Below are 137,101 nucleotides of genomic sequence, written 5' to 3' on the forward strand. Positions count from 1 at the left end.
TTATGACATCTGTCATCAGATACACTTACAAATTAATATATATATATATATTGCGTGCAAGCTTCTCTTAATTAGGTGCATGGTCTTTTCATCATATAGCCTGGAGATATATATATAAAATATATGTACCGTAGCTAGAGTATTGTATTACCTAGATGAAAATCAAATCAATAAATCTACCATAGCTATAGCTAGTTAGCCAGTTAGCCAATACTTTAAAATAAATAATAATAAAAGTGGTGTGAGTAGATAGGTTTTTTTAGGTTATATTTAACCAGTTGTTAAATGATTTTATAATAATTTATTTTGACCAGAAAAAAACCAAAGAGGGAAGATTTTACTCTTTTGCTTTTCCCAAAAAGATTTTACTTTAATTAATCTAAATTACAAGGAGGTTGATTCGTACTTTGGTGTAGAGTGAGGAGAACATTCGCTCTACCCAACTTAAAAATTGGATATATTGGAACTTTTTAGTAAATTTTCTTTCTTAGAGCATCTGAGATGTCAAATACCAAACATCAAATTTAAATTTGATGGTGATGTGGCAATTTGACATTTACATATTTACACTCCACCCGATATGTCAAATAAATAATTATCAAATCATTTAAGATAAAGAATAAAAATAAAAGGAAAATAATAAATGAAAGTAATAGGTCTTTAAAAATAATAAAATATTCATTTGACATCTTTGAGATGTCAAAATAACATCTCAACCTCTAGCCTTCATTCCACATCAGCTTTAATATATCTCTTTCTAAGAAAAAAAAAAGAAGCTGCCTAAAATAGTTTTTATAGATACTAATGTTTCATAACCTTTAAAGGGAAAAGAACACCAAGCAGTAAACCTAAACTCTCTCTCTCTCTCTCTCTCTCTCTCTCTCTCAATCAAACACACACAGAACGAGGTTTATGTATGACGAAGAGTGAGTACGTAAATATTTAAGATGAAGAGGAATACGAACTGAAGCTAATCAGTATCATCACTGTTAGATCTGCCTGCATATAAGCTCATAGGAAACTTTTGTGAAGAAATCTCTGATCTCAGGTAAGTTGTTGTTCATTTGCAGATTAATTTGTTTTTCTTTTCCTGCAATCGAAATAATATTTTGGTTATGTTAGTTTGAATGGAAAGCAATTTTCCAGGAAAAGAGTTTCTGGGTTCTTCTATAACATTGAATCTAGTTAGGCCCCCTTTTTTTTTTTTTTTTTGTAATTGTCAAGATTGTATGCATATACAAGCTGTGGGATCTTTGATTCTTTTGGCACTTGAAGAACCTTTATACTGTCTAGATTATTTTCAGTATACATGTAGGGAGATGTGTGTAACTAGTGTGAACTTAATTATGAAAGATGTATGTAGCTAGTCTTATGAATTGTAGGTATATATCCCTTAGAAATTCTTATGAATAAATTGATTGAGAAACCCCAAAGAAGATCGAAGATTGCTGAGTTGGACCTTTGCTGCATAGTTTGTGGCTCCTTTGGTGTGTTGAGTGTGAAACAATGATACAGTGCTTAATTAGCTTTCTCATACAACATCATGTGAATAAATACCTCAGGCTTCACTCAGGTTAATTGTTGTAACGGTAGACCAATTCTGACAAATTCTAGTTTCTAAGCTTTGATAGATCAGCCATAACTAGCCGTTTAAGGCAAGAGATGAAAAACATTTTGCGAAAAAATCGGCAAAGTCGGTTTTTAGGGGCAATTTCTACTCATGAGTTTTTAACACAAGATTAATCTTCTAAACCATGAAACTTGGATAGCTCAAGATAAGGCTTTCATGAAATGTTGCTGATTCAGTTGCATTCCCTTGGTTATAATAGATAGAGTGCTGCCTCTTAGTTAATAAGTTGGTTCCTCTTGTTGTATGTGGTGACAGAATAAATCTCACATGTGAGAATGTATAGTTTTGCATCACAATATATATTAGATCTTGTGTGCCTCTCCTCCCACTTTGGTTTTAATACCCGTCTATAGTATTTGTAGAGTTGTTGACATATTATATATACATATTTTCTTTTATGTGGACGTCCGGACGTTATATATTTTATACTATCCTTTTATGTTTTCCTTTATATTTATAATGACGTCCGCATGTTATTATCATGTGGACATTCATATGAGAGAAGGATTAATTATATGTACCCATTTTAGATTTACTTTGTGATTATAAGGGTAAATTTTGACTTATGTTTATATACAGTAGCGGTTACTAATCATGCTTCCCATAAAATTGTTGTTTTTTGTTTGTGATTGTTTTTTTTTTTTGGGTGTTTAGTTTGTTTTTCTTTATATTAATTATGTATATCTTCTTTCATAACACATGTAAGCTTTTTTGTGTGTGTAGCTTTTGAGGCATTGATTGTGATGCTGAAGTTAGTCGTTATTGTTTGATAAGGAGATGTGATGGAATACCTAAAATGAAAATTTGAGATATTCTCTCTCAGAGCTATTGAAGTAAGTAATCATATTTGGTTGGTGGACTATACAGGATAGAGCCTAATATTTGCTGTCAGTAGTTATCATGTACAAGAAAGAAATCCAATATCTTTGTAGGCTTGATTTGGATGTGATTGGTACTAAAAATACCAACATGGCATTAGTTGCTTTAGGGAAAGTACTTGGCAGCCTATGACTTTTTAGGGGGAACAAAATGTTGTCTATGGTGGATTATTGGTTGTCTTAGAGCATTTTCAATCATTTGTCATAGTAAAAGGTAAGGAATTGTAATAATTGTTGTTATTTAAATGAGTAGTCTTTACCCAATCAATTTTTTTTGTTGATTTTCCACCCATTACCATGGCAACCCAATGACGACCACTATTCACATGAGATATGAGGAGAGGAATTTGTATAGAGTTTTGGTGTGGGAAGTGAAGAATACAGCTAGGTATTTATATATATAAAATTCTAAAAATTCAGAATTTTTGGTTTTTTTTTTGTTTATTATTTAAATTGGTTGCTGAAGTCACAATGACGTTAGCATTAAGTCATCGTGCTTAGGTAGTAGCCCAAGCAAGTCTTGCCTTGAGCCTTGCTCAGGCTGGTGGAGCCCAGTGCTTACCTTGACAAGCCTTGGCCGCTGGAAACGGGATTGGGGGCCTGGGGCCTCTTGCCCCGGGCTAGCCCCTTCCGTTGGAGTTGCTCTCATTGGAGATATTTTTTCACATGGTCCAGCATTTAACCAAGATTAATTGCCCTTCCCCTATAATCTGACAATTTCTTCTAGTTTTGGAAACATACCATAGGTTTTGATTTATAGGAAAATTCTCAAATAAGTATTTTATGTTAAGGATTGGTTACATATTTCTAATCTCGGTCAATAAATTAAATCTACCAACACATCTAATGAATGCACCAATGACCGAGATTAAGAATATGTAACCAATCCTTAACTTAAATACTTATTGTTGATTCTCCCTGATTTATATCCCTTTCAACACTTTACATTCATACTGTACCATAAGGGGATCAGAAGATTGGTACAAATGTGTTGAATGTGCTCTTGTCGAATTTACATTTGGTTGGTTTCTTTGAAAATTAGGAGAAAACAAATGTTATTTAGGGCATATGGTACTAATTATATGTGATCAAATATGAGAAGTGAGATGCTTTGGTTGTGAAACGAGAACAAGAATATATAGAGAGAAATTTACATATATACCTTGTCAATTGGAGACAGACAAACCCTAATAGCTGCCTTTTTGAAAATGAAACAGATATATGAAGAGAGGATGCAGCTGGAAGTCATATTGGAAGTGCTAAGCCAAGCTTAACTTTGATGACAGAAAAAAATGCATGTCTGAAAAGCTTTTGATGTACATTAACAGAGCTCAAATATGAGGTTCAGCATGTCTTAGTAGATCAGTTCATGATTTCCTTGTCGTGTAAGCCGATCTGATAAACACGATCGATACATGTTATAAATGCGATACATTATTACATCACATTATGTCACACATTTTGCATATCTGAATGGCTTCAATGCAGATGGAAAATTCTTAGATTCATAACTTGTGTCAGCCAAGTTGATCTCATCAGCTTGAATGGTTCTTATAGTTTTCTCATAATGTGTTTTTGTGCAGGCATTGGCTTAATTTCCTCAATTTTCCACGAACTGATATGTGAACCTTCCTTATTAATTAGGGAATATGTGCAGATATAGACTACTGGGAGGACACAGGTTTGCCAGAGAGAGAGTTGGGTATATTTTGTATATTCTAAGTCTGGTTTGTAAAGCCCCAGGGGCTGGACCTTTATGCTGGTTCATTTCCAAACAGAAAGAGGATTGATGAGGCAGGCTGGCTGGCAGGCATGCTCTGCGGGCCTGAACCCCAAAAGGCTCTAAACACATTGGGCCCCGGAAAAAATCACAACATATATGGAGCAAGTCCCAATTGTGTCATGGATAGCTTTATCGCATGCACTTGGGTTGTTTTTACACGAGAGGAAATACAGAGTAGTCCTAACTTGTATCATATATGTCCGCTATCTATAAATTAGACCAAAAAATAGGTAGGGACGGATTTAGAATTTCAAAATGATGTGGGAAAATGCACCTTACGAGTAGCTAGGTTGTTACATATTAAGTTGGGCTAAACTTGAAAACCTATCTTACTCAGCTGGACTATATCTCATGTTAGACATTTCATTGGTCCGTCGCTACGAAAATAAGCACTGATATCTCGAAGGAAAAAAAAAACTACGAAATTTATGTAATGTAAGTATTAAGTACACAAACTATAAAGGAGGATGTGATGGCATTGCACACCTTATTTTGTGCATAATTTGGGTTAAGATGAGTAAATGATTTGTTTGTAGACATGTTAATCAAGCGAGATTTACCATCTTATCTAAACAAAGCTAAAAACAAAAAAAAGTAAAAAAAAAAGTAAAAAGTTGAAAGCTATAGTATGAACGTAAGAACAAATCATCTGGCTTGAATTGAAAAAGAATCAGACAGTAGTTGTGGAGGAGGCAGAGGTGGGGCTTGAGTATTAAGGGGTGCACGTGGGCATGATAAAGCTGCCATTTTGACCAATCACACACTTTGTCGCTTTCTCAATTGTGAGGTGGCGGATTGTAATTGGCTCTAGAAGAATTTTAAAAAGATGAGTGGTTTACCTTTGCTTGGCCTACTCGTACATTATTTTTTTCACTGTCCTCTGTTTGGGTTGGGACCAAACAGCTAGTAGTAGGGAAATACTGTTGGATTCTGACTCATCTGGGATTATTACATATTGCACGTGCATGAGACTTATATCATCAACATATTCATAATTTGCATGAGGGTTCATAACTGGTTTTATTAGACTTGTTTATACAATAACCAGTTTTTTAGGGTTTTTAACTATAGACGTCCTTGAATTTTACCTTCAATTGTAATTAGGTTCGTGAACCTGTTTTTTTTATAGGCAATTATCTTTTAACTTCACAAGTTATTCCAATTGGGTCCAGACATCCAAGTCTGTCAATTTGTCAGTCAAAGTGAGGGGTAAAAGCATCCTTTTGAGCTGCAGAATGATTTTATGAGAATGATTAAGAACAAAATTTAATAAAAGGAAAATCTTGGATAAAATTTCACCGAACCCAACTGTGCTTAGCAAACCATGTGGCTCAAATTGAGGTGGTTTCTTCTTTTATGAATTCTCCGAGCAAAGACCATACAAATTTTGTACTTTCTGATAAAAATATAGAAACACCAAAAAGTGTTAGAAGAGAACCCATTTCTTATAATTACCGTTCGAGCCTTCTTGGCTTTCTTTTGAGCGAAAACCACCAAGCCCGTTCTTCTATATGACAATTTACAGGCTTCGTTTGTGTTTGCAGCGAAGCTTTGAAGCAACGAGGAAGAACTCCATGAAAGAGTCGATGTTGTGGATGCCATTGCCACACTTTCTTTCACTCTTACACAAGCTCACTGTCTCTCTCCCTCTCACACATACAATCTCTTGGGCTTTATGAGATTTATGAACAGGTTTGCAGACATGGAGCTGGTCATCGTGAAAACTCTAATATACCTCTCATAATAAGAGCACGTGCCATTCACACGGTCAAACTCAACGGATTCCGTTACGGCAGGATCTAAATGGAACTACTTGTCGAGTTAAAAGATGTAATTGCCTAAAAAAAAAAGTTCACAAACCCAATTGCAACTGGGGGCAAAGTTCAAGGATGTCTACAGTTAAAAACCTTGTTTTTTATATATACTTGTGAGCAAATCAACTATGTTTTAGATATGAGTTATAGAGACCTCATATCCCATCTTAGCTCATATTTTTAGAAATGTTCGGGATAGTTTCATAGTCGTTTGCGTGATTGATTCTTGACCGTTATTACATTGTAAGTTCCACTTGCATCCACAACTGACATCAACGATTATTTCAAACATACCCAGAATGTGAGCGGCCTCACCCAAACCCATCCCCAATGAGCTCCGCTCCATTCCGCATCTCTAAGCAGCACATGAAGTCTTGACTTAGGTCTATTTTAGCCTGCAGCTTTCATTAGGGAGTTAGGTGGCTGTGTGTGTACAAGACCCATACCTAATTTCATCTTGCTGTTACAGCTAGCGCTTCATTAGGTATCTGTCAAGTACGCCTTCCTTCTTAAGCGCGTTTGCAGGAGTGACCCAGCTTACAAATTTGTAGGTATATGTGATTCAAATCTACAGATAAGGTGAGGTTGCTAATTATAACAAAATGACAAGCCATATTCACATTGTCCTACACAACTCATGCTATTCTATTTATATAAACAACATTATCCTTCCATTTGCTCATGCTAGTGTGTCTTCATCAAAGCATGGAAATTCCATGGACTTTATATCTGACAGACTATATTAGTTTATACCTTGGTTTTATTTTATTTTTATAGGAGCAATATTGGAGTGTGATTTCGAGTAATAGACTTCAATTGCACGAGTAACTGCACTCTTAACTACTTGAACTATTAGCACATCAATTCTTAGATTATACATTGGTACTTATGTATCAACGTAACTCATGAATAAGATGTTAAACTAGTTTGTTTTTGTATTTGTGAAAATAGCATGATGAGTTGAATGGTGGTAAAAGTAACAGTAGTATTTTTGTTTTGGGATGAAGAAGATGAATCCAAAGTAGAATTAAAATTGTCCAATCATATGGTACGAGCCGCATGTGATCACCCATACTTTTTTTCAAGATGCATTTGAAAGCTGAGTTGACAACACCATAAAATTCAACAACAAAAATAAGAAAAAAGTTACACAGAATTTTGACACGATATACAAAACACTCATCACCATAGACATTACTTGGCTAGCAATAATATATGAAATCCTGCTTTCTTTTTCTTCCGGGAATATAGAGCTAGCTCCCCCTTTGGATCTGCTTCTGCTTCTCCCTGCTTTATTTATATGACTAAAGAAATGTAGCTAGTATTTTAACCAACCTTCCCTCCCTCTTTCAAAAAAAAAGCTGTAAACAAGGGGCTGAAGAATCTCTCCTTTACTAGCTATAGCTACTAGTGATCCTTTTATATCTATGTAGATTACTTTGGCACCATTAGAATGAGATCGATCCCTGCATGCGCTAAATTATAATTGACAAAGTTATTATGTACTTACTTTCTTTCACTGTGCTTCACCTTTATTTATTCAATAAATTAATTAAACTAGTGAGCCCGCTTGAATTATGGAACCAAAGCTAGCTAGCTAGCTAAACTGGTACAAATATGCACACACAGAGAGAGAGAGAGAGAGAGAGAGGTGAAACACAGCTTCTCTAAAATTGGTTCCAAATATCTAATTAATTCAAAGATTTTCTATGGTACAAATTCTGCAGGAAAAGAAAAAAAAAACAATTGTGCATCATCACTGACATTTCTCATTGCTGGCTATTTACACCTCATCATTGTAGAAGGGTGACAGAGGGAGAGAGATGATTGATGATTTGCTGAAATTTCACTGCAGCAATGTTTGAAGATGCTTGCTTGCTTTGCTTTGCTTCAAGTTGGAAAAAAATTAATGGCTGATGTTGAAAACTTAAACAATTGCAAATTAGTCATGCCAACAGAGAAGCATAACCACACATCTCCTAATGATGTAGAGCCTCCCTTTCTGCTGTCTAAGATACCCTCCAAGCCTTCTGCATGAAACCCTATTGCTCCTCTTGTTGGACTGATCAGCTGCCATGGCTGCACTGTTAAGCTTCATATATCTCTCTTGCTTTTCTTCTCCTCCTATAGCTTGCCTTAACATACAGAGACTTGTAGCACTTTGGTTTTGGTATGTTTGAGAGGAGAGGCAAGAAGGGGTTGATATAAATAGAGGGGTCTGTGGTCCAAGGGTTCCAAAAGAAATATGCACAAAAGCTAGCCCAGGCCCCCACCCAACCCAACCCCAAATTCCAAATTCCATGCACTTAAAATTTTTCAATTTCCAATTTCCAATTTCCAAATTACCCCCAACCCACCTCTTCTATCTTCCCTGACACGTCATCCTCTTCACCAACATTTATGTGGGCATCAACCACCGAGAAAATTGGTCGGCCATTCATAAAAAAGAAAAGGAAAAAAATAAAAAATCCTCAGAAATTTTTGAGTTTCTAGATATTTGAGCAATTTGGCCTGAGTGTTCCCAGACCCTGAATTATTAATATTTCGTGACAAAATTTTGTTGTTCCTGTGTCATGTCTTGTGACTGCAATGCATGCTGCACAAGGAAAACAAGCATAATTGTTGGTATTGACCAAAAAAATAAATAAAACAGAAGCATACATAATTGTTCAGATAATTTCATGATGAACTCTGCTCCATATAACTCTTCAAAACAAAAAAAAAAACCCTGCTCTCATATCGTACGTGAAAAGGTTCCACTTATAGTCTATTAATTTTTGTTACACATTATATTTTAAGAGCAATTTCTCCTTAAGAAATGTCATGGGTTCGAATCCTAGATTCATATAGTGTGTGTGAGTTTAATACGCTATCGCCCTTTTCAATAAGAAAAATCCTAAAGAAAAAAAGGAAAAAAGATTTCATTGAAAGTTCAAATTTCCAAATATCCCTTTTCAGAATCATATTGAACTCAAATGCTCTGAGAATTTGAATTATCAATGCAGTTTAATATTTCATAAAAATTAAAAAAAAATCATAAAAATTAATATAACAATATGACTGTAATTTTTGTATATGTAAGTCTGTGAGATTAGGGGAGGTGTCTAGTTCCAATTACATGGGATGTTCCTGTAGGAGAGTACTGGTGGAACTCATGAAATGGACAGAGAGACAGCGCATTTGTGTACAAATTACTATAATATTGAACCTCGAAACCCAAAATTTGCAATATAATCTGCAGTGCCTTCTTCAAACCCAACCAAAGTTTAAATAAACTACTTGATTATGTGATTATTTAGCCTAAGACGAGACATAATCCCACATGTTTAGTCTCGTGCTCCTCCCATATATTTCACTTGGGTGCATTGGGAAAAGGTCAACTTAACCAGACCATGAACCCCGTCTTCCTCCCTTTCTTTAGTCTTGGGGAGTTTATGCATAATCATTTGCAGTAATTTGAGTTCGATTAGGGCTGAGCAAATAGGCTGCTCAAGCAAATAGGCCTCACTTGGTAATGGTGACCATGTTACCAAGAAAACCGGAACCGACAACCCAACGTACTCTCATTTTCATCTTGTACTTACTAAAATACGGAATAAAAAATTATCAAATTTATCTTGTCGATTTAATTTAGTATTTGATATTAAACCGAACTAATTCAACTCGTATCCACCCCTAATTAGGATTTGATTACAAGATCTTTTCAATCTTCATATTTTGGGGTTCTGGAACTAATTCAACTCCAAGTACTAAAATAATTTTTTGGGTGAACCAAAAGGTGGGTGTTTTTATTTTAGTTTTTGTGGTTCTAATAAGATGAGTATATTTTGGTTTGCGAGTAAGTTTGGTAATGCTTATTCTAACTGTCATCCACCCAAATGAATGGATATATAAATATAAATAAATCCCATCAAATCAAACAAATTATCTTTAATTGGAATTGGTTGATTACAGAAGAGTCCAGACATGTCTTCTCCATCATTTTGATTAAAGACTGAAAAAAAATGTAAGCTGAGCTGAGCCTTATCTGAAAGTGGGCCTAGCTAGCCCAAAATTGAATAAGATCTTTCAGTGCTGCTTGGATTCCAGGAAGCTACCAAAAGAAACAGTATATTTTGGAGGGCCCATATTATAAATGAAAAATAAATACGCGTACCTGTAAGACTAAGAAAGGTTTTGGTCACAGGAGACACAGTCCATCAAAAACTGATCTCAAAATGCACTCTCTCCATTGTCAAAAATAAGTCCAGGTTCTTGTCTCATCATTGGCGGCTTACGATCGAACTCAGGTGTAAAGAGACGGATACAGTATTTTGACTAACTAGCCTTACTCACGTTTGCTTATTGGCCGGTATTTGATTTGTTTTTTCTTCTTCAATAAATTGCAGAGGATGACATGGCCAAGCTAGTTCCATTGGCATGGCTGTAAAAGCATAAAGAAGACAAACCCTGCACGTGAAAGCCTCGTGAGGGACATGGACACTGCCTGTGATATGCTAAGCAACCTAGATTTTTGCTGAATGTTCATAATTAGGGGGGAGCTGTCTGTCCGTTCAATGTTTCTTAATTCTTTACAACTGTTTTGAATGTGGCATCAAAACAAAAGTTACAGTGGACAAAGTTTGTCTTGGTAAAACCAAAGATTGTGTTTGTCCTCCTCGTATCTCTAAACTGTGCTGTTCACTGTATAAAGTCGCCTAAATTTTCAATTAGATTCTACAGATCTGAACTAGGATTTAGCTGCTTCGTCTTTTGTTTTTCTTTAATTAATAGTGCCAATCAATTGAGTAAATTGTAAGATGCTTTTGATTCCAACAAATTCTAGGGGAAACTGAGAGGAACCTTCCTATCAAAAAATTAGATTTAAGAAATATGTTACAGAAGCTTAACTTTTCTTCCAACATTTACCTCAACTTTTCATATAATAGGATTAGTCCTTCCTACATGGATTATTCTATATGAGATTGAGAGAGTTGGGTTTTTCTTGTTTACGTGAATTAGGTCAGTTGACCAAGGACAATGTGTCTGTCCTTTGCACCCGAACTTGAACCTCTTCTCATACATCAGAATAGTTTCGAATATTCACATTGATAAAATTCATGTTGCAGCAGCACAACCCAAAAAAAATGGAGTTGTTGGGGGTGTGGAAAGGGGTAGGTGTTGGAATGGTAAGTGATGATAACATGTGAAATGATTGGTGCTGATTTACTCTCACAAGGGAGAATGATTTTTAGAAAAAAGTATAAGACAAAGAATGAAGATAAAGGTTTCACATTAAAACTCCAGCAAATCCCAAATGTTTAATATCTATGCACAACACTCCACAAATCCCAAATAAGATGGACCACCATGTTCTCTCCAGAATTCCTATTTTGTGGCTATCTTATCTTCTTCATGTGTGCTTTTGTTTTGGTTGATGATGGGTGCATATGGCAAACCTCACACAAGACAGGGTGGTCCTTCATCTTGTAATCTTTTAGACGGTGGACACTTGCTTTCACATTGCTTGAGCTAGATGCTTGACATAACCACATAGGACTTCTTCATCTTCATCTAAAACCTAACCAAGGGTTGCACGACCACATAAAAAAATGGTCCCATGTTTGATCAGCCTTGTGACCTTGGTTGGTCCTCTTCACTTGATAATTTAAAATACTCAATGTCTATAGACTAATAGGGCTTGTTACATTTAAACTTTTTTTAATGTAAGCGATAATCTAAATCACTCTAATTTATTCAATGCTCGGGTTTCTGGTGGAGTGCTCTCACCGGGCGGCGGTGGCTCTCGTGTTTGTTTGGGGTTGGACCTCACTTCTTGTTTCTTTGGGCTGTAGTTTTCCTCTTTTGGTTGAGCTTGCTTGTATTTGTTGGGCAGCCTCTTATATTTGGATGGGCCTAATATGTAACTGGGTTAATGGTAATTGCATATGTTTTACCCCTTTTTTTCTGATGAACTAGGAAAAGTAAAGTAAAATGTGCATTTCACTGTCCAAATGCATGCACAGAGAAAAAACCCAGACCTGAACCTGATACAGAGGGATAACATGCCAATGTTGGGTGAAAACACTAGTGACTTTCACAACTACCATATGCGAACCCAGATAGAATAAGACAAAATCCCTTTTGCAAGCAGCCAATGAAAACAAGCCAAGTACACACAGAACCAATCAGAACACGCCACGTTCAGCCTAGGAAATTTCAACCAATCCCAACCCAATCGAGGCAAATCCCTCCCCCACATTCAACACACAGCCCGCTGCAGCAACAACAGATCATATCATTATCATAGTGGTGAAGATATTGTTAGATAAGGTTGGGCGGGGGAAAGGGAAATGAAAAGAAAAAAGGAAAAGGGTTTTCAAAGTCTCAAACAAAAACTCAATACATTATTATTCTGGAGACGTGAAAAGCAGGCAACTTGTTGGCAGTGTGGACCATAATATCAGATCAGGTACGGTATATATAACAGCATAGGGTTTTTGATCAGGGGGGATGAACTTTGCATCAAACAACGTAAAATTCTATGCGAACCCATCAACTTGCTCAGTTGGGTCCTACTTTTCATATACATCCCACACCAACTATAATAATAACATCCCATATTCCATGAACCAAAAAAAGGTTGGTCCTCTCCATCTTTACTTCCTAAATAAATACACGAAAAAGGAAAGACTTCGATTCTCGTTCTCCTCTTCTCCTGAATCAAAATACCCACAAAACCTTTCAATCCATATAGTCTTTGTTTATTGAGATCAATGGATGTGTTGAATGAGAGCACAAGTGAGGCTGCAAATTCGAACAAGTTACCTTCTTCTAGGTACAAGGGAGTTGTCCCGCAACCAAATGGCAGATGGGGAGCTCAAATATACGAGAAGCACCAGCGTGTGTGGCTGGGAACCTTCAATGCCGAAGAAGAAGCTGCTAAGGCCTATGACATTGCCTCAATAAGGTTCCGAGGCCTCGAAACCATCACAAACTTCAACCAGAATCAGTTGAAGCCTTACATGGATGGTGACAACGAAACCCTTTTCTTGCAATCTCATTCCAAGGCCGAGATCGTCGACATGCTTCGAAAACACTCGTACACCAATGAGCTTGAGATGTACAAGCTCAAGCTGTTCAATGCTGGTGATGATGATGCTGCTAGGAAGAGAATTAAGTGTCACGTTAATTTGATGGAAGGTTATGATCATCAGAGGGAGTGGCTTTTCGAGAAAGTGGCGACGCCAAGCGATGTAGGGAGATTAAACCGTATGGTCATACCAAAACAACATGCAGAGAAGCATTTTCCATCGCATCTGAGTGAGGAATTATGTAAAGGGGTGCTGTTGAATTTTGAGGATGGTGAGGGGAAAGTTTGGAGGCTTCGATATTGTTATTGGAGTAGCAGTCAGAGTTATGTGTTGACGAAAGGGTGGACTCGTTTTGTGAAGGAGAAGAAGTTGAAAGCAGGGGATGTTGTTAGGTTTGAGAGATCGAGAGGGGAGGAGAAGAAGATGTTCATTGACTGTAGACCAAGAAACGTCGAGGTTTCGGGGCTCGGAGAGATGGCTAGTAGGGTTGAAGTTGAAGAGCCTTTGTCAAGGGTTCAAGAAGATGATGGAGTGGTAAGGTTGTTTGGAGTTAACATTGTGGAAACATGTAGTTGTATTGTAGACAATAACATGCGTTGGAGGCTTGGAGCAAGAATAAGTTCATAGAGCCCCATTTCCATGAAATTGGATTTGTATAAGTGTGACAAAGCTTACCATGGCAAATAGAAAGAATTTTAATTGTAGTGGGATGTTTATCTTTTTTTTCTTCTTTTTTAATCAACTAATTAAAAGATTATTATCCCATCTTTTTTATCCAAATCATCAAAATTAAGTTGTTAAAAGCAGTTTTGTTCAAATTCCGCCTCCCTCAGTATCGTTTGAATCAAACCAAGAGAAAAAAAAAATGTTGTCAGAGAGAACATCTCCCTCATCATATAAATTATTTGGTTGTTGTTCTAGTGTTCGCATCAAGCTTTTGAACAATAAAATGCCTAGAAATAATCAAAAGATTGAGGGAGTTCTTGTATTATGCTTTGGACCCGGGAGTTGACTGAAAACAGAAACTAATACCAACAAAGAAAGTTTGGAGGGCCCAACATCAATGGAACGTGTACAGAAGCTACCCACTGTTCAGTTCAATTACTATAGTGTTGTCTTGATGATAGGGAAACAGCATGTGCCTGTGGCCCTGTGCTTTTCAATACCCTAAATAATATAACAGCATCCCACACGTTTAGAAGCACTTGCTACGTGCTTTTTATGAAGTATATTAAGTGTTTTTAGAGTGTATTTGAATTTCTTATGAAAATTTTGATTATTTTATTTTATAGTTGTTGATGCAGAAAAATGGTTCAGCACTTTCCTGCGCAACTTAGTGATGTTGGGCCTTCGGTATGCTCTGGGCCTCGAGAGCACGTGATCTGTAAGATAACAAACGCTCGGAAAGACCTAGGGCATCGGTGTGGACGGACGAAGGCTCTCCGATGCTTAAGTAAGTAAGGATTTAGTAAAGTTGAACTACATATCAATAGGCAGTATGCCGTGAGTTCTGATTACCTCTATTTTGGGAATTATGCTTCTTTTATAGACATTGGGAGGTGTGCAAGTTGTGTAGAATTTCGATGTGGACTGTAGACATCGATTGTGGGCTTGCCATGTGTCCTAGAGGAGGAGGTTGCCCTAATTGTTGGATCGGTAGGTTGGGTGCCAAAGCAAGGTGCCGAAGGCTGCCATAGACCCAATCTTGTCCACGCGCCCGATTCTCATTGATTGTTCATTTTGGTATAAACAGAGTCCCCAAGTTCTCTTTCGAGAGTTCTCGAAGGGACTTGATATTCTTTCGGCGAAATGCTATCCTTCTTGTTCGGTAACTCGGTGGATGGAGGGGCTCAATCTTGGCACCGTGCATTCCGTCCGGAAGGCGACGTCGGGAGTCGAAGGTCGCATCGAGTTGATGTGCGATGGGACCGAGGGCACTTCGCCGTGCCTCGCGTCTGTCGAGTCATCCACGGATGAATTCCGTGGCGTGTGCACTCATTGGGTGCGGCGACACGCGCCGCTTGGTTTTTCGAGGCGCGTTGTGAACCATCGCCCTATAAATAAGGGTGACTCGGAAGAGATGATCACTTTGCATTTGTGAGAGAAGCGAGAGCTCTGTTGAGGCGATTTTCGACGAGCTAACGGCAATCAAGGCGATTTCGGCGAGCTAACGACAATAAAGGCGATTTTCGACGTAGTGAACGGCAATCAAGAGGTACCGTTCAGCATTCTCATTTAACTCTCTCATTTAATATTGTTCGTCGTCAGACGCCCTTCCTTGGCATGAACTAGACTGACCATAGGGTTCCGTTTGGTAGTCTAGTTGCCATATGTAGTGATATAGGGATAGGTAGCCAAGTCTTCGCATGGCCCTTAGTTTCTTTTTCCTCTTTTGTAGATGTCCGATAACGAGTCAGCTCGAGAGGAGTCATCGGAAGGTCTTCGATTCGGATAGTGAGGTCGTAGGCCCGCTGCGAGGGACGGAGAAGACACCGATGTTGAGATACTCGGTGAAGGCCCGAGCCTCCGCTCCAACTCACGGCATCGGGAAGGGGCTCATGACCCAGCCCACGCCGTTGGTCGTGGTCTATCGTGACGGTAAGCATTTTGGCTTAGATCAACACTATGAGTCCAGCGTTGGTCGCCGAAGGCCTCCACATCTAGTCATGGGAAGCGGCTAATGAACCGTCTCCCGCTCGAGGGTATCGATAATCTTCCCAGAACCCTAGGATATCGATAGGTGCCGAAGGAGCACTGTTCGGTGTAGACTACTTAGAGCCAAATAAGATCACCGAATGAGAGATCGCAAAGTACCACGCTGAGTATTGCATCCCGGATTCGGTGAGGATGAGAATCCCGGGTCCTACCGAGTCTCTTCGCAAGCGAAGGATGGCGTCGCCTTTTCACCGACGTGCTTCTCCAATGACTTGGTTGCCGCCGTAACCGGCAGTATAGAGAATATTGATGCAGATTGGCTATGCGCTAGGTCAATATAACCCTAACTTCACAGGTGGCGTTGATGGGAGTAATCTGCGTTGGCATTGCCGAGGAAAGAGAACATTCCTATGAACAATTCTCTTACCTCTATAGCATTACTAGGTCTAAGAGTGTCGACCATGGTGGCTGGGTTCAGCCAATTGCTAGAAGGCTTCAAGGCGGCCATTTTCTCGCCGTGCCGACCTCTCGAAGTCGTGGAGGAATTGACGAGTGCTCCTTTCGGCGGAGTCGCCATCGAGACAACCTATTCGCTTCACATCCCCACTAACTTCCAAATAGCTGGTAGGTTGATGTACCATTGAGTCGATTGTCGTTTCTTTATTGTGAGATCTCAACTGCTGTGTTTCTTTTGCATGTAAATTAAAGCGGTGGGTCCTACGCAGTTTGAGATTCGGCAGATCGACAGGTGAGGTTCAAGGTCCTGCCGTCGAGAGGTGTACCTCATTTTCTCTTTACTGCGAACTTGGTCGGGACTTGCCAATCATGCCGAAAGTAAGTGGACATCGTCTTTGCGTCGTCATTCATATATTCGATGCCTTACCGATCTTTTTCTCATGTAGTGACGGAAGAGAGAAAGCGCCGAGGCGAGAAGAATGAACGAATCCTCCAAGCGGCGCTGATGATGGGCCTGCAAGGAAAAGGCGAACGACAGACGGAGGCGCGATTCCGTCGGCGGGGTTGATCCGAAGATCAAACCCTTGCCGATCGCTCGAGGCAACTCAGCGCTAGGCGATGCGCTTGTGCGGCAGCAATGGCTCTACGCCGAGGCGGGAGCAGACTACCGACGCCACCTCCTCCAAGGCTGCCGGTAAAAGGCGGTGACGGTGGATTTGGAGGCGAGCGACCCCAAGTGGAGTCGGCAAGGGAGGTGATGAGGTTACCTTGTCGCCGAGGATGATGAGAACTCGGCGAAGCCAATCATGATTGCTTGTCCGTCGGCGATCCAGTTTGTGAACCATATGATCCTTGGTTCGCAAATGGAGTTGTCCGAGATCGAGGAGCGCCAAGAAGCTCTTACGGGAGGAAGCGGCGTGCCTTCTCTCGTGCCTCGGTAAGTCTTCTTCCGCTTTTTTCTTTTTGTTTTGTTTTGCCTTTACCGCTCGCATCAGATCGACTTCTCTTTGTCTTTCAGCTTCGATGGACATGTGTCTGTGCATGAGGTGGGCCATCAATGCCGCCGAGAGTGCCAAGAAGGCCTACGAGGATGGCCGGGCCAAGGTTGCCGAGGTGGCAAAGCTCTCCAAGACCACGCTCATCTCGTTAAGGATATGCAGTCGAACGGCAAGTCAAAGCTTACGGCCAAATTTGTTGAGATGACGTCGGCTCTGGAGGGTGCGCAGCTGGTGGCTAGGAAGGCCTATGAAGCAAAAGAGGCGGTGCAGGTGGCCTTGGAGGAATCAGAGCGAGCCAAGGCTTTACGGAGATCGACATCTTGCCGCCCAGAGGCGATCGAAGTTATCGCTTATCGACCGAGTTCTCCATCTTGCTGGACAAGGAGGTGGGCTCGGAGATGGAGGATCTGCTTTACCGTTTCAAGAGGTACAATCCTAGGCGAAGCTGAACCTTAACTTCATCGCCGATACTCCTCCTCTACCGGAAGGTCTCACCGATGAGATGATTGAAGACTACGAAGGGGAAGACGCTACCGAAGAGGTCCTTGCCGAAGGCTCTGCTCATGCTGAAAAAGCTCATGCCGATGCTGATATTTCATAATTTATTTAATGTATTTTTGTACCTACCATGAGGCAGTATTTCCGAACACCTTGGTGCCGAGGGCACCTTTAATTTATTTTGTTTCAGTTTTTTTTTCCTCAAGTTTTGTTCAACTACGAAGTGTTTTTACTATCGGTAGATTTTCCCGTTCAATCCTTTTAAATGCCGAGGGCTAAATAAAATGTTAATATTAAGGCACTTAGCAATCATTATACTTGCCGAGGGCTAAATAATCGATTAACCACCGAAGGCTAGTTACATAACAAATTCCTAAGTGAACCTTTAATCGGTAGGAAGTTGAAAACTAATCAAATTATTTGCCGAGGGCTAAATGATTGATTAACCGCGAAGGGTAGTAAAAGAACAACTCCCAAGTGAACCTTTAATCGGTAGGACATTGAAAACTAATCAAATTATTTGTCGAGGGCTAAGTGATTGATTAACTGCCGAAGGTTAGTAAAAGAACAACTCCCAAGTGAACCTTTAATCGGTAGGACACTGGATTTAAGTGTTTAATTGCCGAAGGCTAATCAACGATTACCATCCGAAGTAAACTTTTAACTGGTAGGAGAGTTGAACTTAGTACCTTAATTGCCGAAGGTTAAAAAGTGTTTATAAGAGTAGTATGTTGTGACCGATGGTCCCTACCATATCTTTTAAATTAACGAAATAAATAAACGCACCAAAGGTTGCGAATATATATGCCGAAGGCTTTTTTCATTAAATATTACCGAAGACAAAGATAAGTTCAGAGTTTGTTTTACAATTAAAACATGTCGTAGGCTAGGGAACTACTTGAAATAATACTTCGGATGTTCGACGTTCCAAGGATGACCGAGGGTCTTGCCGTTTGAGTCTCTAAGGCGATAGGTTCCCGATCGGAGGATGCCGATGATTTCGTAAGGTTCTTCCTAGAAAGGTTTGAGGTTCCTTCCGTGGGGTTCTTAATTGCCAGCAAGACTTTTCGTATAACTTAGTCCCCGATTTGGAAAAGAACGGGATCGACTCTTGAGTCGTAATCTTGAGAGACGCGCTGTTTGTAAGCTTCTCCGAAGGTTGGCTTGCGCCGGCGTTCTTCAATCAGGTCGAGGCTTAAAGCGAGTGCTTCCTCGTTCGCCTTTGGAGTAAAGGTTTTCGTTCGTAGGAAGGCTCGCCGATCTCCACAGGACTACCGCTTCGAACCAAGACGAGAGAAAAGGGGTTTCCCGGTTGCCGTTCGGTAGGATGTCCGAATGGCCCATAATGCTTCGAAGCTTCTCACCAAGCTCTTTGGCTTTGTCAAGATGTCGCTTCAATAGCTTCTTGATGATTTTGTTTATTGCTTCGACATGACCGCTCATGGGGTGGGCGGGAAGCAAAAACATATTGATCTTGAGGCGAGTGCAAACCGCTCAAGACTTCGAATCAAATCGCTCGCCATTGTCGGTGATGATTGCATAGGGATACCGAATCGGCAAATGTGGGTCCGATGAAGTCCTTCATTCTCGTTTCCGTTATAGTTGCTAGAGCTTCGGTCTCTACACATTTGGTGAAGTAATCAACGGCAACTACGACATATTTGACTCGCCTTTGCCTTGCGGCATCAAATCGATCAAGTCCAGTCCCTATTGGGCAAAAGGCTATGGGCTTACGATCAGCGTTAAGGGTTCAGTAGGGATGTGAGGTACATTACCGAACCTGGCATTTGTCGACTTCTTCACTAACGTGTTTGCATCTTAGTGCAAAGTTGGCAAGAATACCCTTGCCGAAAGGCCTTATGTGCCGATGATCGGAACGGTAATGATCACCGATACTCCACCGTGGATTTCGAAGACTTAGTCCCTTGTCCGTAATGATGCATTTCGTGCACGGTGCAAGATAGCCTCGTTTGTACAAGACGCCATTGATGATGTGTATCTTGTCAATCGCATCCGTAGCTTCGGGCTCGAGACTTATCGGTGGGCATAGTTTGGCCGTCAAGAAAGCATAGATTGAGATATTCATGTGTCTTCGCATGCAAGTACATACTTCAGACTTCCGTGCTTGGTCGGGATAGTATCTCCACCGCACCTTCCTTCCGACCTTGTCGCTTATTGCCGGCTAAACGTGAGAGTGCATCGGCGTGATCGCTCGATCCGGGATCCGCCAATCTCGTAGGCCTGTAATTTTGTAGGAGTTGGTGGGCCGATAAGTAGGTTGACATAGAGGCATCATTGGCTGCAAAGTCTGCCGTTATCCGATTCATTATGAGCGGGAGTCACTATGAATGCTGATTTGTTTTGCGCTCATGCTCTTGGCTAGTCGAAGGCCAGCCAAGAAAGCCTCATACTTTGCCTCATTGTTGGAGGTTCGAAGTTGAATCAAATGGCATACTCAACCTTGGCTCCGTCTCGAGTAGTCAACACCACAGCTCCACAACCTTGTTGATTAGAAGAGCCATCGACATGCAGAATCCATACAGAACGGAAGAATCAAGGCGTTCGGTATTCTGCATTTCTGGTTTTCAAGTATCGTCAAATGACAGTTACGTAGTACCGCAGTATAAGCTTGAAATGAAGTCGCAATCGACCCTTCTCTGCAGGCTCGGGCTTGAATTGTATACCAAATTCTTCAAGCTCAATCGCTCATTTTACCAATCGACCGGATGTTTCGGCTTTTGGAATACCGCCGAATGGGTTGATTGGTCGAACCGTGATCTCGGCGCTTAGAAGTATAGGCGAGCCTTCGAGCCGAGACGACGAGGGCTATAGCTAGCTCCAAGGAAGGAAACCAAGCTCTGCGCTCTGCAGCGCCTTGTCGACATAGAAGATCGGTAGTTCTCGCTTTCTCCGCTTCCGTATCAACACTAAGTTAACGGCAGTCGGATACCGAAAGGTAGAGAAGGAGAACTTCTCCAGGAAGTGGTTTTGACAATAGTGGTGCCTTGCTTATGAAGTTCTATAGGTCTTGAAATGCCTTGTCACATTTGGCGATCCACGCAATATGCTGTTTGCCCCATTTCAAGACTTTAAAGAACGGTACACATTTATCGATAGCCTTGGAGATGAAGCGGGTTAAGGCAGCGACACGCCCAAGAAGGCTCTGAATGTCCTTATGCATTTTTGGCCTCTCCATGTCGATTATGGCCTTGATTTTCTCGGGATTTGCTTCGATCCCTCTTTGACTGATCATGAACCCAAGAAACTTACCTGAAGACACACCGAAGGCGCACTTTGTTGGGTTTAGTCTCATTCGTAATCCTTTAGTATACCGAACATAAGGGCCAAGTTTTCCAGATGCTCCCTGCCGTTCGGCTTTTCACCAACATGTCATCGACATACACCTCCATAATGCTGCCGATGTGTTTGGCGAAAATTCAGTTGACAAGCCTTTGATATGTTTCCGCGTTTTTCAGCCGAATGGCATGACGTTGTAAGCAAGACAATCCACGGTCGCGATGAATGCGTAATGCTCGTTGTCGGCAAAGTGTATGAATATCCGTTGTATCCTCGAATAGGCGTCCATGAAGCTGAGCGATTCATAATCGCTATTGCATTCAATGAGCAGTCGATCCTAGGTAACGGAAGCTATCTTTCAGACATGCCTTGTTCAGTCAGTGTAATCTTGGCACATTCGCCATTTGCCCTTGGGTTTCCAAACCATTACCGAATTGGCAAGCCATACAGGGTATGTAGCTTTTGATAAAGCCGATGGCTTTTAGTTTGTCAACTTCGGTACGCATGACCTCATACCGCTTGGCATCGTACGAACGACGCCCGCATGAAGGGCTTATAGGCGGGAGATGCTAAGTTTATGGTGATGACGCGTCGAGATATGCCCGCATGTCCTCATAGGACCAGGAAATACTTCCGTGTGATGCCGTAAGAACTCGAAACTACGCTCGGCGGTGGGGTTGAGTGTGGTGCCAATCTTCACGCACCATTCGGATGCTCTTCATTCGAGCATTCGCATTTCAGCCTTAGGCAGTTACGCTTGCGGCGTTAGCGTGTCCTCCCTTGGGTCGTCTATGGACTGCTACCGCTCGGTACCCCTTGCACACCATCGCTTCCATCGAGGTTTGCAAGCTACCGACTTCGTGGTCGCCGATAGCACTTCGCGCCGAGCCGATCTCCTGACAGGGGCTGCGTTGCATGTTGGGAATTTCATCAGCAATATGTGGGGACAGTGCGCTTTGATTCTAGTGAGTGTCGTCCGTCCTACGATGACGCGTCGTATGCCATGGGGCGACGGCGAGAAATCGATCATAAGTCATTGTTTTTCGATGGGCAACGCCGAAGGCAATGGGTAGACTAACACCGCTGATCGGGCCGACCAGATCCTGGAGAAACTAAGTAAATGTGTTATCCGTCGATTGACCATACTGCCGGCAATTTTCAATCCTCTGAATGCATCAGAAAAATTACATTTACCAAGCTTTTGTCGATAAGTACCCTTCCAACATCGTAATCGCGATTTCATTTCGAATAATCATGGGTTGTCATGGGGTAAATGATATTTTGTTCCTCCTCTTCACAAAACGTGATGGGCTCTCATCCTACCTTTGGAACCTTACGGTGCCGGTCGCGTCTATGCCGAGATTTAAGCGGTAGTGCGCAGCCCGCATACCGTTTCGACGGTTAGATGGTCCGCGAGTGGGGCCTCTGGCGATGGTGCCGATCATGTTTATCGCTGATTTGCATTCGGACCGCTCTGCGGTGGTCCAGCGATGTATCGATCCAATTTCCCTCCCGAATCGTTTGACGATTTTCCTCGCACTTATGCAGTCTTGGTGTTATGACTATTATCTGGTGGTATCGGTAGAATTTGCCCGTATCCCGATTATCCCTGCCGATTAGGTTTTCGGTGATTCGGCCGGTATGATTTCTTGCTCATTTATCAATACGGCCGTATGTGGTATTCAACAAGGTGAATACTTCATGAGCGCGATCTTGATTCGGTAGTGGCGCACGGTGGTCATTGCAACCGTATTTTCCTCATCCTTTCTTAGAGCCACCCTGCCGATTATCACAGCTTGTCCTTCCATTTGTGTCCGCCGAGGGTTCGTCAGTTCTCCTAGGGGCATACGGTGATCCTTTTCCGGATAGCTATTCAAGGTGGTTCCTCCCGCCGAGCCGAAGGTCCGGACTTTGAGTTGAAATATTCACCTTGGCGGAATTGCCGCTTGTTCATATTCGGGTCATAGGTGCGCTAGTTGCTACCGTGCACGAGGTACTAAAAGTGCGAGGACCGAATGCCACTCTTGAAGGCACCGAAGCTGCCATGTCCTCTGCGGACATCTCGGTATTCGTGGATCAAGCGTGCACCGTATTCTCGTAAGGGCTCGTCTCTCTCTGCCGAATTGTGTACAGATCATCGGCAGAGTCTGACGGTCTGTCTGGATTATAAAGTGATTGAGGAAAATCTGTTTCACTCGTCGAAGGAGTCCACCATTTCGTTCCAATCGGTAGAACCAATTCAATGCCGCCTCGTAAGCGCGGACGAAAATAGCAGCATTGCCTTTCGTCATCGGGCCCCTTACATCCTATTGCCGATTGGAAGGAGTGAAGATGCGTTAAGGGTCTTCCACCCCTGTGTAGAATGGTATACGAGAGGTTGTATGTCTCTAACTGCCGTGAGCGCTTGATATGTTCGAAGAATGGTCCCGGTCGTAGCTTTCCCCCTGGTTCTGAAGCGAACTCGGTCGCTTTCCATCTTCCAACTTTCGGAAGAGAAGTCGGATGAAAGGATTTCGACTCGGATTTCGAATCGTAGTCTTCCAAATGTTTTTGGGGGCTTACGGGCCTAACCTTCGAGTAACTCATTGGCGTTGTCGAACGGTAGGTGGAGCTAGTCTTGGAAATGACATACTCGGAATCGACTCTTCGTGAATCGTAAGCCCGAGCCTTTCGAATCGGTGACTTATTTCCCGTGGCTTTCAACCTTGAGTCTCGGAGTTTTGCGTTGATCCCGATTGGAGATCTCTGCTGTTCGGCCTCCTTGTCGCTGATCCGATGCCGCAATCGACATAAACTTTCTTCAATATGTGCGGCCGGTCCCGGTGCGTGAACTACCAATCGCTTGGAGGCGCAGCGCGCTTTGCCCTCTTCTTACCTTTCTTGTGCCGACTAGAGTCCGCAGCTCGGGACGATTGGGTTGTTTGAATGGTTTGCGTTTGCTATTGATTGAGCAGTTCTGGGTTTCATCCACTTTGGACGAAAGAAAGTTGTTGTGTTATTGCAACTTAGCCACGCCCCGCCGAATGGAGGTTATCGAGCCGAAGCTCGGCCGGCAATGAGTTGCATAATGGGCGAATTGCCGAACGGAGTGCATGAGGGCGGGCTAAGCTTCGCTCTACTTTCCGAACGGTGGCCTTTCTTCGGGCAAAAATATACCTGAAGTGGTCCCCATGTGTTTTTTAGGGATGGTGGGTTGGTTCGGATCGTATTCCCACAGACGGCGTCAAACCGCTGACGCAGAAAAATGGTTTGGCACTTTCCGCGCAACTTAGTGATATTGGGCCTTCGATATGCTCTGGCCTCGGTAGAGCGCGTGATCCGCAAGATAACAAACGCCAAGATAAGACCTAGGGCACCGGTGTGCAGACGGCCGAAGGCTCTCCGATACTTAAGTAAGTAATTTAGTAAAGTTGAACTACAGATCAATAGGCAGATGCCGTGAGTTTTGACCACCTCCATTTTGGGGAATTGTGCTTCTTTTATAGACATTGGGAGTTGTGCAAGTTGTGTAGAATTTCGATGTGAGACTGTAGACATCGATTGTGGGCTTGCCACGTGTCCTAGAGGAGGAGGTTGCCCTAATAGTTGGATCGGTAGGTTAGGTGCCGAAGGCTGCCATAGACCCAATCTTGTCCATGTGTCCGATTCTCATTGGCTGTTCATTTTGGTATAAACAATAGTAAAAGTGCTTTTGTTAGAACCTGTTTATAAGAAGAAATTGTTCCTTAAAGAAGCAGTCTCAAATGAGCCCTAAGCATATAGAAAGAATTAAGTATTTTTAAAAGGAAAAAACGCTTATATTTATAGAAAGAAGTAAAATATAACCATATATTTTTGGCTTGTGAATCTTGTTGGGGTTCAAATTAAGAAAAGGCAAAGAGAAACTTGTAGCAATCACAGATTATTATGTGAAGAGGTTGTAAGTTAATAGCATTATGGGCATGTATGTGGTAAATATGAGAGTGTTGTGTGATGCGACATGGGATGGGATGGGTGTTAGGTTTGGGTTTTTGTTTGTTTTTGAGTACAGAGACACCCATCAATGGTGACTTTTTAAACTTTGAAGTTTGGTTTGGTTTGTTTGATACTTCCAACTTTCTTTTGGTTTAGGGTTTTTGGATAGAGTTACTTTATTTTATCTTTTTCCTTGTAGCAAATCACCCTTAACAAATATAAAAAATAATAAAATAATAAAATAATAAAAAAGAGGAAATGCGCATCCAGGGAATCGAACCCTGGTCAGTACCGTGGGAGGGTACTATGATACCACTACACCAGATGCGCTTGCTTGTCCTTTTAATTAGCAAAAGTTTAAATACTAACAATCCCTTTTTTTTAGTTTGGATCATATACGACAATAACTTCGAAATGCCTAGCCCAATCCCTAGAGTGACTAGAATGAGGGGTTATAATGAAAATTTGCAGTCGTTCTGATAGAAACCAAAAGCCTTTCAGAAGCCCAACTCTCCATTTCTTCACTTTGTTTATGGATTCATTCAACCCAAGACCGTTCGAACTCTTTGACTGGTTGGTCTTCATGTGAGGCTCCACCGGCCATCTGACAAATCCGCATTTACTCCTTACAATGAAAGTTCCGCACTTTCCTTCCACATTCCAACGTCTCCATCCAACCACATGTTCATCTCCTCATTTCACATTTTTATGAAGACTCATTGACTTCACCGACCATCCATTTCTATACCCCCAAAAAAACCCACGCGATCAAATTCCACCATTGACTGAAATTGAATCCTTCCCTCTATATAAATAAACACCCTTCTCCTTCTTTCTTCACAACCCATCTCTACATCTTCTCCTTCATCCTTTCCAATTCCCATTGAGAGAAGAACAATACACTCTGCAAACTACAATGGCCTGCTCAAGCGCTTCAAGACCCAGTTAGTGTTTTTTCCCCATTAATTTTTCATTCATAACAATCTCCTTGGTATATGGTTGAGTTGATTTGATCCCCGTGTGTTGATAATTGTTTTTGGGTAAATGTTGTTGTTTCTGCAGCCAAAGTTCAAGAACTCCATGTCTATGAGATCAATGAGAGAGACCGCGCAAGCCCTGCATATCTCAGTTTAAGCCAGAAACCTGTTAATTCTCTTGGAGACCTCGTCCCCTTCACTAACAAAGTAATTTAATTCATTGTTTCTTATTATATATTAATATATGTAGCAATAATTTCTTGTGGGTTAGTGCTAAATTTACAAATGTAATTGCAGATATATACTGGGGATCTTCAGAAACGCTTGGGAGTGACAGCAGGCATCTGCATTTTGATCGAGAACAAGCCGGAGAAGAAAGGTGATCGATATGAAGCTATTTACAGCTTCTATTTTGGAGACTATGGTCACATTTCAGTTCAAGGACCTTATTTGACCTACGAGGACACGTATCTGGCTGTGACTGGTGGCTCTGGGATCTTTGAAGGAGTGTTCGGGCAGGTGAAGCTGCACCAGATTGTGTTCCCTTTCAAGATCCTCTACACTTTTTACCTCAAGGGGATTGAGGATTTGCCTGAGGAGCTTACTGCTGTGAAGCTTGTGGAACCAAGCCCTGCTGTTGAGCCCAGCCCTGCTGCCAAGGCTTGTGAGCCTCAAGCCACCGTCTCCAACTTCACCAACTAATACTAATAACCACAAGCTTCTTGCTGCCTCTAGCTTTTTGTGGGTTGAATTGGAGTTATGTTGTCAGATGGTGCAGTATTTTTATTTTATTGATAAATAATTTATTATCTGTGTTTAGTGTATTTGAAGACAATGTAATGATCAGTGGTTTATACGATGACAATGCTTTGCTTAACTATGTTTTGTTTACTCTATACACAACTAAATCTTTGTAATTTGAAGACATAAACACAGAACTGTGTTTTGTTTTTCTTTTTTGCCGTGGTTTAAAACTCATTTTTGTTTTTTGGGTTATATGAAGTGCCAAAGCTCAAAAGAATATGACCAAACAAAAGCCCGGGATGGGAATATGAACAAGTCCATTAGAACTAACAAAGAAGCAGGTTGATCATTGTTTGGAGGACTCGAAACTAGAACCTGTACTTGAAGTGTCACTAGTTTACAGAAAGAATCCTGCACGGATGATATTTGTAAATTATTGATGTGGCGTGATATAAAATACGGGTAACTCAATTTAACACAAAAAGCACGTTAACCTAATGGAAATATTTTGGTTCATCATTTTAACGTAAGGTGTATTTTCACAACGCTTCTTAGTACTTGACATGTGTTCATAGACATTACCATATTCAACTTTTTATTTTGTATGTATGGAATCATGGTTATTCATACAGACACGTATCAAGTGTTGAAAAGAGTGATGAAGATGCATCTTTGGTTAAAGCGGTGAGTAAAAATTCTCTCTTAAAACTAATAGATATTTGAAGAGACAGAGTTTTGTTGTACCAATTTTGGTATAAATTTAAGCCCTTTTTTCTTCTCATGCTTTCTCCTATTATTGTGTTCAAAGAATTGTTTTCGAAGTTAAAAAGGAAAAAAATCCCTAAACCTGAGTAATGCGGACATCATGACAATAAACAATTTGTACTAATCCAGGATTAGCAAATTGACATCCAATCCAAAAGCTTTTAGACTTCTTTGCAACAGTTTAATAATCATACCTTTGGATCTGTCGTCAAGTCTGAAAGCCTCCCCAAAAACCAAACCAAAACCAAACCTGACTCAAAGAAGAACAAAAATACAAGACAATGCTCCTCTTGTTCCTCCTACACCATTGCAATATCTTCTAACACAGACTACAAATAACTCAACACAACACAAGACAACAAAAAATCTCAGACAGTTGTGCTGTTATTGGGTCATCTTCAGTCTTCTTCTAATGGTTGTTGTCCAAGCTTCAAAGCTCAGGCTCCCCAACCCTTCCCTCTCTTCCCCTAACATAACCTCCCTCCTCTTTGAGCCCCATTCTCTCTCTCTAGCCTCATGCACTCTGACTCCACTCTATCTCTCTACCCTTCTATCTCCCCTCTTGCCCTCTCATCTCTCCCTCCTCCTCAAACCCTAATTGCTCCTCCCTCTTCTTCCTCCACCTTCCTCCTCCTCCAAAAAACCCTAACCCCAATACTCGCGTTCTATTCATTGTCTCGGGTCCTTCTAGAGGTGGGTCTCAGGTCCTGCTCAGGTTTTATATTTTGCACAAGCAGAAGCAATTTGTGAGAGCTCAAGTTGTTTGCACTCAGAAAGAGCTTCAATTTGATCAGAAATTGGGGGTTTGGTTGATGCTCACCATGGAGTTTCGATTAAGCTTGCCGGGTCGGTCAATTTCTTCGCCATGTACTCTGTTTCTAGCTCAAAGATTTGGGTTTTCGCTGTGAAATCGATTGATAATGACGATAATGATGATGACGATGGGGTGGTTGTGAAGTTGATGAGGTGTGCTGTGATTGAGTGTTGCAAGCTTGTTTGGTCGATTAGCATTTCTTTTGGGTTCTTGATCTTAGGAGAAGATAACGGAGTTAGGGTTTTCAATTTGAGGCAGCTTGTTAAAGGGCGGGTTCGAAAGGCCAAACTTTTGAATTCGAGTTCGAAAACCGAGGGTCGAAATTTGTGTTTGCCTAATGGGGTGATTGGTGACCATGCCCATAGTGATTTGGGGGATAAGGGAAATAAATATGGAGGCGGAAAATTCCATGGAACTTCGGAGATACCTTGCAATGGGGACTTGTGTGGGAAGAACGATAGGAATTATGTTTCTGGTAAGTATGCAAATTTTCGGTTTTGCTTTTACTTTTGCTGATGTTACCTGTGTGCAGAAAATGCAAAGCAAACGTTCTTTGTGTGTTTACGAAATATATCCATTGCTCCTTGTTGAGTTAGTACTTAATTGAGTTGTTAGCGGAACTTTATGATCAAACCTGTTGCAAAGTGAAAGCAATATGTCATACATTGGTCTTCTAAGGATGGCAGAACTTAAGCAAGATCCTATTGGTGTTATGATAACAACTATGGCCATACAACCAATGAGGATAGTTTAACCCCCTGTTAACTGTGTTTTACTCCAGGCCTCTTTAAGGATACGCTTATTTATAGTTTGTTTGTGTACCTTAGGTTGTGTCTTGATAATTGGATCTATCCTCGTTATGTTTGTGGGACATTTGTGCAACAATTTCAGTGTGTTTAGACATTTATTTTACCTAAATTTTAAAATATCTCCAGAGTTATTGACGTATGCTGAACTATAGCAGGAATTTTTTGGTTATAAAAATGGGATTTACTTAATGTATCTATAGGACTTGCTATGTATACACATACAGTCATATTGATTTTCTTATGAAGTGCCTATTTGGTATACTTGTTGAAATAGGGAAAATAAATAAATATTTACTCATAAATGAATACGCTTGCATATAAGATATATTGTTTGCATATGATGGAAAAGAATAAACTTTCATGGCTGGAAGGTTGCTGAATTCCATATTGCTGTGCCAGGAATACACAAGCAGCAGCTACTTTTGACAGTTTGGGGGTTCAAGGGTCATGTTTGATGGTGGGAAGTATTTAATAGTAGGGGTTCTTATTGGAAAACTAAATAAAGAAATAAATGAGGTTGGCTGCTCTTCAGTCCACAATTTTCAGTCATGGCTTAAATTTAGGCTTCATGATGTTGAAAGATTCGTATGCATAGGCATCCACTGGTTGCATCATAATGACTATCTGGATATATTTTGTAAAACTAAATAGCTAGTAAGATGAGATAAAGATCCTCTAGTAAATTAATGCACACTCTCTAAAGATAGAAGTTGGAGAATATCCTTTTAAGTGGACGGCTTCTATGTTTTATGCAAATGTGTAAGTAACAAGGTATTATTGTTGATCAAGTGAGTGAATAATGTGATCCTTAATTTATTAATAGTTCAAGCTATCTCAAAGATTGTGATTTGGATTTAAAGTGGCCTACCATGATTGGCCTAGCTAAGTAGTCCTATATTACCTTGTTGAAATCTTGTTATTTGGACTAAAATTTTGAGTTTAATATTAGTTAACAGATATACAAGTTAAAATGAAAATTTATTGGGTTTTTGGGTGTTCTAGCTACTATTAAAGTGTCATGATCACTTTATGTCTTTAACCCATATAATATGCTTGTGGACCAGCATATCCATTCTTGTACCTTATTGATCCTTATGGAAAAATTCTTGTCTTAATGGTTATACACAACCTCTCTCTCTCTCTCTCTCTCACACACACACACACACACACACACAATAACTGGTCACATGACAAGCACATGATGGTTTAAATGTGAGCGGAGGGGTTGTATTGTATACACAATTTTTTCCATCATATGTTGTAACATGTAACTTTAGTTTATTGACTTTAGTTGGGCCTGTTTCTTGCACGTGCACTACTTGTAACATATTTATATGTTTATCTGTTATCTGCACTGACAAATTGCTTTTAGGTATTTCTTTTTTACCAGGACATGGGTGCTACTCATTTAAGCAAGGTGCTGTCCTTGGGTTAAAATCATAAGCATGCCTCTAGATGGTAAATCACTGATTAGAAAAATAACTTCAGTTAGGGACTGTGTTGTATTTCTTGTCATCCAATTGCAATCTCTAGCTCTTGACTGATTGCCAGCCTTGACCCCCTAAAAATTTATCTACCTTAGGGCAGATATACCTCTGCAGTATGGCCACCAGATAATTACACATTTCTATTTTAGATGGAAGTGGCTTCCATTGCTTCTTGGTACTATATTCATATGAACTTGTATTGTCCTTCGCTGTTTGACTAGTGCCACTAACGGTGTGTTGAACCTTGCAGCCAAGCAGCGGTCAGTTAAATTGAAACAAGACTCACCTGAAGAGGGAGTGTGTTTTGTGACATTCAAGGGCAAGGAGTTTGAAACCTCAAAATCGACAAGAATGATACCAGCTAAGGCAATCTCCATTGAGGCACTGTCCCCCAACAAATTTTTAATCTTGGATTCAAATGGAGCTTTACGCATTTTGCACATCTCCAGCCCTGTACTTGGATCAAATATAACTTCTTACTTGCGGGAGTTGCCTCACATTATGAAAGTGCAAAAGCTGGCTGTTCTTCCTGATATAGCTTCAAGTATGCATCTCCTACCCCTTTCTTTTTAATTATTTTGCAGATGCTTACATGTTGGAAGCTGAAGGTGGATTTGCAATTGAGTAATTCCCTGTATTAATGGAACAATAGAACTTGATGATCTTAATGTGGGGATACTGCTGGGTTGTGTAGCTTGGTCTGTGTTTTTATGAGTGAAACATTTAATGTTATGGTAGTTCATCTAAATTTTAGACATATGCCTCTTGACCATAGCTTCAACCATGAGGTCACTTTTCACTATATCACTACCCACTGAAACTTAAAAATTTTGCCATCATTTTGCAGGAACTCAATCTGTTTGGGCTTCAGATGGATACAATTCTGTGCACATCATGTTAGCATCTGACATGGATAATGCGGTTAACGAAAATGATAGAAATGATAGTGAGGAAAAGTTGATTCATATCTCAGGTATCCATTTTCCCATAATTTTCTAGTTAAATTTAATGCATTTTAATTTCAGATTATGTCACATCTTTCTTCCTAACATGTCAAAGAAACTTACATGTGTTTTCAATAATTTTATGAGGTTGCAATTTATCCTCATCAGTGGAGTTCTATGATGGTGCAAACTTGTTCATCAAGCATTTGAACCCAACGATCAAATTTAGTTGGGGTCATATGCCCCTTTCTGGATTTAGTTTCCAGTATTTTGCACTGACTTTCTGTTTTCTGTGCTAGTTGTTCTCACAATTTTTGCTAGCGAAAAGATTCAAGATCTTATTCCGTTGGCTGCAAATGCTATTTTGATTCTTGGCCAAGGTAACATGTGGTTTTCTTTTTTTCATTTAGACTTACTTTGTGTACAATAAGTGTTACCTGGACTTCAAATATAGATAAATAGGCTAATTGGCATCATGCATCGGTTCAATTAACCATGTAGAAATTTTTTCTTATTGTTGAAACTAAATTTTTTAAATTGAAACTGCTGGAAATCTGATATCATAAGTTTTATAAACATGATGTTGGCTAAGCAGATGTTATGTGTCGTTTGTGGTCAAGAATTTTGTTCTAAATTGGATATCATAATTATTTTCATTATGCAAGTATCACATGGAGTATAAAACTTAATATCCCCTCTCTCATCTTATTTATTTTATCTTATTTATTCCTTTTATTTCTGTTGATGTTTATCCCTCTTAAGCAGGAAACTTATACACCTATGCGATTTCTTGAAGTTGCATAGCTATAACCGCCTTTTCTACTGGTGAGCAGCTTGTCTTAAATTTATGCCCTCTAATATATTTTTTCTGTGGATATGATTTTAAGCTGGTTTCTTTGTAGGACTTCTGAAATCCAGGCCTTGTTAAATGAGCTCTGCCAGTTTGATTGAGGTCCTGGAGAAATGTTCTATGTAAACAGTGAGTGTTGGAACTATAAGTTGTCAACTTGTCATGTATAGTCTGTATTTTAGTATGGAGTCTGAACTCATATTTTGATTTTGAAGGTGCCCTTGTGTTGCTTGATTACCATGGTCCCATGCCTCGTTTGTGTTACTGAAGTCAGGAGCTGCAGTTTCCTTATCAATCTAGAAGTGGTTAAGACTTTGAGAATGCTGAGCTCTTGAAGGTATGTAAGATCATAGAAGTTTTTTGGTATTTGTGTTTGGATTTAAAGAAGGCTTGCCATCCATGGTAACCCAATAACATTGATTGGAAGAAGGTTGTGGACTGGTCTGGTTTGAATTTGGTATTGATTTCTTAAGTCTCTTGTCACTGGTTGGTTTGAGCTCATCAAATCTTTTACCCCTATTTTAGGTAGTATGGAATCGGGACCAGTTGGGTGCCTGTCATTGCTTTCCACATTCTAAAGGTTGATTGTTTCAGCAACTGAAAGCCACTTCTGTTGTTCAACCTAACTCCACGAGCTGCAACTTTTGTCATATGTGAACGTATTGGGTGTGGGTTCTCCGTGTTGCCTCATGTGGTGCATGTCTATTCTACGGTTGTCAGGTGGAGAATTGAACCTGCATTCGACCGAAGGTCAATAAACCCATGAGACGGCTTGCAGGATAGCGTCTGATATGGATGAAACTCCAGACATTCTGAGACTTTGAGTTCTTAGAGCTTGTAATGTCTGTAATAACGTTCACCGACACATATTAACTGGGTGAATGCCCATGGTTATTTTTTCTGTTGAACTTATATGCTTGTGATTTTGTCTGGTGCGCTTTCAGAATTGATGGAAAGGAAAATCTATAGGTTGTTAGAACTCTGTTTGCCTTCATAGCTTTGAAATCAGGATTTAGCATCTGCAGATGTAAAATGAAAACCTTTATAAAATGAGATGAGCTCCTAATATTTCCAATGATGAAACACTCTGTAAAGAAAGCTTTAGCTTTGCTTTGGGTTGACACCAAACACTACTTCAACCAGAAGAAGGTTTTTCAAGGACAATAATAACTCAGCTGAAAAAGAAGAAAAAGGACAATAATATCAGAGATTCAGATATCTCATCCTTGAAATGAAAACTTTAGAAATTAAATGAAGTGGATGGGCCCCGCCTGTCCCTTTACTGAAACCTACCTTGCTTACACATCAGACAAAACTGACGACTATGATGAGGTCCAGTGGTGGGGCCCTCTGATCCCTATAATTGGAGGACCGCACCACCCTCAATCCTCCTTTTTTCAAAGATGTTGACAATCACATGACATGGATATGCACAGCCACACAGACACTCACCCCTACTCCACCCCTCAAGCCAAGTGCCCTTCTCCCTCCCCTTCTTGCTATCCACTCTTTTTCTTCGCCATCCAGCCCAGACCGAAAGCAACCCAACATTAATATCTGCTTCATCAACTTGTTAGCTCTTAGAAACCATATCCCCAAAAGTAAAAATCAGATGTAAAACATTTGTTTTACTTTTTTAATAATCAGAATTTTATGCAGTCATTGATGGAGAGGTCACAGGAGGGAAACAACTGTTTGAATTTTTCAAATTCAAAACTATTTACAGTAAGGACAATGTTTTTAAGACTATAAGAGCCTGTAGCTCAAATGATTATCGAGTGTGTGATTTTGAATACAAGTATCACTAGATTAATGCAAAAACTACTAGAATTTGTGGTTACTTGAGCCTATAAAAAGCAATTACTCAAAGGGCTTGGAAGTACAAAATATACTTTGCTTGATAAAATATGTACTTTTAAGTTAACCTTCAATTGCCCCACTGCACTTGAGTTGCTCAACAAGGCCATCCAAGTACTTCCACGATGAACCTCCATGTTACCCTGTGCTCCACCTGATTATAAAAGTTTCTTGACACTTCTCTGTCAATTTGAATACATTTTCACAAATTAATCAAATCATATCTTCCCTGACTTCAATCAAACAGTTTCCCACTAGGGAAAAGTATAATGCATTCACATTCAAATGCTAAATTTGGTTGGATTGTTGGATTAAAAAAATTTCAACACATCGTACTATTGCAATGTTATTCTTTTCATGAGCAAAAATACAACAAAATTGTGACCCACATTCCTCTGGTTATTTATCAATTTTAAGATTCTTTAGATCAATTCCAGTGTCAGCTCTGCAGACACCTCTCACATCTTGCCTGCCCACAAAGAATGGTGAATGATCTTTCAACATTTCGCATTTGGTAAAAAAAACCCAAGAAAAATATTGGAAATATATACCCCTTGGTTTGCAGTATTTAAAAATCATACCATAAACTTATGAACTTTGCTGGTGTATAAATTGAAACTTTGTGGAAGTAAAAATATATTCTTTACTCTTAAAATTTGTACTGCAGCTTCTCTCTTTTCTTTTTTGGAAGGAGAAAGAGAAAGCATCGCCCTTTATGTGTACGTGTCAGTTTGTGTGTGTGTGTGTGGCATAGGCAACCAAAGCAATATGCACATTGCATATACCGCCATGTTTAAACTGATACAATTGTAGCAGCTACTCTTTTTAAGCATATCTTCCCAGAAAGAGAAAGACAGTTTACATATTTTGAAAGTTGCTCTGCATGTTTTCATACTTGTTCATGTGGCCTTCCGTTACTAATTATAAAACTTGAGAAAGAAGGAAAAAAGCTCATTTTATGTTCTCCCCCATGGAAGAGTCACCATATGGTTCAAGAAGGCGAGATGAGACAGAGTTCAGTTTGAGAGAATGGGCTGTGAAGGCTAGAATCAGCCGTGAAAACACAAATTCCAGAAGGTTTTCAGCTTCATATGTTAGAAGCTTCAGAGAGGACACAAGGTCTTTCAGATCAAACATAACCATCTCTAGTACTGCTTCTTCTCCTGGCTATAACTTAAGAGGTATCCTTCTCTCTGTTTCATTCAAAACCCAGCTTGCATTTACTATTTCTCATCATTTCCTCCCCTTTCTTTTTATGCAGACGAAATCGACCCGGCAACCTACTCATTCACCACTGCCCTCAAAGGTAAGATTTTTATAATGATTTAAAGAAATTAGCAGGAATGGTACTTACTAAACTGCTAACATGATCATGAAAGCATGTTGTTAGGTCAAATTATAACGTACAGGTTTGTGGTGTTTTTTCTTGCAGCATTGCAGGCAAGGTCAGCATATCATAGTTGGGAATCTTTGTCACCAGATGGGTTTGCTTTGAATTCTAAGTGGAATGAAGCAGAGAAATATATATGCAACCCTCTATCAGGGCAGGTTCCAATGGAGTGTTTATCTGCAAAAACACTTAGTGGAAGATCGTTTCGAAACATAACCAATAGAATTACAATGTCTGCACCTCTTGTTTACTCTTCCCACTCAAGACCAATTCATGCCAAGCCTTCTTCTAATCCTGCAAAAGAAGATTTTGTTCGTCAGTTTCCAATTCCAGGTTCAACCCTCTTTATCTTACCTCATACTTGTCATTTTTCACTCAAAAAAAAAAAAAAATGGTTGCTGGCATTGGAATTTGGATCTGCTAATTAATTTACAACTACCATATGTTAATTTCTCAATCCAGAGAAGAAAACAGAAGGCACGACCAGAGATGTGGGGACTCAAAGCACACCTCCTGATATGAGTTCAAGTAGTCCTCCTAGCTCTGCTTCAACCCCTTCAATCATAGAGAGATCGTTAAACCGATTCCGAGTAGGAGACTCGCCTAAATCAAATGCAAAATTAAAATCTGATGAAGAGGTATGTTCTTGCTGATATCCCAGATAACATGCTAACACTTAGCCATGTTGCTGTAGGTTTTTAAGGTTAATTGTGTGGTAATAATTAAGGATGTTACTAATTAATGATGTGTTTCTCAAAGATGGGACAATTAAATGAAGGTTGCATTTTATGGTTGGTATCATAAAAAACTAAACTATGCCCTGCAAAGTGGGGGGACTAGACTAGTAGATTAGATTGAATTGGTCCCTCTTCTTGGTCCTTTTGTTTAGCACATGCCTATCCAGTTCTGTTTCCTCGATATTTTCTCCCAAGTGGCCCTGTTTTCCAGCACATAAACTCTGTGGCAGGGAAAAACAATTTGCCTCTTGCCTCTGCAATAAGTGTTCTTTCTCAGAGGCCTAAAACCCCGGATGACTCATTTTCACAATTGCGTACCAAGTTGCAAAAACCACACTATCGATTTACTTTACCTTTTTTCCCTTGATTGATGTATGAACTATATGTTTCTTTTTCTTCTTTTTACGCCACTTCCTTTTGTTTTATGTGGAACCCCTGAAGATTCCTCAGTGCACGTGTTAATACGGATTCTTCACGTTTCTGGTCCTTTCTAATCCTTTGGGGTTCTCAATGCAAGTGCCCCATCACTGATTTTTTATTTTATTTCATTTCCTTTTCTGCTTCTTTTTGGAAAAGATGGTCGTGTGTTTCAGGGTTGGTTACTTGGTGATTTATTTCACTGTTTAGTACAAGTTCGTTGCTCCAGAGAGTCATGTCCTTGTAAACTGATGCTAGACTTTGTGACCATCAAGTTGTACCTGATGTGAGGAGACTGTCATTTCATGGTGTTTGTGACCCTTGTGATCAAATTTCATGACTGATAGGCTGATGGTTGTAGAAAGTGACAGTAGCGTCTTGAAATTGATGGTCCCTCTCTATCTAAGAGCTTAATTATGACCAACATGGACTTCATTTTGCACCATTTGTTTGGCCTAAATTTATACCATTTATGCTGGAACCAATGAGTTTGGGTCAAACTCAGAGCACATGTACTAATTTCCTAGTCAGATAACCAAATATAAGAAAGTATGGGATTTTATGTGTGGGTTATATTAAGTGCAGGTGGAAGTGAAAGATACAAGAGAGCAAGAAGAAACAAAAAGAGAAAAGGAAGAGAGAAAGAAAAGGGATGATGAGCAACAGCGCAGGCAAGGTGGGTGCTTGTCATGGATGAGAAAAAGGTACAGAGAAAAACACAAACCAAGAAAGAAGAATATCTTTCTTTCTCATCTCAAAGGGTGCTGAGAAAAATTAGAGGTGGAAATTTTTAATGATAATGGTGAAAAGAATATTGGAGGGCCGGCTGAAGGAGAGATTCTGTGTGTGCAGAAATCTTTGCAGGGTCACTGAGTGTCTGTGATTAAGAAAAGAGAACAATCATGTATGGGGTCTTTGGTTTGGTGGTTGTTTTATCCCTTTTTTCTTTGTTGTAGTATATTGCTCACTCAGTGATGTTAATGTTTTTGTTCTTGTTCTGTTTAATGTTTTCGTTCTTGTTTTATCCCTTTTTTCTTTCACGTGCATGCTTTTTATTTGTGCTGTAAAAGTGGTAGGCCTCTCTGCAAAAAATAACTTCATACCATATGGGATATTTTACTGCTCATATAGTAGGGAACTGAAACTCTAAAAAATCTTAAGAGGAGAAATGAAAATTTATAATAGGATTCAAATTTGATATGAAGATCTTGGAGTAAATATATCAGTCCTGGGAATTCGTGACAGAAGAATTTAAAAAAACCGAGATTTTGTCATGTTTCTGATTCTCTATTCAAAATTGTATATATGATACAATAAGATTTTGTCAACTGAATTTAAACAACAGTTTTACAAGTGACAAGGGGCTGTGTAATGATTAAACTACATTGCATTTTTTTACAAGTGTTATGCAGAGGGGTCAACGTTGGAGTTAGAAATGAGTCGGACTTCATATAGATTCTTCTCTCCCTTCACTGCACCAGAAAATAAATATTATTTCAAAAACGTTTGGTGCAAGCAAAATTCAGATTGTTGCATGACTTCAACGCTCTAAATTTACAAACTTCGAATTGAAGCATTTAGGTATAAACTCACCGATTTCAGCTGTGATTCCTGGTCCGAAGAATGACGCAAATTTAGCCTAAAAGTTGTTAGAACACATAAATCAGTATGCAGTATCTTTTGCTATTTGGAATTACTAGGGTTAATAAATCTTCAAAATGCAAGAAGGTCAAACAATTTATTATCCTGTGAAATTTAGGAGAACTTTAAAACATGGTCTTCATGCTATCAATCGTAACAGGGCTCTGTAAGTTTACCTGTCTTTGTTCAAAATCTGATAACTGCAGAGCTTTTGCCTCAAATACCAGGACTAGAGAGTATCTACCATCTTCTGTGACCTAAAAACATACAGTATAATTTGAAATAGTAGCAACTGGGGAATAATGGTGGTCACGCTTTGACACAAATCAACTAAAAGCCTCATCAGCTATCAACTTAGCAAGCAAGGCTGAAGGAAATAAACGATTAAAACCTTAAGAATCTTGCAAAAAAAATTCAGGGTTATCAGGTTGCTCTTGTATATTATATTCAGGAAAGAATAAAATTCTACTTTTCTAGAAATTCCTAAACTGAAAATCAATTGCATTAGAGCTATAAGCCTATGACCACAGAAGTTGCTCTTAGCCTGTTAATACATCCCCAATATCACTTGTATATATATAAAAGAACACCCGACATTAAAAGGATTTCACTGAATGGGAGGTAATCAAAAGTTTACACGCTTGAAGTTGAAACCAAGTTTAGGTGAGAAGCATACCTCTTCGCGAATGCTTTGGAGAGTAGGTGCACTCCTCCGAGCAATTCCCCCACCCTGAAGGTAAAACAGGTATAAAAAAAAATGATAAGCACAAAACAAAGTTTGAAGCAGATATTCCCATCAGAGTGTAACTGTGCACTGAGCATAAGATTATCTACATCTAAATAATATTAGAAGTGAAGTGTTGTGATAACAAGTAGCTTCCAAATAGGATATGAAAGACCAAACATTTCTTTCCCTCATGCAGAATATTCCGAAACAACTGCATAGATGAATACATTTCTCGTATTTAAACACAAATCAGACAACACACCTGGCCATACTGGAAAATTCGTTTCAATGCCTCATCCAAATGCTGCTCATCTCCATAGCGATACCTCGTAACATCATTCCTGACCTAATTACATATATCATATCATTTGGTTAAAAAACCAAAGAACCCAGTATTGAATGCATCAAATGTTGATACAAGAGACCAAGTCTAATCCACTCATGGACTCAACAAATCAGCCAACATTTTGAAAATTTAGAACTAACCACTAAGTCCAAAGGGGTTGATAATATTTCCTCAGCATTCTATTTAGTATTTCAATGATATTGATTCTCAAGCACACATTTTCTCATAAGGATACTTTTCCCATCACCCCACCGGCGTCCAATATTGTTATGAGTAAGCACATGAAGAAACTACAGAAACATGTCTAACTGCAAACATCTCAATACAGACTGGATAATAAGAGATAACAATGAACACCACATTACTGGCCAATTACATTCCAAAGTTTTTGAGGGTTGATGCAATAAATTTACCACACCATATATAAACCCTTACAACATCAATTTTCTTAAACCACCACACATTCATGTCAAGAATGAGCCAATTCAACGTAATTACCTGCGTAAGGATTGGGGTGGCACTTGTTTCCCTTAATTTCAGAGCATCCGAATAAGTCAAGCATGGTACTGGCTTCAGCTCTGCATACTGCAAAACGGAGAAACAGAAATACAATCAGCAAATAGAAAGACAAATGACTTCAAGTCAAGAAATGAATCAAGCCAAAATTTCAGTAAATAGCAGAGCAAGGACCTAGGTATGTATTTGTTTGACAACCAAAATTAATGAACTAGACAGAAAGTTCATGCAACCAAATCAACAACTAGTAATCTGCATAGCTGGGAATAGCCTGGCTAACACATAAACTATCTTAAGAAGCAAAACCAGGCAAAATATGTTCTTAATTACTGTTCACAAGCTAATTTACACAATATGTTACTTTTAATTTTACCTTGAAAGCCATACCAATGATTGCAAGTGGGAAGCCATATGTGAGCATCAATGCTGACCATTCAGACCCAGGAAGGATATTAAAATACGCCCCAAAACCATAGCTGTTTGTTCACAAACACATGAGTTATGAAAAAATATGTATTAAAAAAAAAAAAATCAAAATATGCTTCACAAAGTTAGAAACTTTAATGCTATCCAAGTACCAAACAGAGGACAAAGAACTCACGACAAGAGCGAAAGCCCACCACCCAGACCAATAACCCCAAACGAAACCTGCATACATCACACAACAATTAACTGAAATATTTGTAGGTGCGTGAATGAAATGTGAGGAAAGTAAAGCAGAGGTACCTTAGCGAGGGAGAACTGGTCGTCGGGAACGACGGTCTTGTCGGCGGTGGAGGAGACGGTGGTAGGCTGGGTTGAATCGGCGGCTCCTGCTCTGGTCAATTTGGGCTTGGGCTTTGAGTGTTGGTGGGCCCTAGGCCCAATGGGCTCCAGATGGACGAGGAAGCTGGTGATGGGCCTTGGTTTTGATGAGCTAGTGTTATGGTGGTGGTAGTGGTGGTGTTGCAGAGAGAGAAAGCGGTGGCGGTTGAATTCGTGATATTGGTGGGGGCAGAGGAAGATTCCTTTTGAACTTGCAGTTACAGTTGATAGTGCTTTGGTTGCCATTTGAGCTCTCTTTGTCTCTCTCTCTCTTCTTCTTCCTTAAAGGTTGAGACTTTCAGAGAGCACAGCAGTAATGCAGTGGCTGCTCCCAACCGCCAAATTTCTGATTACGTGTCCTCATGTTATCCATTTTCTTTTTTCCTTTTCATTCTCTTTGAGTTTCAAGTTTAACCAGAAAAATGAAAAATAAAATAAAATTGATAGCCACCATGTAAAAGTGGATGGGCCTGGACCTACATATGGCCCAAGTCTGATATTATTAGTAGGCCCAATTAGGGGAGAGCTTCTATAATAAGGCTATGTCGGGAGGAGTTCAATCTATCTAGCCGTCCAATCTCTGTAATTGATCGGATGACTATCGAGAATACAAGTCTGATATGGCTCTCATTGGACCTATATATGGCCTGAGTCTGATATTATCACTAGGCCCAACTGGCCAAGAGCTTCTATAATGAGGGGCAATATTGAGGTGTTCAATCTAACTGCACTGTAAAAATTCTACAACTGATCAGATGACTGTTGAGGACCAATAATTGTAACCCCTCAGTCTCTCTGAGCCTGGGCCTGGACCCAAGACTTCAAGGCTGGCCAATCCATTAATACCACCTAGAGAAAATATTGCATGAACTTAAATGATCTTAAACCAGGAACAAATATCAGAGATAGATCTGGAAACATGAAAATAATAAAAGTTTCCAAAATGCATTCAGAAAATACTGAAAAAAGGTTTATCCCCTTGCTTACATTCCCCAGAATAAATACAGAGTATGATCCAACCATTGAAAGGTTAAGAACCACACTTCTGTGCTGAGGCAGCTGGCCTGTTTCTGAAAGTCGCTTCTCTTCAAATCAGCAATGCCACAGGGGGCAAAAGCCAAAGCAGGAAACAGCTTTATGCAGAAACTCGGGCAGCCAACTACTTGGATGTTATCATCCTTATTACATCTTTAGACGGTTCTGCATTTAAAAAAACAAAAACTAAAATGGACTTGAAACAACTATCTTCTGATGGCTAAAACCTCTAATTAGCCACAAGAATGAGCTCCATGTTTCCTTCATTACTTTCAGAAGAACTGAGCTCCATGTTTTCTTCATTGCTTTCTGAGGGACTGAGCTCCATGTTTTCTCCATTGCTTTCCGAAGGACTGAACTCCATGTTGTCTTCATTGCTTTCAGGACTGAGCTTCATGTTGTCTTCATTGCTTTCGGGACTGAGCTTCATGTTTACTTCATTGCTTTCGGGACTGAGCTTCATGTTTACTTCATTGCTTTCGGGACTGAGCTCCTTGTTTACTTCAGTACTTTCAGGGCTGAGCTCCTTGTTTTCTTCATTACTTTCAGGACTCAGCTCAGTGTTTTCTTCATTACTTTCAGGAATGAGCTCCATGTTTTCTTCATTACTTTCACAAGAAGTTTTGGAACGCTTTTTCCTCATAGCCCTCTTTTCCTTTTGTTGCCTGCAGGCCAAGCAAACAGCTTATGCATCAACAACCAGTTCATTGGAAATGAGAAAACTGTACGACATCAGAACAATTCAACCTAACTAACAATGCAATACAATTATATGCGCATACTTTAGAGTCAGATGAGCGAGGTATTTTTCGACCCCCTCTTTGGCTTCAGCACCATAAACGAACCATTTTTCTTGAGATGGAGAATCACCCCATTTTCCCATATCTGTACAATACTCGAAAAGAAGAATTTTAGCATCCAAATAACTGAAAAGTGGAACTCTATGCATTTTGTTTGGCGCAGTTCAAACTAACCTTGAAGCAAAACACCACCTTCACCACCAGTATGGCTGTTTAATTTCCAAAATACACGACCATCAGCATCCACAAGATGAGGCTGTGTTCTCATAGCATCAGAAAATGGCTTCTCTGTAAAATAAGTCAAAACAATTTTAATAAGTGCATGTATAACAAGGACACATGGAAGATACGGAAACTTAATAATTAGCAAAATGGTAACCAGATATTCATGAAGAACCAAAACATAAAAAGCACTTCAGCCAAAAGAAAAAAGAAAACATCTAAAGTATTCCTAAAGATAGTTTTAACAACAATTCTGGAAAAAATAATAATTGAAAGGCACGGAAGATATTAGAAATGGGAACTTACTTTTAGGTACCAGGGCTGCTGCTTCAGCGACCTCCGCCTGAGCTTGAGCTACCTCACTTTCTAATCGTGAAACCATAGTATTAGTATCATGTTTTTCAATTGAGACAGGACCATCCTTTTCTGAATTTACCCTCTTCGCCTTCTCAACCTCCAACCTTTTTTGGATATCTTTCTCCTGTACATACGATTTAGTTAAAAACGGAACTACATGTAGGCTGAGGCTCCAACAGATGCTTGCCTTATTTTTAATATTACCTTATCCTTTGCTGCAGCAACTTTTCCTTTTGCATTCTTTGTTTCAACAGATTCTTCACTTTGCATATCTATCCAGTCCCTCACTGTACTGGAAAAAAGATTGAAAATTTCTCGTCAGTCTTAACCCAGAAAACAGGACATTACAAAATTATAATTTACATATTACGTATCTTCTACTTACTTAGTACCAAGAGCCTCGTCACAGAGGAAAGTTAAAAGCCTAAGTCTCTGTGAGAAGTTTAACATCTCATATCCAGCACTGCCTTTGCTAAAGCACTCTGGGGGAAGTCCATCCATTACATGGCCCGAGATGCCGGATTTAGAGATGCGTTTCCCCAAATCTTGAAACCATGTATTCTTGTTGCTTGTTTCACCTAAACAGTGAGACCTAACAGGAAACAATGTTAGCAGAAACTACATGAATTCGTTCCACCATTAAAGCTTACTAAAGTACTTTATGCATGAATATCATATATACTAGGTAGAGTTCTTACTCCTTTCCTGTGTCCTCCTGTATGAAGGAGAGCATCATGATATGAAATCGAATTATTGAGGAGTACTGTTCTGGGCGTCCACTTCGCCCCCTTCCTCGATGCAATAATTCTTTAAGTAGATGTTCAGCTTGGTCTCTTTCAAAGTCTAGCACCTAGAATAAAAAAAAATTTAAAAATAAAGAAAAAAGAAGAAGAGAGATTTCATATCAAATGCAGTGGAAATTTATGAATGTTTAAATGTTTTAGCACAAAAAATTTAAAGGGGCTGTTACTTGCACTAAAAAAAAATATCATCATGCATTCCTTGAAGTGCATTTTCTCTTCTTTTTTTTTATTGTTGTAAGGAAGGGGTGTATGATGAGTCTTTTGGAGTGCTAATAACAGTTTCCATCTTTAATATGCACCAGATAAGAACCATTTCATGTTGTAAAAAACATAAGAATCCTGTAGAGCCCAGTATCGAGTATAGTGCATAATGAAGTGTTCAATGGCCAGGCACAAAGCCATGGGACAAAATGATAAAGCAAAAACAATTAAAACAAGATCAGAGTACCATTTAGACTTTTAGTTCGATATTTGATAGAACAAAGTGAGAATTACCTCTCCAAAAGCTGAGAAAAATTCCAAAAATTGCAGAGCATTTCCAGCATCCTCAGGAGGTATCTCAATCTGCGCTGCATCTGTTACAGGTTTGCCCTGAGGCAGGACAGCATCATCCTCATCCTCTTCGGCTTTGTTCTTTTTCATGCTGCATTCCTTGCCTCTGCGGCGCCCTCTGCCAGTCTTGGCCTTGGCATCATCTCTGCCCTCATTACCAATTTCCATCAACCTTCCCCGCTTTGCTTTCTTACTTTTCAGCTCATCAGAGTCCAGTGTTTCATTCAAATTCACATCATCACTTCCTTCAACAGAATTCTCCTTCCCTCGTTTTCTCGGAGAATCAACAACAGGATCCTATTAAAACACAAGAGCATAAACCCACTTTAAACAACACTCATCCAAACAAGATAACATAAAAAAATATCAACTTGCAGCAGCAAAATACTGTTAAATCAAAACCACCAAACCTCGTCTAAAGCAACAGCCTTTTTCCGTGAAGCACCCTTGCGTCCAGCATTCTTGTCTCGACCTAAGTTCTCTAGCCCTTTCACACTCAACATTTCAAAAACAGATTTGAACCCTTCTGCTTTGGCTGTTGGTGCAAGAAGACCAGTAGGTTGGAGACCTTTTTTGTTCCTGGGAAAACAGGTATGTCTAATCAGCATCACCAAAACACCAAAAAAACAGCAATACAATTCAATAATAATGATTGCTAGGCTACTAATTTCAAACACTTACATGCAAGTACTACAATTACAGATGCCTCTGCATTTGGGACAACTCCAGTTACCCTCACGTTCCACCTCCTCAGCTATTTCTCCATATCTATTTTCAATTTGATATCCCATACCAATTTATTCCACGAACTTTATTCGAAAAACCAAAGAGAGAGAATTGTTTTAATCTAACCTGTTCAGGAGACATCTGCAACATACATTAATTTGACAACGACGACCCTTCGTCTTGATATTGGTGCATGAGGCCGCAAAATTCAGTGTCTTCTGCCGGCACTGCGGAATGTAACCAACAAACCATTAAATAAATTGACCAAAACAAAAAATCCCACCTTTCATAATCTCCTACATTTTCTATCATCCGAACAAGAAAAACAACAACAACGACCAAAGTCTAAGAAAGTCTACTCTCCGTTTCTTTCAGAAATTTTCTCACCAACCAAACACACCACAAATTGGGTACGTAAATCCCACTAAAAATTTAAAAAACCAAAAAAATCACCTGATGACAGGTTTTTCCCTTAGCTCGGCCTCCGTGCACACGGTTTTTGATTTGGGCCACCTTATCATCCCTGACTCTTTCGCTCTCATTCTTCTGAGCCAAGGCGTTGTTTTCCAAACCAGAGCTCGAAGAACTCGCCATCTCTCTCTCCCTCTCTACCTCTCTCTTCCTCTGGATCTCAACTCTGACGCTCACTCGGATTTTAAAGCCTCAGATTTCAGTTTCAGACAGCCTGTGGCTCGACACTTGAAGAGCATGCCGAGCCGCTCTTTGTCTTCGTCTTTCAAATTTTGGCCACTTGGCGGGAGAGTTTTGGGCAGAACTCGAAATTTAGGAGTTACGAACAGACAGACAGACAGACAACCCATTTTCTAATTTTCTGGTATTTTTTTTCCTTTTTTGGATTTGTAATTCTTTTTTGGATGGCCGTGAAAATGGAAAGGCGCGGGTGAATATATTTCCTTGTATGGTGGTAATATTTTACCAACTTTACCCTTCTTACCATTTTAAGTTGTATGCCTTCAGATATCTTTCCATAGAAGAAAAATGTGTTTCCATTTCTGAATGCCAATAGATTAGATACCATATTATCTAGATACATTTCACATTTCCACATTTTTTTTAATGCCTGTATTTTGTTAAGACTTAGAGATTTTCTCACTCTCGAATCTCGATATTTTGTATCTCGTAGATGCGTCTTTTATATTTAATATAAACTAATCTCTCAACACATTATGTATAATTTGGTAAAGAGAATAACAATGTATTGAAATTGAACTCGAATATTTGGTCGCTTGATCTGGGCTGGATTAATATTCTAGTAAGTGTAAGATAAACCTATAAATATAAGAATAATCCAATATATTGCGGCTTACAAATTCCCTCTAGAAGGGCAAGACTGGGCCAAGCCTAGATTGGACTCAGTCCCAATAATGTCGAGTCCTATACACCACACAGACAATGTCAACCACAACTATTGAGAAGATAAATGAAAAATGAGTTCACTTTCGTCGTTGAGTGGAGCACATAAATTTTTTTTTTTTCCTCAAAATTTTATTTTGAATTTTATTTATTTCAAAAAAATGATTTTTAAGGTTGTGGAATCTTAAAATAAAGTAGTTTATTATATAATTTCCTTCTCATTAATTGAAAATTTGTTCATTAAAGAAAAAAAAAATCCACCATTTCATCAATTCACATCAAGGACAAAACAAAACAAAGCTATCTTACTCTTAACATAAAGTCCATCAACCAAACAAAATCCCTAAAAAATGTAAATATACATGATAAGCGAAAAACAAAACTCCATAAGATATGCATTAAACCTAATAATGCAAGGGACTTTTAGCTTAAGCGGATAAGATTATTTATTTATGCACTCTTATAATCAATTATCATCTCTCTGTACTTCTTGTATAAAAAAACAATAATCTAATAATAGATCTAGCTAACGAAATATATGCACTTACAAAATTTAGGGAAAAAAAAATCTATCAATTACACACTTACAAAATTCATTCAATTGATTAGTAATCACCAAGAAGATATAATCTAGTGAAATCAAACATGCATTTATCAATGCATTTCAAAGTGACAATTTTCATTCACAAGATCACTATAAATATTGGAAACACACCATAATTTGGATTATAACTTAAAAAATGTAATTGAAAAAGAAAAATGATGAATATTGGAGTTTCTCACCTTCAAGGGAGAGTGAGAGAGATGCAAAAGAAAAGCATAAATATCGACGGAGAGAGATTTTGAGAAAGCTGCAAGATGAGATAGATCTAGAGGTGCGAATGAGAGATGTCTGCTGATATGAGAGTGAGAGGCGGAGACACAAAACACTGAAATAGGGGGCGTTTAGGGTTAGAAGGGTACTTTTGTAATTTTGTTTATATTAAAAAGGAAAAAAAAGCCGGTTTTACTTCGCTTCCCAATATAACGTTCACGGTTTTCATGGCAACAATTATAAGCGAGTACATTGTCATAACGTTGATTGTCACGCTCTAACATGAGAATTTTCTTATCTCTCAAGTTAGGCTGCCCCATTTGTATAATGAGGAGGCATGTTCCTTCTATCTTAAGCTTGACCCAGGCCTTGAAGCTTGGCCATGAAACATATGTTTTTCACTAAAACAGCAATATTATGGCCCATTTGGTAAGCTGGACTAGACTAGATATTTTCAACTAAAATGGACATGAGTCCTAGCCATCGTTTGGTGGGCTTAAAGTGTATCTAGGACTGAATATGTACCTTGGATCAAAGTCCCAAATAATTGGGGCTTAGAAACCCAACCCCAGACGTGGGCTTCGAAGATAGAGAGCATGCCTCTAGTCATCTCTCTTCTTCTTCTTCTTTCTCTCTTCCCCTCTTCTCTTCTCTCTCTTCTTTTTCTCTCTTCTCTCAGATCCTCTCTCTCTCTCTCTCTCTCTCTCTGCCAAATCTTCTATGTTGCCATATATAGACCTCAGATCTTGGATGAAAAAATTGGTGAAAGGCAGATTCATAACTTCTTCCTCTTTATATATATATATATATATATATATATAAAATTTTGCAACTTTTTGTTCTTTGAGATTGAAGGGAGATATGAAGGGAGGTGGCTGAGAAATCTGAAGATGACTACTTATATTTGTATTTTTTTTTTTTTGGGATTGCAAATCGATTTTGTTGTAATTAATTTGGAAATGAGAATATAAAAATAAAAAAAATAAAAAAATGGCATACTAATCTCAACTTTGGTGTTGTATTGCACCAAACAACTTCTTAAAATCCAATCATATCTCAACCAGTCCAGTGTAATGTAGAAAGGTTAATCCAGTTCAGTCCAATCTAGCTTACCAAACAAGGCCTTATGGAATTAACAATGTCAAACTACAAACAAAATAAGTCCACATATAGTTTTCATTTTTATAATTTTACTTATGTAGTTGTCTAACGTTTGCAATCCAATGACAAATCCTTGTTTTTGGGAATTTTGTAGAGAATATGACAACATGCAGCACAAATGTGAGGGATTATAAGACATCGTGACCTTAGTGGAAACCGAGTCAAGTTTCATGGTTTATTGTTTATAACTTGACAAAAAATGTCTAAAATGCCTCCTACTATACATACGGCATGTAACCATGTGTTGTCCACTCAATTGACGAAAATAAAGACTTATCCTTGAATTGCGAAGTTAGAAACTTAGAAGGGTAAGATTACTATAATTGAACCTATGAAAACCTTAATGAAAATGAATCAAATTACAGCCCAAAAATAGAAAAAAAAAAATCAAAACTACACGAACCATTTGTGTAAACTATAGGCATTAGAATGTGAGCATTCAATGCAAGACTTCCATTTTCGATACTCATAATACGCTCCTTTTACATGTAGTTTCACTTAAGTTCAATATATATTTTGGGTGATGTTGAAACGCATGTACTAGGGGAAATATACGATTTAACAATAGAAACAGAACACACAAATCACATATGTTATTGTCCCAGATGTGACATTGCATATTACATATCTTCGTGCAAAATCAATAATCCAGAGTCCAGACAAGACGTTATTCATTTTTTTTGGTGCTTTGTTTGACCGTTAGCATTTTAATAGCTAAATGAAGAGAGGGTGTCAAATGGAGTTTGTCCACGCAAACCATATCAGCGGTAAGCCACTCGTGGCAAAGTCCTAGTGGAGCAACAGAGATAAGGGAGGTTCCACTTGGGATTTCACTCGTTGTCACTGCCTCACTATTTCTTTCAATCCTAGGTTTTTCATGGGATTGTTGTTCTTTGGCCGCACAGACTTCTATTAATGGGAGTATACCAAGAATTACAAACAACCTCTGACCTTGTCCCCCTCAAAAGCTCTGCAAATTTAAATATCCATTTTGGAAAATCTGGGAATTGAGGTATGCAATGCAACTGCCTGTTTTTTCATTCGCATCTCCATCTTTATTGTTCTTTTGGCAAACCCTCTTAAGCTTTGTTTTTTTAAAAAAAAAAATTCAGTAAAGTTGCCTTTTTGAGTGGCCTCTCTCTGTTTGGCTGCAGAGAAAAGAAAGTCTCCTGCTTTTGCAAAATGTTTACAACTTTGGTTGCTTATATTATACATATAAATTTATATTCATAAACCAAACAGACTGTGTATCAGGAAAAGATTTTGTTGTTGAAAACTCTACCAAATACACATGCACCCATCTGTTTCACTGTTTTCTTCGGCATCAACTTATCAGTATTGTTCCATATTTATATGCTTAACTTTCACACGCAAAGACACAATTATCTGTTAGAGTTAGGTTATGATACCCTTTTGTTCTTTCTTTCTTTCTTTCTTAGGAATTCATGGCTGTGGTTCCAATATGCTACAAAATCCCATACAAAGGCAATGCTCAACTGAATCATTACGCAATGAGACAGAGTGATATGTCCAGCAATATGTGCAGGAATTGGCATATTTCTTCATTTCTTAGCACTGATGTGTTGACACAAAAGAAGACAAGAGAGGCAATTGCATCTAAAGAACTAGAAAGCCATCCAAGTTTCATTTTAGCAAATAATGAAAGAAAGCAGAATATAGGCATGGTTTGGTATGCATCAGATTCTGGTACAAATGAGAAGCAACTCAGATCTTTAGATTCCTATCTTGGGAAACTCCAAAATGGCACAAATCTGCCTGCAGATAAGTCAAACAGGACAGGGGAGCCACTCACTAGAAGTCAGTTGAGATTAAAGAAGGGGTTGGAGTCTCTTGATGATTATTTTGGAAAACTTAATAAAGGTAGAAGTTGCTTCTTTCTAATATATGTGGTGAGTAATTATTTCTAACAAAGGGCAATTAATTTTATAATTTTTATTACCTCAGATGGAGACTCAGAGAATTATACATTTAGTTCTGTTGATCTTACTGAAGACAATCCTACTGAAAAACTATCATCTATCAATCAAGATTCTGAAAAATCTGATGAGAGGGAAGAACAGAGGAGCTACAGAAATCCTGTAAGTACAAGGGATGATCATGGTCCTCAGAGCTCTCAAGATTCACTGCAATATAATGAAATCTCTGATCTCTACTTAATGTAAGACCCTGCAACATCTAAATCAATATTTGAATATGCTGCAACTGAGCTTTTCCTAGCTGCTATATTTCATTTCATAGTCAATGTTAAAATTCTTTGTTTTTCATCTTGGATGCAGAAGCATATTGGGTTCTATAAATATTGCAGTTTTTCTGTTTGAGATAGCAAGTCCAGTTAGGAGTTCTGACTTAGGGCTCTTTTCTCTTCCATTACTATATGGAGCAAAGATAAATGATTTGATCCTGGTGGGAGAATGGTGGAGGCTTGTGACACCCATGTTTCTGGTACAAGATTGACAATTCGGTTCGTGTTTCCGTTCTGTTTCCATTTAACATTTATTTTGATATTATTAGCTCTGTTGCATTAGGAAGTTGGGCATTGATTTGGATGTGAAAATATTTATAAAAAAATTATAGGGTATTTGCATTAGGAAGTTAGGCATTGATCTGTTATATGGTTTGGCTCATAGAACTTCCTCTTAGAAACATTTGGTATATGCAGCACTCAGGACTCTTTCACATAGTCGTTGGCTGTTGGGGGCTTGTCACATTTGGGCCTAAAGTGTGCAGAGGCTATGGTTCATTTACATTTTTCTTGATTTACATACTTGGAGGAATCTCTGGCAACTTGATTAGCTTTCTTCATACACCAGAGCCAACCGTTGGTGGAACAGTGAGCTGCTCCTCAACTTCTTTATCTGATTGATTCCACATTTCAATTTTTTTTTTCTTTTCCAAATTTTATCTAAGTCCAATAAATTGATCACAGGGACCAATATTTGCCATGATGGGAGCTTGGCTCACTTATCAGGTCCAGAACAAAGACATAATTTCAAAGGAAGTTTCAGAGGGCATGTTCCGAAAGGCGGTAATAACTACGCTTCTTAGCTTCACATTGAGCTGTTTTGGTCCAATTGATGACTGGTAAGGCTTCAAACCAAGTGAATTATATTAGTTACACAAATTGACCATATGCCATAGGATCTTTAGACATTGCTTTTGACACCCTTATATTGGGTAAATGTTGCAGGACACATTTTGGAGCTGCATTTACAGGCGTGGCATTTGGGTTTTTGACATGCCCAACTCTTCAACTGGACGATGCATCATCTTCAACAAGTGGCCAAGAGGAAGGCATCACACTTGTCAGACGTTATGCTGATCCTTGCAAATCACTGTTTTTCTTTACCTTGTTTGCTCTTGTTTTAACTTGTTTGCTTTTCTTTGTTGAACCTCCACTGAATGTCATTGCATCAGACACTTCTTTGTAAACGTGAAGAAGGATACAATCATCAATTACACAACATACTATCTTATATATGTTTCTGGCCTTGTGTAGCAGACGAGAAGAGGGCATTTGTAAGTTGTTCAAATTTGACAGCGCTTATTAAGCAATTTGCACCATTTTGACGTTACCGTAACAACGGTAACATCAACACATGATTTTACTAATTAACACATATTGATTAATACTATCCGTTGCTCACATATATTATAATACGTAAATAAGTAACACTACATTTCGGTTTTTATACTAAAAAAACTTAAATAAACCCTCGTCAGCTTACATGTGATCCAAGTGACTTTTTGTTCTACATGTCTCACAAGTCCAAACTAATTTCATTTTTTTTTTTTCTGATTTTCTTTTCTTTTTCCGAACCAAAATTCTTCATGGTTTATCTCCACGTTGAAGGCACCATGCCTTTGGTAGTGACACGTTTGTAATTGGGTTCCCAAAAATAAACCACGTAAGCAAAGCTCTGTCCTTTTGTTCCATCAACTTGGATGACCAACCATGAACCTCTTATGAGTCACTCAGGCTATGTGTTGAAGAGTGAGATTCCATGTGAACGTTAAAGTGTAACTTGGTCGCCTGCTTGAGCTTGAGCTTTGATAATGGCGGTTGGAAGGATTGGTAGAGGCTTAATGGCTCCTCTTATAGCAGTGAACTTGGTGGTCCATCTGATCATGCTTGGACTTGCTGGATGGTCTCTTGATAAGTACATCAATGGAGAGCAAAATCACCCTCGTATGCTCTCTCTCTCTCTCTCTCTCTCTCTCTTAATCACTATATAAACTCTCTTTTTTGGTCGTAATCGGTTAATTTATGCTAATTCTAGATAAAATAAATGGGTTTTGAACTCTGATATTTTGTGTACAGATTTGGGAGGAAACCCATCAACAAGCTTTATGTTGATCTTTGCATTGATAGCTGGGGTTGTTGGTGCTTGTTCTATGCTCTATGGGTGGATGCATCTTCGGATATGGAGAACTGATAGTCTAGCTGCTGCTTCTTCAGCTATCATAGCCCAGGCTATTGTTGCCCTCGCTTTCGGGTAGTTTACTTAAATCTCACCTCTCCACACCAAAATCAACAAAAAATATTTGCATTTCATAAGAAAAATTAAGAAATTAATCAGTTTTGGTTGGATGTTTTTCATGCAGTTTCGTATGTAAGGAGATCATATTAGGTGGACACAGAGGAAAACGCTTGGTAAGAGAATTAATAAAATGCAAATATTGACAATTTGAAGCAAAATTAAATTCATTAAACTAATTATTGACTGGTTTTTCAGCAAACATTGGAAGCTATGATTGCAATATCACTACTAAGTCAATTGATGTACCTGGTGCTTCTGCATGCTGGGATGTTTAAGAGCAGATATAAATCAGGTGGAATTGCCATGGGTCATCACCCCCGAACCACAGGCACGACAACTGTTATCTGAGACTTCTGTTTATATCAGAAGGGGTAGATTAAATGACACACTTTGTGTTTGTATCAGTTTTTGTACGCAAGGAACTTGCATGAGTGTTCATTGTGAATTTTGCCAGTCAATCCACCCAACTCAAAAAACCAAAGAAAAAAGCTTGCAGAACCCACTTCTTATGAAATCTTAATCAACTCCATAAGGAAACTAGTTCTTCCTCCTATATAGATATGTTACTGGTTGATCTTAAATAATACTGTTATACAGAACCAACAATGGTAGTGGTTATTCGAGCTACCGGAAAATTTTCTGAAACAAGTTCATCAGTTTTATGATTCTTCTGCTTCATCAGCTTTCCAAACTACTATCGCCAGAGTATGGCGTCCCCCACAAGCAACAAGTTTGGCAATCCAGTGTCCATTGTCTTCAGTGCCATTTCTGGGAGGGATGTTGATGGGCACTTCCATTGGTTGACCGGTTGTCACCTTCCTTCCATATCCAAGACGTCCATGGTCACCTCGACCAAACTGCCAATATAAAGACAAGCCACTATAATTGGAACTTCAACTGTTTTAATGCATGCAATCCAGATAATCAAACTGGTGGAACCAGATATGATGTAAAAGAGAAATCAAGACATAGGAACAGCAAAATCAAGATAATGAGAAGTTCACGTGGAGCAACCAGATGAATAAAGATTGTTCAATAGTTTACTAAGTTTATGAGCTCAGAGCATTTTCAGATTTTCTTACCGAAAACATGCGCCCATCACGTGTTAATGCAACCGAGTGAGTGCCTCCACAAGACACCTACATCACAAGTAAACACAATCCATCTCAAACTGTTGGAAGGAAATGAGATTTATCACAAGTGTGCAGGATTTTGAAAGCTAAGCTAGAAATAAAAACAATGCCAAATTAACAAGAAAAGTTTACATAATCCGTAGGTCATTCCTTAAATTATGATTTTGAACCCAAGTGCATGAGATCTCTATTACAAGACATTTTTCAAATCCAGAAGACATCAATTTTCTATACATTACCATGACCTGCATAAGCAATGTTGAAATAATTCCAGAACCCCCAATTTAAGTCATGATGCACAACGTTACTTTATATACTCAAAAGGTTACCTAAACACCATATGGTCCATCTAAGCTATTTAGAGAAGCGACGAGGAATAACTGTAATCGTACCTGAACAATATCCTCCCCAGCTAAAAGATGAACCCTTTGGGGCACCATTTTACTGCTTTTATCATTATCGCCAAATCCAAGCCTTCCGTGTTCCCCTCGTCCCCAACCATACACCTGCAATAAAATAATATACGCACAGAATAAGGTTGTCTGTTGGCTGGTTAACAACTCAGGAATGGTTGAACTATGGCACATTGATCTCAGATGGTCACTGATGCCTGATTATTTAAAAAGCAGGACTATCTAATACAGCTAAAAGCACTTTTTATTTTTTATTTATTTTCATGGTGCTTAATTGGAAACGCCACTTGGGTGGTATCCCTTGGAGTAACAAGCGAGGGAGCGAGTAATCACCTCTCCATCATCTGTGAGTGCAGTAGAATGCCATCCTCCAGCAGCAATATCCACCTATAGGTGCAGGTAGGTTAAAAAAACATATTAATACATTATAAATTACAAACATTCAACTACAAACACATGAAACCTACGACCCATCATATCATAATCTTCGTGGCTACACAACAATAAAAAAATCAGGGACAAGCAAGTCAGAATTAGATGAACAAGAATAGGTGTAAGGGACCAAGGCCCCCATCTCTGCCTAATTTGAAGGGGCTCATAAAATATTTTGTGACTAACACACTTACATCTTCAGTTCTTTTAAATGATATAAATGGATTTTATCTGGGCTTCACAAAGAAACATACCTATGTCTTCAGAACTGTTTTTGCAAGATATCATACATGCAGTTTTAAATGTTTCTAGTCGCTAAAGGTATGTGCCAAAGGAAACCCAGGTCCATATCAGCAAGCCTAAACATTAGCAACTAAGTTCACTTCTATAGATGCCCCACTTCTGCCTTAAGCCTAAGCACATTTTTCACACCACTACATTACATGCTCCCAAATCTGCTGAACCAAAATCTGTATATAGCAACCATATGGTCTAAAAAGATTTCAAAACTTCTTCACAAGATAACTCAATCATGACAAAATAAAACTAGGTCTGGAACAATACACTTCAATGGATGATAATATATCAGAAGGCACACATTCAGATGAAATTGAGATAGGCAGACATGGTGCTAGGCATAAATGACTACCAGAAATGAAACAGACAGATAAAAGGCAATGTATTACAAACCAAAGTAAGACCAGAAAGACCCTGGACAGGAATAGGTTGTGATCTAGGCTGGGTATCTCCAGTTCCAAGCTGTCCATATTCATTGTTACCCCATGCCCATAAAGTACCATCCTCTTGAAGAGCCAAATTATGAAATGCCCCAACTGCAATGAGCTTCACTGCATCAAGACCTTGTACTCGCACAGGTGTTGAAATTTGTTTTCTGAAAATAAGAAGAAAAGTTCACAGAGCATTCTAGGATAAATAACAGTCCCATGAGTTCTCAATTACAACTATGCAGGTAACTATTAACATATGAAACATGTTTGATATAGTACAACCCAGAAACTAGGCTGCCATCTAAGGAGTGCTTGATAAGAAATTGACAGAGTCAAGTCTAAGGGCAACATACATGTCTCCCGGAGGCCACGGCTGACCCCAAGTCCATACTTGCCCATCACGTGTAAGTACCACAGAGTGAGTACCCCCAGCAGCTACCTGTGATGTAAAAATCAGAACATGTAAATAAAACTTTATTCAAAAATATGTCACTTGAGAAATAGAGGCATCCCGCATCCAAAAATTTGTATCATGCAGGTCAATGTTCTACTCTTTGGCATTTGTAACTCACCTGGCGAACTACAAGCTTCGGTGCACAGCGCTGAGGAATCACTATATCCCTTCTCAAAGGTCTACCAGTGTCATCTTTCCGCTCAGGTTCTTCACTACACTGTCCATACTCATTTCCACCTGCACCAAACAACTTTGGTACACTTAGAATGATAAAAAAGGTAACCTCTGGGGTCTAGTTCAACACCCTCAAGAGAACCAAATAAAAGCCCTACATGGAAGCAGAAGAAATAAAATATCCTAGATGTTGTTATATACATGAATTAAAAAGCAACCATCTTTTGGTATCCGGCTTAAAAGAGTTACATTTTGTTCTTCTATTGGATTCTGAATAATGAAAACAAGATTACCCAATATTATGCAATAGCTTCTTATCCAAAATATTCACAGTAAACAAAAAGAGAGTAAAGAGAGCTCGATTAAATACCCCAGGCATAAGCACGGCCTTGATCATCAACAGCCAAACAATGCCATCCACCAATAGCAGCCTATATTTCAAAACATCCACTAGTTAAATTCGATGAAAACTTATGCAAACAATTAGCTATTTCCATAGCCAAGCATGGTACGATGATATGTGAATTACCTGAACAATTTTAACATTGGCAAGAGCTTTAACTTGGCTAGGAATGTTCTCGGTTTTGGTCTCTGGAGGGTGCCCCAAGGTTCCTCTTTGGTTCCAACCCCATGTAAACAACTGGTACCAGTTCAATTCACAACACACAAAATTACAACAATAAAATAAAGTATCCAAATTTCAGTAAAGCAAGACCCAATACTTAAAAAAGTGCAAAATACACACAAATACAAGAAAAGGGTAAGAAGCAAAAGAGTGATAAAGACAAAGTAAAGAAGAAGAAGAAGATAAAGGGGGAAGGGGCCCACCTTGCCATCATCGCAAATGGCAAGAGAGTTTCGGCTACCAGCGACAACAGACCGGACAGTCCGTGACTGGAGGGCTTCGACAACACATACCCACTCCTTCTCCTCGTTGTTCCCGATTCCCAATTGTCCATCTTCACCCGAGCCCCTGTGTGTTGTAAAACAAATACAATGAAACGTGTTTTACTCTCTGTGTGTCTCTCTGTGCTTCACCAACCAACCATAATAGCACAATACCACAATAGCATAGTGAAAAATACGAGAGAGAGCAGATAGATACCAAGTGACAATGGCAGCATCGGATGCCATTTGAACCTGAAACAGTGCTTGAATTGAAGCAGGGAGACGTTTATAAACTAATAAAACTATAAACTAGAAAGAACTCATAAAGCTAGCAGGGAGAGAGAGAGAGAGAGAGAGAGAGAGAGAGCGGAGCACTGTGACCGTGTTTATCAATATATCATATCATATGTATATTATGCCATTTATATGCTGTTGCAATTTGGGCAGGGGAACTAGGTTCCAAAAGTCCTTTAGTGAAAGTGGTCCTTCAACGACGCCGTATAGTTCAACCAGTGACAAAACTTTTGCATTAAAGAATAAATAGATAAGTAGACGTGAATTATACTAGTTAGCTGAGACAGTGTACATATTTCCTTCCATCCGAGTTCGATCCCCTTCCCGGTACCCTAAAGTAGTTACTAGGATATCACTTTGTTAAAAAAATAGATAAATGAAAGCAATTGAGAAAACATTAAGCCCCAACTTGAAACAATGACAGGGCCCAAATTGAATTACAGGCTTGAAACAGACGGGTCTTTCATTTTAGTCAATCGAGCCCACCTAAAGTCAAACACTGGCTTTGGCGCCTGAACATTGCCTTCTCTCCCTAACAACTATATAATGTCAAGAGACTCAAAGTCTAAAGAAGAAGATATTAGAGAGAGAGAGAAAGAGAGAGAGAGAGAGACGAAACAGTAGTAAGAAGATCGCAGATTCACACAGACCCATCAGAAGATATGATGATCCTTGAGAAAGAAGATGCACGTTGCTCCACAGAAATGAACCAACAACATCATTTCAATGGTGGCCGAACGCGCAAATGTTTCCAAGACTGTATCTTGATGTTCAAGAACTGGGTTTCTTCAACCAGTTTGATCTTCATGATCACGGTTCTTGTTCTGGCCATGCTCTGTTGCGTAGTCGCAAGTGAACCAGAAGATCATCGTCAAGAGCAGCAACGAGGCCATGATCAGATTCTGTACAAGAATGGGATGATGATCAGAATCATCACAAAGATGATTACTTTGGCAGTTCTGGCCTGGTTTACCATCTATTATCAACGCCTCCTGCTTGATGAAGCGCCAGAGGAAGAGAGAGGGCAAGAAGCAGAACAAGAAGAGGCACATAATGATAATGGTGGTGGCCGAATGTGCATGCATGGTTCCAATACCGCATCTGGGTTTTCAAGAACTGGGTTTCTCCAACAAGGTTGATCATCATCATCATCATCACAGTTCTTGTGCTGGTGGTGCCCCGTTGTGTCCTCGCAAGTAAACCAGAAGATCGTCCTGAGCAGCAACGAGGTCATTATCATATTCTGTATAAGAATGGGATGATGATCATAATCACAAAGATGATTCTTTTGGCAGTTGCGGCCTGGTTTGCCATTTATTATCAAAGCCTCCTGCTTGGTCAAGCGCCACAGGAAGAGACAGAGCAAGAACCAGAGCAAGAAGAGGCACATAATGATAATGGCGGTGGCCGAATGCGCATGCAATGGTTCCAATACTGCATCTGGGTTTTCAAGAACTGGGTTTCTCCAATCAGTTTGATCATCATCTTCACAGTTCTTGTGCCCCGTTGCGTCCTCGCAAGTGAACCAGAAGATCGTCGTGAGCAGCAACGAGGCCATGATCATATTCTGTACAAGAATGGGATGATGATTATGGCACTTGTGGCCGTCTTTGCCCTCTATTATCAAATTCAACTTGATCGAATACAAAGAAGACGGGCAGAAGATATACCTGGTGGTATCAATAATGGGGCAGAAGATTTACATGGTGCTATCGATAACAACCACCCCGATGAGGGTAATAATGCAGGGAACTTCGCTGCACGGTTGCAGCTCAGAATGACCAGGAGAAGTCTGACAGAGGATATTGACAATGAGCATGCGTTGAGGAGGAGGTGATCAAGATTACACATGAGTTCTAGGTGATCATCTTATGAAATTAATTGATATCTTTACTCCTTTTTTCTTTAAAACAATCTGTGTAAGTACATCGTCTGAACCAGACACGCAACATACTGATTTCTATATTGTCTGGTTAATTTCAACTTCATGTACATGTTTTCAGCAACATTGAGGAATTACTAATACAATTTTCAGAGGAATGATGTATATGGATGCTTAAGTTGAAAATTCCCAAATTCAGGTTATAATTTTCTTTCATTTATGCAGATGCAAATGCTTGTCAAAATCCATCTGTTTGAATAAATCTGCAATGGGTTGATTGTACTAAATTATTGTTTCTATTGGTGTTGCAGTTGGTTTTAGAACTAGGCTCTGGTTTGTATCTCTCAGTGATTGTTGCTCTCTTGGGCCTTTGTTTTCTTTTTCTTTTTTTAGATACAAAACTATATATATATATATATATATATTATTAATTCATGAAACTCCATTTCCAGGAAGGAAAAAGAAAAGGAAAAAGAAACAGATCTTCCAAACAACAAATTAATGGTAGGCAACTCACAATGTCTATAGGGCCGTTTGTAAAAAGCCAGTTATAGTTGCTAGCTAGTTCCTGTTAACCCCTACCCAAAGAAAATGATGCAAATACAAAAGTGCAGCCTCTCTGGTTATGAAGACCTTGAACCAGTTAATCTAGCTAGATATTGAAAATCACAAGACTGCTGGATACTAGAACAACAACAAACTTAATCGAGAAAACTAGTTTACCAAAGACTTGGAGTGAACCAGACAGGTCGAGTGTGAAATAAAGTAAGAAAACCATAATTGGATAACCGGAAATGTCCCAAGCTTCTGTTTGTCATGAAAAATACTCCGCGATCGTTGCTACGCGACGACAGTGATGCCAAACAAGAATAATTGAAAGCAAAATAGATACAGTTTCTATCAAGTGTCTTATCATCATGATTAGGTATGAAGATGTTGGCCGTCTCGCTTAGAAACAATATTCGATCACCTAGGTCAACAACTTGGACCCATTGAGGACGATCGTCACTGTCATGCTCCAACTTGAAAACTCGAAATCCCTTAGTCTTGGGTGGATTGATGTAACTGTGACGTTTGATCTCAAACAAAGGAAATGCTTGATCTGCCTTGAAATCAAAATTAATCCGACGAAAAATCAAAAACAGATCCATTGATGTAGCATCTGTTGCTAGGTGCATGACCTCATAGTCACTCACACGCAGGACATCACCCATTCTCCATATATTGTACCTCAGGAAAGGAATTAGCATGTCTAGCCTTTGAGCCCCATAGCTAATAGGGCCATTGGCATTGGGATCTTGGATGATGTCAAAGACCGTTAAAAACTTTAATCCATTTTCAGTTGCAGCATATAATTTTCCATCCATGAATTCTATATCACAAAAATTGATTCCTTCATGGATGAGGGTCCAGGATTTGTCTGTAGGCCTGCACAAAGCTAAATGGCCTACTGAGCAAAGGCTAGCCACGAAACAATGTTGGCTTGTTGGTGTTGCGGAGGCAACTACTTTAACAATGGGGAAGGAAGATCCATTGTTGCACCCGCATGGAAGCAGAGTACTGGATTGTGAGGATGGGAGCATCACTCGAGCACCCGAAATCGGATTCAAGAAAAATAAGATTATATCTAAAGTGCTTTGCCGACCCCGATTATGCAAGTATAATGAGCATGATTTAGCGAAATTATTACTCTCTGGACGCCACAAAATGCTATCAACCATGACCATCCAACCCTCAATTGACCCAACACAAGCCAATCTGTTCATCATATTTTTGTAAATAGCGGGAATATAATTTGGTATTGCCCTCTTGAGAGTTATTTTCGGGGCAAGACTTAGACTTGCAAAGTAAGGGTCTCTGAAGCACGAAGGGTGAGAGCCGATCATAAGCAATGGATGTTGACGAGCAGGAGGGCAATTCTTGGTGGCAATTGCCATGTCAACAGAGGCTCGCCAAGAATGGCACACTGCCTTGCATCGTACATAATCTGATATCGAGAGCCTCTGCAGAATTGATTGCATGATATCTTCCGGAACTTGTTCTGACCACTTGCTGATGCTGCTCTTCTTTATCCAGGAACCAAGTTTTCGTGTAACGAAATTTCTTCGCACCCTTCTAGCAGAGATGGAGAGCTTGCGGCCGATAAAATCGAGAGTGAGCAAGATCAACATTCTTGTCAGGCGAAAGTATGGAAATATAACTCCAAGCGCTCTAACAGCAACCCTAGCCCATTTCTCCCTTGTGTTAAAAGAAACGTTCTTCCTAATGTATCTAGTGAAGGACTTTTCTAGTAGTCCATTACCGATCATGTAGGCCACTTGTAATGATATCAAAAGAGCTAAAACTTGATCCAACCAAAAACAATATTCCATCATGGTCTAGAATGGATGCACAGAAATCTTCGTCTTCCTCGATAAACCTTCAACCTCTCAAAGTCAGAACGCCTATTTATAAGAAATGGAGAGAACCCTAATTTCTTAGGCTATGTTTCCTAATACAATTATGAAACATACATGGACAAGGTTTTCTCGTAGTTTTTGTATGTTAAACGTGAATGAAGTAAACGTTCTTGTCCTCTTCTAATTTGATATGAAAAACAAAACTTTGCCACCTACAAGGCTTAGCCTACAAGTTTTCCCTTTTTGCTGGAGATTAAAGAAGAGCTTTAGTTGGATAAATATACATGAGTAGTATTGACCTATTAATTCGGTAGCAAATAATAATAAATAAATAAACCACTTAAATTCAATACAAATTTATAAATAAACCCAATCCTAGACATGTATTTATAAAAAAACCCAAGCACTATTTAAACATAGAAACACACCCAAAATCAACCCCAAAGTCAACTTTTTGGGTGTGTTTATAAATGGGTTTTGAGTGTGTGTAATGATGGGTTTTGGGTGTGTTTATAAAGTGTTTTGGGTATTGGGTTTTTTTATAATTTCAACCTCCATTTTGGGTGTTTTAGTGAAACACCCCGAATGGAGGCTTTATTAGGAACAAACAATCACGCTGAAACCCTTTTTTTTTTTTTTTTTTTTTTCTCACTTTACTTGGAAGCAAAAGAAATAAAATAGTAGATGTTGTTATTGATAACCTTGGCAGAGGAGAGAGAAAGATGAGAGAGAGAAGAAAGAAATGTAAACCAAGCTCTGGAATTTTCTGATTTTTATTTCTCTAATTAATTACAAATGAAGCTCTAATTATTTTCTTATTAAATAATCTATTATCTGTTGAAGAACAATCAAAATATAACCAAATAACATATAAACGATACGAAATATATTCTATATATCTAATCAAATCAATACAGCAATAGAATAAATTACAAAATATTGACTTGGATTAGATGATAGAGTCATGTAGTGTTGCAATATCCTTTAGACAATATACTATCACAAATCAAAGCCTAAGCACCGTGGCATTGATTTATGGTGAATAATGATATGCTTTCTCTCAAGAAGTATTTATGTGTGAGAATAATAATGCAATTCCAAATTCTATGACTTCTGGTTTGGACGAATTGCCTTGGACCCTAAACCCTAGAGGTTTGATACCTCTTCATCCAACAATTATAATAAATGTTTAAACATATTCGAATTTCAGATAATGATTTTATCTAAAAACGAATATCTAATTAATAAAAAGAAATAATAATTAAATCAAAAGAGCCCAAGGCCCATCTTTTGACAATTATATATATATATATATGGGGGCGGATCCGTGGCATCATATTTTTGACACAAGTTTTGACACAATTTTTGGGCCATTAGATTACTCCACTTTTAATGGTTGAGATTAAATATGACATGGCAAAATAATATTTTTCTCTTTAATTAATATTTATACATTGGGATTAAAATCCTGATACCATATTAATTAAGAATCCATTCTCTCTCTTCTCATTAATTATCTTTAATTAATTAATTCTCTCTCTTTCTTCTACAGAGAATTGATGCCTCTCTCTCTCTCTCTCATCCCCAAACCAGCTTCTTAATTAATATTTGCATTGTGGTTTCATATCATTTTCATTTTCCTCCCAAATTTCTTCCTTTCACTTTTTATTTTAATGTCTAAGAGGTGGAAGAACTAACTGTCATCAGAGAATTTATTCAATGAAATACTTCATTGATCAAAGCTATAGGCAAACCTTACTGGTTTCATATCATTTTCATTTGCCGATTCAATCAAAGGAAAGAGAGAGAGGCGTGAGAAGTGGGATTGTGGTTTGGGTATCTAGTTTTTGGTGAGATTGATTATTTATTAGACCCTAATAAATATTTGAGATTAAAGAGGCAGGAGAGATTACGTCTTCCAGCAAAAAGGTTGGAGAGAGAAAAATTTCCTTTTATTTTTATGAGAGAGAAAATAAAATTAATGATTGTCTATTTAAAAAAATTAAAACTACTTGCCATATAATATTTAATCTCAACCATTGAAAGTAGAGTAATCTAATGGCCCAAAAATTGTGTCAAAACTTGTGCCAAAAACGTAGTGCCACGGATCCGCCCCTATATATATATATATATATATATATATATACTCAAAGCCCAAACTAAGATAAGTCCCAACTTTGCCTCCACTAGGCCTATATCCTATTTAGTATTTCTAAAGTGTTTGTGCTTATAAACCATGAAAGGAAACAACTCCCTTCTAATGTTGGACTAAGTGAAAGTGTATTTTCCTATACAAAAACTCTAACAATACCCCACATTTGTATAGGAAAATTATAACGTGCATATTTGAGAGAAAACTTAGATATAACACACATCAGGAGATGTGTCTTTTGGACTTGATCCTACCCTAGTGAATACTTATCGGATAAAGTTGACTAAGAATAGTCTGCCATATTCCTCTTGATTTCAAGAAATCAACATCATTAAACTTTTGTACCCTAATAGACTTTTTATAGACAACACACTTCTTTCCATCATAGGAATGAGATATAAGTATGTTAGCTCATTTGAATCATGCCTAACCAATTTGCCTATTGAACCTAGACCATGAGATCTCCAATCAGCTAGGTTAGGTTTCCATTAGGCCGATTCATTTATTGAATTGGCTTTAATCCCATTCCCCTTGATGTTTGTTTAATTTGCTCTTTTGACAAGCCTTTTGTAAGTAGATGCGCAAGATTTTGTTTTGACCTTATATAGTCAATGGAAATTACTCCATTTGAGAGCAACTGCTTGATTATATTATGCCTTCGTCTAATATGTCTAGATTTTCCCTTGTATACATTACTTTTGGCCCTTGCTTGAACAGCCATACAATTATTACAGGCTTAGGCCAAATAGGAATATCCTTCAATCATCATGTTGTTGTAAGCGGCGACAATATAATCTGGTATTATTGCTTTCTTGTGGGTTGTTTTCGGGTCAACACTTGGACTTATAAAGCAATGGTCTCTCAAGCACGAAGGGAGAGAGCAGACCATAAGCAATGGACGTTGAGGAGCAGGAGGGCTACGCTTGGTGGCAATTGCCACGTCAACAGAGGCTCTCCAAGAATGGCACACGGCCTTGCATCGTACATAATCTGATATGGAGAGTCGTTGCAGAATCGATTGCATGATATCTTCCGGAACTTGTTTGGACCACCTGCTCATACTGCAATTCTCTCTTGGGAACCAAGTTTTCCTGTAACGAAATTTCTTCGCATCCTTCTAGCAAAGATCGAGAGCTTGTGGCCTATAAAATCAAGAGTGAGCAAGAGCAACATTCTAGTTAGGCGATAGTATGGAAATATAACTCCAAACGTTGTAACAGCAACTCTAGCCCATTTCTTTCTTCTTCTCTTTTTTTTTTCTATTTTTCCCAATACAAGCGATAGTCTAAACTACAAAGGAGGGAAGTTTCTCACACACACACACAACTAAGATGTTATGAGGTTCGAACTTGAAACTTCTGGTCTTCAAGGCCATTTCTCATTAAGCTAGACTCTGTTGACCCATGCCTCTTCTTAAGTAGTAAAGGGATCCTATAATTTTTTGGCCTATTGTTGACCTAATACAACTATGAAACACGGTTTTTCTTGTATTAATAATGCAACTATGAAACGTATATTCATCTCCGAATGGACACAGTTGTCTCGTAATTTTGTATCATAAACCTGAATAAAGTAGAAAACCTTAACTTTTTTAATTTGATATGAAAAGAAACTTGAGAAAAACCTGAATGAAGTAGTAAATCTCCTCTTTTTCATTGGCTTACAGCTTACAATCATTTTCTGTTGGAGATGGAAGGAGCTTAGTAGTATTAATTAAACTCTAACAAATTAGGCATGAGGCCCCTTAATCTAGTAACAAAAGAAGGAAAAAACCCCCCACTTAATCCAAGAAAAAACAATTTATTTGAATTTCTTTTCCTTTTCAAATTCGAAGTACTTGCCGGCACTTGTTTGTCAAGTGAATCGGATTTAGCTTTGGCACAATCCTATCGCACCAAAACACACTACAATAGAGGCAAAAACACAGCATCACATCTTCGCAAAATTGCAAATCAGAAGAAACATTTTAAACCACTACTTTTTAACACTAAATCATATAGCGCAGCACGCAAAGCACTGAAGCAAATTCTTCTCGCCAGTTATAAGAAAAACAATTTTGCGATCCCTTGGAATACTCCAACCCTAAGCTGGAATATTTCAACTTTGAGTGCAGCAGCACTCAAGATCGTCAAGTTCATAGAGAAATTCTGCTACAACCACATGGCATCTATTACAAAGGTCCCAAGATAAAGGTACACAATACAAATCCTATGAAACAGAGCCTTGTTACTGCTGAGCTTCAGCTGATTCACGCTTTGATGCTTCCTTGATTTCATCCCCGGCATCATCCTTAAATACCAGATAAACAATTACATTTTAGTTGACCAAAATAAACAAACACTGATGGGGGGAACTTAAGAAAAAGAAAAGGTCATCAGACGGCTTTGCATGAATGCAAAAGTGAAATGATTGGTTGCATCACAGGTAGATGAGAATATTATAGTGATGCATCCCAATCTTATTGTCCCATTGCTTTTCTCCCTTTTTGGAGTAAATGCAAGAACTATCACCAATCATATCCAGTGAGCAGCAAACTTTAAGGACTCAAAATCTTTAATGGATTTTAAAAATGAATGCGCCAAACAAAGGGTTCACAGTAAATACATGCATACACATCCTATTATAAACATTCATACATAATTATGCACCGGGGGGAGCGGGAGAGAGAGAGAGATACCGTGATATCGGAAGTCCAGAGTGTCAGATTGTCTCGGAGAAGTTGCATGATCAAAGTGCTGTCCTTGTATGATTCCTCACCCAATGTGTCAAGCTCGGAAATTGCTTCATCGAAAGCCTGAGCAGGTAAAAAGGAATACATTAAACATCCAATTCTGACGTTTATTTTAACACTTACAAAAACCTAAATTCAGCCTGAAGTGAGACCAAACATCATTTTACAAAGAGTAAAGACAATTTCATTTAAGAACTTGATGTCAGAAAGTAAAATACATATAACTTCACATGGTGAACTCCAGAATGGCTAAACAACCCTTCAAGTAAGATAATGCACAGCATTCACATACAGATAATAGAGCATGTCAAAATACAAAATAGAACATGATAGTTAATCTATGTAGTAAAATTACAAAATAGAAAATTCAAAAGTTCACATCCAGAAAGTATATTCACTACATGCCAACTCTTGTCCAAATACATTAATCATTATTCTGAAAGTGGTAAAATCTGATGGGCGGTGTTCTCGGGGTTGAGAGAGCATTTCTTGTAGTGCTTAATGGACAACTATTCAGCATTTCTCAAGATACATAACCAGACAAAGCAAAGTACAACAAAGGGATGCAATCATGTAAACAATCACACACAGAAACAGAAAAACAGAAAATAAGTAGCAAGTATAAAGCCTTGAAAATAAACCTGTTTTGCCAGATTGCACGCACGGTCTGGTGAGTTAAGGATTTCATAGTAAAAGACTGAGAAGTTAAGTGCAAGCCCAAGCCTTATTGGGTGGGTTGGAGCCAGCTCAGCAAGGGCAATGTCCTGCATCAAATAACACAACATAAGCTTCACGATCTCCACAAAAATGACAATACAATTAACAACTGAAACTGGCAGAACGGCAAGCTGAAACCAACCTGAGCAGACTTGTAAGCCAACAGGGTGCTCTCAGCTGCTTCCTTTCTCTCGCCTCCAGTCTTAAATTCAGCTAGATACCTGTGGTAATCACCTTTCATCTTCAAATAGAAGACCTTGGACTCAGCAGATGAGGCAGATGGAATGAGGTGTGACTCAAGAAGATTCAAGATACCATCACAGATCTTGCTCAGCTCGGTCTCGATCTTGCTCCTATATTCCTTGATAATTGCAACATGATCCTCATTACCCCTGCTTTCCTCCTTCTGCTCAATGGAAGAAATGATTCTCCATGAAGCTCTCCTAGCCCCAATCACATTCTTATAGGCCACAGAAAGGAGGTTTCTTTCCTCCACAGTTAGTTCCTCGACATCAACGGTCTTTGCAACTTTTTCCATAAATTCAACCATTTCCTCATAGCGTTCAGCCTGTTCGGCCAACTTGGCCATATACACATTGTCCTCACGTGAAGAATCAGTTGGCGACATCTTTGCTATGTGTAAGTAATTATCAAACCTGGGTATTAATTCAACAAACGTGAATTAAATGCATGATCTACATGCATACACAAGGACAAACATATCACATAATCCACTAGAGAACCAAACATCACAGCATAAATGATATTAGTTACATACAAAACCAGAAAGAGAGAATCAGACTATCAAATGGTTACTCAGATCTGTGGAAGTTTACACTCATACCATAGTTCAATTATCTACAGTTGGGTAAAAACATAATAACTTCATCAAAACCTACAATAAAAAATTTAAATGCTAACGTCAGTCCTACATGAATTTCGTGGCAACCAAACAGATCAGGAATTCTAATTCTATTATCACAAAATCAGTATACAGCAATAATCTCACTCCTAACTTAGTGAAATAGTAGCTTCCAAGCTTTATTTTTTAAACCCCAATTAATAAATTTTTTCTCTTTCAAAACACATTTATATTGAAATTGAATAAACCAAACAAGCCATAACTAGAAATCTTATCGATCCTGGGTCAAACCAACTATATCCAGCTTAAATCAAACCAGATCCAACCACAAAAACATACCTCCATAAGCACCCAAATAAAAGAACAAAGAAATCGTAACCCTAGATCTCAGACAAACAGTCATCATAAACACAGTAGATCAACAAGAAAACATAAAAATTGAAATCAAATCAGAAGAACCCTAAGCTAATCCTCGCGAAGTAGCTTCGTACCTTTCTGGTCCACAAGGAAGAAGATCTAATCTAAGCTCGTAAAATGGAAGATGGGAATCCGGTTGGGGGCTTAAAAATGGTCGCGACGAGGAAGGGGAGAGAAGTAGGTCCAATGGGAACGAGACACGTGGTGGGTGGCGGAGATTCCGTGGAGTCTTTGTTTTGGAGGGACCACGCTGGCGTTGACGGTCAACGCAATCCCTAACCTTGCATTTCGTTGATTATCGTCGTGTCGTTGATATTATTGCTGCTGCGTGCGTTGTGAGTTGTGTGAGTTGTGTAGTTGAGTCTTGTGGGGACTGACGGACGGACTTGACGGTGTCCAAAAATCTTAATCTTTTTTAATGCGGGGCAACAGGATTCACGCACCGTTTAACGTGCTGGTGCTGACGGTTTTTTTTTCTTTTCAGTTAAGTCAAATGTTCAATAATTGGCATTTGGTGAAGAGCACCTTCATGCTTAAATGCGAGTTTAATGCCTCGCTTGATTTGGTCAAATATGCATTTTTGACAAATATAAATATTTTGCGTTATGGATACGGCCTCGAACTTTTGTGTAAGAAGACGAATACATTGTTCTGACCAACTGATCTAATCCGTATCTTCTCTTCATACTTATTATATTTATAATTTTACACTTTTGTCACCGCATTGGTTCTTATTTCCTACTTTAGTATGTTATCATCAAGCAAATCCAAGACACAAGCTCATGAGCTCTAACTTAATATGAGGATGTTGTCAAATTAAGCCAACCAATTAATACGAGGATGCAGTCAAGCAAACAAATCAAAGGCAATCACAAGGGCTTCACCAAAAAAGGCAACCAAATCTAATCACACCACAAATTGTCTCCTTAGCTCAGTTGGTATCCAATTTATTTTTATTTAAAATAATACATATATACATAAATTGTACTTGAACTATACTCCAATTGATTGAACAATAAAATAATTAAATCCCATAGTACACCATTCATTAAAAAAAAAATCACATGATATTTACTTTAGTATTTAAGTTCCATTCAAAAGCCATAGTTTTAAAATAAATAAATCAATAATCTACCATTACTTATTTTTTAATCCAAAAAAAGGATTGGGCCATATGCAGTGAGAATATGGGCTCGAAAAGCCCACATGGAGCCCAAAGCCCTAGCAGTTAGACCTTGACATTTAATATTGTCACCCGCCGGTGAGCAATCAGCCACTCTTGTTACTGTGAAACAATACTCGAGTCGATCCTCGGCAGCGAAGTCCATCGTCTTCAGTGGCTGAGACCCAAAGAGCTAGAGAGAATCAGAGAGAGAGAGAGAGTGCTGAATGGGATACATACAGGAAGCACGCGAGAATCACGTGAAAAAGAAGGTAGAAGAAGGTATATATGTCTTCAAAGCTCAAACGCTAGGGCTCAAGAACTATCATTTTTCTTTTTTGTTTTTCATTTTGTGCTACAAAAGTTGTGTAATTTGGTTTGTAAATTAATGGTCCACAGCATTGCGGAGCAAAATGAAGCAGAAGGCGTTGCAGGAATGCAAGGATTTGGCGTCCAAGTATGCGGAATGCTCATATGGGAGAACCATTTCTGTGGTTTGGCAGTGTCGGCAACAAGCTAAGGAATTAAACGAGTGCCTTCACCAATTGTAAGCCCCAATTCGTCTATTAATATCCCTCTGATCTTTCATTTTTCACAACAAAAATGGAAAAGATTATTAATTTATTTTAATTTTATTGTAGATTTTAAAACAGGGTCTTATAAATATCACATAGTTAAATGTGAGCAACAGTAGTGTTGTTTAAACTGGGCTGTATGAATGTTGATTTGCTCTTGCGGCCGTTTTCGATCGAGAATAGCAGACTTGCAAAATGATCAGATTTTATCGAGACTTCATGTGATGCTTGCTAGTTTGTTATTAACTCAAGAAATTATTTGGCTCTCTATCTGTTATGTGTTGGTTTAGTCTTGACTTGCTTTTTAGAAATGGACCTAATGTATCATATTAGTCATAGTTTACATAAGTGGGAGGCAGTTGAGGTGGTAGAGTGGTGTTTAGATCATGAGATGCTGCAAAGATGGTGGCAGTGTTTGAGTTCATAAGGCGTTATCTGCCTTAGGGCTGAGTTGTGTGGTTTGGATAGATATGGCATTATCTGCCTTATTCATTTCCGATCATTTTTCTGTAAACTTTGTAATTACATTTAGTTTTTGGGTTGTTTGCATTTGGTTTTCCTAGCGTTTGTAGGGACCAGAAATAGGAAACTGCAGAATGTTTTGTGAGATTAGAATGCTAGGCACTGTGTTCCATGGATTGTTTTTCAGTCCAATTTTCAACTGGTTAGCTTTGTAATATCGCAATGTTCACAAGCCATAGGAACAGTAGAGGCATCAAGGGCAACTTCTTATGCCATCTGTTTGAACCTACGTTTTAAATGTTAGATTTTGGCACTCAATTGTAGGTGGACAGGAAAATGTTCTAGTTGTAGGACAGAAAAAAAGTATCCCATCTGTTCTTGCATTTGCTTGAGAGAGCATGAAGAGAGAGCTGAAGGAATGGTCAATGCAGTGATGTGGGGCATGTTGTTTTGTTGCTTGTTATTGCATCAACCTCTGTCTTATAGTCTTTGAGTAAGAGGAACGAATTTGGAGTTGACTTTAGGAAAATATATACTTGTGCCAACACATGTTGTTTCCTTTAGGATTAATAATTGAATATGCAAGCATCCTCACATTGTTTTGATTTTTGCAGCACAAACGATGACGTCTTGGAGGAAATGAAGAGAGACTACATGCTTCAACAAGATGGGAAAGTGTCTGCAAAAGTCTGAGCTTTGTGCCTCTCAACAGAAACTGAGCATTGTCGTAGAATTTTTTTATCACGTTTTGGCGACATTTTTTTATCACGTATTCTGGCGACATTTTTTTTCTTCAAAGGGATATGCTAATCATCACTTGGTTCATATTTTCACAGATTCTTAAGTTGCATGATTTTGTTTTCTTCTGTGGTTCAGCCAATGAACAGGAGTAGTGTATGAAGTATTTTCGAATGAAACTTATGAATTTACTAAAGATTTCATACAGATCTATTTTCGTTGAGTAATTTTGCCGGCCAGTACTGGCATTATGTAGTTATAATACACGTAAAAACACACACTAGCAAAATTGTTTCATGGCTAATTAAGTGTTATAGATGGGGTTCTCCAGTGGATGGCTAAATTATGAAAAGCCTCGAATGGTGAAATACACACGCACACACACATATTTATCTCTTGGCATTGGTGATATTAATATTGGAACCATTCATTATTTGTTGTATATTATTCTATAATTAATACAAAGAGCAATAACTCGAAAATTCTATTAATAGTTAAAATTTCATAGGACACAGGCCCAACCAAAATCATATAATTCTTCTCCACCCTGGTTGAACCGATTCAACCTCAAAAAGGAGTGGAAAATAAGAACACCTCGAAACATTCAGCCAAACTAGATGTATATTACACAAATTCCTCATTCATAAGAAAATTCCACAGCAGATGCAAATACAGATTCCCTCTAACAATCCCTCAACACAACTGCCCTCAGTCAGTCACATGAAGCTAGTTTCAACTTTCAATCAATTCACTGCACTGAATACAAAAAGAGAAGCTTCAGCTAGCCAAAAGCATCCGCTGAAGCTAAGTTGGCTTCCGCATGTTGCGCCCAGCACGAATTACTTCATCAACCAACAACAATTGAGATGCAATTACAGGTCTGCATTAGAATAAACGAATATCAGTGATATATATATATATATATATATATATATAACAGAAAAAGCTTACAAAAATAATCAAGGATTAATGAAAAATATAAAGAATTCTTCTTTACAATCATGTGCCGTACCCTGAGTTTATAATTTGTCGCTTCACAGAGTAGTTGTCAAAGATACCCTCCATTTGTGGGTCAATGGGTTCTCCAGTGTTGTGATTTAATCCCACGACATTTCCCCGATCATGCTCTCCCTGAACAAGCATCCACATGTGTGATTATTTTTTGATCACCTCAAGAAAGCTAACCAAATGAAAAAGTGAGGAACTTTCAAAGAAGTATACCGTAAGAGCAATTATCACATCTTGCGTGTCAAGGCCAGAGTTCTCAGCAAGTGTCTTGGGCACCACAAGGAGAGCATCAGCAAAAGCTTCAACACCAAGTTGAGCTCGCTGTTCCAAGTATGTCAACGTGTGAGAGATAAAGGCTGAGAAAAGATGAGGTGCTTAAAAGTATTTCCTATGAGAAAATTTAGGGAAATATTCAATTACCCCTTGAACAGTTTTCTTTACTTCATTTACTAAATGTTGTCTGGCTGCAACTTCAAAAGCTCCAGCACCCTGAGACATATATGAGAAACATACAAAAATCACAAGCTGATATGTATACCAGAAACCAAACTTATGCCCAAAGCATTACAACATGGAGAAGGTGGCACAATTCAAAACAAAAAGGAAAAAGATAAGAATATGATAAGAAGATTTCCTAGGAATTTCTAACTCAAACTTACTAAGATGACAGCTTCATCTTCAATTGTATTTTTGACTGCCCTCAGGCCATCACGAACAGCATCCTTAATCTGGGCGATTGTATGGTCATTAGGCCCTGCACCATTAAAAGTGGGCAATAAGGATTACATCCCCACAGGACTTGCCAAAGGCAATAGAACGATGTAAATCATGTAAGCATTACCATGAGATGGGTGCAAGATCAATAACAAAAGAAAAAAAGCAAAAATTATATATGGAAATAAGGTGAAACTACCAATGGAATACCTTTGATTAAGATTGTGCAAGAATGAGGGTTCTTCACATTTTCAACAAATGTATACTTCTCTTCACCAAGGACATGCTCATATACAAGTCCAGCCCAACCAAGGCAATCAGGAGTTAAATCATCTACTGAGTTTACAGCCTCCCCTCCACAAGCCAAAACCAACCTTTCCATATTCCTCCTCTTTGCTCTTCTCAGGGCAATAATCTACGAAACCACAGGATTAGAAAAAATACCAAAAAAGAAGAAAACAACAAAAAATCATAAAAATAGCTGTGAGGTATATCTGGCCCTCCCAATTCATATTGAAATGTTTATAGCGTACACAACATGTCCAATGGTTTATCAAAAACATGAATGATGTTAAATCATAACTTCAATGCAATAATGTCAAGTCTCTCTCTCATAATCATAACCCCATAAATTTGGCAAAAACATTGGAGCGTAATGGACCTTCTTGCAGCATGCTCCCCACAGGTGGAGATTATTAAAGATAAAATATGTAGAACCATTAAGCTGCAAAGATGTTTTTCAATATTGTTTTCCTTTGTGTATTACTAGAATATAGTTTTGGATGGGTCTCCAATCTCTTTCCCAAAGAGATACTTTAGTACTTAAAACAATTCATGCGCATTTGACCAGGGGTAAATCGGAATTAAAAAAGATATTTTGAAAAATAATTGGAAAAAAAATCTACAATAATGATCCATGACTTACCCCTGCCCTAGCGAGAAGGTCCAAAGATGGGGGATCAATTCCCTTCTGATTGATAACGACAAAATTATTATCATTACCAGAACAAACCTGCAAATCACCAAGTAAAGGAAATATTTCAGAATCCATAATGCAAGATATGCTAGGGTGCTACATCAATATCACACATACAGCATGAATAACAACACTCGACCTTATTTTTCAGCTCAATGATTTTTCTAACTCTTTCATCAACCTGACGCCTTTCAGCTAAAACCATGGCTTCTCTCTGTTCCGCATTTGAATAGAAAAAGCCTGAATTTACTTCACTGAGATGAAAACCATCAAATTCATGATGATCAGGAAATCATTTCCATAAAAGCAGAGGAAGTCAGCTGTCCAGTAGACTGCTATCTCAATTTTAAATATTGTATTAATAAAAGGTGAATGCAAGCACACTTCAAACGAAAATACTCTTAACACAATGGTTCTTGCACACAGATCAATTGTTTGTGAAAGAAATGAAGATCTCCACATGTAAACACTATCTCTACTATTTTATGCAAGTGGATAAAAAACAATTACACAAAGACATCCTAACATAACTATGTAAATGAGAGAGAGAGAGAGAGAGAGAGAGAGAGAGAGATATTGAAGGCAAAACGTAACAATTATTTAAAGAAAACTTCTATATATTTACCTTTTCTCGTACTCCAAAGATACATTGCTTGTCAAGATGTAACAATTCTCTGCCCGTCGCTTCATATCAGGATGCCTAGAACCATGATCAAGGACAAGACCCTCAACCTACAAGAGGACATAAATGAACTGAGAAACCACAGGGTAACAGCAGATTTTTCTATTCTGTAAAAAAATATAAAATAAAACACTATTATGAAGCTTGCACCATGCTCAGTAATTAAAACCTAATCTAGATATAGGTGGCAATATCATGATTTACAATTCCAACATCAGAACTTGGAACTAAGAAACAAAAATGAATAGAAAGAATCATTATACTACCAGCAGTAACGCTCATAACATAACATGCAATCTCCTGAGGTCTTCCCTACATCTACATTATTAAATACAACTTTACATAACCCTAAACAGCCTATCATATAAGATTGCAACTCTAACAAAAAATATATCTATAAGCTTAAACATTTGCAGAACCTTTGCAGAAGATTGAGAACCCATTATCAATAGGACTGCCTCTTAATATTCATCAAGAGATAAGGAGTATCTGAAAAGTAGAATAGAAAATATAAGATGTTAACATACCAAGCGTGTGTCAACATCAAACTTGTGTCGCATGTGCATAACCTCCACCATGAACAGATCAATGGATTCTTCAGGTTTGCGGATGCAAAGAACCTGTCATTTGAAAAGCCGTAATTTGTCATACATCAAGATGCAAGAGGTGCACTATAAATTCTAGATTCCTAGAACGAGCGGAAAAATGGAAGGGGAAGTGAAATAGCAATCTTTCAAGCATTCTTAATAAGCCGCAAATACTCACCGAATTAACAACTATGTCAGTTAATTGATCCGCCAATGCTTCATATAACTGCACGATGGAACATGTCAGATTCAAATGACATATAATGTGTAAAACAATTCCACTTATCTGAGCAGTATGAAAACCTGGAGTAAACCGAACCATGCCTAAAACCATTTTAACAGAAATAAATAAAATAAACGAAACAGAAATACCTTAGTTCGCAACGTTGTCCTAGCTACCATTTTTAGAATCTCTTTGTCAGGCTCATTGCCCATCACCACAGGAGTTTTAAACTTCTCAATAAATTGAAGTGTTGCTCTTTTGGCAATCTCAAAACCATCAACTAGGACACGTGGATGCATCCCTGTAACAAGCATAAACTCACTATTGTCAGGGTACACACACAAAAGGAAGAAACGAAATAAATAGATTGACTAGAGGGATTTTGCACAACCACAAGGTGCAAGGATCTAAAGACTTTTATCCTTCCATGAAGAATCAGAGAAATTGTCCCATCATTGGTTACTGATAATTGTGAACCAACCTTCATCAATGTATCGCTCTGATTGTTTCATAAGCTCCCCAATGAATAAGACAGTAGACGTGGTGCCATCTCCGCTTATGTCATCTTGGGCAACAGCTGTTCTTGCAATCATAATGGCTGTTGGGTTTTGAATTTGCTGCAACCAATTGATAGAACACCATCAAACAAAGCAAAATAGGGAAATACAAAACATATGCAGAAACATGCTGGATAAATACATAATTTAACATACAAATCCATACAAACATTTGGAGAAAACCTTAAACCACAGTTCAATGCACCTTTTGGGTCCTTATAAAAGCAAATCCAGTAACATACAGTTTACTTCAAAAGTTTTAGACCAGTAAACAGAGCCTCAGCTAGTGAAAACTGCTTCATTTCGTATTTTGACTCAATGAAGAAATGCTTAAACCCTAATTTCACACACTCTACACAACTAATGGATAAAACAGACCTTGTGCAAAAGCAACTGTACCAAACGGAGATCTAGGGTTTGGAATAAAGAACTGTACCATTTCTTTAAGCAAAGTGTTGCCATCTTTAGTGAGCTTGATGTCACCGGCTCCGCCAACAAGCCTGCAAACATTATATAGCAAAACGTAAGAAGAAAATAGACAGAAAAATGAGAAAAAATACAAAAAAGTGAACTTCCGTACATTTTGATGGTGCCCTTAGGGCCAAGGTTGGTTTTGAGGACGTCCTGCAAGCCCTTGGCTGCATTGATGTTCATGTGCAGAGCCGCCGATTTGTTCAGCACCTCCGCATTTGGATTCAACACTCGTAGAGACATCTTCTTCTTCTTCTACTGCTCGACTGAAAATCAAAGTGGCTGAGAGAGTGTGAGTGTGAGGTTTTGAAACTTCGAGTTCGCGGAGAAGTAGAAGCTTTATGAATCTCAGGGTGGGTTTTAGGGCTTTCAGGAGCTTCGGTTATTTGAGTTTTCTTTATTCTTTTTCTTCTGAGCCACGACGTCGTATTGGATCTACTGAACGGGCCAAATGGGTCACGCCCATGGGTCGACCCATGATACCAACTAATTAGGTTTAGGGTGCAGCCGCGGGTATACAGCATAAAATGATTTTCTTACATAATATTTTAGCATTTTTAATTACTTTAATGAGTAATTATTTTTTTAATTTTCTTTTATTTAGCGAATAATTATAATATATTTAAAGATTATAGCTGTGCGGATTTCTTTTAAAAAAAATAAAAATTAGAGGGCGAGGCTATACTATTTTTTTAAAACATTAGTAAAAACTAGTCTAGCCGGTCGGCTATACCCTGTTATAATCTTTAAATAGAAAGTTTCGAACGTATGGCCGAGCGGCTATCCTCTAAAATAGAAAGTTTCACAGGTATAGCCGATCGGCTATACCTGTAAATAGCATAATACCCTTCTCTTTTTTAATTACTTTAATTAGTACTTCTGTTTTAATTATTATTTAGTTAGTGAATAATTATTATTTAAATATTTTATTAAAGAAAAAAATTAATTAGTACTTATGAAGTTAATTAAAATATTAAATACTAATTTTTTCACTAAAGAAACAATAATAAAAACATAATTACAAATGAAAGTAACATAAAAATGAAAAGGCCAAAAACATACCATGTCACGGTACAGCCGTGCGGCTATACGCTAAAATAGAAAGTTTCAACGGTCTAGCCGCCCGGCTATACACTGCAAGAAGAATATTTCTACAGTATAGGCGACCGGAAGTTCCAAACGTATGGCCGCGCGGCTATACTATAGTAAGTATTTAAACTATTGTGAAAAGTATAGCCGGGCGGCTATACGCTGTAGGAGGCTATACTCTGCGGTAGTACAGCCGTTCGGCTATACCCTGTGAGCAGAATATTTGAAAAGTATAGCCGGGCGGCTATACGGTTTAAATTCGAAGTTTCAAAAGTATTAAACTAAATAAACTAATTAATCACTCTTTTTTTGGCACATAAATCATCAAAAACATATAGAATCAGTTAGTAGCTGTAAAAGGCTCATGAATTTGTTTGGAAGGATTAAGCTTCAGCATATATAGAGAGAGAGGAATGCTGTAGCTGATTGTTTGGCTACTTGGGGTCACAACTTGGATCTGGGCTTCTGCTTGAGGAGAGTCCTGGCTGGCTTGGGCTCTGTTGCTTGATGTTTCGTTGGGGTTTGGTGGTGTCTGGGGGTCTTACCCCTTTCTTCATAAAAGAAAAACATATGGAATCTCTTAGCGCTTGGTGAAGGGCCTTAATCTTGATCAGTTCGTGCTCTTCGTCATGGAACTGTGAGGAAGCATCATAAGGGATATGAGGAGGTCATTCCCCCAACACCAACAGCACAAATGAAAACCTGGGGAAAAGCTGGTACTCATTTGTAGTTCCATCATTCTACTTCATGTTTATCATTTTAGTGTTATTTACTGGTTCTCAATATTCTTACTTAGATTTGATAATTGGAGATGACTTAATAGGAAATGCACACAAGTGGACCCCAAGTGGGGGAATCTCCTATATTTTTTAGATACTAGCTGCTCTCATAAATCTGAAATACTAGACATGTTTTTTTTTTCTTTCCATGATCAATAGGAATTGCTAAGTTTATCATTGCCATCATTAACATTATCAGTGTATAAACTAGCCATAATAATTTGGGTGTTTTCTGGTGGTTAAACAAATAGGATTGTCCTTGCTTGCTTTTTCTTTTATCACCTACTGACCTCTATTTCTGTTATTGCAATTTCTGTTTACTGTCCTATGCTGTGAGATTGGGATAACGGAGTTAGATGAATTCGCTCAAGCTGCTTTTTGTGGATATAATTCTCTGAACTGTATTCAGAGCCGCATATTTCATACTATTTATAACACTAAAGAAAATATACTAGTAAGTTATTGATTATGTTGATTATGTGAATACCAAACCATTGCGCAGTGAAAGTGCTGATATGATATGCTTGAATGTGATTTCCATTTACTTGCAGGTTTGTGCTCCAACAGGAGCTTGCAAAACAAACATAGCTATGATTTCTATTCTACATGAGGTATGCAAATGATTGGCTATTCTTGGGTTTCTATTCTCATTTTTGGTAATCATACTTTTTCTCTTACTACTTTGGCTTGATCTCAAATTCACACATTTGTTTTTGTATTGTGTATGAGTTAATCTGGGTTAATTGCATAGTTAAAATGGCATGGGAATGGCTGTAATGTCATATGTGCTGGTATTGTATATATTTTTCTGGGAGGGTTAGTGTGTTAAAGATATCAGCTTGCAAAATAAAGCAAGGAAACTAAGCTTTTGGCTGCTTTAGTTGTTCGACTCCTTTTATGTCATGGTGATGTACTTATAGTACTTTTCATGTTGAATTCAACCTATTTAGTTTTTCAAAATATTCAGTATGGTAGTATATCATCCATTCTGAGATTTAGATACTGAGTCAGCATTGTCTGTGGCAGATTGCACAGCACTTCAAAGACGGTTACTTGCATAAAGATGAATTTAAGATAGTTTATGTTGCACCAATGAAGGTATCCACCCTATACAACTCTCTTCCTTTTGTTTTTTTTTTTTTTTTTTTTTCTGAGTGGGTGGGGTGGGAAAGTAGCCATTGAAATGGTGGCTTGTTACTTATTATCATGTATTTTTCAGGCATTAGCTGCAGAAGTTACATCAACTTTTAGCCATCGCTTATCTCCATTGAATATGACTCTGAGAGAACTTACTGGAGACATGCAAGGTTCTAAGAATGAACTTGAAGAAACTCAGGTCACTTTTATCAAATTCTGTGTGCTCCGTGTGCTTTTAACTGTTACCCAAAAGAGGAAAATGAAAACCTTAATGGCTTCACTTTCTTCTTATTCAGATGATAGTTGCCAACACCTAAGAAATGGGATGTCATTACTCACAAGAGCAGTGACATGTCACTTTCAATGTTGGTGAAGATCCTAATTATTGATTAAGTGCATCTATTAAATGATGATGGAGGCCCTTGTAATTGAGGCACTAGTTGCTTGATCTTTGCACCAGGTAAACTTTTACTGAATTATTAGTGATCTTGGCTTCTTTCTGCTGAATAACTAACCCACTATTTAAATTAGTTGAGAACATTTGTACAGTTGCAACTTATGCTCATGAAAGTTGGAAAGGTATTATCTGTTTCTTATTAGGGTTAATGTGATAGCGGGATGTTTATATTTAAAAATGTTTATCAGATGTCTGTTACAATTTACATGTTACTTATGTAGTTTATGATTGGTTGCAAAGAATTTAGTTGCTTATAACCTTTTGTTTACTTTTTTTTTTTTTTTTTTTTTTAATGTGTGTGGCAGGTGGAGTCTACACATGACAATGATATGCATTGTAGGCCTTTCAGCCAATCCACGGAACTATTTAGAGGTATTTTGGTCACCTGATGATATCTTTTCTGTATTTATTGGCCTTTAAATGCCGTACTCTGAAGTCTGTTTTGTTTATTTGTTAATGTGGATTATTCTTTTATAAACACCCAGGTTGCTACAGTTTCTGAGAGTGAATCAGAAGCAGCTTTAATTCTAGTTATCGCCCTGTGCGCCTCGCACAGCAATATATTGGTATTAGTGAGCAGAATTTTACAGCCCATATTGAATTGCAGAATGAGATATGCTACAAGAGGGTTTCTTTTTCCTTGGGCTCTCCTTTGTTAACGTATGTATTAGAATGATTATTGGGAGTTTCACTAAAACACCCAAAATAGGGGCTGAAATTATAAAAAAACCCAACACTCAAAACACTTTATAAACACACCCAAAACCCATCATTACACACACTCAAAACCCATTTATAAACACACCCAAAAAATATACAATTGTTGATTTTGAGATTGATTTTGGGTGTGTTTCTATGTTTAAATAGTGTTTGGGTTTTTTTATAAATACATATCTAGGATTGGGTTTATTTATAAATTTGTAATGATTATTTAACTGATTGATACTTTTTTTCTGCCAGTTTGTTGAATCACTCAGGAAAGGTATCAGGCAATGGTATTCGTTCCTTGAAAGACAATTTAAAGGATATGTTGAGATTACTTTTCCTTCTTGTTCTTGAAATTTTCTCTATGCAGAGGTGGCACTTGGTACTGTCACCAATGTCAAGGAAGCTTGTGAATGGCTTGGATATACGTACCTTTTCATAAGAATGAGGCTGAATCCTTTGGTGTATGGTATTGGGTGGGATGAGGTATTCTATGTTGATTTGACTTTACCTATATGGTTGATTGGTTGATCCTTCTTGAACATTTTCTTGACTAGCAGCCTGGCTTTATTCTAAGGAGGACATGATGTATAATTCATTTGTCTTTAATGGTGCTTATGTATATGATATTTGCTTTTGCTTGTTTCAGGTTATTGATATTTTCTTCTGCATTTTGCAGGTTGTTGTGATCCTTCCTTGAGTTTAAAGCAAAGAGCTCTCATAGCAGATGCTGCACGTGCCATGGACAAAGCAAAAATGATGCGCTTTGATGAGAAAAGTGGCAACTTTTTGTACAGAGCTTGGTCGAATTGCAAGCTCTTTTATATTCAATACTCAAGTGTTGAAACATAGAATGAAATGTTGAGACGCCACATGAATGAGACTGAGGTTATTGTTTTTGTGAACTATTTTATCTTAATTTTTAATTTATTTTCCTGCCAGTTACACCCCATTCATTTCTTCTATATCAAACTCATTATCAGAAAAGAATCCTACGCATAGCCTCGAAATATGTCTCTGTATTTCTTGTAATATAGAGTTTCTTTTTAATAATTATCATTTGATTTGATTTCACCGATGCTGCTTTTGCTGTTCCTTCAGGTAATAGACATGGTAGCCCACTCTTCAGAAATTGAAAATATTGTTGTTTGAGATGAGGAACAGAATGAGCTAGAGACGTTGGTGCGATCATCGTGCCCATTAGAAGTTAAGGTTCTAAAAAACATGGAAAGATATCCATTCTCATTCAGGTTGATTTATGCTGAACTGGTACGAAATGCTAGTGAAGAAGTTAGAAAAACGGAAATATTTGTTGACTGATTTATGGCTTATGTGGTTTGCAGTTGTACAGATCTTGTGGCTCAATTGATACCTTTTTGTTGGTTTCTGATGCAGCCTACATAAGTGCAAGCTTGGCACTCATTATGCTTTCACATTTTATCAAATTTATAGACTGAATTAATTATGAGTTTTCATACCATACAACTCTGCTGTGATTTGTTTCTGATTGTCATCAAATAGTATGCTCTGTAGTTACGTATAAAATTTTGATTTTGCACTTGAGGTTCCTTATTGTGCGGGTGAAACATTTGGTGTATGATCTTTGTGTTCCATTACATGTTTTGAATGCTGCTGTATACACTGAAGTGTACTGTTTCTGAATTGATGACTTGACTGTAGGTCATTTACATAGCTCCTTTGAAGGCAATTGTTAGGCCACCGCTGGTCCCATCACATTGATCAATGGGCGTCGCAGCCCCCTCCTTCGCTGGTCCTTATTCTGTCTCGGGATGCCCTCTTCTCTTCTCTCCCCCCAACCCCCAAAAAAGTTATCTTGCATCGGATCTATCTGGTGGCTTCATTATCTTTCATCAACCAAACAAACAAGCTAGCAACTTTTAGTGGCGGTTGTTACCGCTGCAAAAGCTAAATTCTGCCAAGAAAAACTGTTAAATATCGTCGCAAAAGGTGTAAAAACCGTCAGAAAATAATAAAAACCGTCATTTAAGATATGACTTGGCTGAATTTTTCCGATTCCAAAGTGTTTCTCATCTGTTTTCCGTAGAAATTTATGCGCCTTCCATTAAAAATCCTTTAAAAAATTTAGTAAACCATGGTAGAAGATTGTGTTTACCATTTTCCAATATAATGTACAATCAATATATGAAGAAGAACTATTCCATATCAATAAATAACTCTGTAAGTCGATATTTTCTAAAACAATTAACATGTACTTTTCTTATGAGTTGATAATCCGTACTTTATATAAAGTCAATGGTACGATAAAATATCGATTAGCACGATTCCATAAGTGTTCTTTGTCCTATATTGTACACATCACATCAACATTTTATGCTAAAATGAAGGCACTAGCCCAATTTTTATTCCCATCCCTATGCATCCGTTGCTTTGCTTTCTAGTTAGAGAGAAACGCATTCGTATATTAACTTAAAGCACCGATGGTGAGACAGTTGTGGTTGATTTTTGGTACTCATGATGCATCATAGCCAAATGTGGCATTGACAGTCATGAGATGAGAATTATCATGTTGAAAGCATTTGGTCTAATGAGAGCCCATGACATAGAATTTATCAGTATCCAGCCCCTTGTACCCTCATGCATGGTGGAGTAGTCAAAAAGGAGGAGAAAAAGAGAGAATAATTCAAAGATAAAGATGGCTTTGGCTGTATTGTGGGCAACCCCATTTGCAAATCCATGGGGATTGAAAGACTTTCTTTCTGTTTGGGATTCGAGGATGAAAGAATCAAAAACTTTTACCTCCATAATGCATGTGACTTATGAACAGTGAGGAGAATACGACTAGTCTTCTGATATATATATGCATATAGGATTGGATTTGCTGAGGTATCTTGATATATGGCTCAGTTCAGTGGATTGGAAGATATTCAGGTTTCAGTAAATCTATCAAGGTTGAATTTGGTGGTACATAATCTTCTGAAGATATTTAAGACACGTTTCATGATCTAGTTTAGTTTTATCTAATCTGCAGTGAACCAGTCCTAAATAATCTGCCGCAGATATCTCATTGGATAGCATCATGCATGAGATAGGCTTTATGTGAAAGTCTAATAATACTAATGAAACCTTTGTTGAAGAATAATGACGTGCCAAAAGATGGACGGAAGGCAAATATTCCAAAGGCAAGTACAACACAAAGAACAAAATCTAATTTCGAGAATCTACTTCCATTTTTGTTCTCCTTACTCCTTTTTGGTTTTTTCCTTTTTTGGGACAACTTGTGCAGGACAGGTACAAATGTACGTGTTCTAGTTCTGTGGCTGCAGAAAACAACAGATAGTCCAAAATTTCATATCTAAACCATAATCCTTATTAGGGGAGAAACAAGAACTTCATCAGCTCCGTAATCAGTGATTAATTGCATGAAATCTCATCAGTCTTAGGATTGTTAATTATTCAGTCTCAGATATTTTTGTTTTTTCTGCTAATCCCAGTAGAGAATTTGAATATAAAGAGTCAAAAAGCAACTGAGAAGATAATAAAATATCTGAAGAATAAAGTTGACTGTCCATTTGCAAGTCCTTAGAGTTTTAAGAATATTCATTAATCCAGAATCAAAAAGCACTGTCGGCAGGCAACTCTCCACTAGCAAACCACCAGAGATTTTCAGAAGAGGGTTAGTCATAATGCTTTGCATAACCTTACACATCACTTGCTGCATTAGACTTAAATTTGTTGTTTCTGCTGATCATGTCTGTGAGATGAATATTGCTTCGATTTATAGATAATGTTTCAAGAAAAGAAAATTTACTGAGGAAAACGATAATGCTTCAATCAAATCAACAAGAAGAAAATGCCAACAGAATATTTGGAAAGGACAAACTAGGAGGGGATGAGCAGCCCTCGTGATAAGTTCTATGTGTTGACTTCAATTTCGTTATCTTCTCACTGCTTGAACTAAATTATTGATTGTGAGGGGTGACCAGGAGATGTTTTAGACAAGTTGCTGCATGACAGCATATGCTGAGTTCAGATGCCACTTGTCAGATAAAAAGAAAGGGAAGCTTTCTTCCACAATGAACTAGAGCCTCTCTCTTTGGCCATAATGTTCTCATTTTCTATATAAAGAGCTTGCAAGGCAAATCACAATCACATCCACACCACAGAGGCCACAAGCCCACAGAACTATATTCTACTATTCCATACATTGCATGAAATTTAGAAGAATGTCAACCATTTCTCTTGATCCAAGGCTTAACCTCCAAGCCATTAAGAACCCTCCTAACCAACATGGAGTTGTTCTTGAAGAAATTGAAGGTTTCCTCAGAGTTCACAAAGACGGAAACATCGAAAGGCCTCCAATTATCCCCAATGTCCCAAGCACTCTGGCACTACCACATGGTGTCACAGCCAAAGACGTTGTCATTGACAAATTTACCAACTTATGGGCACGTATTTACGTTCCAAGCCACCCCGGAAACCTCCCCGTGCTTGTCTACTTTCACGGTGGTGGATTCTGTGTTGGCTCTGCTGCTTGGAGCTGTTACCATGACTTCTTGGCCAACCTTGCTTGCAAAGCAAGTTGTGTCATCATCTCTGTGAATTACCGTTTAGCCCCAGAAAACCGTCTCCCTGCTGCTTATGACGACGGATTCAAAACTCTTATGTGGGTGAAACAACAAGCTCTGAGTGAGCCTAGTGAGCAAAGATGGTGGTTAAGTAGGTGCAGCTTGTCACGCTTGTTCATAGTTGGTGACAGTGCAGGGGCTAACATAGCCTACAATGTCACCACACAATTAGTCTCCCGTGACCCCTCCAGTTTAAGACCTTTGAGTCTCAAGGGCACCATCTTGATCCAACCTTTCTTTGGAGGAGAGGCTCGTACTTGGTCCGAGAAATATGCAACTCAGCCACCAACCTCTGCACTAACTCTGTCGAATTCCGACGTGTATTGGCGATTGGCTCTGCCGTTAGGGGCCAACAAAGACCATCCATGGTGCAACCCTCTGGCAAACGGCATGACCAAGCTGCGCGATTTAAGACTCCCGGCCATAATGGTGTGCATATCAGAACTGGATATATTGAAGGATCGGAATTTGGAGGTCTGCAATGCCTTGAGTAGCTTGGGGAAAAGGGTGGAGACAACAATGTACAAAGGAGTTGGACATGCCTTCCAAGTTATGCAGAACTCTCAGCTCTCCTATTCCCGGACCCAAGATTTAATCTCTCACATCAAGGCCTTCATCAACCAATAGCTAGTGTATTTGTGTTTTTTATTTTTCCTTTTACTTTGATATTTTAGGGTATTTTGTATGTATATAGTTATGCTAAAACTTAATATTTTGATACCTGTTAAATGCTAATGAATCAAAAAGTCTGTTATTACTTTGTTATGCATTATTATGTGTTTCTTTTCATGAACTTTAACCAGATGTGTATTATTTTATCATGCATAAACTATCTATGTTTATATTACTCCCGATAAAAATAATAGAAATTCAGCATGTTTGGTATTCTATCCAACTTTTTAAACTTAAAAACAGAATTTGAGTACGAAACTCAAAAAATCTGTTTTAATCGAAGTTTAAAAAAATGAATTTTAGAACTTCTTGTTTTTTAAGAAAAAACAAAGCTTTTGAATTCCCTACTTAAATAGGATACCAAACACGACCTCAATTACTTTAATGGTGCGTTTGGATGAAGGAATTCTAATTTTCATAGAATTTGTAATTACAACATTTGAAATTACGTCAATCCCAAATTTCAGTGTTTGGATGTCTTGTATATAGAATTTAGGAAATAACGGAAATTACAATTTTCCATGTTTGGATAATCATAGAAGGAATTTTAAAACTGAAATTCGCAGAGAATAAAACCGTCTCTGTCTCCCCTTCGAAAGTCAATACAACATAAGAACGAGTGAAACAAGATGAAGAATCCCTTTCATTCTTTGAACTTGGCAGCTTCTATGAGTTGAAGAAAAAGACGCCTGCATTTGCATTTGACTCTTCAGCCAAAGTTGGATTAACCTAAAGCATGCAATTGTAAAGCTGGTAACATTCAAATCCCTTAAAAGAAACATTTCATAATCGACTACTGTTATTACTCAAAATTGTAATCAAGATAAAATCATCTATATTATTCAAAAAACAAGCGTAACAGTAAATCAAAACAAAAGAATCCAATCATTCCAACTACTATTTAAGTTACTTGTAATAAATAAAAATTGACAAGGATAGAATAGAAGCCTCCTATTCTTGGTAGGAAAATAGATCGTCAAACCTCTCTTTACATATAAAGCCAACTCTTCAATTCCACAACACATGACCCATCAGACGACACATTCTCTCTCCTTCTTTTGTTTCTGATCGCGGATGCTTTAGGAAGGAAGGAGGCTTGCTAGCTAGGACTATGGAGGAGGCATCGATGCCTCCGAGGAGCAAGAAGAGAATGATGAAGCAATTGCAATGCAGCGAGAGAACAACGCAGTTGATGGAGCTCCCATTGGATATCCTCCTGGACATCCTTTCGAGGCTGCCCACAAGATCACTGTTTTCTTTGCTTTGTGTCTCTAAGACCTTGCGCAGCTTAGTCGACTGCCCATCTTTTGCTCACGAGCATTCACAATATATTGCTACCACCAATTATGAAGATTTGGACCCGTCTCACGTTATGGTTCTTACCAACTCCCAATTAATCACCTTGCGAGCCCTAAATCCATTGTCGCCCTTTAGCGAATTTGCCTTTGACATTTCCAACTCCCTTAGAAACGGATTCAATCTAAAGCTTGTTTTGCACGGCTTGCTTTTGTTCAACAAGAAAGAGTCAACAACAAATGATCAAGCCCTACTCCTCCTAGTCAGTCCTCTCATGGGAGAAGTTCTAAACCTCCCACCACCACCAACCACCATTTTCTATGAAGCCCTGCCGCCACGCTGGAACTATGAGTTGTATGGTATGGGATACGATGCCATGACTAGCACCCACAAGATTGTTCGTCTTTCTAGACCCGGCCCAAAACACGACCTGGTGGCCCAAATGTATGAGCTGGGCACAGGCTCCTCATCGTCATGGAGACAAATATCCTCAGTTCCTCCACCTTCTTGTTGTCTAAGCAGCAAAAACTGTGTGTCTGCATATGGAAACATGCATTGGCCAGTTAATGGTTTCTCTTCTGATCTTGAATTCAGAATACTTTCTTTCGACTTCAAAAGGGAAGAGATCGAATGGACTCCTCATACCAACTTGCCAGACTTCGGCAAGCGTTCTGTTCTTCACCTGATTAATTTCAGAGGACGTCTTGCCATTGTTGATGTTACGGCAATTTCATCACCTAAAAACAGTCATCACCATGACCAAATTGAGATATGGGTGATGAAAAGTTACAAAAACTTCACGTGGGAAAAAAAGTACGCAGTACAAATCGATCTTGATCCTTATTGCATGAAATCATGGGAGACTCCTTTTCGTTTCCATGGTGTTGGGCCTGGTTCTGTAGGTGCTTGGGAACATGGCATCTTTCTCAGAGATATTACTTCGACAAAATCTAAAAATATGGTGGTTTTTTTTCATGTGGATAGTGGCGTTATCAGAGCCGTACAAGTTGGATCATCTTCAATGAGCGATTGTGATGATCTTATGCCCGTCAATGTGTTCAGTTATACCGGAGGCTATATTTCTCTAAGAAAATATGGTGATTTGATGGAGGCAGAGACTGGGGAGAGAAATTTCTTCTCTGTGGGGAAGATGATGCAGAGGTCAATGTTGACAAGGTATTGTTTTGAAGTAGCTGTGTAGGAGGAGGGCTGAGAATACAAAGGTTTAATTGAGACTAAACTTCTATTGATTATTGATTATGACATGTACTTAATGAATATCATTTTATTATATCTTGCTATGCTTATTTTGTTGAGCAACACCAAACTGTTTTGGTTACTAATTTGAGAAGCCTGAACTGAGTTTTGCTCTTCAATGGTTGATGATTTGTTCAACTGCACATACCACTACTTATTGAAGAGGTTAATTATTGATGATCAGATTGTGCAAGCCGATCAACCCTAATTAGAACTTAATTAGAACTTGCATTCAATTTAAGATATGAATGCTAGTCGAAGCACTAAAAGAGAAGGATAAAAAACGTGGTCCAATGTCATATGTTCGATTCCTCCTTCCCAATATCGCTTCTTTAAAAAAGACAACCACCATAACTAACTTTGAATAAAAAAAGAAACCAATTACTTGCTGTTACTTCAGAACCAAAAAAAAAAAATTCTAAGTAATAAATTGGAATTTAAGTTTATAGCAAAGCTCAAGGTAAAACCAATTACTTGATGTTACTTACTTTTTGGTGTTCAAATTAAAAGACTGAATTACTGTTCTAGTCAACTGGTCTAACTCATGTATGCAGATAACATCTAATTGTTATAAGAAAATTGATAAGTATTTTAAAAGTCATTTGTTAAAAACCAAAATTAAATATTATTAAACCTGTTGATTTTAAACTTTCCAACGTGGGCTGGGAGCTTTAATAATAATGGAGGCCTTTAGGCCCAACCGATATTAAGCACAGACGACACAATCATTTTCTCCTACTCTGCAGAGACGACACAATTTTTTATTAGGGAGATATGCAGAAACGGATCTAATTGTTTTTTTTTAACGGATGTGCAAAATAATATGAAAAATGGTTTTTTGGAATAATCATTTTTTCAAGATAATTTTTTTCGGCTTTTATTCCTTACACATCAAATAAGAAAACTTGATTTTATGGGATTTTAGTATGAAGTATATATTGACTTAATGAGCCATTATTTTTAGCCTAAATCGTATTTTGCACTAAAACCGATTTTTCATATTTTGATTTGGTGGGAATTTGATTTTTTAGCATTTTTATTTGAATCCAAATGGGGGATATTTCCTTATTTACATTGTAAACTTAAGTAAATGGAGTAATATAAAAATAAATGAAAGTAATATATTACTCCATTTACTTAAATGTTGAAAATGAAAATGAAATTAGAACTTTCCATGATTTTTCTAGTGAGATAGGTCCACCTATGGCAGAGGTCAATGTTGCCAAACTGTTTTGGTTACTAATTTTCGTCTCTTCACTGAACTGCAGGTCTCAAGACGCAGACTTCACTAGACACTGCAGATTTGAGATGCCTGAATTGAATTTTTCTCTTCAAACGTTGATGATTTGTTGAAACTGCACATGGCACTACTTATTGAACAGGTTAATTATTGATGGTTAGCTTAGTTAAAGGACAAGATTGATGGTCAGATTATGAATGCAAGCTACCCTTAGAACTTAATTAGAACCCATGTCACTACTTCACTTGCATTCGATTTAAGATATGAATTCAAGTAGAAGCGCTAAAATAAAAGGATCGAAAAATGTCATTTTAAGTAACTTTGAATAAAGAAAGAAAAGTTGACAATGAAATGTGATAATGTTACTAAAAATATGATGTAAATATGATTCAGATTATTCAAATGATATATACATAGTAAGAGTGTTTTGTTTGGTTGATGGGAGAAATCACCTTAAGACATATTTTCCATTTTAACCTGAAAACTCTGTACATGAAGTGAATTTGACGAACAATTGAATGTCTGATTGAGTTATGGCATGATTGATTTGACGTCTAAACATATGGCCCACATTTTTGGGCTTTTTCCTTTCCTCTCTCTCGTAAGGAAAATTCGCCTTACAATAGTGCCAGGCCACATGTCGTTTTGCAAGTCACCTTCCTCTCTAAATACACCTTGCAAAACACTTCTTAGTCACCAGTTCCGGGAGCCAAGTTCACATATAATAGTGACAGGCCAAGTTCACCAGCAAGTTTCGTTCACTTGCAATAGTGCCATGCCACATGTCGTTATGCAATTGGCCATTGATACACCGCATTTTGACTACTTAATCACCCATGTTGAAAACACCCACTCCAAACCGGTCAATGCAAACATCGCCTGTCCAATAATTCAAAAAGGCCAGACGCAGAGCGAGTGTAAGTATCATTCGAAACACTCGCTCCAAAAGCTCTTCCTCATCAAGCACTTCTTTCTCTGAATTTTACTGTTCCGGTACGTAGAAGGTGATTCCATTAGATATACAACCGTCAGACGTTTACAAGAGTAAGTAAGCGCACTTCTTTCACAAGACCCAGAAAGAGGTATATATGTTGGGTTCTGATGTGCATGTGCTGGCCTTTCTTCTCAAGCAAGCAATCCTGTCAGTGTTAGCGGTCCTCTTCCTGCAGAGGCGTGAGTCTACATACATCACATACATACATTCATACTACTTTGGCTTTCATGCCAACTTATTGCTTTTGCTTCTTTCTCGGCATTGAAACAATATTGTGCTTCTTTTCTTATTTTTCTTTATTAAAAAGAAAAAGAAAAAAAGAAACACGCGTAAGTACTCTAGGGAAAAGTCCCATTTTTTGGTAAGTCAATGTAATATTACGCAAAATATTGACAGAAATTTGTATGTCTTAAGTTAACCTTCCCATATGAGTAATAATCTCAAGTTATTGACATTTACAAAAATTACAAAAATATATATATATATATATATCTATACTAGAAAAGATTTAGTTGCGAAATCCTAAAAAGGTTTAAAATATTTAATATACTTTCAAAATGAGTATTTTTTTTTCAAGTATAAATATTACAAATGATCAGTTTTTAAATTGTTGCATAATATTTTGTTCTCAATGCAGTTTACACATTTTTTTTTGGGAGTTTTACTAAAACACTCAAAATGGGGGTTGAAATTATAAAAAAACCCAAGCACTATTTAAACATATAAACACACCCAAAACCCATCATTACACACACTCAAAACCCATTTATAAACACACCCAAAAAGTTGACTTTGGGGTTGATTTTGGGTGTGTTTCTATGTTTAAATAGTGCTTGGGTTTTTTTATAAATACATGTCTAGGATTGGGTTTATTTATAAATTTGTATTTTTTTTTCTTCTTTCTCTAATATGTTTGGTACATGTTAATTTTTGGCCACCCCAAATTTTTAGTCCTAATTACGTCCCTGTACAAAAATTGTTCCTATAGAGAAGAATCTGTCTCCAAAACCATCAAGTTGAGGTACTGGATATTTCATTTGGGGTACCTCCGCTCCACGTGTTATTATCGTGTAGACGTCATTGAAAATAAAAAGGAAAGTAGAGAGAGATAATTAAAAATACATATCATACGACCGTCCACATAAAAGAAAATCTATATATAATATCAATATGAAAGCCCGCGTGATTGCATGAGAAAGACTTTTGGTGGTTGAGGTGCTTGGTCGGTCTTTGTGGAAAAAATACCCTCTCTACTCTTTGTTTTTATTTAGGAGACCTCCTTCCCTTCTTACTTCCCAAGAATTATGTCCATTTTTTTCCATGTTGGACTGAGTTCTCATAGCTCCCTCTTGTTTCCGCCCCATTTTCAGTTTGGGAAGTAATTCCTTGTCGTTCATAATCTCCAATTATCCACCTCATTTTTTAATTTCTATTCTGTGTGTCTCTTTCTTTCAGATCGTCCTTTCACCTCTCTTTGTTTTGGTTTTCATTTCTTATGCAATTAAAAGAAAGTTATGTTCATATTGGATGTGAGTTCTAGATCTATTATTCACTAGCATGGAAGAAAATAGCAGCTAGGAGTGTATATCTCCGGATTAATTAATTTCTAGCTATGATCTGTTATTTATTCTGATAAATACTGCTCATCATAGTTTTTCTTATAGTTAAAGTTTACATATATAATATAAATAATCCTTTATTGCAAAGCCAATAACATTTTCTCATTAATTGTAACAGCACAAGCAAAGAGCCTTAAGTAAAGGCATTGCATAAACATATAGTTTCTCTCATCACCATGCTAGGCGTGTTCCTCCAACTTAAGCAGGCAGCTATAACGACATCTCTATTTGACATAGACTACCCGACTCTTGTGATCCTTATTGTTGTTCTAATCATTTACGGTGGCGCATTGATTGGTTCTACATATATACATACTCTACACTCCCCTTCATCCAAATTTGGCAAAATTCATGAGTAACATTAGCATCCTTTTTGGAGCTCTTGCCTTGGTTTTGGAATTGGTGATCCTTGTCTCAAATTTAGGGTTAGTTTAGGTCGTTTGGTTTGTGAGCTTTTTAGTTGTTTACTCATCCTTGTACGCAGGGGCGGTCCTATACCTAAGGCAAGGTAGGCTACTGCCTACCCCAAAATTTTCAAAAATAAAAAATACCCATATAAAATAGGCTAACCCATGTGAAACATACAAACCAATGCCCACCCAAAAAGTAAGCCATATGTTATGTATGCATAACCTAAAATTTCTACTCTTTAATTATCTTCTCTTTAATTATCTCCTCTTTGATTTTTGAAATTTTGTTGAGATGTTTGATTTGATATTGGTATTGTTGAGATGTTTTGATTTGTTGTTGGTATGTTAATGTTTGATTAAAGGCATTGATGCTATTATGATAATTTATTTGATTTTTTGTTGGGATGTTGGATTAAATAGGTTATCTTTTGTTATGTCAGATCACAATTTGAATCCCAAGAAAATAAAGAATTTGTTGGAAATTTTTTTAAGAAAAAGAATAGTTTTTTTTCGCTATACTTTTATTTATATATGGAGATGCATTCAAGGGTAAGGCTCATTATGTCCTCATACTAGTGTATATTTTTATGTTTATTAATAAGATTCACTCATAACCTCGAGTTTTTAATGTGAGTTTCGCCCAGTTGGATTTCAAATCCTGGATCCGCCACTGCCCGTACGTCAAAACATTGTTTATAAGTGCAGTTGGAGGAGTTGTTCAAGCGTTTGAAAAATTGAAAGAATATCTGAACATGATCATTGCCTGTTTCAAAATGAAACCCAAGGAGCAAAATGGGTTGAAATAAATAAGTAGTTATACATACGAAGCTGCAAGTCAGATCAGTTTGCTTCAAATCTTTGTCTATGTGTTTGGCCCATATTGTGCTCAAAATAAGCCTTGTTAAGTCATACTTGTTTGGTTTTCATTATGTCGTACCCCAAATCAACTTTCTTTCTTTGAAAGAAAGAGATCAATAAAAGGAGAATTCCAAGTTTTCAAGTAGCAAACTAAGTAAATTCAAAATGCATTGGCAAGTTTTGAATTATAATTATAATTATTTTCAGTTACTTTTAACTTATTTAATTATTTAACTAAACTTGATGTATAATTTTGGGTGCATATGCAAGAATCGTTTACGCTTAGAAATTGCTACTTATTTTGATTCAAACTTGATGTACTTCATGGCCATTGTTTGTTACTCTCGTTACTTTCTTTGATTAATGTACTTCATGGTCATCATTTGTTGTTAATGATCATGACTATATGATCATGCTTTTATTCTACCACCTTTTCTTTTTTAAGTTGGAAGAAACGTTGAGATTACAAAGCAATGATTATTTTCTCTTATTCTTACAGAATTTCTCGTAGAGAATTGTTGTAAGTCATATAAATTGAACAGTGGACCACTTTCACCAATGAGTAGTAGTACAACACTAAGAAAGTGCGAGGCCAAAGTACAAACAAATGACAAGAAGCCAATGTCGTTATACAGCAACCCAAACTAAACAAATAGCTATTTCAATCTAGGCACCAGAAAAAGAACCTAAAGAAATCCAACCCAAATTACAGTTGTCTTCCATTCTTGCAAATACACTGCCAGACAAACTTGAACCCGTAAAAACATTAGAGAAACAAGCTCAAAGAGATTTACCATCCATCTCCCACAACATTCCTTCTCCTTCCATGGAATCCAAATGACACACTGCAGTTCCATAAAAGTTTGAAGAGCATATCAAATGAAAGGAAATAAAGTGAAAACAAAGAAGCTATAAGACCCATCAGCTCAAAAGTTACCTTCAGGGGAGGACATATGCCAAAAATAAAATCCAAAGTTCTCACCCCCAGCAATAATATACTCAAATTGTAAGGTAAAACAAATAGCAAAAGAACAGAGCAATAAATATTATCCATTAATAATATACCCAAATTGAATGAACTTCTACACCCCAAATATTAAGAAATAAAATCAGCATGTATTAATTGCAACAAGAAAATGCAAGAATGCTACATAAAAACAAACCTGAATCAAACCCTTTCCATCTCACAGCTTAAAACACAACAAAAACCCCAAAAGTGAAGCAAATCATGCAAAAAAAAAAAAAAAAAATTGCAGTAAGACAAAAATTGAAGAAACTTAAACAAGAAATTGGAACCTGCAGCAATCGAACGGTATGGCTGCACCAGTCTTCCTTCTTCTCAGAAATCGAAAAATAACAACATAGTTTTATGGCTGCACCATTCTTCCTTCTTCTTAGAACGATGGTGCATAAGTTTTATTTTTATTTTTATTCAGAACGGTGGTTCAGATTTCGATTTCTTAAAACAAAAAAGAGAGTTGGTTTCTAAAACGGGTTACCATTGAATCTAGATGTAAACATTTCTCTCTTTTAAAAGACAGCCACACCATATGTCCTTATGCAATTAGTGTATTAATACAACAGAGCATATTAGGGGTCGTTTGATCATGATGGATTATCATGGACTGGACTAAATATTGGTACTGCCTTGAATTGGCTTGGCATTGCATAAACTGGATAACACTAGTACAACGTTTGGTGTATGTTTGATTGAACTAGGACTTTATATATATATATATATATATTATTTATTTATTTATTTATTTATTTATTTATTACTTTTCTTCTCTCTCCATCTCTTTCCTTGTTTTCCTCTCTGCTTCACTTTCTTCTTCTTCCCATCTACATCTCTTTCATCTTCTTCTTTTCCATTTTCTCTCCTCTTCTTCTGTCTACTTTTCTTTTTCTTTTCTTTTTTCGTAAATTTTCTTTCCTCTTCCCAGTTTTTTTCGAAAATTTTATCTCCTCTTCTCAGTTTTTTTCAAAATTTTTATCTCCTCTTCTTCTCCATTTTCTCTCCACCCATATTTGTATGCCCTAAAATTCGTCCCATCTCAACATACCCATTGATGTTGTTGGGGTGGTGAGAAGATTGGGACGATGATACAGTGACTTCGTTGTGGTGTTTGTTTTTTTTTTTGAATTTCGAACGGGCTATGGCTGTTTGGAATGAAGATCCAGTGGCCATGGTGGATCTGTGAATCTGGTTGTGTAGTGGTGTGAGTGTGGGAGTATATAAGGGAGCAAAAGAGAGATAGAGAGGTTGGACACTGGGCAGTGGCGTGGGGGTTGGGCTGGGCAATCTCTTGCGAGTTGCGGACGCGATCGTGACGCGGGTTCCCCTAACAACACCAATAATGAGGTGTTTTTGGTAGGCCCGGGATCACCAATCCCACTTAAGCTTAGAACCGGATGAAATCAACATGTGATAAATTATTATCCACGCCAGTCAAAAGCCATGAGCTGTAACAAACGAATAGCTATTTGACTACCTGAGCCCCATGATGTCTTTGTAAAGAGTCCACGGAATGTGAACGCGCCAGTCCAATTTCTTCAAAGGCCATACGCAGAGCGAGTATAAGTATCATTCGAAACAGGGTTGTAGTCTTTCACAGCGCCGCTCTCCCAAATAACCAAACCCTAGATCTAGCGCCGCTCCATCTCTGCGAGGGGGAGGAGGAGTCCTCCTCCCCCCTCCCACTCTACTGGAACTTGCTAGCCTTTCGACGATTCTGTCTTGGAGCATTTGGAACCCCCATCTTGCTCAGTCCGTAGCTCTCTCTTTCGAGGGCTGGTGACGTGTTTCGAGCTTCACCTGCTCGTTTCTGTGGCATCATGCCCCCTTCCCTGTTTGCATCCCCAAATCTTCACTATACCTTTCCCCTCAGAGATGTCCTTTGGCTATCCCCCGATTGGCCGTTTTTATCTTCTAGGTGCGTCGATTTCGAATCTGGTGGAGCAGGGGTCCCTCACTCTTCCATCTCGACTTGGTTGTGTCTATTGGATATTGCGGCTAATCCGAAACGCGATCTCTCGCGTAAATCTCGGAAGTTGTGTAGAGCCACGGCAGTGCTACGGCTCGGGTGCTTGCACCACCTCCTTCCTTTTTCATGGTTCCGGTACTCTCGGCTTTTGACGGATTTGAGGGTTTTGGTTATGGTGGTGGATCTGTGGCTGATAAGCTTATCTTTTGTTAGTTGTTCAATTGGGCATTTTGCTGTTTTATTTCAAATTGTTGTTGTATGTTGTAACTTCTGTTTGTCTGTTGGTATCAACATCTGGGACAATCTTGGTGTTCTTGTTCATGTGATATCACAGATTAGTTATTCTGTTGTGCTTCCTCACTGGATTGCTGATGTTGTAATTCTAGGCTCTCCCCGTGTTAGGTGAGGTTCTTGTTTTATGAAATATCAACTTTCGACCAAAAAAAAAAAAAAAATAAGTATCATTCGAAACACTCGCTCCAAAAGCTCTTATTCCTCATCAAACACTACCTTCTCTGAATTTTACTTTTCCGGTACGTAGAAGGTGATTCCATTAGACATACAACCGTCAGACATTTACAAGTAAGTGCACTTCTTTTACAAGACCCAGAAAGAGATCCAGAAACTATACAAGTGTTTGATTATATTTATATATATATGTTGGGTTCTGATGTGCATGTGCTGGCCTTTCTCCTCAATTCTGTTTTTATTTATTACTGTAGATTTAAGGCGGTTGCGCGAGGGATGAATCGTCAAGCAAGCAATCCTGTCAGTGTTAGCGGTCCTCTTCCTGCAGAGGCATGAGTCTACATACATCACATACATACTTTCATACTACTATGGCTTTCATGCCAACTTATTGCTTTTGCTTCTTTCTCGGCATTGAAACAATATTGTGCTTCTTTTCTTACTTTGGCTCCCATTTAGCTGGTTGCATCTTCTTTTGTTTTTTTGCCAACTAAGCTTAGCTGCATCTAATATCCGTACAAATTTAACTGTGATATTTAGTCATATACCCATTCTTAGGAGAAATTATAGAATAGTACGGTATCACCACGTCAGCTGGTGATACTTTCATTTAAAATTTGCCACGTGTATTCTTTTTATAAGAAATTAAACTTTTTGTTCTAGCTAGATTTGAAACTCCAATTTTACCCTTTAAAATAAAATTAAAACAATTGATAGAAATACATGGAAAGTGAAAACAACCCTTTACCATCGCGATGCCGCCATCATCCGCCGCCCCCTCTCTGTCTTTCCATTACAAGATGTTCATTTAAATGTCACAGTAGGGTTTAGGGTTTACTCGACAGATCCCACAACGAAGGCATAAAGCCTCACATAAGTACCTGAAAGGCACACCAATACAGCCACAGTGCGAGAAGGAAAGGAAAATTCCTCACGAAATCCAGAAAACAGCAGGTGCTTCTTCCTGGGTTCAATATTTCTTTATTGGAGCAAATTGTCAAACACATAGTGTGCCACTTGCATATAAGCTAGGTTGAAAGCTTCAAATTTCGAATCCCAAAGTTCCAAGCCCATCTTCCTTCCTCTTGACCAACAAAACAAAAGGAGAAAGGTTGTCTGGTTTGGTTTGGGATGCCGCTCGGCCGCGGGAAACAGAGGGCCACAGAGTCCTAGGCGCTTACACGAAAAAGCATAGCGGACTCACAACGAAATTTATACACTAGAGGGAGGGGAGGGGAGGTTCAAAGCCAAGATTGGAAAGGGAAGAGCTTATATATGGAGATGAGATGAATCTAGGGCTGTTTGAGGTTGCAAGGAAGAACAAAAAATGGTTGATGGTATCGGGTGGGAAACAGAGGCTGCGAATGAAGGGAAAGGATATGGGTGGTTGCGGGATTGAGTAAATTGCCATGCACGTTGTAAACAAATTGAAATGGAATTTGGGTATTCTTCACCTGATAGTTTGTGGAAGAAAAGAGCTTGCTTTGGCACAATTGGAGAAAAGGGCAATGATAAGATGTGATCTGATTGCAAATATACATAGACAAAGGAATGGAATAAGACGAAGGGGCGGCAGCCATGGGAGGCAGAGCGACGGCAAGAGGATTGAGTGCGAGCGATTGTTGCTGGGACAATTTCTCTGCTAACTATTTTTAATTTCAAAGGGTAAAATTGGAGTTTCAAATCTAGCTAGAACAAAAAGTCTAATTTCTTATAAAAAGAATACACGTGGCAAATTTTGAATGGAAGTATCACCAGCTGACGTGGTGATACCGTACCATTCTATAATTTCTCCATTCTTAGCATTAATAATATAAGTAAACTATTCTCTTTTTTTTATATAACAAAAAGGGAAATTACAAAGAAAAACCACGCGGGCACACAAGCCCAAAAAGATAAAATTAAAAAAAAAACCCAAAAAATAACAGTTGGCCCTATTAAATTTAATTTTGATTATTAAATTACTTTGATACTCTATTGAGTGTTTTGGGCTTTTTTATGAGGTTTTGGGGTTGAGTTTGTTTTAAGAAATCAATGACAGTTTTGTAATTTAAAAGAAGTTAAAAACCTTTTTGTTATGTTGTAAATGAGTTTTGGGTGTGTTTCTAAAGTCTATTTCATATAAGGGTTATTTATTTATTTATTTATTTTTTAAAAATTTATATAAAAATAATTTGGGCTCTTATGTTGGATATAATAGTGAATCTTTGCCTTCGTTTCAGATCGTAGCTCAAATTAATATTAAAGCAATGTGGGACCCATATTTTTCTTTTCTTTAAAAAAGAAAAATGAAAAACGTGTAAGTACTCTATTGAATGTGAGTTCAAGATCCATTATTCAGTAGCATGGAAGAAAATAGCAGCTAGGAGGGAGAGGCAAGTACGACAATGCACTTTGCAAAAGGCTTTAACCTTGAACCTTCCTACGTAAATTTTGCAAAGTTCTATATCTCCGGATTAATTAATTTCTAGCTATGATATGTTATTTATTCTGATAAATACTACTAATCATATTTTTTTTCTTACTAGTTAAAGATTACATATATAATATAAATAATCCTTTATTGCAAAGTCAATAACATTTTGAGATATTTAGTCATATACCCATTCTTAACACTAATATTATAGATAAACCCTACACCATTTAATTTCTATAAACGAACCCAAAAAAAACTCAAAAAATGAAAGCTGTCCCCATTGAATTTAATTTTTATTATTAAATTACTTTGATATCCTATTGAGTGTTTTGGGCTTTTTTATGAATTTTTGGAGTTGGGTTTGTTTTAACAAATCAATGACAGTTTTGTAATTTAAAAGAAGTTAAAAACCTTTTTTTTTATGTTGTAAATGGGCTTTGGGTGTGTTTCTAAAGTCTATTTCATATATGGTTTTTTTTTTTTTTTTATAATAATTTGTGCTCCTATATTGGGTATAATAGTGAATCTCCCTAACATTTTCTCATTAATTGTAACAGCACAAGCAAAGAACCTTATATAAAGGCATTGCATAAATATATGGTTTCTCTCATCTTCATGCTAGGCATGTTCCTCCAATTAAAGCAGACAACCGAAATGACATCTCTATTTGACACAGACTACCCGACTCTTGTGATCCTTATTGTTGCTCTAATCATTTACGGTGGCTCGTTGATTGGTTATACATACATATTCTATGTTGACCTTAATCCAAATTTGGCAAAATTCATGAGTAACATTGGCCTCCTTTTTGGAGCTCTTGCCTTGGTTTTGGAATTGGTGATCCTTGTCCCGATTTTAGGGTTAGGCTTCCTCTTCTTTTGGGTCATTTGGTTTGTGAGCTTTGTAGTTGTTTGCTTGTCCTCATACGTCAAAACATTGTTTACAAGTGTTGTTGGAGGAGTCATTCAAGCGTTTGAAAAATTGAAAGAATATCTAAACATGATCATTGCTTGTTTCACAATGGAACCCGAGGAGCAAAATGGGCTGCCATAAGTAAGTTAGTTATATATACCAAGCTGCAAGCCAGATCAGTTTGCTTCAAATCTTTGTCTTTGTGTTTGGCCCAAATTATGCTCAAAATGGGCCTCGTTAAGTCACACTTGTTTGGTTTTCATTATGTTGTGCCTCGAATGAACTTTCTTTCTTTGAAAGAAAGGGATCAATAAAAGGAGAATTCTAGTTTTCAAGTAGCAAACTAAGTAAATTCCAAATGCATTGGCAAGTTTTGAATTTGGGGCTGTGTGGAGCTTTTGGTTTTTGATTGCTGTGATTAAGTCGTACCAATGAGAGTGCGATTGTTTTAAAAAGATTGCACCAGTGTGCAGTTGAGTGACGATGGCACCCCCAACATTTTTAAACTGTAACTTCTAATTTATATGATATAATATGGAACCTTGTTAATTTTGAGTAGGAGTGGGCGTGGTCCGGTTCGGTCCGATTCGCAGCTCACCGGAATCGAAACCGATCTTATTCATCCGGTGCAGTGGTTCGATTTTGAAAAAAGAGAGAAAGCTGGATCAAGCCGAACTGGTAATTTTGGTCAGTTTTCCGGTTTGCACCAGTTCTATAGCAAGTCACATACACAGTAGACAATAAGAAAAAAAAACATAAATTTGGATAAACAATTCTTACTTTTCTGCTAAAAAAATATTCGATTTTTCCTTTCATTTTCTCAGATGGCCGACATATAAATAACCCTAAACAATCTAATACCAAGTAGACCAGAAATCATAAACACACCAGATCTAATGAAACTCACACATAAAAATGAATACAACATCAGATCTAATGAAACCACAAAAAAAAAAAAAAATACAACACCAAATTTCTCCTTGCATGAGACTTTGATGATTGAATCGAGTCCTAGGATCTTCATTACCAGCATATGAAGAAGGCTCCAAGAAAGTTTTGGGAAGAGAGCGGCGCTTTGGGAAGAGAAAAGAAAGGGAAAAAAATAGAGAGTTTAAGTGGGATTGGAATGGGCTTTGAAAATAAAATGTACATGGATTTTAAAGTTGGCTTTTTATTTGGGTTAAACTGAATTGGGCTTAAATATAAGATATTTTAAAATAAATAAATAAAAAATTAATATAATCGGTCTGGTCTAGTCCGGTTCGGTTCTGTAGTATATAAAATTGGAATCGAAACGGTTCAAACCGTCCGTCGTTCGGTGTCAATTTGTTGACTTTTTAGTCAACCGGTTTCTTTTTCGGTTTTTTCTATTCAGTTCGGTCCGGTCTTCCGATTTTCCGGTTCAAATGCCCACCCCTAATTTTGAGTAAACAACATCACATCGTCTTTCAATGCATTATACATGAATAACTTAAAATTAGTTTTAATATCAATTTTTAATAGTCTTTCAACCTTACAATTGTTCATGAATACATGCTGCACCCACCCATCCAAACTCCAATACATCTATGACACTCACAAACCTATTACACAAAAGAACAAATCTCAGGTTGTTTGCTCACAAAGGTGCAGAACACATTAAGACCAAATACAAAGGAAATATATTTCTACAAACACAAGGAACAAGTGGGAAGAATCTTGTGTAGTCAAAGAGAACTTTACATCACACCAAACAAAGAAACTCTTTCGTGTCTTATTTGGCTCAAAATAAAATTCAGTATTGACTAAAAAAAGAAAGAAAAAAGAACCTGATCCACCACATCACCAAGTTGGTTGCCTTTATCCTTCAACTTAGCAATCTAAACACCACAACACCAACAATGAAGGAAGAGCTTTAATCTCTTCCTTCCCAAAGCTCAAGAAAGAATTTCTCCCTAAAGAAGAAGTAGGATGCTAGGAGTGCTCTCAAGAAGGTTAGAAGATGCTCTCTAATGTTTCTTACACAAAGCTCTTGGATCCCTTGGCAGACTTTAGTACCCACATGCTCTCAACCACAATAAGAAATCCAATGATGCACAACCAATACAAAAGGAGACTCTTCAAATGATGCAGGAGAAAAATCATGAAAATTGAGGATCAAGATTCTCAAGTTTAATTTACGTCAAAAGAGGTGTCATTTTGCAATTTCTATTGAGCAGGAATTTGTTTTCACTGTAATTTCTATCATTTAAAAAATTTGACATACATAAATCCAAGTACTGAAACGATGAAGATTTAAATTCCATCATTTAAGAATTTTATACAATATTCAATTTCTTCATCCTAATAAAAGGTAAGTAGTTTTAAGTGATTTTATGGAGAAGTACATAAAAGGTGTTTCTCTCCATAATCACTTAAAATTATTTAAAGTGATTATATAGATAATCATGTAGGAGATGCTTCTTCCCATACCAAAATCACTCCCAAACTAGCCTTTAATCTCCTAGTTTAAAATGTGTCCCATGATATTTGTTAAAAATTAAATATTAATGGGTGTCCGTGAAATTAGTAGTTTTTTTTTTATTTTTTTCCAACATGGGCTGGAGCTCATGACTTTAATAATAATGGTGGCCTTTAGGCCCAATCCATATTAAGCACAGACGACGACACAATCAAATTTTCTCTCACGCTGCAGAGACGACGAAATTCTCTCTCTGCGTCTCCTTGAAGCAGCTGAGTTAGCTTTGGCCTTAGAGATAGTGGGTTCATCAGACATGGAGGAGGGGCCAAAGAAACTACTCATACTCTACGCGACTCAAACCGGAAACGCCTTAGACGTTGCCGAGCGAGCAGGCCGTGAAGCCGAGCGCAGAGGCTGCCCCGTCCACCTTCTTTCCATCGACCAATACGACGCCGTAAGTCTTCCATTGCATTATTTTTTGTTTTCTTTGTTTTTTGTTCTGGTAAACAATAATAAAACATGAATAAAAACTAGCACTTTCGAATATTAAGCTAATTTTTGTTGTTGCTTACCGTCTCAGAGTTGCTTAGCTCAAGAGGGCACTGTAATTTTTGTTGTTTCAACTACAGGCCAGGGGGATACTCCTGATCCCATGAAGGTTTGCCTTTTCTTAGCATTTCAGTTATTTATTTACAACAATTACTAAATACTATATACTTTTTGAGAGAGGCCTAGTTGTTTATTTTTGCTTATGTACATTTTTATGTGTATGCAGGGATTTTGGAAATATCTTCTGCAGAGAAATCTAAGTGGGCAATGGCTTGAAGGACTTCATTATGCTGTTTTTGGATTGGGGGATTCTGGTTACCAGAAATTTAATGTAAAGTGTCTAGTCTTTAATGTGATAGATGAGTATAAAGTCGCTTTTCGACCCTTCGATTTAAATGGAAGAATTTATGTGTTTATGACTTTTGAGTTATGGTTGCAGTTTGTGGCAAAGAAGCTTGATAGAAGACTTCTGGACCTTGGGGCAACCCCTATTATCCAAAGAGGTTTGGGAGATGATCAGCACCCATCAGGGTATGGTTCTTTTATTTCAGAATTAATTATTGAAATCTTGCTATATGTTCTAAATTGGGACACTATTCTTGTTTACCGTTAACAGGTATGAGGCTGCTCTGGATCCTTGGATGATATCTTTGTGGAATATGTTGAATAACGTCAATCCAAAATACTTCCCAAATGGCCCAGAATTTTTTATTCCGTATGAGAATTTTATGGCTGAACCTAAAGTTCGGATTCAGTACCATGACATTAAGCAGGTGGATTCACAATTTTCAACTAATTCAGGTAATTTAGTTGTTCAGAGTTCCCTTCTTGGTATAATCATGTAATTACCTTCTTCTTGTTTGCAAACATCATTATGCAGATGAATCATTATAAAGCATGTTTTTTTAGCAGTAGACTTTTTACTTCCATTGATAGGTTTTCAGATTCTATTAGAAGACATGTTGCCAAAAAAAAATAAAAAAATAAATCATTTTCTTTCCTTTCCCACTTAACCCTTTGAACCAAAATCAGTTCTATGTTAGACATGGAATGTTCGATTACACAGTGTCATTTCTGTTAAGCTCATCCTTGCATACAGTTTGTATGTAGTGTCTAATTAAGCCATGCCTTTGTGGTTTTCTCAGACTTGAATCAAATTGCGTTGCAGATTGAAAGGGCTCGCAGAGTGTCTCCTGTAAAGTTTTCTCTTGACAAGAACAGGCCTGACTGCATTCTTAAATTGGTAATGCTAGAATGTTACACTATAGTATGTAGAAAATTCTGCTATTTCTAACTGCTTAGGCACATGTTAATTTAAGTTTGTGATGTTTGGGGACTTGTTTGCTTTCTCTCTTTCTCATTACCAGATGATTTTTTATCTCATGCATTCCTCAGCTCATTTAAACTTTACTCATGTAGGTAAAAAATGAGCCACTGACTAAATCAGGAAGTATAGACAAAGAGGTGCATCACTTCGAATTTGAATTTGTTTCATCTGTAAGTTGCCTACTATGTGCTTGTTACGTTTCCTGTTGATTCAACCAGTATGTATCATTACTTTTCTTTCCTAGTGAAAAGTTTCATTTGATATGTCAGGCTATTGAATATGAAGTTGGTGACGTCCTTGAGGTTCTCCCTAGTCAAAATCCTGCTGCAATAGATTCTTTCATACTTCGTTGTAATTTGGATCCTGAATCATTCATCACTGTGAGTATTTTTGCTTGTATATTGGTTGAATATTTGAGTGTACTACCTTCAAATTTTTACTAAAATAAAGTATTGAATAATATACTTCGATTAATTTTTTTGAAACCTGTGTACAAGAGAAAGGAAATACATTAAACGGTTAAGGGGAATTTTTTGCATTGTTCTTCGAAGTATCATTTTTTATTCTTATTTTTGGCATTGCTGATTTTAGGTTCATCCTTCAGAGATGGAGAATCAGCTTCTTGATGCTTGTACCCCCATCAAATTAAAAACTTTTGTTGAATTGACAATGGATGTTGCATCAGCATCTCCTCGGCGCTATTTCTTTGAGGCAAGAATCTAGTATGTAACTCATGGATTTATATTAGCACATTTCTTTTAGAAAGCAACCATCCAGTTTATGTTATAGCCATATTCTTGCTTGCTTAGTTTTGCTCGTCATCCAGTTGGCTTTTTTTGTTGTTATTGATTTATTAGTTCAACTGTTTAGGCAATCTTAGAAAGTGATTTGAATAATAAGGAATAGTTAGGATATTGCTAAAATGGTAATGGTAACATAACTTTCAACCAAACATCTTACATATAAGCATATGGAATGGAAGTCTCATTAACGAACAATTTTTGTTATTGTAGACATGCTATGGCCCTTAAATTGATCTTCCATGGAATTTTCAGGTCATGAGTATATTTGCAACAGCTGAACATGAAAAGGAAAGACTCCAATATTTTGTGTCACCTGAAGGAAGAGATGATCTATACCAATACAATCAGAGGGAACGACGGACTGTTCTGGAGGTGATGTAAAATCCGTTGATGAAGTGCTTTGTTTCCTCCTTTAGGTTTGTTTTTAATAATTTAGTTCATATATGAAAATACAGGTTTTGGAAGATTTCCCCTCCGTTCAAATGCCATTGGAATGGTTGGTACAGTTGGTTCCTCCTTTAAAAACGAGGGATTTCTCCATCTCTTCGTCCCCTTCTGCGCACCCCAATCAAGTTCACTTAACAGTGAATGTGGTGTCATGGACAACACCTTTCAAAAGAAGTCGAGCAGGTCTCTGCTCAAATTGGCTAGCCAAGCTTGATCCTGAACAATGTATGTCATATACTGTACATATAAAGCATGTTATTAACAAAGCAAAATACGAATTACCCTTTCATGTCCTTGATTTTTGTTCTTCTGTGATAAACAGGCGTTTATGTTCCAGTGTGGTTTCAAAAAGGTTCCCTTCCTTCCCCACCACCATCACTTCCTCTCATTCTCATTGGACCTGGAACTGGCTGTGCACCTTTCCGTGGATTTGTGGAGGAAAGAGCCATACAAAGTTTGACTGGTTCAACTGCTCCAGTGATGTTCTTCTTTGGATGCAGAAATGAGGACAATGATTTTTTATACAGAGAGTTTTGGATATCTCATTCACAAAATGGTGGGGTGCTTTCAGAAGCAAAGGGTGGAGGCTTTTATGTTGCCTTCTCAAGAGACCAGTCACAGAAGGTTTATGTGCAGCATAAAATACAGGAACATAGCCGGAGGGTGTGGAATTTGCTGAGGGAAGGGGGCTGCTGTGTATGTTGCAGGCTCTTCTACAAAAATGCCGGCAGATGTATTATTAGCCTTTGAGGAGATTATTTCGAAAGAAAGTGGGCTTCCACAGGAGTCAGCAGTGAGATGGCTTAGAGCTCTGGAAAAGGCCGGAAGATACCATGTTGAAGCGTGGAGTTGAGCATTGCTGAAATTGTGACTTTGAAATCTGCTGTTGAGAACTAGAGATCAAATGTTTCATGGAACTTCAGGTGTGACTTGGATTACATGTGATGCTTGAGCAGGAGTAGATTGGATGGTGGAGATAGCATCTGTATAAGGAGTAAGAGATCATAGGCAGCTGGTTTTAAGTTACTAACATTCCCAGGCATTGCGTGTTCGATCTCAGTCGTTTGTTTTTTTTCCTTCTCTATTCAATTTTTGTGATTGTGGGTTTAAAAGAATTCAATTAATCTGAGTGATGGGTTATTTTATCACTCAATAAATATTTGTATTTGTAAAAGACTTGGAAGGAATAAGAGAGAGAATAAAAAAGTGATTTTTTTAAAAGTAAACTCTTGGCCTCTCACTTCTTCCTTCCTCCTTCCCATCTTACCTGGATGAAATGCTAGGAATTGATGTTTGTTTTTCTTTTTCCATTGTCATTGGCAATTTCTACTTCTACATCAAGATTTTCAATTAAAAAGATAGTTTCACATAGTCCTGTGAATTTACCTCTCAGGTTTGATCGTGGGAAACCACCTCCACGGTTCACATCCTTTTGACTAATGTGTGTTTTTACAAAACAAAATTTTGAGTCAATCTTTAAGTGATGTTACTACCTTTCACCAACCAGTGTTGCCAATAACAATGTCTTTTGAAGATCCTCTAAAATGCTTCAGTGAGTTTTACCATAAAACTTTTTCCCAGTCTCCTTTGAATGTGAAGTGTTTATTTATTGGTTATCTTCCTCGAGACAAATTGAACATTGACAGTCTTGTGACCTCATTCAACTCCCTAATCACCATAGAAAATTACAAATTGATTAAGTTTTGACGAAATTATGAGCTTCCAAATAGACCTCAAAAGTCAAGTCATTATCTGAAAGCACAAGATAATAAAAGCGAGTGCAACTTATCCCACATCGCTCATTTGATATCAAACACTACGCTTTATAAACCTAACACGAGAGGTTCATACCGCCGAGCTTTGTAACACAAGCTTGTAACCCGAGTGGGGGCTTTGAGGTGCTGGAACATTGGCCAAGAATTAGCGGCTCGGGTTTGAGCTGGCAATCTACTGGCCTGCCCATTCCAAGCCAAGAGTTGAACCCTGTGGCTTGAGCGAAGGCTCTGGGTCACTGGTTTCCTAGAGAGGAGGGTACCGCGTGAGGCTGGCTTTACAGAGCAACGGCTACCTCCCGCCCTTGGCAGTGGAAGGATTACAGGTCAGTGTCACTCGGATCCACCATGGCCCGCTAGACTGACCCAATAGAACCAAAACCTTTTTGGCTTTTTTACTCTTGTTTTGATCAACTGCCTAAATAGACACTCAAGCTGATCTAATGCATGACACCAGATTGTCGAGCTGGTTGTCTGCATTTTTGTGATCAGACTTGCTCATCCTTTTCTTCAATCATCAGTGAGAGAGGTAACATTACATTATTTGAATTGGATCTGTATGTTCCCTTGGGAATGTTTTTTCCCACCACAGCATTCCAATTCATAATTAACATATTGGACAGCTTTCTTCCATAAACTAATATGCTTAAGCCTAATCCATAAACTCAAGGAAAACCTCTTGGCCACTCATTTATCCCTTCCTACTTCCCATCTTACTTGGACGAAATGCTAGGAATTGAGGTTTATTTTTCCATTGTCATTGGCAATTTCTACTTCTACATCAAGATTTCAATAAATAAAAAAGATTGGTTGAGTAAGCAAATCACCACGTCTTTTATTTTTACAACTGATTTGCAGATCGGCAGTCTCACTCAAGTTCGAACTCTCATGATACCTGACAGTGCGTGTGAGAAAACCCTTTCCCTTTCTAACTTTAGTATATTTAAAAAAATAAATAGAAAAATCCCACGTTTTGTTTTATTTTGGGCCGGGTTTGGATTGTCTTTAGCCTAGCCCAGATAATTTTATATTGGGCCTGGGTTTACAGAGCTAGGCTAGCCCCAGAACCAGAAACAAACAAGGTGAGAAAAATGGCATTTTATCCTCGCTCACAATCTCACATGAATAGGTGTCTTTCTCTGAGTCGCACTGAAAGGGGAAGAAGATAGATAAGAACCCAAGAAGAAGAAGATGTTATCTATGGGTTTGGGGATCGAGTGTCAGGCAAACTTGAATGCCTCCGTCTTGAGGCAGAAGTTGCCTCAGCAAAAGCACAAGCTTTTATTGGTTAACAATAATCAGAGAGCATTGAATTTCAAGCCAAGGACCTCTACCTTCTCTGTTTCTCACTCGCTGCCGGAGTTGAAGCTCAGACTGACCGAAACCACAAGAAACGTCAAGCTCTCCGCCGCCGCTGAGTCTCTAGTTGCTGAAGAAAAGGCCGCTGCTGATGACAACTTAACCACCGAAACGCTTCTGGAAAAAGAGGTCTGTTTCATCCCTCGCACTCTCTTTCTGGTTTTCTTTTTTCTTCTGATAAATTGATTATGTCATTGAAAATTTGATATATATGTTTTCCTGCGTTCTGTTTGGTTGCTGGGAAAATGTAGGGACAGTCTAGAAAGTTGAAAACTGATACAAACTGTAGCAATGTTGAGGCTGGCTGACGCTAATTCATAATTGGGTTTATCGAAGTGATGTGCTGAGTTGAATGGATTTTTGTTCTTTCTTTTTTCTTAACTTTTTCGTTTGCCCAGAATAAGACTCTCTGCTGTAAAATTTTGAATTCATCTTACTCTGTTATTATGCATGAAATTATATTTAGTCACAACACAAGTTTTGTCATTGCTTTGTGTCAAAGAAATCTATTTTGTTATTAATCCTTATATTTGCTTCTAATATAAGAGTGAATATCTGATCCAACATATTGATTTCCCCTCATTTTACCAGTTACCGAACGAGGGTATTATTTTGGCAAAGCAATGCTCTTGTAGTTGACTTATATCTTTATTTTGGATGTTATAGAAGCTTGGAGTAGTTGTGAAGCCAATTGAGAAACCAAGGCTTGTATTGAAGTTCATTTGGATGGAAAAGAACATCGGCATCGCCCTCGATCAAATGATACCGGGTCATGGCTCCATCCCTCTCAGCCCCTATTATTTCTGGCCGAGGAAAGATGCCTGGGAGGAGCTCAAGGTCTTGCTCGAGAGCAAGCCTTGGATATCTCAAAAGCAGATGATTATTCTTCTCAACCAGGCTACTGATATCATCAATTTGTGGCAGCAGAGTGGTGGCAATTTGGCGTAAGCTTTTAAGGTAGAAATCTTTTTGAGTTTTAAGGTGCTGTGTGCTATTAATAGCTTGAGCCCAGATTTAGCAATTCCCTTTGTGTAACCTGCTGAATAGAGCTCTATTGACTACTTGTGCATCGAATTCGTTAAATTTGAATGAAATATGGGTTCTATTTTCTCTTCAGATGATATCAGTTTAATCACATTTTGTTGCACTCGAGCATTTTTTTGGCCTTTAGAATTGAATTGTGTTGTTCAGTAGTTTAATATTCATCCATTGCCAGCCAAGCTAGGGTTCTCTTAAGCAACAGATCCTTCCGGCAAAGTGGATTAGGTGTCTTTCCAATCCCTGATATCTTTGTTATCTTTGAGTTATCGGTATATAACTCAGCGACCGTGCGTTCACCTTGAACTCTAGCAGCTTGAGCAGCAGCACTTGAGTCATTGAAAGCAGAGTTCTTCATTCAGTGAAAGTTACTAACTATTTAGAATATTTAAACATGAAGGCGAAAATTTGAACATTTGAAGCACAGAAATATAAAATCAAAATCATCCACTTTTCTTTTCTGAAAAGGTAAAAAAATCTGTATATAATATAGTAACCACCAATATTTGAAGCAGATAATTTATGCCATCCAAAACATAAAAGGGGGGGATATGACACCGTCTGCTGAGAGATACAAGACAAATAGCTGGAATAAGAAGAGTATAAGAAACCCTACTAAACTTAACCCACATGGCAAAGAGTTCACACAGAAGAAAAGATGGACCAAAGATAACCCATTTGTCAGATCATTCCTCAAACTCATGCATGTGATCCAAAAGATAGTTGGCCGCCAGCTCCTCATTCTTGTTGCATGCAAAGTATACCTCCAACACAAGGGCCCGATCGAAACCCATAGCTTCAAGCTGCAAGCAAAAGTTTTTGCATTTGTCAAAACCAGAGCACCAAAAATAAGTGGAACAATGCACTTACAAGTAGAGAGGAATACTACTTACACGTTCGATGGCCTCTCGCTCCTCAGGGGTGACGGTCACAGCCTGTGGCACTGCTGCACCCAACTGCTCCAATAGGTTCCTGAACAGATAGTGTTTCAATAACTTAGCAACTTGTGTATCCAATTATCCACAAAGAAATCAACAAGTAAAGCAGATCTATCTAACCCTTCACCGCCTTCAACAGGCTCATTTATCAAGCGTAAGAAGTCAGCTTGATGTGCTTGAATGAGCTGCATTAGATGTGGATTTTGTTTCCCCAACTCTTGAAGCATAGGCTGCACCAAGATAAAATGCCAAGAGTTGTCAAACTATAATTAGTAATGAAAAAGACTGGCCAAAATGGGAGCAAAAAAAATCAGGAAACAAATAATACCTGGAGAATTTGAGGGTTTGCTTGCACCATAGCTCGCAAAGCTTGGAACTGAAATATGAGTTGGCAACTCAGATACACAAAAATAAGCATTAAACTGATTCAAAGATAAAAAGATGACATATGTACCTGTGGGCTGTTGCGCAGGAAATCCAAATTGCCTGCACCAGCATTTGCACCCATATTGGGAAGGCCCTGATTCAACAAATAAAATTAATCAATTGTCCCAATAAATTATAACCAGGTTCATAAATTACTAAAGTATCAACCTGTGGAAACAGGTCTAGTGGATTTGCATTCGGACCGCCAGTAGGCACTACTGGTTGTGGAGCCTGGGCTGGAGGATTTGCTGCCGGAGGATTTGCTGCTTGTTCACCAACAGGAACTTGGGCTGCTGGTGGGACTTCAGCTTGTTCAGGAATGCCCTGACATGTATATCAATTCTTGTGTCAATCTGATAGTAACACCTAAATATGCTTGCTACTATATATGCAGATACAACATACAATAACCAAAACAAGGAATTGATGAAGAGAGTAAAGACCAAAATAACAGTCTACATTTTGCAATTTTCTTCAAGGAGATAACAGTTATGAAAACTTAGAACACATGACCCAAACAGGTTAACATCAGAGCCTAAGCAAGCAACAACCAAGATCTTCATTTCACTTTGGATGTTATTTTTAACACCAGCCAATTTTATTGCTCTATATAGAGCTGAGTGGAGAAAGGATCATAACCCAACACCATTGAGTAACATCATTTACAAAAGTGATTATCACAAAGTACACGATATTAATCAACTGAATACCTAATTGTCAACAATTCTGAGATAAACTGAGACAGAAAGTATATTGCACGGCTAAATGACTTGTTAGGTAGAAAAACAACAAAACATTACCTTTACCTCCTAATCAATTAAAATTTCAAGATCAATTCACAAATTCCTTTTCTCATTGAGTACTTACAGAATATAAATACTCAACGGCCCTTTCAGGGTTGTTGAAAGCAGCACGTAAAGCACGGACAACTGTATCACGATCCCAACTTCCTCCGCCCATATCTAGAATCTGCTGAACGGTAGCCTCTAAATTAGTTCCTGCAACAAGATTTGATGCAGCTTGGCCATACACATCTGATCTTGAACTGCCCAATAATAAAGCCAGAATAAAAAATTTAAGAAAAGGTCCATTTTACGGAAAAAAAATTATTTACTTCAAATCGTCAACTAGTTTATACTATAAGAAAAATTCAAAAGCAAAGCACATGGCCTTATACAGTCAAAGTATAAAATTCATAAATAGAAACAAAAATAAGTACTCACGAATCAGTGGGAGCTGCAACAGCAGGAGTCTCAACGACAGGCTGTGACCTGGACAGTCAACCAACATCAAAAATTGTAATTAGTATATAAACTACATATAAAAGAACAAACTTCATGTTGAATAGTGAACAACTAAAACAGCCTTCACGAGTTTAAACAAGTTCAATTCTACATAATCCAACATACTTCTTAAATAAAGGCTATAAATGAAGACTAACTACACTTATGAAAGGGCCGTTTAATGCCAAAAATACATACGTTAACAGTTACAAGTCTTCAGTAAAAACAATTACAGATGAATGCTTCAAAAGAAAATCAATAGATCAAAAGCTACAAGTGTGAGGCAACACTCACTCTGCCACAGCTCGCACAGGAGCTGGAGTTGCTACTGGTGGGGTTGTCGAAGTAGGAGTACTAGCAGGTTGAGCCTACAAAATCATAGCCTATATAAGATGGACTTACAAAAAGAAAACATCATATTGTCAGCTAGTCAAACCTAAGGACTCTATAAAATAAAATGTTATTGGTTATTATCAGTTATCTTTGCATTGTATATCTCAAAATGAGGTTTTCAGCATGTATGAGTGATTACCAGTGAACATTAATATACCCACTATTCACACGTTTTTCTTTTTTCTTTTGATAGATTTCCATTTAAGAATTTATTAAGGTAAGGATGCATTCTCCACCATTATGAACTATAAAACATGTGGTACTATCTGAGTCCAATTAAAATATATGCAACATTCAAAGGTCACTAAAACCAATTAAATTAACAAACATTCCTAACCAAACTATTTAAGCAAACAGCTATCATTGTCTGCATAAGTCAGTGCAATCAAGTGCATCAAAAGCGCAAAAGTGTATTTTTGGGCACATAGAGGACTTCATAAGACAATTCTCCAAACAAGAATATCCATTAGATCATTCTGCCCACATTCACACAAACCTCTTCTTAGACAAACAGATGGATATGTTTCCAAAGTTGGTCTATTATACAGCTGATGTTAAGAGATCCTGTGTAATACAAAGATTACCAGTTTCACATCTAATATCAATGTGAAAAAAAGACATTCCAATACAGTGATACTAAATACAGCAACCGGGCTGAATTTACCTGACTTGTGGCTGCCCCTTTTGTACTGGAGGCTCCGCTTGGTGATGCCTTATTCTACAATTGATAAATGAGACCATACTTAAGATTAAAGTGATAAGACTAAGAATCCCAACAGATTAATCAAGCCAAAGAACAAAAACATAATCATGCTTTAATATTCTCTTTACGATTGTCAAGCCCACTTTGAAAATCTTCTTTTAAAGATTGGATAAAATGGAAAACATGAGCAAGTTTGCACAGTGGACTCTACTTCTGCCAATTACAAATCCTGTTACACATAAATTTTCTTACTTTCATCACCACAGTTAGAAATAAATGCAAACTCACCTTGGTTAACATTATCACAATAAAACTATTTTCAGCAACTTGATTTTCTTCTAGAGTTGTGGTGTCCTTAAGAACTTTCCCCTGATGAATAAGCATCTGTTGTGAGGCAGGGTACACATCTGCACCCTGTACGGTCTCTATAATTTTCTTGACATCAGAAACCTGGGAGAAAGGATTAACAAAATTAATTTCTGCACTGAGCTGAAAATAATAAAAAGGATAAGAAAGTAAGTGCACTAGTTGCTTAGTGGCAGTGCTCATGAAGTGGGCTAAGTAACGAAAAAATCACTTGGAATTAATCAGTTTGATTGTTTTTCATCTCTACGCCTCTGATGATTTCACTATAGACCATGAATTGGGTTCAATGTGAGTGGTATAATATCTTAAGCATTGAGTCCAAATCAACTAAAAATTTGAACGAACATAGAAGCGCATCCCTAGTCCACAGATCGAAGATGGAAAATTTTAAACCAATGTACATGCTTCAATAAAACACTAACGCTAAAGCTAGAGAATTTGCACAACCAAACAATAAATTCACAAAGACTTCACTAAATTCTGCGATTCCGCAAACAAGGACAGCGAACAATAATAATAAAAAATCCGAACTCCGACAATAGCGGGAATGGGGAAAGCCCTAATTCGCATTCAATCCCCAAAAACCCTAATTACTCAAAATTGAAGCGATTATCATTACAAAATCAGCACAAAAACAGTTAATTTTAATCTCTGATGATTAAGAAAAGTCACGGATATGTATACGCATGTTTTATACCATCTCTTCGGGTTTCACTTCGATCTCGAAGTTAGTGCCCTTCAAAGTCTTGACAAAAACCTTCATCGTCTTCTTCTCGTTTCTTCGACTTACAACATTCACCTAATTCGCACAGTTCCGATTACCCGGCGAGTCTCCGATTTCCGGTTGCCGGCAGTCGCCTTTTCAGATAGGGAGAAATGAAAAGAGAGAGCACAAAGTCACTGTGTTAACGAAAAGCAGGAGTCTTTGCTCTCCATTATATAGTAGCTACAGGATGCGCGGAAGGAACGATCCGGTAACTGGTGAATTTTCATGTCGTAATTTTTCATCCAATCGTTGTCTGCCACGCATACAATCTGTGTTCTATATCGGTGGGGATTGGGTAGTGGTAAAGTTTGGAGAGGATAGGGTTTTTGCTCCGTGTAGTTTGCGTAGAACACAATTTTAAAGAGTTGGATTGTTCCTAATTTATGCAAGACGTACCAACTGAATCATAAACATTTATTTGAAACATTTTTAACTCACCACTTTAACTCAAGATATACTATTGTTACTCTTCTTAATACTTGATATGTGTTCATAAGTATAACCATAATTAACTCAACCATTCACATTTAGTAAGCCCAACAAGAGCAACAAAAAAAGCCCAAAAACCCACCTAGAAGCCGATCAAGCTCAGCCCACACCTAAAGTATGGGTTTTGTAGAACCCTAGCACAAACACACCGAAGCCGCCTGTCGCCGCCACCAATGCCGTCGTAAGGATAAGAACAGCATCACCGTGACAAAACACAACAACACAACCTCTTGTATATTCATTACACTTCTCCGTCTTTGTTTATTTTTTATTTATCCCAAAATCACTTCTTAAAACCGGCCCAAGAAGAGAACAGACACAAACCAAGTGGTTAGAGGCGCAAAGAGGCCCAACCCATCAACATAAAACCTAGGCAGAAAAGCTAGAAGCTGCGTCTCAAAATACCAAACATTCCGATTTACTTGACTTCTTCTACGTTGGCACATGGTTTCTGCCTCTAAACTCAATTCAGTTCAGGTACACATGTTCGTAATCATTAGAGATTAAGAAATTAACTGTTTTTGTGCTGATTTTGTGATGATATTTGCTTCAATTTTTGAGAAATTAGAGTTTTGGGGAATTGGTTTGCGTAATCGTAGAATTTAGTTAAGTGTTTTGTGAATTTATGATGCATTATACACTGAGCAACAAGATGAAGGAAGACGAAGTGAACCGATGCCAGATACAGGAATGGTACCCAAAATTCAAATCTGTGTCTATCAAAACTCGGATTCATGAACTTCCAGAACCCTTTGTCCAGTACCTTCTAGATGATTCGGGGCCCTTCCTCCTCCCTGTTTCAATCACAAATGAAGATGCTTTTCCCAATAGAATTCATAATCCAGAGGAGGAAGATGACTATCAAATATCAGAAGGGTCTGATGACGAGGCAGAGCAGCCTCCATTGCCACCTTCTTTCCCTGAGCTTGAGTTGCAGGTCAAGGAATCAATTGAATCACTAGGAGGCTCTGTGTTCCCTAAGCTCAACTGGAGTGCACCAAAAGACTCTGCTTGGATCAGCACAACTGGGACACTCAAATGCTCTTCATTCAGTGAAATTGCCCTCTTGCTACGCTCATCTGACTCATTGGTTCATGATTTATGTCATGCCTACGATTCTTGCCATGATAAAACCTCATCGAGACCTAAGAGTTTCGTGCTTGCACTTCGTAAATGGTACCAGTTCCTTAAGCCAGAGATGGAATTCCGTTGCTTTGTACGAAATCAGAATTTGGTTGGAATTTCCCAACGTGAGGTCACCACTTTTTACCCTGCTCTACTTGAAAAGAAAGACAGTCTTCGAGTGTTGATTGAAGATTTTTTCGTGGAGAATTTGATGTCCAGATTTGAGTCGGAAAACTACACCTTTGATGTCTATGTGACAGAGGATGATCGGGTTAAGGTTGTGGATTTTAACCCATGGGGTGCATTTACGTTGCCTCTCATGTTTACATGGGAGGAATTGGATCAGAATTGCAGTGAACTAGGGGATGATGGTGTGGACTTCAGAATCGTGGAGGGTCAGTGTGCTGTTAGGCCAGGTCTCAAGACTGCAGTGCCGTATGATTATTTGGACACCAGCCCCGGGAGCGGCTGGGACCAGTTTATGCGAAATGCCGATGAAGAGTTGCAGCAGCAAACTAGGAATGCTCAAGCAGGTGCTTAAGGTCGTCATTGTTTTGAAATCTTTGAGGTGAAATTTGAAAGTACTGTTTCGCGTATCACTTGTGCTTGCCAGGTTCAATACTATGGAGCCTGGATATTCCGTGTTAGGCCATGTCAAGGAAGAAACAAAGTTTTTCATTTCAATATCTGATTATGATTTGTTAAAATGAAAAACCGACTGCTAGTATTGAATTTCACTTTGGATTCTGTCAATTTCCTTCGAATTTCAATTGTATTTTGATGGTTCCTTACTTCCTCTGCCTCACTTTGTTGCTGTTTGAATTGAAATGCTGAGCAGTTAGAAAAGAACATGCTCATAAAATGACTGGCAGAAGGTCCGTTTGGTATCCTCCTTGTATCTAGTTTTATGAACTCGAAAATAGATTTTAAGTCCAAAACTTAAAAATCCCGTTTGATTGGACCATTTTTAAGAACTCACACCCAAAATAAACTAAAAAACACTCTATCCTCCCTCTCTTGCCGGTTGGTGGTTCTAGGTCGACGTCGTTTGCAACTCCGTCAAGGTCTCCTTTGTCCACTACATCCCTAGCTTGACCCGACGCCACCCAAAATTGATCAATCTTTTTTCATGTTTTGGGTTTTTAGGGTTTCCTTGAAACCACCCAGAATTTTCTTTTTCTTTAGTTAATTTTAGGTCTTTAAAATAGTTTGGAGTTCAATACCAAACAAGTTTTTAGATTTGAAAACTCATCTTTTTAAAAAGAATCATAATTTTTGAGTAGGATACCAAACATACTCAAGGAATTGGGTTCCTTTTTTTTTTTTTGGTGGTTTTATTCAGACTCCATTGAGAAAGATGTGCTTTGTAATTAACAAGTTTTGGGCTTTGTAATTAACAAAAGTTGGGATTTTGTGGGCTAACTGTAGACAATTATATCCAGTTCATGTTGGGTTTAATGGGAAGGGGCTCAATCCTTTGGTGAGGGGTGAGGCTAGTTTAACTTTGGTTCTTCAATTTTGAGATAGCCATAAGCCTTGATTAGCATGGGCTGGAAACGAGGGGTTGAGAATGAAGAATCTTGAGTTTATTTTTAGCCGGAAACATTACTGATTTTGCTTTTGTAATTTAGAGAGACACACACCGCATGGCCTTCAAATTTTCTGCAATTTGATGTACAGGAAATAAAAACAATCAACAACTTGTGTAACAGAAACCAAATACGCAGCAAAACAAAGCAAGAGGTCCCATCTTGAAAATCTGTCCAAAGCTTTCCTCGATCGCATCCAATCGCAACCGTACAAAGCATCTATACTATATATCAACATGATGTACGGCCAGAATTCAAACGTCTTGTAAGCTATAGCTTTTGAAGGGCAGGTAGCCCCAAAAGAATATGTTCCTTTTGCTTGCATTGCTACAGTATCTTGCATGTGTACATACTTTTTGACTCATCTCAGTCAACAATTCCTCTCTAATCTCTATCTTCCCTTTTTGAAAATTATAATCTGTAATGGTATTTTAATCATTAGCAGATTATGATTCTATGAGTCTGAGTCCTTTGCTTTCCGCTAACTATGACATTTTTAATCCTTGATTTAACAGTAATTTAAACACAGGGATTGGTACTACGCACCGACGCACCAACCAGCAGCTTCCGATAAGGGCACTGCATATGGATGGAACATATCCAAAGATTCTTCAAACTGTTAATCTAACTACCCCTTTTTATCGTAATTGGCAAGTCTTGATCAACTTGTTAATGCACATATATCTAAGTTTGTCTGTTTTGATCAATTGTTAATGGAGATATCTTAACTTGTTTGCTTTCGGCTGGGTTCCTTCACCTCCACTTGGTTATGGCTATGGCCGAGGAGGAGACCCTACAGAATATAAGAAGATTCGGTGTGCATGCTTAGAATACTAAATTTCAATCCATCAAACCTGATCGAATACTTACAGTACGGCTGCTAATTAAACTACCTTCTGTTCATACCATCATCAATGATCAATCCGCATGTGCTACGCTTGCGGATCGTTTATTCTTGTTAAACTATGAATCTGAATTATAGATTAGGCATATTACTTTTGTGAAATTGTCGTACCATTAATTAAGCTGATTATTGCATGGACGTGCGATTCGTATTCACAACCTAAGCAACACAAACATTTATTCTTTGCCTAAGAAAATATTATCCGTGCTGTAGAATTCAACTTGTTTCTCAATTCTAATTTTATCCCATACCTGATATATATCCAACTTATTGAGTTTTGTTATAGGTATACATGTGTGAATCCATATAGACATATAGATCAATTCAACCATTTAATTTCTACTGATATATCGTTAATTTCTAGGTATATAGCTGTATTTCGTCCACGTTAATTGAGTATATATGTATATACAGATTTTTTCTTATATGGACATTTGGAAGTTATTATCGTATGGACGCCGTGTATTTTCTGTTACTCCTCTCCAATTTCCAATTTCCTTCTTGTTTACAATGACATCCACACGGTAATAGCGTCCGCATAAAAGAATATATATATATATATATAGTTAGTTAGTTAGTATAATGCAATATTTATATAACACCTTTGGAATATTATTTTACAGGTGCAACCTGCAGGGCACCATCTCAGAAGAAAGCTGCTGTGTGAAATGCATGTGCAAGCCAATAAGGAATTAGAGAGCGTTGCACGAGGCCATAATAATTGATAATGTTTTTAATTGATGCATGTTATGAGCAATGCAATGTGTGATGAAATTCATGTATCTACCTATATATATATATATATAGAAAAGTTTTACGCATAAACATGTAAAAGTTGCAGGAGAAACACATGCATGCATTAATCTTAATCCACATGCACCATAAATTCAATTTAAGCATAATACAAAGAAGAATTAGCCTCGATGACTTTAATTCTGATCCCACTTGTTGACTTGCAGTTGATACTAAATTCCACATCACATAAAAAGTCAAAACAGCATCTCCTTTCGAATGATTTTATTTTATTTGTATTTTGGTAATCACCTTTCGACTGAAATTGACTCCAAAGATCACACATAGATTTTACACACAGATTTATCATTCACACACAGATATTTACCAGTAGGACTTACCAAATACTAATGGAATTGAATTATGTTACGCACATATGACATGGATAAATTATTTCATAAACTCTGATCTTATATAAGTTAAGTACATAAAAACTGTGTGCTCATTTGTGTATGCACTGATTTAGGTATGTCTAATTTACACAAAAAAGTTAACATTTATAAAATAAATAGATATAAGTAAAACATGTGATAAGTTATGTATAAAATAAAATCCGTGGTTGATGTTTGCTTTTACCAATTCATTTTAACTTTGGAGGTGTAGTTCATATATAAATCTTAGTTCTAATCTAATAAAATGTCAACATCTTAATTTGCATTCTGCAATTGACAGATGAGTGTCGAGTTTGAAATAGGTCGAAGGTTGCAAGAATATACATAGCAACAGTGTAGAAACGGATCGAAACTACTAAATTTTCAAATATGTACACTCTGCAATTGACAAATTATCATACTAATTACAATATTCTCATTTGAGCAGCTAATGAAAGTACTTTCTTAATTGACTATTAAATTCCTTTTTGCTCTCTTTTAATTTGATCTATGATCGATACTTTGAATCATGTTTTAGGTAGTACAGTTGCAAAAGCCTCAATATGTTTCGTTTTCAAAATTTTCGTCCTCCATAAAGTTCTTTGAAAACATCATAACCAAAAATGTAGTGAAGAAGGTGCGAAAAATGTGAGAATTGCTAACTTGGAAAAGAAAAAAAAAACCTCACTTACATGATCTTTGAAAAATTATGAAAAAAAAACAGCAAATAAGGGAAGGAAAAAGATACACACTTTCTACACATTGAGCCCCACCATATTGTTATTAATTATTTTGAAAATATAGGAAGCAACTTACGTCAACTTTTCCTAATTTATTTTTTGGAATTAATTCTGGAACAGATTGGGGAACAAAATTCCTGGCAGATTGAGGGAAGAGGAAATGGAGATTGCAGATCCAGATCATTCATTGGATGAATTGGACGGTTGGATTCCCCTTATATAAAGAGACATTAGATTTTTATTTGTTTCTAATTTTTAAATTCTGAGAAAATAATTGGAATTAATACAATTAGCTACCCAGCACCCACCCACCTATGAAGCATAATTTCCTTTTATATAATAACCCTTTTTGTTTATGGTCAGACTGGGCATGCGTGGGAATATAAACCTACTTCTCAAGTCACAAATTAAGAAACTTGTTCTTCTAAAACTTATAAAATTTGTGGTTTTTTTTTTTTTAATTTTAATTTTTTTTAAAACAACATTAAAAAAAAAAAAAGATAGACGTATGAAGTAGAAATTGATGTGATAGTAAAACAAGAATTCTGAGTTGTCTCTGATTAAAACAAGATAGATGTAAACAAATTTTATATATAAAAATGCGATAAAATTTTATTAGATTAATAAGAATAAAGAGTACAAAGGTATATATAGAGAGACAAATTAAATTAGCTTGAAAGAATAAAGCATGAGGGTAATGCTATATAAAGTTAAAATTGTCTCTACATATAGAAATTTTAGTACCTCACAAGCGCCAAGTTAATGTGCATATCAAATACGCAGGCTTGAAATTTAAACCAAAGATTTCTGTGTGCTGCTAATAGAATGACACGCTTTGTAACGAATTTAGAAAGAAAATGGGTGATGTGACAAATTAGAAAAAGTTATTAAAATTAAATGTGTGCCTTCGCTTCACCAACAGTTTGACGAGAAACTTTTATATATTCTGGATACACCATGTGGTAAAAGTGAGTACACATTATTTACTAATGTTTTTTATATTGATAAGATGTTTGTGTTTAAAATTGTGTCCCTTTAGGGTTATGAAGAATACTTTGAATTTTTCGAACCAAAAAAAAACTTTGAATTTAAATTTTGGATACTAAATAATCTCTCTCTTTTTTCTCTTTTTTTTCCCAGATAAGTATACAATCTCTTGATTCAAACCGAAATGACTAATACATTCCAAAATCATTGAACCACAAATGATCTCATTGGATTTTACATTCAATTCCAAAAGAATTAAAAGGAAACAAGGAAAGAAGCACTTCATGCCACAATCAGATTTGTATGAGGCCAAATAAGGTAGACCAAATGATAATGTGGATTAGTCCTTTCTAAATTGGGGCGAATTTGTTAATTGAATTGTAAATATGGAAGAAATGATAGGGAAGAAGATAAACATGCTTCAAAAGTGACAAAAAAGATTATTTCCGTTGTGACGCCGAAAGCCCCTCATAATTAAGTCAATATTATTGTTTTAAACTTATGTACCAAAAATAATAATATTCACCACCTCCGCCCAAATATTTAGACTTCTTTCAACACTACGAAGAAAATTACCACTTATTTCAAAGCTAGTAATGTATCTTTGAAAAAAATGTTGATTCTAATTTCCCCAATCCCAACACTCATAACAGTGAGAAAGACGGTCAACCCAGCACTACTATTTACTTATCCCCTCATATGTGTGTGTATATGTCTATTGACAGGTTCCGCCCCTAGCCCCTGCCTGTTAAAATCAAATTCCAAACAAATTCCCACTTAGTAACATTACGAATCTGATTTTAAGTTTTTTTTTATTTTTATAATCAAATAATGATATTCATTATAAAACTTGAGCAATATCTTAAGCAAGGTGATTTTCTCACTCATCTTTTCTCTACTTACACTCTCTTTTATTTTTTAATACTTTTTAATCAATTTTTTTTTCTCTTTTCTATTCTACCATTATTCTACAATTCTCTTTAATAAGAAGACATGTACAATCACTTACTAATATTATGAAAGAATAAAAATTTGAGACTATTATGCATACTTTGCTCTCTTAATATCTAAGCTCTTAGTGACAATTTGGTTAGCGCGTCGGATCTTCACCTACATTTCGGCGTCGGATCTCCACCATCATCTTTTTTGCAATTTCTTTATGTTTGGAATAAGTTGCAGAGACTCTTTGGGTTCTCTGTGTAGTTTTCACCTCTCCTTTTGTGAGAGTTTTTCATCTCTCCTTTGTGAGAGCTTTTCATCTCTCCTTTGTGAGAGTTTTATTTGTATTGTTATGGCTTGGTTTTTTCAAGCTTTATCTCTTTTTTATTATTCTAAGTTTGCAATCTTAGTTGGGATGCCTATACCAGAGTTTATTCGATCATGCCTGATCGTTAGTGGAGACGCACCAGATTGCCTTAATTTTGATATTAGACCGCTCCGTTATTGTAATGGCCCTTTTGTGGCTAGTTTGTATTGGCCCTTTGTAGCTAGTGGCTTTTTTGGCTGAATTGTGAATGCAATCATAGAATTTCTCAAAAAAAAAAAAAAAAACACTACAACAAAGATAAATAGTACTCACATACTTGGTATTTAAAAAAAAAATTACAAAGAATTTAGCATACAAATATTTACATTATTTCTACCCATTTCCTTTTTTTTTTTTTTGTTTAACTTTTCTTAATTTCAATTATCAAAATCTTAATAAAGGGTAATGGTAGAATAGGAAAGAGACAACCCAAAAAGGAAAAGGGAGTGTAAGTAGAGAAGGGAAGTGGAAAAATAAGCTCCTTATATTCAAGATACATAGAAAAAATATTGAGTCCGCCCCTGTGTACAAAACAGGAATCTCAAAACAACCCAAGAAGGAAGAGAAGCAACCCAAAATGGAAAACTAAATTGGGAAAATTTATAACACCATAATTGCCTTTTGCCTCTCCCAACCAAATAATATTTCTCCCAAATTTGTTTATTTTTTCTTATTTTAAAAAGCTAGCGTAACACTCACCGTGTGTTCCAATTTTTTATATTTAAAAATGCTGCTATTTCCATTCCTTATATTGTTTCCCCATTCACCTTATCTTCCCACCCACCATGTAAATTTTCTCCTAAATCTGGATTTCATATATAACATCTGCTTATGTTGTTGAATAACGATTAGAAATCGACTGCTGTAATATATTTAATTTGGTCTTGTTTCATTTTTCCATTTTTCTGTTCTAATAATTTTCTTTAAAGGAAAGTTCAGCTAAAAAAATCTTTATAGTATCCAATTTTCATACGACATGTATTGAATTAGGAGATATTTCATTGAATAAGTATTGAGCTAGGATTGTGTTTTTTCAAATTTACATGGTAGGTGAAAAGATAAGGTGAGCGGGAAAATAAAACAGGGTGGAAATAACAGCACTAAAACAAATTGTTGACAGGCCAGGCCTTCTCGGGCCATTATAAATGGGGCTGTGGTTGCTTGATTCGTATTAAGACCACACTTTCTTGTTCTTGTTTTATCAACCTGAGCAACTCTGCTAATCATTTTCCACCTCACAGCCATGGCCGCGGTGCTCCTAACTACTCTGCTAGTCATATTGAGCTTGTTAATAAGAGTTGCTTATGACACTGTCTCATGCTACTTTTTAACCCCAAGACGCATAAAAAAGATCATGGAAAAGCAAGGGGTGCGTGGCCCTAAACCCCGCCCTCTCAACGGCAACATCTTGGACATGGCCTCCCTTGTCGCCAAATCAACTTCTCATGACATGCACACTATCAGCCATGACATCGTCGGCCGCCTCTTGCCCCATTACGTCCTCTGGTCGAAGCAATATGGTTTGTTATTTCGTTTCGTTTTCTAATCGTATAATTTAATCGATCACATAATTAATCAATGAAGCTTATGTGGTTTGCTTGGTATTTGAATTGGGTTATAGGAAAAAGGTTCATATATTGGACTGGAATTGAGCCCCGGATGTGCCTGGCCGAGACTGAGTTGATCAAGGAGCTTCTGTCCAAGTACAGCACCATCTCTGGTAAATCCTGGCTTCAGCAGCAAGGCTCCAAGCATTTCATCGGCCGCGGCCTACTAATGGCCAACGGCGAAGACTGGTATCACCAACGCCACATCGTTGCACCGGCATTCATGGGAGATAGACTCAAGGTACATACATACAACAATGTTTGTTTCGTGTTTAATTAGAATGTTTTGTGTTAATTATGGTAGCAAATTATTTATTGGTTTTGATTTAATTTGGTGTGTGCTTGCTTTTTATTAGAGCTATGCGGGGTACATGGTGGAATGCACTAAAGAGATGCTCCAATCTCTGCAAAATGAGATAGAGACTTCAGGAGGAAGGGACTTTGAGATAGGAGAGTACATGACAAGGCTCACGGCAGACATAATTTCAAGAACAGAGTTCGATAGCAGCTACGAGAAGGGAAAACAGATTTTTCGACTGCTCACTGTTCTGCAGCATCTATGCTCCCAAGCAAGCAAGCATTTGTGCCTTCCCGGAAGCCGGTGAGTAGAACATAAGATATTTGATGTGCATTTTAGGAGGATATTGATTTGGTTTCGTTTGCTATTTGATAAATAATAAAAGAGCCAGTATATGTCTTTTACGTGGTCACGTTTTCTTGCTCATAATTTCTTTACTCGATTCCATTTTTTCCCAATAAGCTTCTATTTGTGTGGCCATTTGTTTTATGCTTATTATAGTTAATATAATTTGTTCTTTGTCAATTGTCAATCACTTTCAAGTCAGTTGTTGTGCTAGCTGCTCTTTAAATTGAGTCATGACAGATGTGCTAATTGTATGTCATGATACTTATTAATTTACAATATTTTTCTGCAATTTTAATTTGGTTTTCAGGTTTTTCCCAAGTAAATACAACAGAGAAATAAAATCCCTGAAAATGGAGGTGGAGAGGCTCCTAATGGAGATAATACAGAGTCGAAAGGACTGCGTGGAGATCGGCCGGAGCAGCTCTTATGGGAATGATTTGCTGGGGATGTTGCTTAATGAGATGCAGAAGAAGAGAGGGAATGGTTTTAGCATAAATTTGCAGCTGATCATGGATGAATGCAAGACGTTCTTCTTTGCAGGACATGAAACCACTGCCCTGCTTCTCACTTGGACTGTCATGTTACTAGCCAGCAACCCCTCTTGGCAAGAAAAGGTTAGGGCTGAGGTCAAGCAAGTCTGCAATGGTGGAACTCCCTCTGTTGATCATCTCCCCAAGCTCACTTTGGTAAGCAAGCTTACTTACTTACTCTGTATTTTTCTTAAATATTTTTATTGCTACTTTTTCGTTTTTTTTGGGTGGTTTGGTATGGTGGGCATTTGGGCATTTGTTTTGCAAGGGTCATGAACTGAAATTACCAAAAAATTAAGGTAGTGTGGGTAGGGACAAGATATAACAGCCAGCCACTAAGCAATGCTTCCAAAACTTGAAAACAAATTACTCTGTTCTAAGTACCTCTTCATACTGGCATTAAGCAAGAGGTATTTAAAAACAATGTGGGAAAAAGTAGTGGCCCCTAGTCTACTACCCCTTGACATAGGCTTTCCATTGGTTCTACTTAATGAGCAGAAGCCTAATTAAAAAAAACCCAGAACACCAAAATGAATATTTTATAGAGGCTTAGCTGGTAAAAAGGCTTGGCAGTGCCAGTGCCTTGCATGTCTAGGTCCTGCCTTTAATTATATGTGTTCTTTTCTGCAATCATGTTGATGTAGCTGAGTTTATTGGTCAGTTAATAATTTTTTTATTTTATTTTTTGCAGTTAAATATGGTAATAAATGAATCACTGAGGCTGTATCCACCAGCAACTGTTCTGCCTCGAATGGCCTTTGAAGACATCAAACTTGGTGACCTCCATATTCCAAAGGGCCTATCTATATGGATACCTGTTCTGGCCATTCACCACAGTGAAGAATTATGGGGCAAAGATGCAAATGAATTTAACCCTGAAAGGTTTGCTTCCAAGTCATTCACTCCCGGCAGGTTCATACCATTTGCTACCGGTCCTCGAAATTGTATTGGCCAATCTTTCGCCATGATGGAAGCTAAGATCATATTAGCCATGTTAATCTCCCGGTTTAGCTTCACGATTTCTCGTAATTATCGTCATGCTCCCGTTATTGTCCTGACCATCAAACCTAAGTATGGGGTTCAAGTATGCATGACCCCTATAGACCCTTCGACTTAGCATAATGATTTTGGAATTAGAGTGCATGGATGAGTTTGTTATTTGAGGAGCTAGGAGAGCTTGAGATGGAATTTTGGTCATCATTTTTCTTGTAATTTTGTTCTGTCTTGAGTTATACATAGTAAAGAGACGGGGATTGGAACGATGTTTGTGGATTAACCAAACGAGTTACATGTCAATAAAAATGAAAATCGCAGTGATTATTTCAACCGAAAAATAGATCACATTGTTTTTACTTGCTTTTAGCCATGCTTGTGAATGAATTGTAAGTCCAATCGAAAATCTAATTATATATTTCTTGTTTAATTTGAATATGCGATACCAATTAACAGTTTGGAGGTTAAAACTTGCATTTAAATAATGAGAGGATACGCATAAAAACGATATGATTAAAGCAAGAAAAACACACACAAAGGGATGAGTTATAAAGGGTTTCTTCTTTAGCTTTGATGGCCCATAAAACTTATATATGAATGAAAGATTGATTCTTTTTATTCAATCGGATTTGATTTAACAAAGTGCTTATCTTTCAAGATTAATTAAAATAAGCCAACTCGCATTTGACAGGGTGGTAGGGTAGGGTCAGGATCTTCCTTTCAAAGGAGACTCTTGTATATATATAAATATAGAGTGCTTTGGCAACCATCCCATCATCTGCTTACACCAATCTCTGATTCTTCTGCGTCTCCCACTACTCAATTTTTTCTCAATTGTTTTGTTGTCAACTACCTTTTATTTATTTATTTATCTTCTCTGTCATTGTCTAATGCATTGCATACGAGAAATTCCAATGCCGCACTTTTAAATACGGCCTTCTATAAGAAACAGGGAAACACCCCCACCCCCAATTTGAACCAATTGCTATTTCTTAAATTCATGTATTCGACCCAAAAAGTCAATGAGATTTTATCTTAATTCCTTTTTTAAAAAGTTTCTTTTACACAAGAGTATGGTTTATGAACTTTCAACTCCGTCCTCGTTTACAATCTTTTCTAAAAAGCATTTATCAATGACTGATACTTATCGTGAAAATATATTTATTTTTATTTTTATTTTTGAATATAAGCGATAATTTAAATTATAAGGGGAAAATAAATTTACAAATTTATAAATAAACTCAATCCTAGACATGTATTTATAAAAAAACCCAAGCACTATTTAAACATAGAAACACACCCAAAATCAATCCCAAAGCCAACTTTTTGGGTGTGTTTATAAATGAGTTTTGAGTGTGTGTAATGATTGGTTTTGGGTGTGTTTATATGTTTAAATAGTGCTTGGGTTTTTTTATAATTTCAACTCTCATTTTGGGTGTTTTAGTGAAACTCCCAAATAAATTTCTCACATATACTACCAACGTGTCATGGAGGTTCAAACCTAAGCCAATTGGTCACAAGTCAAGGCCATTTTCTATTGAGTTAAATTTCATTGGCTCTTTACTTCTATTTTAGTGTTCATCTCATCTTAATTATGACGAGGATATATTCAAACTTACACAGTCATCTTCCAATGGTGTAAAGATAATATCACTAAATCAATAGTGAATTGATAAACAAGGGTCATGAAAAAATTACATCCATAAAAGAAAAGATGAATTACTTGTGTGTACATCACATATATATCGAATCGAATGCATGGATAGAGTTGAAAAAGAATCTAAAATTTCCAATCATCATAATGGATAGAGTTGAAAATAAATAAAAATGACAAAATTTGTGTTCCTTTGATCCGAGAGTGATATATAGAGCTAAAATATGCATATCCCTACAATAAAAGAAGTTAGGACATATATATTTATCATAATTAAGAAATCAAACTTTATCGATTCGCGTATTAGAGAAGATCATGAAGAGTAGAGTAGGATGTATTTTTTTAACCCGTGCGATTCAAAATCTTCCTGAAAATGTTGAAGTAAAACTAGAACATAATTTATAGAAAAAGATAAGCATCTAGGCGGTTCAAAAGAAACTTTGTATCAAATGATTATAGGCTTATTTACACTTATGGAATTCAAGTTCGGTCTCACTTAACCCCTTGAACTCAAATTTCCTCACTTAACCAATCATTCTTCCACTTCATCTAAAATGTTACCTCCTCTGCTCAACGACGTCCCCTTAACTCGTTAAATGAGCTTGCGTGGCCCGAAAAATGGGCTAATTCACACAAGTGGTGGTGTTGATGTGGCGAGGGGTGAGTGTTGTCTCAAATAGGGGAACTAAAAGAGGTTATTAATTTGTCGATTAGGATTCAAAATAGCTGGGGATTTTGGGATTTTGGTAGAGGAAATGGCGTGATGACAATAGAACATACCTTATATTTGCTAGTGTGGGAATCCATGTCAGGTGGAGACATCGTGGACTGAAGCTAACCTAGGAAGGAGGTTTCAATTCTATCGAAGGGTAATGAATTGACATATTTATTGATTTTTGTTGGTTTTTCAGTTTAAATATGTGTATATTTCCGATGTAGAAATATGAGTTGATTGATACAAGGGACGAACAATGGATGTGTGCATTTTGAGAGGTACGATCTTGAGATGTGCCCTTGTTATAAGGCCATCACACCAAGGTTTCTAAGGAATCGTATAAGACTGGAAGAAGAAGTGGCTGTTCTTCGAGCAAAGTAGAAGAAATTGTGGGCAGTTTTGGTTGTTAGTTGGTTTCTTGTTTTTGCTTGGGTTTTGTGGTAGACCTCATGTGTTTCAGTGTTTTGGCTAAAGACTGGCTTGAGGCATGTGTTTGAGTGAAGTTTGTAATGTTAAAGAAATGGAAATGAAGCATTTGAAGCACTTTGGTAAATTATAACCTTGCATAGCAGCTTGGTCATTTTTTCCCTAACCAACTCTTTACATTACAAGCACAAGCAGTTTGGGTAGTTACATTCCCTAAGCAACTTAAGATACAACAAGCACTAAACTTAACATAACAAGCAATGAAGGGAAGTACAACCCTGCATTGATAAATCTCCAAATTACAAGCAATTTGACAAATTTTTCCTAAGCAACTTAGATTCCAAGCACAAAATAAACAAGTCCAAGCACAAACCTTGTGCAATAGTGTCCAAAATTTACATTCCAAACTAGTTACTAATTGTTTGCAACAAAATACCATCCAAACTAGCTACATTCCAAATTAGTTTCTATCCAAACTAGTTACAAAATACCATCCTAGCACAAAATACCAATGATTATGTGCCTATTTCTTTCTCTTTAATGGATACGTGAATCTCCTTTTAACAGTTGGAGTATGGTTGTGATTAAAGAACTTATGGAGTAGGTTGTGAGTGCACTTGACTTGGCCCAACTTGTGAGTGCACTTCACTTTGAACAGATTGTGAATGCACTTAACTTGGAACAGGTTGTGAGTGCAGGTTGTGAGTGCACTTGACTTGGAACAGGTTATGAGTGCACTTGACTTGGTCCAACTTGTGACTGCACTCGATTTGGCCCAGTTGGTCCACTATGTGTGTGAATTGACCCACTTTCCCTGCCACACAAGCTCATTTAACGGGTCAATAGGATGACATTGAGCAGAAGAGATAACAGTTTGCATGATGTGGGAGAATTTGTGATTAAGTGAGCAAATTTGAATTCAAAAGGGTTAAGTGAGATCGAGCTCGAATTCCAAAGGTGAAACAGTAAATAAGCAATGATTATATATGAGAAATTTGACCAAATCTAAGTTAGAGGAAGTTGACCATGGCCGCATCCTTGTACAATAAGGAACCCAATTTTCAATTACATGCAAGCTTAAATATTTTACAAAACAAATTCAATTGAATGAATTATCTTCTGCATTCCTCATGTGAATAGGATCCAGCGTTCACACATACTTGTTATTTATTTATTTATAATTTTAATTTTATGAGGACATACTTGCTTATTAATACATGAGATGCTCAAGAGTTTTAAAGATTAGTAAATTTAGCTTAACCTCTTGAAAGTCATTTTCCCTCACCTGCAACCTATTTCTTTATTTTTGTTTGAATAAAACATGTTTTTTCTAAATAAAACCCGATGATTAGGATCCAACTTGACAAGTTACCAAATTAATTGCAAAATCGAATTTAATATGTAATTTTTTTATTCCTAAAATACCCTCAACTAAGCCATTATTGCATTTTGTATATTAATGTAGGAACCAATATAGAAACAAAAATTTAATTGGATTGTAACTAATGATACACGTTGAATGTGGAAAGACACATGTAGAAATTAATTTGGAAACTTTTTTTAAAAAAAAATTTAACAATAAATTCATATTTAACATACCTAATCGGTTTATTTAATAAAATTTTTAAAAAATTTATTTATGAAGTGTACGTGATTAATTATCTATTATATTATTATTTTATTAATATAATAGCATACATATATTTTTATGTTGAAAAAAATAAGAGAGTTTCACTAAAACACCCAAAATAGGAGCTGAAATTATAAAAAAACCCAACACCCAAAACACTTTATAAACACACCCAAAAAATATACAATTGTTGACTTTGAGGTTGATTTTGGGTGTGTTTCTATGTTTAAATAGTGTTTGAATTTTTTTATAAATACATGTCTAGGATTGAGTTTATTTATAAATTTGTAAAAAAATAACGTACCTGGTATGAATTTACTTATTATTCAAATAATATACCAATTTTATAAACGCATTTTGGATATAATTTACCTAATAATTGACTATTATGCAATAATATAACTTGTAATTTACCTATTATGGGTATATTATATTGTAGGTATATCAAAGCCAACACATTTATACGTATAGTGTGAAAATGATTTACCTACCCAACTTTTCACAATATATTGTGAAAATAATGTACCTAATATGAATTTACTTATTATTCAAATAATATACCCAACTTTAATAAACACATTTTGGATATAATTTACCTAATAATTGACTTTTATGCAATAACATAGCTTGTAATTTACCTATTATGGGTATATTGTAGGCATATTAAAGCCAACACATTTTTTCTATGAGGATTGTACCTATTAGAATATATATTATACATATACATCTATATCATTGGAGTATATTACGTAATGTTTAAATATAATTGTAGGATATTAGGTATAATAAAATTCATTTATTCGAGCTATAGGAGGTTAGGATGGAATTTTGAAGTAATATGGTTGTAGCCCATTATTTATAGGAGTGGAAACATAAATGTATAGTGAGGTATGATTCATTTGTCTTAATTAGGTGATTGAAAAACGGTTAGCAACTAAATAAAGATCTAGTTGCATAATTTGTAAATAAATCAACCTACATGGACAAATTTTATCATAATTAAAAATTGAATTTTACTTAAACATTGAATTATTGGTGGGTTATTATTGTCTAGAGTTTTTAAATTGTAAAAGCCTATTTTAGTATGGATCAACGCTGGATTAAATTGCCATTTTACGTTGTCTTTTCAGTTGGTGGCAATCTCCGTGTTTTTTTTGGTTTGCGAACACCAGATGAATTCATTTATAGTCGGGGCCAATTACAGAGATTTGAGATCATTACAGACCCTCTAAACACGGAAACACGGAGGGATCTAGCCAAACTAATGAGTGTTGGTTTAGTTGGTAAGGTCTTTACATTCTATGTAGCACTACAAGTGTTTGAGTCCCACTACTAACAGTCCTCATTGATGTGCGATCTGTAATTTCTTATATAAATCCATACCGGTGGTCGCTGACAGTTGGGTGCCATGTGTAAGTCCTTTTGGCTCGAGATTGTGAGTATACTTTAGCGTTGGTGGTGAGAGTAGCCAATACTCACATAAACTTTTTTTTATACAAAAAAAAAAAAAAAAAGAAAAAAAGAAATGCTCTAGCGTTTGTGGTGAGAGTAGCCAATCCTCTCATAAATTTTTTTTTTTTTTTTAAAGAAAGAAAAAAGAAATACAACAATATACACCAAGGCAAGAATCAATGAGCGAACACTAAACCCAGCTCACTACCAGAAGCCAGAATCTTAAACAAACTGAAAGTAAATAGAGCTTGCAAAACTAGTGCCACAAGTGAATCCGGTAATCATCTGACAAAATCTGATTTGAGAAGAAAACAATGCTTCTAAGAGAAAGGGCATAAGCACCCAGCTTCCTCCCGACACTCAAACAAGTAGGGGTGGTTGAGGTTCAGTAACCGTGAATTTTTGCTCAAATCGCAAACCGACTGACTATTTGCGGTATGGTGATTTTGAAACAGCAAACCGACCGGTTTTTGCGGTTTACTTTCAAACCGACCGGTTTTTGCGGTTTACCGCAAAAATCGGTCGGTTACCGTGAATTAGCGGTTTAATTTTAGGCCTAGTTTTGATGCTTCTTTTGAAGCCTTTTGAGTTCAAGCATACTTTAACCCAAAAATATAAATTCACAACCTCAACTTCTTAAGTATATATAAATTCACAACCTCCTCAACTTTTCAAGCATTCACAACCTAAAGAAAATTAAAGTTACAATTCCAAGCATTCCAATTAAAGTTAAACTTCTTAAGCATTCACAACCTCAACTTCTCAAGCATTCCAATTCCAAATCCTTTAAAGTTACAAATCAAAAGAAAAATACAATGCAAAATGAATTAAAGTTACAACCTAAAGGAAAAATCCAATTTAAAGTTAATTAAAGTTACAAACTAAAAGGAAAATGCAATGCACCAATGTTACAAACTCAAGTGTTGGTGGTGGTGAGTGAATTTGAAGGATCTCGTTGTGTTGTTTGAGCACCAATGCTATCTACAAATAAAACAACATAAGTTTAGAACATTTTATTATAAGAAGAAGCATAAATAACATGAGCATAAATAAACTAATTACTTACAAGATAAGTGGTCTTGTTATACAATGGTTACGATTAAACAATAAAATGCAATTTTTTATATATAAAAGTATAGTCTCGGTTTGGTGTAACCGCAAGTTGTGAAAATCAAATACCGCAACCGCAACAGCAAATACGATTCGGTTCTTCATACCGCAAATATGGTTAGTTGGTTTTTGCGGTTTTTCGATCTAAAATGTCACCCCTACAAACAAGCATCAGAACACGGTCTCTTCTTCACCAAATTCACAACACCCCAACTCTGAAAAGTCCTCCAAGAAATCTGACTTCTCCTCCATAAAGCCAAACCAATCCCAAAGCAATCTCGTGTTTTAATGCTTCAACTATTTACTTGGGTTTTTTTTTTCAAGAGAAAAGCGATAACAGCTATTTACCTTTTGATTTTCTTAACTATGAGACTTTTCTACCTTAGCTAGATTATACATTTTCTCACTTTACTCCAGTAACACTTGAGTAAGAGCTGATTCCTTAATTGGGTGCTTGTCCCAATAGAAAAGCAGTAGTGCCAAGGACATAAAATTGACCAAAAAAAGTTTGCAACTTGCTCAAAAGATAATTTATACATAAATTTGCAGTCATATCATGTTTCCTATGTAAAATGGGTCAAACTTAATAATAACGCTCAAAGTCAAAATTATGAGGTGACAATAATTTTGTGTAGGAATTCTCTTTTGAGCATCACATATGTTTGTATCATCATTTCCTAGAAAAAAAATGAGACATCGAAATAAATGAAACGATATCACATTATTTAGTGAACAAGATTTGATACACAATTTAACGAATGTAGCAATACATGGAACACTGAAGATGATAATATTAATCAAGTAGTTCTGTCTAATCCATATGCTATTGAAAAGGTATGATTTACACTCAAGGACGTCCCTTCGTACAGTAAAACAGTATTGTATTATTATGTATAGAAGAGATTAGAGCCATGTAATCTCCTCATACACTTTCTGGGAGCACGCACGCACGCACAAAATATATTTATAAATCATATCAATAAATAAATAAATAAATAAAACCAGTTTATCCGATGATGTATAATGATTAGATGTAACCTTTTTATTTCCTTTCTATTTCCTCTTGCACCAGTGGGGGTGGCTCAAAAGTAGTGACCTTCTTCCCCCCTCACACAAAAAGTTGGTGGTATCTCCAAAATAGGGCCCCATAAAATTAATTAAACAACTTTGGACTTGAAAGAGACAGAGTCAAAATTAAATTATAGGGTTGATATCTAATCAATACAGATGATTAAGCTTTTAATTTGCTAATGATTAAAAAAAAAAACATATAAACAACAACATTAGTTGTCAAATTATATACGCCACCATTAATCTCACGCCCACTCCCCACTCCCCACCACCACCTTCTTCCCTACCACAATTCTCTTGGCCTCACAAATATATGCAAAACTACTCAATTTTTCATTATTTTTTTTTTTTTGGCGATGATAATGAGGTAGTGCTTCTGATTTAAAAAAATTATAATTACGTACATGATATTTTGTCCTTAAAGAAGATGTTACTTTGGGTTTCATTTTGATATGATACAAATTAATTCAAGTGGATGATCATGATTACATTCATAATTTAAATGATTAATTGAACCCTCGTGTGCTACCATTGTCTTATTGATGATACTATATACCTTTTGTTTTTGTGAAGAATAATACTAATATTATTTTATACCTTTATTTAACAACTAATTAAGCATAAGAGGTAATGTTTCTGTCTTGTATATAAAAAGTTGCAATGCCAGCAAGATTGTATTGGATCCAGAATAGTATTAATAGAATCATTGCATTCAGTGCTGCAGGAAGATAAGACGATAGATGAGAGCTCTCTACCAATTTAAGATTTACAATAGGAAATACCTACAAGTGAAAATAAATCCCACTCAACTTCTACCAGAAAACGCGGTGCATAATTGCAATGTTGAAACTTGATGTAGAGCTCAACAAGAATAATAATTTATAATTCTAGTTCTAGTTCTAGGTCTAGTTCTAGACGGGCTTTTTCCCCAACTCATTAGAGGGCAAACTGTACTTTTCCCCAAGTTATCAAAATTCTCAATCGTGATTTGGAGTCTACCTATGAAGACAGTGATAGGGTAAAAACACCTAACTCCTTCAAGGAAATCCATCGAGAAGGATACTATTATAGGAAGGCAGCCACCTCACAAGTCGTGACATTGTCCACCCGTTGTTTTTCAAATAATTTCATTGACCAACCTTCAAAAATATCGATGTAAACCTAAATCAAAAGATAATGATGCCAATTAGATTCAATGATTCTTTAATAATTTACACCTAAATCATGCTTGTTTATTATCTTGTTTGACTCATATGCAAGAGAAGATCCATCCTAAATCTCACCAACCAATCTGTAAACTTAGCAAGATGTTTAGTTTATTTTTTCGAAAAGGTCCAGATCATCTTTGGATTTGGGAAT

At 37.4% G+C, this 137,101-nt stretch overlaps 19 protein-coding genes, 3 long non-coding RNA genes, 2 other non-coding genes and 3 pseudogenes across 42 annotated transcripts; 18 read left to right on the forward strand and 9 right to left on the reverse strand.

The window, feature by feature from the left end:
• The first annotated feature begins 836 nt into the window (after positions 1-836).
• LOC148918135 (uncharacterized) lies at positions 837-4,019 on the forward strand. Of its 2 annotated transcripts, XR_016125840.1 has the most exons (3): positions 837-1,048; positions 2,354-2,463; positions 3,726-4,019. It is a non-coding gene; the product is annotated as an uncharacterized LOC148918135 (long non-coding RNA). The 2 variants fall into 2 exon arrangements; XR_016125841.1 differs by lacking the exon at positions 2,354-2,463.
• A 3,749-nt stretch (positions 4,020-7,768) lies between these two features.
• On the reverse strand, positions 7,769-8,296 carry LOC103329662 (small polypeptide DEVIL 4 pseudogene; annotated as a pseudogene). Its single transcript, XR_016126220.1, has one exon. The product of XR_016126220.1 is annotated as a small polypeptide DEVIL 4 pseudogene (transcript).
• Positions 8,297-10,263: 1,967 nt separating this feature from the next.
• LOC148918136 (uncharacterized) lies at positions 10,264-10,897 on the forward strand. Its single transcript, XR_016126221.1, has 2 exons — positions 10,264-10,394; positions 10,494-10,897. It is a non-coding gene; the product is annotated as an uncharacterized LOC148918136 (long non-coding RNA).
• Positions 10,898-12,644: 1,747 nt separating this feature from the next.
• LOC103329663 (AP2/ERF and B3 domain-containing transcription repressor RAV2 pseudogene) lies at positions 12,645-13,882 on the forward strand (annotated as a pseudogene). The gene has a single exon (XR_016126218.1). The product of XR_016126218.1 is annotated as an AP2/ERF and B3 domain-containing transcription repressor RAV2 pseudogene (transcript).
• An 11,413-nt stretch (positions 13,883-25,295) lies between these two features.
• On the reverse strand, positions 25,296-25,366 carry TRNAG-CCC (transfer RNA glycine (anticodon CCC)). Its single transcript has one exon. It is a non-coding gene; the product is annotated as a tRNA-Gly (tRNA).
• Positions 25,367-25,763: 397 nt separating this feature from the next.
• Positions 25,764-26,890, forward strand: LOC103329664 (allene oxide cyclase, chloroplastic-like). Its single transcript, XM_008232162.3, has 3 exons — positions 25,764-25,980; positions 26,099-26,220; positions 26,311-26,890. The coding sequence occupies exons 1-3, from the start codon at positions 25,953-25,955 to the stop codon at positions 26,713-26,715; spliced, it is 555 nt and encodes a 184-aa protein (XP_008230384.1). The 5' UTR covers positions 25,764-25,952; the 3' UTR covers positions 26,716-26,890.
• A 729-nt stretch (positions 26,891-27,619) lies between these two features.
• On the forward strand, positions 27,620-33,405 carry LOC103329665 (uncharacterized; annotated as a pseudogene). The gene is made up of 9 exons (XR_016126065.1): positions 27,620-28,811; positions 30,518-30,562; positions 30,883-31,176; positions 31,480-31,605; positions 31,876-31,956; positions 32,342-32,401; positions 32,479-32,555; positions 32,642-32,763; positions 32,952-33,405. The product of XR_016126065.1 is annotated as an uncharacterized LOC103329665 (transcript).
• Positions 33,406-34,957: 1,552 nt separating this feature from the next.
• On the forward strand, positions 34,958-37,851 carry LOC103329666 (mental retardation GTPase activating protein). The gene is made up of 5 exons (XM_008232164.2): positions 34,958-35,464; positions 35,545-35,589; positions 35,716-36,006; positions 36,136-36,311; positions 37,413-37,851. Exons 1-5 carry the CDS (start codon positions 35,242-35,244, stop codon positions 37,593-37,595), a joined length of 918 nt encoding a protein of 305 aa, XP_008230386.2. The 5' UTR covers positions 34,958-35,241; the 3' UTR covers positions 37,596-37,851.
• A 242-nt stretch (positions 37,852-38,093) lies between these two features.
• LOC103329667 (uncharacterized) lies at positions 38,094-41,241 on the reverse strand. The gene is made up of 9 exons (XM_008232165.2): positions 40,784-41,241; positions 40,659-40,705; positions 40,431-40,533; positions 40,040-40,126; positions 39,458-39,541; positions 39,145-39,198; positions 38,645-38,725; positions 38,421-38,466; positions 38,094-38,299 (listed from the first exon to the last, which is right to left on the reverse strand). The coding sequence occupies exons 1-9, from the start codon at positions 41,105-41,107 to the stop codon at positions 38,232-38,234; spliced, it is 894 nt and encodes a 297-aa protein (XP_008230387.2). The 5' UTR covers positions 41,108-41,241; the 3' UTR covers positions 38,094-38,231.
• Positions 41,242-41,787: 546 nt separating this feature from the next.
• LOC103329668 (uncharacterized) lies at positions 41,788-46,150 on the reverse strand. The gene is made up of 12 exons (XM_008232166.3): positions 45,810-46,150; positions 45,483-45,583; positions 45,312-45,398; positions 45,041-45,209; positions 44,574-44,927; positions 43,974-44,125; positions 43,661-43,867; positions 43,480-43,567; positions 43,225-43,399; positions 42,871-42,984; positions 42,679-42,781; positions 41,788-42,561 (listed from the first exon to the last, which is right to left on the reverse strand). Exons 1-12 carry the CDS (start codon positions 45,948-45,950, stop codon positions 42,126-42,128), a joined length of 2,127 nt encoding a protein of 708 aa, XP_008230388.2. The 5' UTR covers positions 45,951-46,150; the 3' UTR covers positions 41,788-42,125.
• Positions 46,151-49,567: 3,417 nt separating this feature from the next.
• On the forward strand, positions 49,568-52,353 carry LOC103329669 (Rhomboid-related intramembrane serine protease family protein). Its single transcript, XM_008232167.3, has 7 exons — positions 49,568-49,717; positions 50,145-50,586; positions 50,671-50,884; positions 51,003-51,168; positions 51,386-51,556; positions 51,653-51,807; positions 51,914-52,353. The coding sequence occupies exons 2-7, from the start codon at positions 50,151-50,153 to the stop codon at positions 52,152-52,154; spliced, it is 1,383 nt and encodes a 460-aa protein (XP_008230389.2). The 5' UTR covers positions 49,568-49,717; positions 50,145-50,150; the 3' UTR covers positions 52,155-52,353.
• On the forward strand, positions 52,110-53,815 carry LOC103329670 (membrane protein PM19L-like). Of its 3 annotated transcripts, none has more exons than XM_089049617.1 (5): positions 52,110-52,242; positions 52,703-52,912; positions 53,045-53,219; positions 53,329-53,377; positions 53,460-53,815. In XM_089049617.1, exons 2-5 carry the CDS (start codon positions 52,780-52,782, stop codon positions 53,610-53,612), a joined length of 510 nt encoding a protein of 169 aa, XP_088905743.1. In that variant the 5' UTR covers positions 52,110-52,242; positions 52,703-52,779; the 3' UTR covers positions 53,613-53,815. The 3 variants fall into 3 exon arrangements, with proteins under 3 accessions (XP_088905743.1, XP_008230390.3, XP_088905742.1); XM_008232168.3 differs by lacking the exon at positions 52,110-52,242 and adding an exon at positions 52,519-52,631; XM_089049616.1 differs by lacking the exon at positions 52,110-52,242 and having other exon boundaries at positions 52,638-52,912.
• Positions 53,743-57,882, reverse strand: LOC103329671 (Regulator of chromosome condensation (RCC1) family protein). The gene is made up of 11 exons (XM_008232169.3): positions 57,704-57,882; positions 57,427-57,571; positions 57,128-57,238; positions 56,969-57,029; positions 56,543-56,661; positions 56,324-56,409; positions 55,933-56,134; positions 55,144-55,197; positions 54,790-54,903; positions 54,347-54,403; positions 53,743-54,121 (listed from the first exon to the last, which is right to left on the reverse strand). Exons 1-11 carry the CDS (start codon positions 57,730-57,732, stop codon positions 53,924-53,926), a joined length of 1,176 nt encoding a protein of 391 aa, XP_008230391.1. The 5' UTR covers positions 57,733-57,882; the 3' UTR covers positions 53,743-53,923.
• Positions 57,883-60,381: 2,499 nt separating this feature from the next.
• LOC148918137 (uncharacterized) lies at positions 60,382-61,971 on the reverse strand. Its single transcript, XM_089050495.1, has one exon. It carries the CDS (start codon positions 61,969-61,971, stop codon positions 60,382-60,384), a length of 1,590 nt encoding a protein of 529 aa, XP_088906621.1.
• A 4,206-nt stretch (positions 61,972-66,177) lies between these two features.
• LOC103329672 (14-3-3-like protein A) lies at positions 66,178-69,258 on the reverse strand. Its single transcript, XM_008232170.2, has 5 exons — positions 69,015-69,258; positions 67,804-68,317; positions 67,586-67,708; positions 66,891-67,007; positions 66,178-66,502 (listed from the first exon to the last, which is right to left on the reverse strand). Exons 2-5 carry the CDS (start codon positions 68,287-68,289, stop codon positions 66,440-66,442), a joined length of 789 nt encoding a protein of 262 aa, XP_008230392.1. The 5' UTR covers positions 68,290-68,317; positions 69,015-69,258; the 3' UTR covers positions 66,178-66,439.
• Positions 69,259-70,206: 948 nt separating this feature from the next.
• Positions 70,207-72,073, forward strand: LOC103329706 (Cytochrome c oxidase biogenesis protein Cmc1-like protein). Its single transcript, XM_089049618.1, has 3 exons — positions 70,207-70,384; positions 70,502-70,649; positions 71,754-72,073. Exons 1-3 carry the CDS (start codon positions 70,330-70,332, stop codon positions 71,830-71,832), a joined length of 282 nt encoding a protein of 93 aa, XP_088905744.1. The 5' UTR covers positions 70,207-70,329; the 3' UTR covers positions 71,833-72,073.
• Positions 72,074-72,332: 259 nt separating this feature from the next.
• LOC103329673 (T-complex protein 1 subunit zeta 1) lies at positions 72,333-77,469 on the reverse strand. Its single transcript, XM_008232171.2, has 15 exons — positions 77,205-77,469; positions 77,061-77,124; positions 76,549-76,684; positions 76,217-76,368; positions 76,023-76,070; positions 75,785-75,877; positions 75,201-75,307; positions 74,715-74,829; positions 74,525-74,611; positions 73,810-74,014; positions 73,545-73,639; positions 73,306-73,374; positions 73,099-73,206; positions 72,890-73,008; positions 72,333-72,757 (listed from the first exon to the last, which is right to left on the reverse strand). Exons 1-15 carry the CDS (start codon positions 77,336-77,338, stop codon positions 72,682-72,684), a joined length of 1,608 nt encoding a protein of 535 aa, XP_008230393.1. The 5' UTR covers positions 77,339-77,469; the 3' UTR covers positions 72,333-72,681.
• A 1,034-nt stretch (positions 77,470-78,503) lies between these two features.
• On the forward strand, positions 78,504-83,287 carry LOC103329674 (DExH-box ATP-dependent RNA helicase DExH14-like). 13 transcript variants are annotated; one of them, XM_089051221.1, is made up of 11 exons: positions 78,504-79,417; positions 79,515-79,574; positions 79,990-80,061; positions 80,183-80,299; positions 80,397-80,560; positions 80,863-80,929; positions 81,043-81,185; positions 81,518-81,552; positions 81,633-82,150; positions 82,364-82,512; positions 82,606-82,859. In XM_089051221.1, the coding sequence occupies exons 6-9, from the start codon at positions 80,876-80,878 to the stop codon at positions 81,791-81,793; spliced, it is 393 nt and encodes a 130-aa protein (XP_088907347.1). In that variant the 5' UTR covers positions 78,504-79,417; positions 79,515-79,574; positions 79,990-80,061; positions 80,183-80,299; positions 80,397-80,560; positions 80,863-80,875; the 3' UTR covers positions 81,794-82,150; positions 82,364-82,512; positions 82,606-82,859. The 13 variants fall into 13 exon arrangements, with proteins under 13 accessions (XP_088907347.1, XP_088907346.1, XP_088907343.1 ...); XM_089051220.1 differs by lacking the exons at positions 80,397-80,560; positions 82,606-82,859 and adding an exon at positions 82,943-83,287 and having other exon boundaries at positions 82,364-82,531; XM_089051217.1 differs by lacking the exon at positions 80,397-80,560 and having other exon boundaries at positions 79,515-79,619.
• Positions 83,288-85,408: 2,121 nt separating this feature from the next.
• Positions 85,409-86,623, forward strand: CXE17 (carboxyesterase 17). The gene has a single exon (XM_008232174.3). It carries the CDS (start codon positions 85,453-85,455, stop codon positions 86,494-86,496), a length of 1,044 nt encoding a protein of 347 aa, XP_008230396.2. The 5' UTR covers positions 85,409-85,452; the 3' UTR covers positions 86,497-86,623.
• Positions 86,624-87,652: 1,029 nt separating this feature from the next.
• On the forward strand, positions 87,653-89,038 carry LOC103329707 (F-box/kelch-repeat protein At3g06240-like). The gene has a single exon (XM_008232204.2). It carries the CDS (start codon positions 87,653-87,655, stop codon positions 89,036-89,038), a length of 1,386 nt encoding a protein of 461 aa, XP_008230426.2.
• A 6,876-nt stretch (positions 89,039-95,914) lies between these two features.
• LOC148918138 (uncharacterized) lies at positions 95,915-98,109 on the forward strand. The gene is made up of 2 exons (XR_016125842.1): positions 95,915-97,781; positions 97,922-98,109. It is a non-coding gene; the product is annotated as an uncharacterized LOC148918138 (long non-coding RNA).
• A 5,542-nt stretch (positions 98,110-103,651) lies between these two features.
• On the forward strand, positions 103,652-107,637 carry LOC103329676 (NADPH-dependent diflavin oxidoreductase 1). The gene is given in 13 exon segments (XM_008232175.3): positions 103,652-103,889; positions 104,016-104,093; positions 104,211-104,315; positions 104,424-104,515; positions 104,601-104,785; positions 105,130-105,227; positions 105,404-105,481; positions 105,581-105,691; positions 105,903-106,022; positions 106,367-106,486; positions 106,570-106,786; positions 106,884-107,250; positions 107,252-107,637. Coding segments are annotated over 13 exon segments (1,875 nt in total). The 5' UTR covers positions 103,652-103,748; the 3' UTR covers positions 107,415-107,637.
• A 776-nt stretch (positions 107,638-108,413) lies between these two features.
• Positions 108,414-108,719, forward strand: LOC148918139 (signal recognition particle RNA). The gene has a single exon (XR_016126516.1).
• Positions 108,720-109,433: 714 nt separating this feature from the next.
• LOC103329677 (small ribosomal subunit protein cS23-like) lies at positions 109,434-110,808 on the forward strand. The gene is made up of 2 exons (XM_008232176.2): positions 109,434-109,821; positions 110,359-110,808. Exons 1-2 carry the CDS (start codon positions 109,525-109,527, stop codon positions 110,638-110,640), a joined length of 579 nt encoding a protein of 192 aa, XP_008230398.2. The 5' UTR covers positions 109,434-109,524; the 3' UTR covers positions 110,641-110,808.
• A 354-nt stretch (positions 110,809-111,162) lies between these two features.
• LOC103329678 (ubiquitin receptor RAD23d) lies at positions 111,163-115,646 on the reverse strand. Its single transcript, XM_089049619.1, has 12 exons — positions 115,537-115,646; positions 114,762-114,923; positions 114,435-114,488; positions 113,672-113,745; positions 113,318-113,365; positions 112,962-113,139; positions 112,263-112,418; positions 112,123-112,188; positions 111,997-112,044; positions 111,789-111,898; positions 111,624-111,702; positions 111,163-111,533 (listed from the first exon to the last, which is right to left on the reverse strand). The coding sequence occupies exons 1-12, from the start codon at positions 115,600-115,602 to the stop codon at positions 111,417-111,419; spliced, it is 1,158 nt and encodes a 385-aa protein (XP_088905745.1). The 5' UTR covers positions 115,603-115,646; the 3' UTR covers positions 111,163-111,416.
• An 847-nt stretch (positions 115,647-116,493) lies between these two features.
• Positions 116,494-118,010, forward strand: EDA35 (temperature sensing protein-like protein). Its single transcript, XM_008232178.3, has one exon. The coding sequence runs from the start codon at positions 116,720-116,722 to the stop codon at positions 117,758-117,760; it is 1,041 nt and encodes a 346-aa protein (XP_008230400.2). The 5' UTR covers positions 116,494-116,719; the 3' UTR covers positions 117,761-118,010.
• Positions 118,011-125,096: 7,086 nt separating this feature from the next.
• LOC103329680 (cytokinin hydroxylase-like) lies at positions 125,097-128,025 on the forward strand. The gene is made up of 5 exons (XM_008232179.2): positions 125,097-125,428; positions 125,530-125,756; positions 125,872-126,116; positions 126,469-126,847; positions 127,383-128,025. Exons 1-5 carry the CDS (start codon positions 125,152-125,154, stop codon positions 127,806-127,808), a joined length of 1,554 nt encoding a protein of 517 aa, XP_008230401.1. The 5' UTR covers positions 125,097-125,151; the 3' UTR covers positions 127,809-128,025.
• Positions 128,026-137,101: the final 9,076 nt, after the last annotated feature.

This window comes from Prunus mume, linkage group LG4, assembly GCF_029339155.1.
Source record: "Prunus mume cultivar Tortuosa linkage group LG4, ASM2933915v1, whole genome shotgun sequence".
Classification (NCBI taxonomy): Eukaryota; Viridiplantae; Streptophyta; class Magnoliopsida; order Rosales; family Rosaceae; genus Prunus; species Prunus mume.

Bases quoted from the DNA above. Each gene is read 5' to 3' on its own strand.
- LOC103329671 (XM_008232169.3), bottom strand. From the start codon at position 57,732: ATGGCATCCGATGCTGCCATTGTCACTTG. The intron at 57,030-57,127 runs GTAATTCACATA...TTTGAAATATAG, and splicing joins CCAATGTTAAAATTGTTCAG to GCTGCTATTGGTGGATGGCA. The intron at 56,410-56,542 runs GTGAGTTACAAA...TTTACATCACAG, and splicing joins CGAAGCTTGTAGTTCGCCAG to GTAGCTGCTGGGGGTACTCA.
- LOC103329669 (XM_008232167.3), top strand. From the start codon at position 50,151: ATGGCTGTGGTTCCAATATGCTACAAAATCCCATACAAAGGCAATGCT. The intron at 51,169-51,385 runs GTACAAGATTGA...TGGTATATGCAG, and splicing joins TTGTGACACCCATGTTTCTG to CACTCAGGACTCTTTCACAT. The intron at 51,557-51,652 runs GTGAGCTGCTCC...AATTGATCACAG, and splicing joins AGCCAACCGTTGGTGGAACA to GGACCAATATTTGCCATGAT.
- LOC103329706 (XM_089049618.1), top strand. From the start codon at position 70,330: ATGGGATACATACAGGAAGCACGCGAGAATCACGTGAAAAAGAAGGTA. The intron at 70,385-70,501 runs GTATATATGTCT...AATGGTCCACAG, and splicing joins GAAAAAGAAGGTAGAAGAAG to CATTGCGGAGCAAAATGAAG. The intron at 70,650-71,753 runs GTAAGCCCCAAT...TGATTTTTGCAG, and splicing joins AACGAGTGCCTTCACCAATT to CACAAACGATGACGTCTTGG.
- LOC103329680 (XM_008232179.2), top strand. From the start codon at position 125,152: ATGGCCGCGGTGCTCCTAACTACTCTGCTAGTCATATTGAGCTTGTTA. The intron at 125,757-125,871 runs GTACATACATAC...GCTTTTTATTAG, and splicing joins TCATGGGAGATAGACTCAAG to AGCTATGCGGGGTACATGGT. The intron at 126,117-126,468 runs GTGAGTAGAACA...TTTGGTTTTCAG, and splicing joins TTGTGCCTTCCCGGAAGCCG to GTTTTTCCCAAGTAAATACA.
- LOC103329707 (XM_008232204.2), top strand. From the start codon at position 87,653: ATGGAGGAGGCATCGATGCCTCCGAGGAGCAAGAAGAGAATGATGAAG.
- LOC103329672 (XM_008232170.2), bottom strand. From the start codon at position 68,289: ATGTCGCCAACTGATTCTTCACGTGAGGACAATGTGTATATGGCCAAG. The intron at 67,709-67,803 runs GTTGGTTTCAGC...TATTTGATGCAG, and splicing joins TGGCTTACAAGTCTGCTCAG to GACATTGCCCTTGCTGAGCT. The intron at 67,008-67,585 runs GTTTATTTTCAA...TTACCTGCTCAG, and splicing joins CGTGCAATCTGGCAAAACAG to GCTTTCGATGAAGCAATTTC.
- EDA35 (XM_008232178.3), top strand. From the start codon at position 116,720: ATGATGCATTATACACTGAGCAACAAGATGAAGGAAGACGAAGTGAAC.
- LOC103329667 (XM_008232165.2), bottom strand. From the start codon at position 41,107: ATGGCAACCAAAGCACTATCAACTGTAACTGCAAGTTCAAAAGGAATC. The intron at 40,706-40,783 runs GTACCTCTGCTT...TGATGTATGCAG, and splicing joins ACCAGTTCTCCCTCGCTAAG to GTTTCGTTTGGGGTTATTGG. The intron at 38,726-39,144 runs GTATGCTTCTCA...GTATGTTTTTAG, and splicing joins TCCAAAGCATTCGCGAAGAG to GTCACAGAAGATGGTAGATA.
- LOC103329664 (XM_008232162.3), top strand. From the start codon at position 25,953: ATGGCCTGCTCAAGCGCTTCAAGACCCA. The intron at 25,981-26,098 runs GTTAGTGTTTTT...TTGTTTCTGCAG, and splicing joins CTCAAGCGCTTCAAGACCCA to CCAAAGTTCAAGAACTCCAT. The intron at 26,221-26,310 runs GTAATTTAATTC...ATGTAATTGCAG, and splicing joins TCGTCCCCTTCACTAACAAA to ATATATACTGGGGATCTTCA.
- LOC103329670 (XM_089049617.1), top strand. From the start codon at position 52,780: ATGGCGGTTGGAAGGATTGGTAGAGGCTTAATGGCTCCTCTTATAGCA. The intron at 52,913-53,044 runs GTATGCTCTCTC...TTTTGTGTACAG, and splicing joins TGGAGAGCAAAATCACCCTC to ATTTGGGAGGAAACCCATCA. The intron at 53,220-53,328 runs GTAGTTTACTTA...TTTTTCATGCAG, and splicing joins ATTGTTGCCCTCGCTTTCGG to TTTCGTATGTAAGGAGATCA.
- LOC103329678 (XM_089049619.1), bottom strand. From the start codon at position 115,602: ATGAAGGTTTTTGTCAAGACTTTGAAGGGCACTAACTTCGAGATCGAA. The intron at 114,489-114,761 runs GTGAGTTTGCAT...TATCAATTGTAG, and splicing joins TTGTGATAATGTTAACCAAG to AATAAGGCATCACCAAGCGG. The intron at 111,899-111,996 runs GTATTATTTGTT...ATCTTGGTGCAG, and splicing joins CAAACCCTCAAATTCTCCAG to CCTATGCTTCAAGAGTTGGG.
- LOC103329674 (XM_089051220.1), top strand. From the start codon at position 80,280: ATGAACTTGAAGAAACTCAG. The intron at 80,300-80,862 runs GTCACTTTTATC...TGTGTGTGGCAG, and splicing joins ATGAACTTGAAGAAACTCAG to GTGGAGTCTACACATGACAA. The intron at 81,186-81,517 runs GTTTCTTTTTCC...TTTTTCTGCCAG, and splicing joins ATGAGATATGCTACAAGAGG to TTTGTTGAATCACTCAGGAA.
- LOC103329668 (XM_008232166.3), bottom strand. From the start codon at position 45,950: ATGGCGAGTTCTTCGAGCTCTGGTTTGGAAAACAACGCCTTGGCTCAG. The intron at 45,399-45,482 runs GTTAGATTAAAA...AATTGAAAATAG, and splicing joins TGCAGATGTCTCCTGAACAG to ATATGGAGAAATAGCTGAGG. The intron at 43,400-43,479 runs GTAATATTAAAA...TCGTATGTACAG, and splicing joins TTGCTGCAGCAAAGGATAAG to GAGAAAGATATCCAAAAAAG.
- CXE17 (XM_008232174.3), top strand. From the start codon at position 85,453: ATGAAATTTAGAAGAATGTCAACCATTTCTCTTGATCCAAGGCTTAAC.
- LOC103329677 (XM_008232176.2), top strand. From the start codon at position 109,525: ATGTTATCTATGGGTTTGGGGATCGAGTGTCAGGCAAACTTGAATGCC. The intron at 109,822-110,358 runs GTCTGTTTCATC...TGGATGTTATAG, and splicing joins AAACGCTTCTGGAAAAAGAG to AAGCTTGGAGTAGTTGTGAA.
- LOC103329666 (XM_008232164.2), top strand. From the start codon at position 35,242: ATGTTCTCCCCCATGGAAGAGTCACCATATGGTTCAAGAAGGCGAGAT. The intron at 36,007-36,135 runs GTTCAACCCTCT...TTCTCAATCCAG, and splicing joins TCGTCAGTTTCCAATTCCAG to AGAAGAAAACAGAAGGCACG. The intron at 36,312-37,412 runs GTATGTTCTTGC...TATTAAGTGCAG, and splicing joins AATTAAAATCTGATGAAGAG to GTGGAAGTGAAAGATACAAG.
- LOC148918137 (XM_089050495.1), bottom strand. From the start codon at position 61,971: ATGATCGGTAATGGACTACTAGAAAAGTCCTTCACTAGATACATTAGG.
- LOC103329673 (XM_008232171.2), bottom strand. From the start codon at position 77,338: ATGTCTCTACGAGTGTTGAATCCAAATGCGGAGGTGCTGAACAAATCG. The intron at 75,878-76,022 runs GTGAGTATTTGC...TTCAAATGACAG, and splicing joins CTGACATAGTTGTTAATTCG to GTTCTTTGCATCCGCAAACC. The intron at 73,207-73,305 runs GTAATTGAATAT...TACTTGGAACAG, and splicing joins TAAAGAAAACTGTTCAAGGG to CGAGCTCAACTTGGTGTTGA.